The 144179-nt window shown below is 45.3% G+C and overlaps 2 protein-coding genes across 2 annotated transcripts in view; one reads left to right on the forward strand and one right to left on the reverse strand.

The window, feature by feature from the left end:
* Positions 1 to 14324: 14324 nt before the first annotated feature.
* HCN4 (hyperpolarization activated cyclic nucleotide gated potassium channel 4) lies at positions 14325 to 120971 on the forward strand. Its single transcript, XM_082005403.1, has 8 exons — positions 14325 to 16879; positions 46584 to 47007; positions 79867 to 80028; positions 88539 to 88757; positions 102052 to 102198; positions 103840 to 104080; positions 106031 to 106195; positions 119278 to 120971. The coding sequence occupies exons 1-8, from the start codon at positions 16176 to 16178 to the stop codon at positions 120840 to 120842; spliced, it is 3627 nt and encodes a 1208-aa protein (XP_081861529.1). The 5' UTR covers positions 14325 to 16175; the 3' UTR covers positions 120843 to 120971.
* Positions 120972 to 136395: 15424 nt separating this feature from the next.
* NEO1 (neogenin 1) overlaps positions 136396 to 144179 on the reverse strand; it is a gene marked incomplete at its 5' end in the record, with an annotated part of 204531 nt that continues 196747 nt past the window's right edge. The window contains 4 exons of the mRNA XM_082005375.1: positions 136396 to 137031; positions 139469 to 139605; positions 139931 to 140185; positions 141537 to 141695. Coding sequence (XP_081861501.1) covers positions 136948 to 137031; positions 139469 to 139605; positions 139931 to 140185; positions 141537 to 141695 — 635 coding nt within the window. The 3' untranslated portion in view covers positions 136396 to 136947. The remainder of the gene's footprint in view (positions 137032 to 139468; positions 139606 to 139930; positions 140186 to 141536; positions 141696 to 144179) is intronic.

The following is a 144179-nucleotide window of genomic DNA, read 5'->3' on the forward strand; positions in this document are numbered from 1 at the left end:
GGCAAGCGTCAGTCTCAAACACGGTTATACAACAAGTTTCTCAGTGATTCACAGCAGCTATCCCTGCCCAAGCTGTGAGAGTCGGCTGGGAGAACCATTCTCCTGCTCTCTAGTGGTAGAAGCACAAAAAAGCCAAAAATGTTCTGCTTCCTTAGAACAAACTCATATGTGCATGCCTTGTTCTTGCTGCACAGACCTGAAAATGGCTGCCAAATTCCAAGCTGGTAACTTGGAAAACAGTAGTATCTCAACTACCCAAAAAAACAAGAAAGAGTTTAATCCAGTACGTATGTATATGCACAGTGTTACTTGACAGTGTCAGAGCAATCATCATGCTGAATTCTGGAAGCTTTTAAAGGGAGAACTTTTTGCTTTTCTAGGAGCCCTTGCAGGAATGATTTTGCAAAATGAAAACTTCTCACTGCCATTAGCAGTAGATGGGCCAGGACACACAGTCGCTCAGTTTGGTTACAGCCAATTGATAGCAGCAGTAAGCAGATTCACTCACCAGTTTGCTGCCACTTCGTGCCAGGAGAGGAAGAGCAGCACTTGGTGAAGCAACAGCAGTCCATTTCATGCCAGAGTTGAACAGCCCGGTGACGTGGTTCATTAGGGAATAAAAGTGTTGTGTGAGGCCATCCTGCATGCTGAAAGCAACTGGCAGGTTACTGCAGAAGTTGGTTAGCAGCATTGTCTGCCAGGGGCATCTCGTAGGCCACTCCTGGCAATTCACGGAAAGTCAGGGAGCTCTGGCTTCCTCCTTGGGAGAGCAGGGGTCCTGTACCCAGTCATAGCTAACTGATCAAGAGTCCTTTAAGCAGGTGCGTAGTGTCTTTTCAGAGACTGGGAAACTGAGTGATCAGCCATTAAAACTGGAGGCAAAATTAGAAATAAAGTCCTTACCTGCCTTCCTGCCTCTTACCTCAGCGGTGGCCGGCTCATTGTTTTATTGTGGCTCACGAGTGTTCTCTGAGGACATCAGCAGTATTACACATCGTCTGTGATTCCTTATGCAGACATAGCCACTGTGATCTGCGTGGTGATCTGTGTAACTACTACCTCCCCTGAGACTGGGGTCGTGTAGTAAAAGTAGAAATAGCAGTGAGGCTCCAGGCTCATGACTTGCCTGTCAGCTAAGGACACAATCTTTAAACACATACCTGCAAACACATACCTAAAATATAGTTGAGTTCATACTAAATGAAAGGTGAATCTTGATTTTAAATATGCAGACGTTTCAGAACAGTGACATGTACTGGAGCCTCTCTACAGTCCTGTATAATAAAATAAACGAAAAGTTCCCTCAAAGGCTTGCTTTAACTGAGTCAGTGCTAGAAAATGGCCGATTATTCTTCTCTTCTTCCCATCCAGTGGAAAATAAGGAATATAAGCTTTTTCCTACAGTCACCTGCTGACCTGTGAGTAGTACATGGTTTGATACCTAGATAGGCAAACCTCAGCTTAGCTGCCTCAGTTGTTAAAGTATCTATTTTAATCAGTGTCGCACAGCACCCTCTTCTGCTGAGAGGTGATGAGAAGTGGAAATCCCTGGTCTGTCTCTCTCTTCCTGTCTCTGATAGGCATTTATATACTGAAGAACAAGGTAAGTATAAAAACTCAATTACAGCAAATAGGGGGGAATCAATAAAGGAATGAGAAGCTGGCAGCCACATGGATGGGGGTTTATCTCTGCAGCAGAATCCTGATACACGACATTACAAGAGCATGGAGTGCTCAGATGAGTTATGAAGATTGATATTTATGATGATGACTTGCAATTGTGCTATTTAAAAAACCCACCTATTTGGTAATGAAAACCTGCTGGCAAGATCTGATCAAAGAGGTGAAATTGCAGGAAGAGCAAAATAAGATCAGTAAATCAAATGCTCTAAATCATCAGCGAGACACACTACAATTAGGGTTGAATTCAAGAAGGCAGAATTATTAGAATTGCAAGCATAAATCTGTGTCACGCATGTGCTGCCATTTCTTCTGGGAAACACATACTTACCTCTAGCATTTCCAGACTGACCTCTGTCAAGGGCAAAAAGATAACAACTGTCTCCTAACATAATGATTCCCATTGACTGCGGCATGTTTCAGTTCAACAGAGGCTACACAGGCTTTGAGGATCCCCATCTTATTACCTTAGGAAGGCTCTCAGATTCTGTGTCTTCACATCAGCTTTCACATCAATTTACACAGAATATAGTCTGCGACATTTATCTGCAGAAGTGGCCCAAGGTGCATACAGCTGGATAGGAGCAGAGACACCCAGGTGGCTGTTGGTGGAGGCTCAGAGACCTTAGCTGACTTTGCCTGGGAGATTGTTCATTGTTACTGATCTGAAATGCAAAACAACCTTGAAACAGCAGTGCCTTCTACCTTTTCTGACTACCAGCCTTGTCTCTTTACTTTTTTTGATTCCACTTGCTCAGTTTGTCTTGTGAAAACTTCCAGTTCCTAATCATATACTTGCCAGTGTATATCTGCAGCACGGGTATCGAAGGTGAATAAGGCCCTCAGAATAATGTGGTACAATCTCTGGTATACTGCATTATTATCTCTTTTCTCACACTTTGAAAGAAAAAAATGTGAGACTATCTAGTCATAAAGTCATAAAGCCTGGGATTTCTTTTTTGGCCAGAGACGTCTACTTAGAACATTCATATCAGATGGAGATTGAAGCAGGTCATTCCAGTTTCAGTGGTCTGGCAGCTGGTAGATCAGGTTTAGTGAAAACAAACATGTTTTGGAATGCATTTAGGGAAATGCTTAACAAAAGCTGCTTTGAATTCAGTGACAACAGCTGGATTTTGGTTTTAAGAGGCAGTGTTGAACAAGCACAAGTGGAGAAAATAGCTTCTTCCAGTGGACTGATTATGGCATGAGGAATTAGGAAATCCTGTATTTCAGTTCCTGGCCTGCCACTGCTTTGCTGAGACGCCTTGGTGCAATTTTTTAGATTCTCTGTAGCGAGCATCTTATTTCATCTCATGTAGCATTAAAACTTACTTCAGTGAACACTCACAAAAGCCAGCAGCTTGATAGGGTACAAGTGTGCCTGCCTTAGAAAATTAAGCAGTGCATATGGGTTCCCTCTTTTAACTTTTAGGTGAGAGGAAAATACTGGCAATCTGCATTGTCCCAGCCGTGCGCATGGGGGTGATAATATGTGTGAATTTCCTGTTCTCACTGGGGGAAAACTCAGATCTAAGAGCGCTTCTGTCTAGTTTTCCCCTATTTCAGGAAATCCTCTCTCTTTGGTCCCTTTATAAAGAGGAATTAGAACGAAAGAGTAGATTTCTAATGAAAGAAACCCTCAAACTAATTTGGATTTTTTTAGATCTTTAGCTTTTTAACTTTCTTCCTTTGCAATATGCTGCAGAATGGTGACTAACGATTAGGAATTGACAGCAAGACTGTTACAGGTTTTTAATTCTGGGTCCAGCATTGACTTTGTTGTGGTAACGTGAACAAGGGAACAATTTTTCTTCCTTTTCCCTACACAGAAACCAGACAGAAGGTGCTGAAGTGAATTTGTGCACCTACAATAAGTAGCATATTTGGTGCAAAGCAGAGCAAACTTATTTCAGTAGCTCCACGATTTTCATTCTGTGTATACTGAAAAACTGCTAGAGGGAACTCAGTAAATGAATGGTTAGTTACTATTCAGTCTTCAGAATGCCTCCATCCAGTTCTTTAAAATGCCAGTTTATTAGTCATTTTACTTTGCTACAAGGCATTAATAAAACATGAAAGGCTAAAGCTGACTTCGTTGCATTTGGAAATCCATGCAGTATAGTTATACAGACTGAGAAGTCTCATTATGTTGCCTTAATTTTCTACAGGAAAATTAATATTATGCACCAGCAAAGTTTACTATTTTTGGGTTTTAATTTGGTTTCACCACTAGGCCACTCTGCCACACTCCCAGCAAGATATCTGCAAGAGGCAAAGAGACAACCCCTGAGAATCCATTGTGAGTCTTTTTTTGAAGCAGGTCCATATTGAAACTGGAATTGTGACTGTCCAGGCTGGTAGAAGCTCTCCATACTCAGCCCATTAAAAAAAAAAAAGTCTGTTATGTACTCCCATTTCATGTGGGAACAAGCATCTGAAAAGCGTGTGTGAACCCTCAGGGGATAATGACCCAAAGGCAACATGACACTGTCATTTTCCATGTAGGTGTATTAGGAGTTCCATCAAGAGTATGAAAAAAGCCAAAGAATAGGAAGGAAAGGTATTATCTCAGCTTCAGACACATGTGACTAACAATTCCCCTCCAGGCTGATTTTAATCAGGATGCCAGAGCTGGCACTGAAAAGTATCAGGAACATAAGCAAAACACAGAGCTGAATAAGGAGGATGGTAAGATTTCAACAAGAAGAGTGCGGCAAGATCTTGGCTGAGTTGCAAAGCTATGTAGTGGAGTGAGACTCGATATTAAGCAATCATTCTGCTATATGCTGGACCAAATAAGCAATACACAATTCAGTATTTTCATCCTTTGAGTACAGTAATGACATAGTATACACCTTCTGTGTAAACTAGGATTTACACAGCTGAGTGTTCAGACCCCTATTCTTACTGCAGTTCTGCTCTGGAGAGAGATTTTCCACAACGAGCAGCGGAGCAGTATGTGTGTGAGGGCTGGCTGATGTTTAGAGAAGATGTTGGCAGGGATGGAACAGCGATATTGCAAGTCAGGTGTATTGTCAGGTGGGTTTGTGGCAATAGTATTGGCAGCTTTTAGAAAGGAAGAAAGATCAATTAATTTCTGTTCTATAATACTGATTTTATAACAGGCACATGCAGTACTTGCCTGCGATCCTATTAAAAATGCAGCACAACAAAATCTGTGAATGGCTAGCTATTTTTCCCAGCTTAGAAGAAAATCTTTAATAGTCAAATAGATCACTATAACCAAAACCAGAATCCTGAACTTCTGAGGACCAGAAGCCTCCTATAGGACACGAACTTGGATAAATATGATCTAGTTCAGTCTACTTGGGAAGTGTCAAAGTGGCTTCTGTAAAGGGGAGTCCGTTACAAACCTCTTGGACATCTTTGAAGAGTCATCAATAAATGGAGTAAGGGTAATCTGACTGATACTGTCCATTTGAATTTTCAAAAGGCTTTGGCAAGTAAATTTTTGAGGAAACTAAGCAGCTGAAGAGGATAAGGGAAGGTCCTACCATGGGTAAGATGTTGGGCCGACAACAGAAACAGGTGGTAAAAGTAAATGATCAAGCCTCACGGTAGAAGGAGAGTGCCAACAGAGTTCTTTAGGGATTTGTGCTGGGATGTAAGCAGTTCAGCATGTTCATAAACGACCCAGAAAAGGCTGTGAGCATTCTAGCCACTATTACTGGTCATTTGCTTTTCCGTTTTTCCAGAGTTTAATGTACAAAGGAACATTATTAACATTTACTCTAGCCTCCTGTGTGACATGACCTAGGACTAACCCAAATTAATTGCAGATTCAAGTCTAGATTCAAGTCTGGGATAGAGCTAAAGCAGATCTGTTATAAAAAATATCTAATCTTGTTTTTAAAATTTCCTGTGACAGAGAGCCTACAAAAAACTTCATGATGTTAATCTAGCGGTTAGTTGCCCTCAACAATAAAATGTATTAACTTAATTCTGGCCTGAATGTGTGTAGCTTCCCAGCAGCATCGCTTTTGCAACTGTGTCTGCTGGTGTGAGGATTCCTCTGTGTTCAGGTCTCCACCTCTCTATGTGGGTATTTACAGATTATTATGAAATAATTACTTATACTTCCTTTTGCTTAACTAAAAAAGATTGAGCTCCCAGGGTCTTTTCTGTTAAAGTATGTCTTCCAGTTCTTTTCCACTGAGCAGGATCTTCAGCTCAGATTTGGTGCTAACATCTACCACAAGCAGCAAAGGCAGTCCTGAGTACAGTTCAGCCTCCTTTTCAGAGTCTTCTGCACTGGAGAGGCCTTCCAAGAGATTGGGTAGGGCAGAATCACCAAAGCAGCTCTGATACCACCCTCCTGTAGAGCAGGGAGTAAGGGCATGGTTGAGGGCTACATGTTCTAGCTAGCTTAGACTAATAGATCTGCCTCTTGTGAAAATTCAAAGTAAGCTAGCAAAGTCTTCAGACTACTTACAGTCACAGGAAGATGTTTTAACAAATTCCGTGTCAGCCCTAGGCTTGATGGGAAGGAAGATCAAGTCATTTTGAATTTCACATTCTTGAGGTCTCACAGCAAGACTCGTTCTCCTCTATTTATTCCATTCCAGACTTCTCCCTGATAGAAAAAGTTAAGCATTCTCTACTACTGAAAAGTGTGGGTGGCAAACATCTGATCTGAACCTTTCCCCCTGCTGGGAAGTTTGAAGTTAAAAAAGCAACAACAAAATTGTGAGCTCTTCCCCCCCGTTACTCATGAACCGGGTATTTTTATCACCACACATTTCTAAATAAATCCCGTCACCTAATCCTGTTAAGTGAAACCTGCAAATCCAAGGAAGTAGAGGTCTGTTGCTGCACTGAAACAGGGATTTGTGAAGGGTTTTGCAGAATGGCTAGAAACAAAGATAGAATTAACATGCACAGAAGGGCTGATAATATACACAATTTTTCTTCAAGCAGCCTGTCGAGCATCCGGTATGACATGAAGTTGCTCAGAAGAGGGAAAGTGGTATTTGTTGTTGTTCTTTAACCTTAAGTGCTTCCTCTGGGGTAGAGTATGCACTGAGATGTTGCCAGCTTCAGAGTGCTGTTTAGTCTGACATCCCTCTGTGAGAGTAGGAGGACAGAGTGGTTGCAGTGTCTAGGTCTGCTTTACTAAGCTGCTTTATATATGTATGTGTATGTGTACAGGTTTTTTACAGCAGTAGTGAACAAAAGCAGCAAGCAGAAATAAATGTATTTTGCTAGTGACTTTCTGCTAGACACTGTAGGAACATGTATAACCTGGGAAGCTAAATGAACAGAAGTCCTGCGTCGCCTCAGGCAAGTTTTTTGTGCCAGACCCAGTGAAAGATATAGATGCTCAGAGGTGTTGTGTATTGCAGTATGTAACTCCTGGGGCCTGACCAAGCCCAGAGCAGGACACCGAACTTTTCTGTCCTGTGCCCTAGGGGGGGTGGTCAACCTCGCCACAAGAGAAATGCTGACAAAACCAAGTAGCCACAAATTGCTTCTCCCTGTCACCTCACCACAGTTCAGCCATGTGTAGGGCTGCATTTACCTTAACATCATCTAGAACCCTGACATAAAGATTTAAGCTTTTTTTAAAAAAAAAAAACAAAACAGAACAATTCTCACTGTCTTCTCGTAAATTGCAGCTGGTGAAGCAAATGCCACTTTCCTGTTCCCCTAGCGTCCCACAGGAAGCATCTTTGTGAAGTTGCTCCATTGAACAGAAGATTTAAGATTCCGTCAGTTGTCAGGAGAGCACAGGAGGGAATAAGATTCTATCGGCTAACGGTTTAGGGGAAAACCATGAAGGCCAGACGCCTGGTCCAGCTCCCAGGAAGGTTTCTACAAATCACATGGGAAAGGGCATTGTCTAAAAAGAAGACAGAGTCCAGGAAGGAGCATCTAGAACTGCTGTGTATTGTCCTGCCCTTGTATTAAGCAGCACGGAGCAGTAACATTAGATGCAGTGTGAAGTTTTCTCATTGATTTCACAGAAAAAAGCTTCAGCATTCACAGAAGAGCCAGGTAAGCAGGATCCCTCCCCCTTGCAAAAACACACACGCACAAACACAAGACTACCATCCACTGAGACAAATTTATACAATGATGAACTGATACTATCAAGGCAATGGCTTCAAGTGTCTGTAGAGCTTTGTTTAAACTCTTACACAAAGGTCAGTGGAGTGTTGAAAACAAATGAAAGCACAGGCGGTGAAAATTAATCAATGAGGAGTCCCTGAGTGGACTTCAGAACTGCCTCAGCCTGGGGCAGGGCTGGGTACTCCCTGCCTCTGCAGAGCTGAACACAGCCTTGCAGCTCAGCTCCAGGAGCATCTGAGCATCTGACATTGCTTAATCAGGGCCAGCTTGTGTGGCACTGTGGAAGATAAAAACTTAGTTAGTCCTTAGTCTGTATGCCTGAGAACTAGGGAGATGCTTGCGTGACAGGTACTAATTCGTACAAGGGCGTACCGTCTGAATAGATGTGGCTGGCAAGGAGCATCCAGGGAAGGAGAGGCACAGATAAGAGAACACTGAATGAACCTTCTGCCTCCATCCTTCTGGGTTTACCGGGTATTTAATCTTAGTCAAGTGTACAGCACTTGGATATCCTTTTATTCGCCACTTGAGTAATACATTGGTTCCTAAAATGCTGTTTAAAAAAGAGAACAGGAAAAATGCATTTTCTCTTTTTTTCTCTTCTTGTTCCTTCTTGGGAACCTTCTTGTTCCCAAAACCAGCAGGTTTTGCTTTAACTTTCAAAAAAAGGAAATTCAGTTTTTGGTAGAGGTAAGGTTTTCAGAATGTCAGATTAGCTGGTTGAGAACGAAAATGACCATAAAGAAGCTTATAATGGAAGTTGATACCCTCCTTAATGGTAGCATTGCAGCACAACTTTATCATACAGAAAGGCGAATGCAATGGAGACAGTTCTCTCCCTGCCCGCTTTCCAACTTCTTAGTTTCTTCTCTTCTGCTTTGGATCCACTCTTTTTTGCCTTTTTTGCCCTGCTCTAGCTCCTTTCAACAAAGCCTCCTCTAAAACTGAACAAGCAAAAAGGAAACTTTCATCATGGAACTGGCATTTGAAGACTATGAGATTTTTTACTCTGCTGCTAGATCCTGTTTTTCTGTTCTTTAGACCGGGACTGGACTACCTTTCTCTGCTGGGGCTTTGGTATCAACAGAATTTTCTAGATGCTTCAGCTATACTTATAATTAAACAAAAGTAACAAATGACAGACAGAGGCCCAAATTGGACCTAGAGTGCTTTTTTGATCCAGAATTGAGGTAAAAGCTTGATTAGCAGAAATACAAACGTGCATGTGTAGACATAGGCATGTGCAAACTTGGGAAATAACCTCCATATTTAGGATGACCATAAGATCTTTCTGGTGTTGAGTGAGGTTACATGCAGTATCACTGAAGGGCTGGTTTCTAAAAGCAAAGCCCAGAGAGAGGAGGCCTTTATTTTAATCTCATAGAATTATTTGTAGCCTTATCAACTGAAGCCTCTTCCTTTTCCTCTGCTTACCTACTGGCTCACTGAGGCACTCAGCATTGCCGATAGTTGCAGACACTGCTGCTGAGCAACAGCTATGGCGGTGGCACAAACCACTCTTTTTCTCTTGCAAGATAATTGGGAATGTCTTGGGGACTCAGACTGGCCTAACCTGGTTGCTTATTTGTGGAGGATGTACTTACACCAGTGAGGAATGAAGTGCAGACAGAAATACTGTATGTCCTTTGCCTTTGGCCTTGTTTTTACTGGCAGTGAAATTCTATGGCACTGAAGTTGCTGAATGGGATGGGTAACTGCCTGAAACATCCCTCTGTGGGTAGCAGCATGACCAGGGGTATCTGTAAGGGGTAATGATAAACTAGGATCCTCTGCTTGAAGCTCTTCTACTGCCATATTGTTTAGACATGCTGGCTAAGCTTACCTTTGCAATTTTGCTGTCTTCAGGAGTTCAGGAAGCATGAATAAGCTGTCTGAGTTTGTTCTCCAAAATCATTAAATGACTTTCAGCTGCTTACCTGAGGAAATGAAGCTTATACAGTCATGCTTTGTATCCATCAGTCTGTCAGTTCCCTCCTACTAATATTTCAACCTGTTTGATGGTTTAAAACAAATTTGACAGAGGGATTTTGTCGCAAAGATAGTATCTTCCTACAAGTTTGTGAAAGTAAGTAGCTGGAATAAAGAGTGAATTCCTGTTGAGTCATAAAATTAAAGGGTAATTTAGGTTGGAAGGGACCTGTGAGGGTCTTCTGCTCAAAGCTGCAGAAGCCTACGGCACTGGCATCAATAAATTACTATGCATCAGGGAATCCATGTATGACAGTACAATTATGAATTATAGAGGAAAAATTTGTACTGAATCCTGCACATTAGACATGGGAGACTCCAGTCACAAGGCATAAATCTATGGGACGTTTCTTTCATAGCCATTTTGCTCACAGAACATCTTGTTTCTAATTAGTCTCTTATTTCAAATTTTTAAATCTGCTGCCTGTCTTCAGCAATTTGCTGCAGGGAGGCATTGTTAAGATACATCCATTAGGATTATAAGTTCTTAAATCAGAGCTGTATAAGTGTCTGACTAGTGGTATGGCTGTGAAACTTTGGTTTGCAGTTGCATCAACAACATGATGTTGGGCTCATTTGATTCACTTACTGAGGAAGAGAAAAGGTTAAAGTCAAGCGGGAAAGAATTCAGATCACTGAGAGCAGGGTCTGGACTTCCCAAAGTTGGGGGCTGCCATTACTGTTGTTGGAGGCAATAGCACATTTCTCATCAAATCCAGCACTGCATAATAATCAAAAATAGTACAGTTCATGTAGACAGAAGATACATCGGTGGGGACAGACTCGTGAAAAGGGATCCATTATTCTTTGTGAAGCTACAGCTCATTAAATGCTGGTGAAAGGCGCTATTTTGAGAAAGAGTCGTTTGATAGTCACTGAACTGATCCAGTTCGAGCAAACCTCCCCATGCTGTCTCAACCCTCTCCTGAATAATTCCAGGTGAGGGTAGAAAAATAAGCTAGTTCTTGGTCTTGAAATAGAAATTTGATGGAATATACACTTAGAAGGCAAATTTTACTGAAGTCCAAGATACAAGCTTAATGTGAGCATTTCAATGTGAATATTGGAAAATTCATTGGTAGAGTTTAGACCATAATGTAAAAATGTAGACACTCTGTAAACTAAAAGTAATTACAATCAATATTAGTTGCTCTAATCTCAGCAGCTTCTCAGGTTTGATGTAATTTCTCTTCCTCATAGCTTCATATCTGTCTCTATTTTTCTATTTCTATTACGTTTTCTATTCTCCAAGGGAGATCAGGTGGCAAGATGCTCTTGCTAATCAGTCTGTTTCTAGCTATGATTTTTAGCTACTTGCTCCAGTGAGGATTACCAGCTTTTGCAAAACGTCTATAATCATCCTGAAAATCTGAGAGGTTTATTTTCTGCATAGTCTGTAACTTCTTTCCATAGATACCAACATGGCTGATTCTTTGGATAACATTTCCTTTTTTGCAGTCCAGTGGCAAAGGTGTTTGTTAGTTATAAGCACATACCCAGCAACCCCCCTATATCCTAGACAAGGGCTCCTATTTTGATCTTGGTTATAAGGGTGAAGAGACAGGGATTGCTCCAGATTTGTTTACCACTGGAAGCTGGAATGAATATAGCTTTCCAAGTACTTCCTGATTCAAGCTTTTCTGTCCCATTGTGTATCTCTCCTGCTGCTGCTGCCTCTCTTGCCAGACTCCACAGCGTGTTGTTGTTAGGGTTCTCTTTAGTATCTCTCTGCTCCCACTGATGAACTTTGAACCATTCTTTCTCCCAACTCAACCCAATTCTTGCACAGGACTTCTTTCCATCCTGACGTCCAGCTCTGTAGAACGCTTCTCTCTACACTCTGCCCTCTGGGCTGACTCCCTAGAGCCCAGCATCCTGGCATGGATGTCATTTCCCATTACTCAGCTGTTGCCTTTATCCTGGCCAGATGCTCAGGTCCCTTCTTTTCTGTGCCTTAAATAGGTTGCAACATATGTTTCAGGCAGTTCAGTCCCCCACTTTACAGTTTCTGTAAGGAACATGGTAGAGCAATAAGAAAGAACTGGCTGAATTTCAACGAGTACAAGTGTGACAGCACACTTGGGTAATTAATAGGGGCGAGGGGGAGATAAGATTTGTGTATTTATGGTGTTTATTTCTTTATTATCTTCTAGGTATGGTACAAGCTGCAGAGGCAGCGAGTGCAGACTCTACCACTAAAACTCTGAGGTAGAATTTCCCTGTTTTGTAGTGTTGAATATTTAATGGATTTCAGATGCCAATTATGAGTTACTTTCTGCCTGCTAGGAACAACAGGCAGCTTTGAAAGGACTTGCTCCCATTCTTCCAATCTGTACCACATGTTTATTGACTCCTTTTTTAGCTGAGAATTCACAGGAGATGACTGAAACTCTCACCCAAGCAAAGGTGGTCCTAACAGGCCAGTGTGCAGAAAGCTTGCATTGCTGCTTTCTGTACCCTGAGCTAGAGGATATCAGTTTTTATGGCTCTCAGTCTGTTCTTCTATAGTCCTGAGCTCATTAGGAATGTGATTTTCACATTTGCATTGCAGCACTGGATTTTTATTAAAATACCACCACATATATATGTACATGCATATATGTGTATCTATGAGCTGGCAAAATCCTCTACGAAGCAAATGAATCTTCGGCTGCTTCACCTGCGTTCTCCCTCCTAAATCCATTCCCTTTGTATCGATGACAATTCTTGGAGCAGTATCTGGCAAACATTGTTAAAAAGGAGATCATTTCCCTCAAAAACAGTTCTCCCTTCTTGTAGCAGGTGGGTTCTCTATCTATTCTCTCTGAATGTACAGTGCAGCCAATGATAGGCAAGACTTAGTCCTACAACAGTCCTAGCTTTTCTGAAACGTTCTAAAAATGTGCCAGTAAAGGTCCATTTGCTGACATGGAAAGCACTGCCATAATGCCAAGAATAAATAATGTCTGTGATAGTAGTTTCATACCATTAGACAAGGATAATTCCAGCCTCCTGCACTTAGTTCTTGGAAGGCTCTCAAGTAAAATATCATTACTTTGAAGTTCTCTCTCATTTTAAGGACTTTAAAACTTCCTCTGAGTTTGGTACCTATAATTCCTGGAGCCAAGTTTTTAGAAGCGTTTAGGAACCCACGCTTGGAGACAGAGCTACACAAGAATGCACCTTCTGGTTTTTAACACTTTGGGCTACCTGCTTTGGGCTATCTGCTAAACAAGGGCTAGATTCAATACAGCGCTTAGGTTCTTATTTCAGCTTAAGCATTTTTTTTTCAAAGTGGGACTATAGTATTTGCTAAAATGATGTGCTTGAAAAATTGCTTCAAAACAGGTGTGATACTGAAGTGAAGCTTAATTCTTTATCAATAGATGTAAAGGGAACAAACGTGATCCCCCCAAAAACCCTTAAAAACTTCTCTGTATCTGAGGAATCATATGCATCGTATATAGACTGGACACTGGCGGCTGGTAAGTGCTAGCCAGAATTCTGGGCATGCTTCTGTAATTGTGCAGCAGTGTGCCAGTCAGCCTGACTCAGTCTTTGCACCTGGTAATTTCTTTCCTAGCTGCAGAAGTGATAAAGGAGCATTCTGCTGCTTGCGTGCTCTGTTGTGTTCTTTCCCCACTTCAGGGCTGTACGAGAATCTTATTTGTGTCATCAAATGAGGCAACACTCAGAGAATAATCCCAGAAAGGCCAGGAAAGAAAGAGTGTGGGTATTTTCCGAGAGCTGGCTAGAATACCTGTCGCTGAAAGAGGACGAACAGCTCGATTCCTTGAGCACGTCCTTTATTGCTCTGTCATTCTCTGGGAACATTAGGGACTGTGTTTAAGCAGCTGCATCGGTTTCAGATGTTATGCACCTCATTAATCAAAACACATCCTTTTGGAAGGCAGTTGATTGCAGCTTAGGCACAGAAGTGCTTACACCTCAGCATCCCTAGTGTCTGGAGGAGGCGAGAAGAGGAAAAAGACCTTTAATGCTATCACTGGCTTAGTTCACATCTAATCTACAGAAACATTTGAACATTGGGATTTATTGCCCCAGAAAAGCTTATTATACCAGAAATTGTGAGGAAAACAATAATATTCAATAATATTTGCACTGGGTAGCTTCACTGTAGAGTATTTCAAATGAGTCATAACCAGTCTAGCTTGTGCCAGGAGGTGGGAGGAGAAGAGGAGCAGGTGAATGCTTCGGAGGAAGGATTTAAGAGAGCAAGAGAGCAGGCAAACAAAGATGAGGAAGCATGTGCTGTCTGTGTGTATGATGAAGTCACTGCTGATGGCTGCATTTCCTTGAAGTAAGAGCTTAAGTAACATCCTGCAGCTTTAAATGACAGAGTTACCTTAGGAGAGTGGCAGGTGTCTCCTGGAAGGGAAAAGGTGGATATTTGCTTATGAAAGCAGAAGCACAGAGATCGGGTGAGGATTTCCTCACTGCTTGCAGTTTCCTTGCCCGTGTTTAGCCTCCCTGCCTGTCTGTGCAGTTTATGTTGTTTCCTTCTCCTAGGAGGTATGTTTTTAAATGTTAAAAACAGTAAACATTCTAGAAAGCCTCAGATATTGGAATCTATGCAAAAATATGTGCAGTCTCTCATATGGCTAAACAGATTCCTAATTTAACTCCACTGGTTTCAAAGGCACTAGTAACTAGTTTATCAATCTAATTGCTTCTTAAACGTAACAGAATAAACAGCCATTCCCAAAGAAGCACAGGGCTGGACTGATTGCCACCTCTTTTCCTCCTTTTCTCAAAAAAAAAACCTCTCAAAGAAAAAAAGGTAGGGCAATTTTAGCCTTTTTTCCCCACTGCTTTGGCCTCTGTTACAGTAGGTGTATTGTAGCCAGCAGTGAAAGGAAGAAAGATTCCCATCCGGAGCTGTTTTTTCCCTGGACCAACCTCCCGGGAGACACGCTAGTCGAAGGTGAGCCGCAGAAAGTGCTGACTCAGGTGCCCACTGGGAAGTGGGTTTCCCTGCATCGTAGGGAGAGCCCACGCATCCCACACACTCCCTCTTTGCCACCCAAGCCCAGCCTCCCTCATTCCAGTAGGGGAGCTCTTTGAGAGGCAGCTTGCCTTTTTTTGGTTTTGTTTTTGTTTTTTTTTTTTAATGACTTCTACAAATCCAGCGCCGCAGGGGAGAAATAGTAACGTTTTGCATGTCAGCAAAGGAAAAAGAAACCTTGCAAACCTTCGGTGGTTTGCAGACAGGTACAAAGCACAACCTGTTTCCCAGCAGGCAAACTTCTGCTAGAAAAGACAGGCAGTCCGCAAGCCCCTGCTTTGCATGCAAGTGAGATTTTCAAGGTGAATTGCTTTAGATTTGGATTTGCCCCTTAGCACAAACCCCGCTGTGTCTTCACAAGGAAACCTGCAACAAAGCAGCCACAACTCCAGAAGGAGAAAGGATCGTCAGCATCTAAGAGAAAAAGGAATCTTCTTGCTCCCCCCCCCTTTTTTTTTTTCAAATCTTTATGAGGCTGCTAATTTTAAATTCACGGCCGCCTGGTAGTTTTTGCCGTTAAACTAAGGCTGGCATTAAGCCTGGCACTGTGGGCTAAAGCTGAGCCGCGGGTGACTTTCGCTCGGCGGCAGGAGTTCTGCAGCGCCAGGACAACGCGGTCCTTGCAACCCAGCAGCGGCAGCAGCAGCGTTGCGGCGCCCGTTCAGCCACACACACCCTTGGCAGCCGGGCGTTGCCCTTTTAAGAAGCCCGGGTGCTGGCTCAGGTAGGCAGAGCCTGTGTGCAGTAGTCGCTCCTATGGCAACCCAATAGAATGGGATGGCTTCATGAATATTCCCAGGAGCAGGGGCTGCATGAGGAATAAGTGATGACAGTGATGTAAGCAAGCAGTGGCTGCTGCAGGTTGCAGTTCATTGTGTTACTGGCCGGCAGGTTGAGGAGTTTGAGGCACCCGGGCTTGAGCTTCGCTTTCCGGATGATGTCTGCCCGCCGGGAGACACAGCACATTTGCATCTCGAAGCCAACATGGCAAGGCGGCTGCTGCCGCCGCTGCCGCCCTCCCTCGCCTTCCAGCCAGAAGTGTGTGGCTCTCCTCTAGACTTCTTGCCCAGTGCTCTGGACCTGAGCAGACAGGGATTGCAGTAACACTCACCAAGGGGAGACAAGCAGCAAGTAGCCAAATCAGGACAACGGAGGAGGAAGCGGGCTTTTTTGCCTTCCCTCTTTTTTTTTTTTTTTTTCTCCTTCTCTTCTGGATGCAGAGTCTGTGTTTTGATGCGGAGCCTGTGGATGCCACAGTCTGGTAAGGAGATGACACGCCAGTCTCTGGTCCTTCCTGCCCCTTGAGCTGGGGGCAGGGGCCTGGGGGCAGCGACAGTTCCCTGCCTTGGGCAGAGCAGAGGGGATCTCCTCCTCTAACTGAGCAGCAGCAGCAGCAGCAGCAGCGGCCATGGACAAGCTGCCCCCCTCCATGCGCAAGAGGCTCTACAGCCTGCCCCAGCAGATAGGACCCAAGGCGTCGATCATGGATGAGGAGGAAGACAGCGACAAGGACACCCGGAGGAAAAGCATCAGGCTGAAGCCACTGCCTTCTCCCTCTGCTGGGAGCACACGCGCCCTCGGGGGAGACCCCGGCAGAGGGGGAGACCCCGGCCTCCTGGAGACGGAGGCGGGCAGCAAGGGCGCCAAGACCAGCACCAACGGGGACTGCCGCCGCTTCAAAGGGAGCCTGTCCTCCCTGACCAGCAGGCACCTCCACGACGCAGCCGAGGAGAAGAGACTGATCGGTGGAGAAGGGGAGCCGGCCTCCCCCAGTGAGGACAAGAGCCCCCCTGGCAGTGGGGAGCTGGACCGGGGACTGCCAGCACCCCCACCACCAGCATCCCCCCCGGAGCCCCAGCAGCAGCCGCCCCGGGCTTGCTCCTCTACCTCCATCAAAGTGGAAGGAGGTGGAGGGTGCGACCAGATCACCCCAGATGAGGAGCAGAGGCTGGGCCAGGCTGGTTTCATGCAGAGGCAGTTCGGGGCCATGCTCCAGCCAGGGGTCAACAAATTCTCCTTGAGGATGTTTGGCAGCCAGAAGGCCGTGGAGAGGGAGCAGGAAAGGGTTAAGTCTGCCGGGTTCTGGATCATCCATCCCTACAGCGACTTCAGGTACAATCCCCCCCTCCTGGCTTACTCAAAACTAGCCGGCCTAACCCTTCCCCTACCTTGTCCAGCTCAGACCTTTCCACACAGAGCACACACCCAGACATAACTTTCCTTGCTAATTTCCCAGTCAGAGGAGCTGGAGGATGCATTCAGATCTGCTCCAGTCAAACAATCTGCAGGTTTCAGTTATATTTAAGCTTAATTTTAGTGTCCCCACACTATTATTAATTATAAAGCGTGTTTTTAGGCCAACAAACATCTTTCTCTTTGGCTTTTTATAAGGGCTTTCCATAAGTTCAGTGTAAATGGGGAAAGACGTTCCCACCTGATGCACAACTCTAGACTAAAAGCGTGGTGGCTGCTGCTTCACTAGTCTTACATCTCCAGTTCAGAATGTATGGTCTGCCTGATTAACGTTTCAGATCCCGTTTTCATACCTCAAAGTCCTCTCTCCCTTCTCCTTCCCCAAGAGTTAGGGAAGGGTGTTGCTACTGTTGCTGTTCTGTAGGGCTTCTTACTGCAGCATCACTTGTCGGGAATTGGTATGTGCAGGGTATAGCAGCATTCATTAAGGAGGAACTGAACACCTTCAGAGTCTTACAGAAAAAGATTTTCTCTTTTGCATCTCTAAATCCTTATTTCCAAAATGAATTTGGATAGGGCATAGTTAACATTGTCTTTATGAAAGTACAGGCTTGCTTTCCCTCAGACAGCAATGTTTCCATGAAGGTTAATAAGGAAATTAACTTGTAAACCCTAGAGCCGATTTTTGTATATAGCTCTGTGTAGCAGAGGAGTTGCGTTTGGGTATTTCCGAGTAAAGTATTATCTATGCACAGGTGAATTGTCCTCTGCAATATGTATGTAAAGTACTGCAATCAATAATTAATCAGTTAGTGCAATCAATGGCTAAGCTTTATTGCTTCAACTTTAATTACAACTGGCTTACATCTCACATTTAAAAGCACACAGTAGAAGAACATTATTCAAACACAGATCTATCAAACCACATGATTTTATTGTATTATTGGACTCTTCAAGAAACCTTGCATTATTCCCTAAAATACATTTAGCAGGATAATTGCAGGAAGAAGTTCCAGGGTGGATTTGGGTGCCCAAAGACAGAAACGGCAGAAACCTCTGGACACTACCTTTTAGGGATTTAGCAAGCAGCCCACATGCTGAGCAGATTCAGCACTGGCACTGAACAGATTCCTTGATATTTGCTTGGATTAATAAATGTTATTAGAAGGCTATGTGAATTGGAAGACTGCACTGTCATTTAAATTCAGGGCATTCAGGTGTCCCAAGCACACAGCTGACTGAGCATATGAGGGTTTCCATCATGTTACATACTCCTTGCAAGTAGAATCTTATTCAAACCCAGATTGGAAAGAGTATAAAATTGCCTGCCAGTTGTGAGTGATCAAGTAACACCTCAAAAACACAGTGTAATGTGAGAGTGATTAGCTTTAAAAAGAAAAAAAACCAATTTCATACTCTTGACTATAAATCTTTGTATTATTTGCCACAAGTCTGGAGTTAAAAACTAACTACCGTGCTTTCTTGGGTTATTCTAGCAAGGTGTTCTTTGTGTATCGCATCCCCAAGGTGTTTTGGATTTAGTCTCTGGATTGTATTTGGATTTGTGCAACAGAAGCATTCAGTTTGCGTATCTTTTATGTATCTGTATAGTGGATTTATTCCCTTCCATCTTTGGTTCTATGCTGAAAATGTAGTCAGACTGGCAAACTTTGGTAAAAGGATTGTAGCACTAGCTGAGGTAACCACCTTGCCCAAGGTGAGACGGTCCTGAGTTTATTTTTTTAAGGTTCCTAGTGAACCAGTGCTTATTCCTTAAAACTGCACAGTAAATTATGAGGTAAGTTTTTATTTCTGAGGCACTTTGCTTTAGGGCCACTCCTAGCCTTACACAAAGGAGTGAAATACGCAGGCAAGTTAGACTCCCCCAAGCCAGACGATCGTACCGAGTCTGCTAACACTCAGATGCTCGTATGTATGCAGATATACATATGAATGCACTTATGACTCGTTAGTATTAATAATAAAATACTCCCCTGGCATAGCTTTGCATTTGTGCAAAGAAAGCACAGTGCGTTGGGTATCTGTACCCTGGTGTGAGACACTCTCTGCTTGGGGTCAGATTCCAGGTAGGCTGAGATCTTACCGCTTTGTCTTTCTTCTAAATTGATACCAGAATTCTAGCACACAAGTAAGTGCTTTCCCCCTACTATTGTATATCAGCATCAGATGGGGCAGCGGTATTGATTGTACAGGGAGGCATCTGAAGAGGCCAGAGGAGTTGGAGGCACTACTGTATGGTCAGTATGTATATTTTCTGGGGAACTTTGTTCACTTCTGTTTCTAGGGCACTTGCAGCGTATCTGTTTGAATATGACTGCCACTTAGAGAAAATGCGTGGGCTTCCATGAAAAATGACCTATGAACAATGGCTGCCTTCAAGGAGAAGAATGGGAGCTTTCCTGGATTCTCTTTGGGTTTTGTATTCCCTCCTCTGAATGCTCCTAAAGCAACTCTCTTGGAAACACCTCACATGAATGTGCATAACAGTTTTTCACCTCTGAAATACAGCAGACTGCACCAAAGAGCAGATATTATCAAAATATTTGCAAGAGCTATATCCTTGCCCCAAAGGACTCTATTTTCTGCTTTGCAAATTACGCAGTGCAATGCGTGATTGCTCCTTCTTATAGATGGGTGCAGATTCTGGAGCGTTAGGATCTTGTAAGAGGCATGAGCCTCTGTTATCATGCACTTTGCTGTTACCAAAGCTGTGCGGTAGCATTTGGTGTACAAGTTTCAAGTTAATATTTAAATATTTAGACCCAGATCTTTTTTTCTGGTTTTTATTGGAGAAACCAGTTTCACCTCTGAGAGTGAGGTGCATCTCCAGGCATTTTGGTAGAGCTCCGAACCTCATGACTCCTATCACAGCACAGCTCGAGATGTGAACTTTTGAATGGAACACTCCAGCCCCATTTACTGGAGATTAATTCTGCTGTGAAATGACATTGGTGTAATTCCTCTGACTTCATAGAGTTTCTTCTCCTTTGCACAATGTGAGAGGAATTCCTGTTTTCGAATAGAACAGAGGCTTTCATCATAGTCTCATTAAATTATCGTTTTAGCATCTAATACGGCTAATTCCAGCGACAAATCTATGACCTTCCAAGAGTAAAGCAAATTAATATAGATTAAGGCTCTGTTGATTTCTGCTTTTAGTCCATTGTGAGGGGAAGAGACACCAAATGACCTTTTTAAAAACCAAACTCGATGCCCCTGAGTACTCATGACTAATGCAGTGGACTAGTTCTAGAAGCACTTAAAGGGTGTCTTAGCAGTTTCTAATGAAAATAAGAATACTAGCTCCTATTCTGATGTGCAGATGTATGTGCTAGTGGCTTGAGTTTTTTTGCATCTGTGGTTGACCGTACATCGGTGCAGAGCTAAACTGATTTCTGAGATCAAGATTTATCTGCGACTTTGAGAGCTTTTTCACTAGGTAGATAGAATTGTATTTTATTGCTTAGAGGAAGCACTGATCCAGTACGATTGGTTTAATAAAAAAATTCCAGACAAACAATGATCTATCTAGTTTGTAGCTAACTGAAGCATATCGGTTGTAGCTGCTATCCAGAATTGCTTGCAAAAAAGTGTAGCATGCTGCTTTTAGAAAGGCCTGAGAACAGATACACTATCTGAAGGACCAAAATAGTCCAAGCAGTGGATGTAAATAGAACTGCACATTATTCACTGCCCAGTAATCTATTAACTTCTTCACAGAAAAGAGAAACTGCTGCCTTCCTGAAAACAGTGGAAAATATTCCACTCAGTCCCAACTTCAGATTTTGGAATTTTGCTTTCCACTATTCTCCCTTACTTGTAATATGTGTCTGCAAACAGATCCTTCCCCCCCCCATTTGCTTCCTCTGCCAGAGCCTGCTCTCTGCTTGGGAAGCTGGGGAGATTTCTGTGGCACCAAAAGAAATAGATGCTCAGGTGCGATGTATAAGGTAGGGAAATTCCTGAAGAACAAAACCCTTCGTGCTGCTCCAGACCTCTAAGCAGTGTCGTTCAGACAGCCTTGTCGTGAGGAGCCAGTAGGGATTACTAATCATAGTACTAAATACTGAACCCAATAGCACTGTGTCTGGGGAGACTGTTTCCATTCGTAAGCTTTTCCCTATTTTTCAGAAGGATGAACAATTTGTGAAGCATACAGCACTGCTCACTGATTTTAGCAGTTCACTTAGGTGGGTGTTGCTCTCCCTGCTCTCAGACAATAATGCCCTTTTCTTTACCTGCTGCCCAGAATGCTGCTTCTTGTGCTGGCCTCGCTTCATGCCTATCCACATTCAGAAGCTGCCTACAATGGCAAACTCTGATCTTGTGACTTGCCCACTGCTCATAGCAAAGTAAAATGAAAGCTACCCATTGTGTGAGCCTTCTGTACAGCAAATTGAAATTCTAGTTCAGGGAAACCTCTGCTTAGAGGGAAAGGTCGGGGAAACAGTTGCGTTGTTAGTAGCAGAACCTGTGCCTGTCATTAAGAAGCAAACACAAAGTGCAAATCAGGCCCAGGTTTATTGGTAGGCAGCTCATAGACTTGGCTAGCTTCTTTTCTTGTTCGTGCAGATGGCACTTGCCTCAAAATAGTGTGGGGACACTGCTAGCTGAGGAAGGGGAGATGCTTTCCTCAAGTCAGCTCTTGCTGTCTTTACTGCAGACAACTTTCCTGCCAATTCCCAGGGCTGGAGCAGAATGAGGGGATCCAAACAGGAATAATATGAGAGATAATTCAAATCCTGCTAAACAGCATGGATTGGGCTTCTGTTGCCTTTGGTGGACTGTGAATCAGGCTGCAGGAGAAGAAATATGATTTTGTGCCCATGAACCGAGGGGACCAAACTAGTGCAGCCATACTTCCCATGTCCATAGGTAAGTCATCACATGCTTCATGCCCTGGTTCACATGTCATGAGGTGGAGGATAAAAAATCCCAGGCTAGATAATCAATGTGGCAGTATAGTTTTTTGTGTGAGACATGTTCGGATGCTACAAAAGGCAGCGTTTGAAAACAGGAAGGCCTCAGTAAATGAAACACCTCAATGTATCACCATAATCTGTTTTAAGACTATACTCATAATATTATGGTATTTTCATGTGTGTTCATGTGCAGAAAATGAGATGAAAGAGTGTAAATAAATACTAACGCAAGCATTGAGATTTAAGGAAGTGCCATGATTAAGATTTCCTGCACAAACTTGGCCCTTCGTACAAATCTCTGCCAATGGGTGAACACATTATCTCTTCCACAGAAGCCCATGCCTCGTTCAGTGTGCACAGGAGTGGCTGCTTTGTGAAAAGCTTTAACATTTTCTCCATCTCTCCTTGTAAGATAGCATACCATATTTATTTCATCTTATTCAGATCCTATTCTGAAAAAAACAGGTTAATTTTCTCATGGCTTTTCTTTTTTTCTTTGGCACTCACAAAATACTCAACTATAATAGCAATAAATGTTTTTTTCTCTTCCTGACACCTTGGCTACAAAACTGGTACTGTCATCCCCAGTTTATAGTGAGGTGGCAGAGAGTCATAGAGATTAAGATCAAAAACTTTCATTAACTTGGTGTAGTCAATTTGAGGACCTATTTTGCAGAGTACGTAGCATTACACCGCATACCTTACATTCAGAGCTCTGCCTCTGTGGATGCTTAGTAAGGAATCAGACATTGCCATGACCCAGAAGACAAGGGCATGGAGGTAATGACTACCTGTTTTAAGAGTAATGGGTGCTTAAAGAGGATTGGGGCATTCTGATTTGGACCATTTCTTAGGCTAGTTTGGTGAGCAGCCAGACTGAGAAGTAGGCATGCTGATCCCACCCACCCTCTTCCCAAGCCTCTGATGTTTGTTAGTTTATCTGTTGTTATAGCAAAAAAAAAAAAAAAAAAAAGAGATGTAAACAATGTCAATGGTGTTCTCTTTAATCATCACCTAAGAATACGATTCTAATTACAGTTTTGGATTGAGCGATTTGCCTAACAGCTCTGCATGAACTTTTTGGCAGAGACGGAATCTTCAGGGCACCACTCATCTGCCCTAGCCATCACATCTCATTCTGCAGTTCCTTATCTCTTTTATTGCAAATTTTCCAGAGCTCCTATAGAAAAATCTTTCTCCTGCACACGTCTGCCTCAAGCCCTTCCTCTCATCTTGAGGGAAGCATGAGTTCTATGGGATGAACTGTTTTGACTCATGTAATGACTGTAACATAGTACATACAGCTAATCTCTGTTCTCCTATTTCATAACCTGAGCTTTTGACTTTGCAGTCTAATTTTTAATACAGCGTTTTTGTACAGTTGTTAAGGTTTTTAAAAAAAAAATCAATCCCCATCCTCATCATAATATCTCTGGGTTCATTAGCAGGTATGGATCTTTTTGAGGATATGCTGCACTGCTCTCTGCTCTGAATTAAGCAATGGCCATACTTAAAGCAAAAGAATGATGATGCACCAGATTCTTTGGGTTACTTTCTGGGCTTTGAAGGGATACACTCTCCTTATTACAAACTCTCTGCTTGTTCTCTCCCCGGTACCTAAGCATGAGGCCTTCTGCTCCACTCTCTCCAACCTGCTGTTTTCCCCATCCCTCACTTCAAGCTTGTGTTTCTTATCCCACCAGTCCCACCTCCATTTTCTAGGCTTCCCATGGCAGGTTTTTGTCCAGCCAGTCCTAGGTCCCAATACCCAGCTTTTCGTCTGATCGCTGTTTTCCACCTTAGTTTTTAGTAATGCCTTTCCTCTCCCCTGTGCCCCATGTTCCAGTTGCCTTGTCTTGTGCTTGGCACCTTTCTCAGTCCAGTTCTCTCCCTTGCCCGTCTCCATCCTTATCTTTCAGGTTTTTTTTCTGGGTGGGTCTCCCCAGATTAGTTTTCTCTCCTGTATATTCTTAGTTGCTATCGTCCCTCTGACTCTTCAAACAATCTCAGTTTTCGCAGTCCCTGCTTTCCTTCCTGATTTAAGAATGGATCATTTTGCTTAGTAATTTAAAACCCTTACACATTATCCCTCTTTCCATCCTTGGACACTACCAGCCCAGCAATGTTCAAACAAACTCTACTCATTTTTTATTTTTTAACCTTGAAATATCTCAATCATTGGAACTAAGCTTTTAAAATGAAGAAATTGTATAGAAGCACAGTCTCCACTGCATTTGAGTGAAACCAGTTTTATTTGACGGAAAAATGTGTTTTCTAAAGGTGTTTATTGGTAAGCACACACAGAAGCAGCACAGGACTTTTCAGTACTCTTAGAAGCAGGTAAACGTAAGTTTTCCGTACAGTGTTACTTTGGTTAGGTAACTGTGCTAGTGCTTTCTGTTGCACTCAGGTTTTTCTGCTGTGGAGTCATTGCTGCTGCACTGAAATCCATTTATAATACAGATAAAAGAGTGATCTTTGTTTGGAGATAACATAATGTCATTGTAGCTTGAAACCATTGAAATTTGTCTTTGTGTCTGATGTGCTGTGAGCATCTCATTGGCAAGCCCACGAATCCCTCCGTTTGCTCTTGAAACCAACTATCTGAGCTCTCATCTCTGCCAGAGCATAGATTTCTTCCTTTCTCTTATTTTTGAAAGCTGTGTTGGTGCCAAGGCAGTTATAGGTCAATTGAGTTATTGTTGGTTCTAATTGGCACTCTAACAAGCTATTAAATCAATTTACCTACAGGTGAATGTCACTCAAAAAGAAAGGTGCCAACTCTTTTCTGTCTTTGAGAACTTAAAAAATACCCATTTCCACTGATGGGTGTAAAGGGGAGGCCAGTCCGTCGGGAAGTAGCTAGTGAGAGCCTAAAATTTCACCCTTAATGTTGATGCCATGAGGTCTATGGCTGAACAAGGTCCAGGCTGTTCCAGCATGCGGAGGGGTGAGGCTATTTCCAGAGCTGAAGGCCACGAGGAAGAATTTAAGAAAATCACCACCTCTTCTATCCCTTCCTTGGTTTGTAATAGAGCTTGGGTTTATGTCCATGTGGAGAGACCTATGTCCTCTTCTTCTCCTTAATGGGGTCTTAGTGTCCCACATACGTTCCTGTGACTGCTGATGCAGGTGTAGTATCCACAGCCATCTTTCAAATCAGGCAGCACCTGGCTGGTGACATCATTACCTTTTTGGTGTCCAGTCATCTATAACTTAATGAGATTTACTTGCTCTATGCTACAGAAGAGTCAGAGTTATTATGGTGAATAGGGTTGATTTGAGTTCTGTTCCAAAACATTTAGATAACCTCTTCCTCTAGCAGCAATACAGTGCTCATTCCCACATTATCTGAGCATTTCTTAGTAAGATGGTTGTAAAACAGTCACTTTTCAGCCTACAAGTCAGGACAAGGTTTCTTGACCAAGCGGCACTGCAAGTTCATCCTGGGGTCTCCAAATCAAAGCTGCTTTATATATGACAAACAGTAAGAACTGCTCAGGTATCCTTGCTTAAGTGGGCAGGTTTTTTTGGTGAAGCACAAGGCAGATGAGAACGCGGCTTGGCTCTGTGCAGCTCTACAGCTCTGCAGTGCTGACAGCACTAAAAACCAGGGGTTTGTCAGCAGACAAAGAAGTTAGGACTCCAGAAACACAGAAGACAGAGCAGATGCATGCTGGGCTAACAAGGTGCTATTATAGAGACCTTTCTCTGCCCCTTTTCCGTGTTGAATGGTTTACTACCTGGGAAGTCCCTTTACAAATTTAGATTATTCATTCCATGCAGTATATTCACAGTGGCTGATCTCAAATATGGTCATCTCGTGCCTAGTATTAGCACCAGACTGTAGTAAAACCAGCCTGTTAACTCTTGAAGAGATGCTGCATGCAGCAGGGGACGACAGTGCCGGTGAGAGCAAAGCAGATGAGCATCCAAAGGGGAATTCCAAGGTCGGCTTGAGGGCCCACCACTTGGACTATATTATAGGGGCACAACTGCTGCCCCAGCAATGCGCAAAAGCTAATCTCATTTGTGGTGACTGGTCCAAATGTGCTAATTAAGGATTTAAATCTCTGCCTCTTTGGATGGAGAGGTTGTCTGTGTTTATGCATCTATTGTTAAAGAGCTTAGAGGCTGGAGAGGTGCTGCAGGTTGCCACCTGACTCTAGCGTAGGATCTATAACTCCTGCTTTTTTTCTTTTCACAGCTGTGCTCAGGGTTCTTGTGACTGCCAGGAAATGAGTAGTTGTACACTGAGTAACTAACTCCTCATCCCTGTACACAGCTCCAATGAGACTGTATGCAGAGGAACTCTGATGGGATTAATTTTTTTCTGGTCAGAGCTGCTGAGTGCTGTTACAGTCTGATGCTCAGTTCCACCCTCTGCATGTTTTGGGCATGGAAAACCTAGTGAAGTGCATTTGGATTTGCCTGGGTGTGGGAAAGAAACGTCTTGCAAAGTTATCAGTGCTCCGGTGCTTCTGAGGGAGATAACAGCTGCATTCCAAAGACTCGGGGACTCCACATTAATAAGTCCCTTCCTCCCAGCCGTTGCTTCACACACGATTTCAGGGCAAGGTGCTAACTCATCACAGCGCTAACATCATTGTTACCCAGTGCAATATCTCATCTGCAAAGGAGTTGTGTGCACGCGTGCGTATGTGCTCTCTCCGGGGGACGGGAGGAAGCAGAGGCCCCTAATTATCCAGCCTTGCTCTGCGTGTGTGTCTCACCTCTGTCCACCTCTGTGACTAGGCTGGAGGGATGGTGCAGAGCACAGGGGTGTGGGCTGAGCGAGCGCAGTGGCATCTTGGCTCTCTGCAGAGAAGCAGAAGTTGCATTGCTTCACTATGCCTAATGCAAAGGTGACAATTCCTGGCAGCGTCAGGGTTTGGACTTGCTTTCCCAACAGTCAAAATGATAACAGAAATGATAATGATGACTGACTCCATGCAGCTTTTTTAACAATAGCAAACCTGCTTTCATTAAGCACAAATTCTTGATGCTTGATCTTTTCCCCTTTGCTTTAAAGCACTAATGCGTGCACAAGTTACACTTCTATTAATAACAAAAGGAATATTTTTTTCCGTCCCTGGTTTTCTGTGAATTGTGGGGAGGGCAGGGGAAAGGACCAGTCTAGACTACAGATCGTGGTCTGTTCTCCTTGATGCCTGTACCAACCATTTGTATCATTCTCCCATGGTCATTTAACTGTAGGTACACTTTGAATCATAAGCAATGGATAATGGGCAGAAGACAAACTGGAAGGCAGGTCAGGTGTCTGGTTTTGACCCTACGAGCCATCCTGAACAGAATACTCTGGCCCTTGATTTCTCTAATTTTGAAAAAGGGGTGATGGTACTGCCAGGGGCCATGGAAGATGCTTTAGAACTCTAAAATATTTTAACCTAACAGAAGATGCCAGAGTAGATGTCAGCAAGGGTGTGATTAATATCTACAAGGTAGTTTCATGAGACTTTCTTTATGATTATCCTTTCCTGTGTACTGCTGTAGATTTGGTTACATTTCTTGACCATCTTTTGTTAGGACCACAAAAATGAGTAGACTCATGTACTGTTAGATCATTTCTGAATAACTGGTTCCTTTGTCTTAATAAGGAAACTGGTTACCAACACCTATACAGTTCCATGGATGGTGCTATATTGTGTGGTACATTTAGAACTAGGCTGGAAAAAGATAGGAAAAAAGCCTGCACAGGGAGGGAGACAAGATGAATTTTACCTTTTGTGTCTGTAAATGAGAATTGTGCAGCCCCTGGATGGGGTTTGGAGATGCTCTAAAAAGAAAATGTTCCATCTTTTCCTCACTGGTCATGTGTACTGCAAAGTGTGCTACGCTTTTCTTCAGGGATATGCGACTTCTTGACTGCAGTAAACATTCGTGAATAAAAGGTCTGGCACAGGAGCTGGCAAGATGTCTGTCCTTTTCTGTGGTGTGGTAGCTTCAGAAAACATCCTCTAAGCTCTCCGGCTGTTGAGGCTTTTGGATAATCTGTTGTGGACCCATGGCTTTTAGTGCAAACAGATCATGCCAGCCGTGGTTAAGGTGGTACTGTGTGTGTGCTATGGTTAGAGAGCAGCTAGGCTTGTTCCACAGTTGGGAACATACTTTACACAGTTTAAGACATACTTAAATCAAACCCCAGATTTGGCAATGACTGTTGGGTCAACCCTGACTGCATTTGGAAAGTTTCTGGTCCTCAGTTTTGCAAAGCACCATGTAAAGTTACATTGCTCAGAGCTTCTCTCAGTGTATTCCCATTATGACTGGGCTCGTCTGCTGTCTCATTGCACCACAGGCACTTCTCTCTCATCTGCTCCTGTTCCATCACCCAAATGGGGTGAATCCCTCTGGCTTCTTGTTGTCTTACATACATTGATCAAAAGTTGGGCCAAAGCACAGACTTCCAAACAAGGGCAGCTCTGCTGCTTGTGTGCTCCTTTTGCAGCACAAACAAGAATTTAGGCTAACTGCGGCAGATGTGGGTATGGCCTAGGGCTCCTGTTTTTGAACAGGGGTTCTGGAAGCCTCATCTGTAGGTAAATTCACACAGCAAAATCTGCACTGCAGACAAAAAAAGATTTGCCTTGACATCATCTGCCCTGCTCTGAGATCCGCAGTCGGGAGAGCAATGCACAGCTCCCAGCCTCTCTAGCTCAGTAGAATTAAGGCTAAGCTTCATCATGAGCTAATGCAAGCTGTTCCCACCCCAAATAATTGGCTGCTGGATGGCTTTGTGTCTGTCTAAGCATTGCTGCATGTGGGTGGATGTGTTATGTGTATGTGAATGAGTCTGCTTTGGAAATTAATGCATAACATCGGGGGTGCATCTAATAATACAATACCTCGTGTGCAATGTGGATGTGAGAAGCGTAAAACAGAGCTGAGCGTGTCAAACATCTTGCAAAGATCACTCTCCCTGGTACCACAGGATGGTGATTCCCACGTCCAGACCACCACCACCTCTTTTTCGCTCTTCCCCCCACCCTAAAACACCTCAGATATCTTTCCAGTCCTCTGTTTCCCATAGCCAAAATTTAAAAGCAGTGAGATTTCTCAAAAGCTCAGTCCCCCAGTCAGCACAACCTTCTTTGCAGGGCAGAGCACCTCATGGTGAATAGGAAATGACAGAGGTGTTGGCTTGTCCGTAGAGATGAAAGACAATGCCTGTCCATGAGCATAGCTGTTGGAAACACTGATCTACAGAAGTCATGCATGACTTGGGGAGTCGGGAGATGTAACCCCTCTGGGATGTGGCAGCTGTTACAGGGTATTATTTTGACAAGGCTGAGCTGTTCTTAAACACTTCTTGTAGTGTAATCATCACACACACACATCTTCTCAGTAATGGCAGACTATCAGCATTTCTTTCTAGTCTTAGATAAGATGCACAGAGACAAGCTGTGAAAGAGCTGAACAGGATGCCTTGACATTAGTCATTCACATTTCCTCAGCTTGGCCCACGAACAGGCTTTGGGCCTTGCTTTCTGTACACATCCTAGTGACAGTTTTTTCAGGGAAAGAGCATCTCTTTCAAATAAGGACTGGTACGTGGAAACTTCTGCCTGCCCCAGACTTGGATACTAAGATCTGCAGTCCAGTTAGGGAAAAAGATGTGGTTGGCTCTACCTCCAGTTGTGATGCTTCAAGGTGGAGCATAGCTTTCCTACATCTGGTCGCAAGAGGAGGGGAGAGATTTCTTCACAAGCTCTTTGACAGCTGTTTTTCAAAGGAAAAATATACATGGTCCTGGTTATCTCAGAAAGTAGAAGGGAAGATATTCCAAATAAATTAGTTTTGTAGTAATATAAACTGCCCTGATGATTCAAAATCCATGGCTGTTGACAGAGCATACTACTAGCCTTTATAGGCAGCAAGATAACACTGAGAGTAATTTCAGTACAGTTTAAATGGTGTGCTTCAGCTGTATTCATACCCTGCCCTGAAGCAGTAGTTGCATGGTGTTCTGCTGTGTACTGCTTAACTGCTGCATTTCACCCCAGAGTTAGCCTTGCTACAGTGCTGCATAAAATTATTTCTCCACACATTGGGGTTCTTGTGGGTGCAGAAGGATGCATTTCTTTGGAATTTGTTTTTCTCAGTAGATATATGGAGCCAAATTCCTTGGTGAGAATCCATTGCAGCTGGACACTGGGAATCAGTTTTACTCCTTGCAGCTACTTCTGGCCTGTATCTCTTCTATACGTACCTCTAAGGCACATATGGACACTTTGTCTAGCCCTGTCTGAGATCTGCTAATACTGCACTCCAGTGAGAGATACCAGATTACATTCACATTTTGATGTTTGTGGAATGGCTCTTCAAAGCAGGATTTAGTGAGGCTAGCGCTCTGTTGCTACAGTGGAGTATTTTAGAGCACTGAATTTTCTGCTCTTTGCCCACAAAATAGCTATTTCTGATTCAATGATGTCTTTCATAAAGGAGATCCCTAATTTATGATCTGAATATCTAATGAACTAAAATGTTTTTGGATACACTTGAGAGCAGAGCTAATCTACTACCTGCTTTTCCTGGACTCCAGTGAAAGCCCTTCTGCTGTTCCCTGCTGAAACCAGGGAGTGCTGAGGATGTTGGCTCAAGTGACTTGCAGAGCTTTCTTCCAGGTACCCTCATCAGTGAACCATCTTCATACTTCTCCTTCTCATCCTTTCTGTGATCTACTCAGTGCCAGCCAGTTGGGCTGAGTCATACCACATATATTTCTGGTGGGATGAATTTGAAAGAACACAGAGGAAACCCCTAGCTTTGGCCTAACTACTCAGCTTACTTAAACAGAAGGACTAGATTAATGAAAAAGAAGAAATTGTGTAATCAACTGTTACTGAAGTGCACAAGTTCCCTGCTAATTTACATAACACGCTAGCACACCCCTGCTCCTGCTGAAATTGAAGGTTAAGTCCGTGTCTGCTACAGTGGCCTTGAAATTGGGTCCTGTATATGTAGAAGTAAAAAACTACAAGTACGTTCCATGTTTTAGAGAAGGCGGCCTTTGAGAGTGCGTTCTCACGTTGCTTCTTGAAAAAGCTGGAATTCAGTGAGACATTGCTGCCTTACTAGGTACTCAAAACAGGGCAGACTTGCCTCTAGGCACCACAAGCACAAGATGTCCTTTATTTTAAGACACAAAATTTCAAAGTCTGGAGTAGTCTTTTGTGGCTGTAACTTTCAGTACTCAGAGCATGTTTAGTTTTTTTTAGGGTTTCTTCTTCCAGATTTGGGTCCTGAAGTACATCTTTCTAGATTGGGGAGGGGGACTGTGGCATCCGCAAAGTGCCATTGCTCGTCTTGCAGTTGCATGTACTTCTCTGGGCTTCAGGCATGAATTCTCCTGTGAAAATTGAATCCTCACCAAAAGAGGAAAAGAAAATAGAAAAAGCTCTGTGATGAGTTCTTGCCTTGAAGTAAGGGGATTTATAATTTAAACCAGGATCCACGTAGATTTAAAATATACACTTAAACTTCATTTGTCAGTGGAATCTGCACCTTAGATAGGCAGGAAAGTGCTTGAATATCACTGCCTTGGAATAGATACCTGTCCTGCCATCTTTTTGGTAATTGTTTCGTGTGTCAACAAAACTACTTGCATGTTTAAAGTATACCTGAATTCTGTGGGAATTACATTGGTCATATGTCCAAAAATCTTTAAAGAGATTGTTATTTAACATTCACTATGTAGCACATCTGAACCCTGATGTTAAGTGCAAATACAAGGGGTTTTTTTCATTATTTATTGGTTTTTCATGACTATCATATCTGCACTGTCCCAGCTGTTTGTAGAAATAGCTTTGTGATATTTCTGTGAAATAGCAAGGATATTTACTCCAATTTTATGTCTGGAAAACTAATATACAAAGAAACTACATTATTTTCTAGATAGTTGCTCACAGAATCTCAACTTCAGTTGTGTAGGCAGCAGCAGTAGTTCCTCAGCAACAGGACTGTCCTACCTTTTTCTGCAGTGTTCCTCTAGCTTAGGGTGGAAATTGGCAGGCTGGAGCCTCCTTCTTATGTATTGATGGAAAATGGGCTGCATCAATCTGAATATATTTCTGAAACAACTTGTTTCTGGCAGGTTGTTCATTCTAAAAATATATTTATTTCTAATTGCTGAGCAGAATGCTTAATGAATTCTTCCTTCTCAAGAACAATTAATCAAAGAAATGATTTAGGGCTGGCATTTGCTCCCCCAGGGCTCAATGGCTGTGTTCCACTGACTTAAATAGAGCAGATCAAGACCAGCCCATACTGGAAAAGATTTATCTAAGCATTCTTTAGTGGTACCCATCACTATTTGTCTGGATGTCTCTGGCAGAAAAGTACTATATATATTGGAGGAGCAGCGCTGGACATTATAGTAGAGTTACAGCAGGCTGCTGTGTTTTGCAACCAGTGTTTTCCTGTTTTGTATATTTTTTAGAGTGGTATTACACAAACTCCCATTGATTGTAGTGGGGATTCTGAATGGTGAGGAAAAGAAGGGGCTGCAGTTACAACTTGCTCCAGAAGGTTTCTGGACTGGAACAAACAGCTGGAGAGGACCGTGTGGGTCACTGAGACCCTGCAACATAGATTAGAGCTTTGATACAGGAGAATTCCCTGAGAATCCCCACCAAAGTTGTGCCCTTTCTACAAAAGATCAAATGTCAGAAATTTGCAGCGTGTCCTGGAAAGAGCGGGAGAGATCCATCAACATCCTGTGTCTTGGCAAAAGCCAGATACGTGTTAAGTGAAAATGCCCAGATCCCCTGCTTCCTTGGCAGGAGTGTTAAGTAGCATGCTCCATGCCACACATGAAGATGAAACGCCAAAATGGCTCCTACCAATCTGGCGTGAGGGGAGAGGCCTTACATGTCCCAAATCCATTGAATTTTTGATATTCTGTATAATCCATTGAATTCAATGGCCATTGAATTTTTGATATTCTGTATAACTGGTGATTCAAAGCATCCTGTTTGGGTGAGGAGTGTGTCTGACTATCATTTCTAAGGCAGTATGTATTTTAAATATCCAGTTCCTGAGTTTTCCATTCTCCTATCTCGGAGCATTCACCAAGTCCTCCTCATTTTTCCCCAAGTCTCCTGCTGCCCTTAAGCTTCTGCTGGGTTTCCTCATTTCAGTCAGTTCAATGCAGAAATGTTTGCAGGGACAGCAAATAATAGTTTCTCAGAAACTGAAGAGGGCTTTGGAGCACAGTGGCTCCTTGCATAAGGAACTGCCTTTCTGTGGAGCTGAAGTGCTAAGTTGTGAGCTGAGTTGAGTACCCTTAAGACACTCGAGTGGATGTCAGGATTCCTGGTCTCTCTTCTCCTCTCTGCTGTGGACCTCCATATGAGTGAGGCACTCGAGCAATAACTGCCTCTGTGTGCCTCAGTTTCTCCAGCTGGCAGATGTTGATGCTGAGACTCGGCCACCTGCCATATAAAATGCTTTGAGGTCAAAAGGAAAAAGTCTCGTGAGCTACATACTGTTTTAGTATATACAGTAATTAATTCAGCATCCGATGTTTGGAGAGGGTAGTGGATTCACGTGGATGCCTTGGATAAGCATAGTCTTAGCACAGTATGTTTCTTCTGAGACCTAAACTAATCAGAGGCAATTGGACTTTTTTTTTTCCTTAACTGCTGCATTCTTAGAAGGTGATTCATCTCTTGTCTGGGGTCTCGGATACCTGAATAGCCCCAAGATCCCAGCAGCATTAGTCTTTTTGAGGATTCATTGTGCTCCAATCCAGCCTGAATAACTTATTGCAAACAGGAGTCTGATGTTAGCAGCAGGAGAGTTGGGAAGGAAAAATATTTTCTGCTTTTGAACCTGAAACACACATAGTCACTACCTCATGTGTCTTTTAGATGTCTTACTTCCTCCCACCCCCATCTTCTCTTCCCCACAGAAAGAGGCTTATGGCTGGCACTTCATGCTGAAGCTTGTTTGAAACAGTGACACCAGCATTAACATTCCCACCAGGGCTGAAAGTAATGATGTAAATCAGTGTTCTTCTGCTGATTCTCATAAAGTAATACTGATCAATAGGTGCTAAAGTTTGGAAACAGTACAAAATATATACTCCATCCATCCCAATCCATGGTCCTTACACGTTGCTCCTTTGGCACTTTCTCAGCCTTTAACACTTGAAGCCATACTTCTGTTCACAGAGTAGGCAGAAAAGTTGCAGTAGAGTTGCCATCCCTGTTGGCCAAAGTGTTTTTAACCGAGAAAAAATACCTTTTAAAGGCATTTGACTTGGGAGTGAACTCTGAGGACTTGTTACCCCTGTGCTGTGTAACCACTAGGTCTGTGGTGAAGTGTCCTTGTCAGGGATGAAAGCTACATGCAGGCAATGTGTTCTTTTACTCTGGCTTTCTCTCTCCTCAGTGACCATGTGGTTTAGGAAGTTCTGAGCCTTTAGACTAACACAGCTTTGAATATGATCATTCCAGCAGACCACTGGAAAACACCGAACTAATTTGTCACCTCTTTGTAGCAGCTTTTTGGATTCCCATCCTGCCATTAAGCAGGAAAGAGGTTAAGCTTTTTCTCCCTGCCCCATCTGGCATATCCAGGGCTCATGTAGAGTGGTAGGATAAGTGTGCATGGGTGCGGAAGTCTGGCAGATGCAGTTACTTGTCTCAGACACGAATCCTAGTAACTTTAAAAGTTGAAGAGAGAATATGAGAGAGCACGGGTGCCTCATTCTGCAAGCAGAGATGTATTTCTTGAGTAAATTGCTTTGTGCAGCTGAACAACAGCTGCATTCAGGTTCAGGTTTGATCCATCCTCAGGCACAGGAAGCTCTTCCTCTGTTTTTTGGTCTTTCATCATAAGGTAACTGGATGTAAATGGCAGCTACTCAGCTAAACAACATACATACTTGTTTCTAAGGCTGCTTAAGCCCACTGGTGACCTGCTGCAGAGATGGTTGTCCTGGTGGTGCATGGTTCAAAGGTTACAGTGGGTAACCCAAACCTGGGTCTCTAGGAGCCTCTATGAGAGCCTAGGTGGTGTAATAAGAGACCTTCTGTTTCACCCCATTTTCTATTTGGGCAGACTGGAGTTGTGATTCCTAATCAACACCAAGCTGTGGCATAGCAATGCCTAGGAGGAACATTTTTAGCATCTTGGATGTCTAGAAGTCATCTTCTTAGCCTGGCAGATGACTTGGCTATCTTCTGCATGCATTTGTCACCTCTTTGTGGCCTACTGCAGAGCATGAGGGCATAAATTTGTCAGCAAAACAACAGCTAGCAGAAGCAGAACTGCCCAGCACTGTCCCCCACTTTCTAAACTATCTTATCTTGTTATGTGACTCATGCCATCTCTCTCCCCTATTTTAGTGTTTAATTTTAGTAAATTTGGCTTCCTAGTGGTACAGACATCCTCATCTCATGTAAACTCATATTATTCCAAGAGAGCCATGTCAATACAAAATAATTAAAAATCCAGCCTGTTATCCTTGTAAGTTAGCGAGAAGATAAGTTGGTGGAAGATACCTGCTCCATCAGTTGGTGTCATATGTCCTCTGCCACTCTTGCAGTAGCATTTACTCTGAACTAATATACATCTATACATATATCTATATCATCTATATAGTTGTAAAGTCTGTACCTGCAGCACTGAATCCTCTAAGTGTGAGTTGCTGTTAATACTCTGGCAAGTAAGGGTGAAAGATCAGATTCAGAGAAGTGGGCTTTGTAATCTCTACCTGTATGTCTCCAAGAAATTGGAGTCTGGGCACTCCAAAATGAGACACAGTCCCATTCCTCCATATACTCAGGTACAAATCAAACCTTTGGCCCAATATTGCTGCTTTTTGAGACAATTCAGAACTCTCTAGTGCAGATCCACCCTCTAACAGACTGCCCGAACATTTGAATTTGAGTCAGCCTAGATTTTGGATATGGGTCAGGGCCTGAACTTCATAACGTCACAACTTATACATGTCTTTAGGCTTTAGTGCTTCACATTCCACAACGTACTCATGATGACTTGGAAGGTGCAGCCCTTATTGATCTATCCGTTCTCTACAGCAACGTATGGCATGTTTCCATGGCAATAGGTCCCCCTAAAGGGGCTTCCTTCCTCTCCTCAGTTTATTGGTCTTTTTCATTATTAAATCATCAGAGATAAATGCACACAGAGAAGGGTCAACGTCTGGATCAATGGACAGCAAACAAAGAGGAACTTTTCCATATTCATACAAATGAGAGATTTCAGAAGATCAAACAATGCAGAATTGCCAGGCGCTTAGCGTGTCAGTCTCATACATAATGTATTTTGGGAGTTCTATGAAATCAATACACATCTAACACCTTGAAAACATTTGGGATTCAGCATGGGAGGATGCAGAGGAGGGGAGGAATCAACACGTATTAATGAGTGCAGCAGGGTGGGATATGAAGAGAGGGTTAAGCTCTCTGGCCTGGGCTTTCTGTCATGAGCACAGTTTTGCTTAAAAGCTACAAATAGAAAATTATACTTAATTCTTTAACTCTGGGAGGATGTGGTATTGCACGTTCCTTCTGATGAAGTTTGATGAGACAACCACGGAGTGGAACAGATTTTATGCAGTGATGTGGCTGTGTAGGAGGTAATCCCAGACCTCCAGCAGCTAGTGTGCAGTCTGTCCATACCTTCCCTCAACAGGGAGCCTGAAATGGTTTAATGTACCACCAGTAGGGAGAGGAGTCTGTCCAGACAGGTTGGAGCTTGGTTTGCCAGTGGTTTCACTGACTTGGTTTCTAGAGGAAACTTGTGCTTATAAATCTCCCACTGACTCTGTACCCTATTATCTTCCCAATGGTTTCTCCAGCCACTGCTGCAATGAATTTCCACTGCAGAACAATTTATATCTTTGATCACCTCTGCGGTGCTATGCGGACAGCAATAAATTATCTAGGCCCAGTGTGTAAATGTTCTTCTTTGGGCCTTCAAAAAGAGAAGGAATAAGCTTTCCTACAGGTAGTAACCACAAAAATTTCACTGCTTTTGCAGCTTGTTACAGGGGAATTCTCCATGAGCTAGTCATAGCTGTGTCCAGGCTAGTGAGAAAATATTACTAATGCTGTTTTTAGTTGGAAATGGGATGTGTGCTCTATTGTCCTCCATGTTCCAAATTTAGAGCCGAAACAAACGGAAGTGTCTTGTGGCTATCTCTTCTGTGTGTGTGTTCCCCAAAGTGGGAAATGAAATCTTGTTTTTACCTTTCTGGGAAGATTGGGTTCTAAGTATAGATTTAAGATATGGTTTAATTTGTTAGGATGATATCTGCAAGCAGGAAGACAGCGGGAGTTGAGGAGAGTGGTCAATTGACTACTTCATGCAGAATCCACCATGACTTTTCTTATTCTTGTGACATGTTTATGTTTCAGCATTATTGGAAATTAAGTGCAGGAGCGTATTGTTTCATAGAATCATAGAATAGTTTGGGTTGGAAGGGACCTTTTAAAGGTCACCTAGTCCAACCCCCCTGCAATGAGCAGGGACATCTTGAACCAGAGCAGATTGCTCAGAGCCCCGTCCAACCTGACCTGGATTGTTTCCAGAGATGGGGCATCGACCACCTCTCTGGGCAACCTAGGCCAGTGTTTCACCACCCTCATTGTGAAAAATTTCTTCCTTATATCTAGTCTCAATCTCCACTCTTTTAGTTTAAAACCATTACCCCTTGTCCTATCACAACAAGGTCTGTTAAAAAGTTTGTCCCCATTTTTCTTAACAGACCCCCTTTAAAGTCCTGGAAGGCTGCAAGAAGGTCTCCCCAGAGCCTTCTCTTCTCCAGGCTGAACAACCCCAACTCCCTCAGCCTTTCTTCATAGGAGAGGTGTTCCATCCCTCTGAGCATTGTTATGGCCTCCTCTGGACCTTCTCCAACAGGTCCATGTCTTTCCTGTGCTGGGGTCTCACCAGAGCGGAAAAGAGAGGCAGAATCCCCTCCTTCACCCTGCTGGCCACGCTGCTTTGGATGCAACCCAGGGTAGAGTTGGCCTTCTGGGCTGTGAGCACACATTGCCAGCTCAGGTCCAGTTTTTCATCCACCAGCACCCCCAAGTCCTTCTTGGCAGGGCTGCTCTCCATCCCTTCATCCCCCAGCCTGTGCTGATACCGGGGATTGCCCTGACTCAGATGCAGGACCCTGCACTTGGCCTTGTTGAACCTCATGAGGTTCACACGGGCCCATTCCTCGAGCTTGTCCAGGTCCCTCTGGATGGCATCACATCCCTCAGGCATGTCAGCTGCACCACTCAGCTTGGTTTCTTCTGCCAACTTGCTGAGGGTGCCCTCGATCCCACTATGTCATTGACAAAGATACTAAAGAGTACTGGTCCCTGTATGGACCCCTGAGGGACACTGCTCGTCAACGATCTCCATCTGGACATTGAGCCATTGACCCACTGGATGCAACCATCCAACCAGTTCCTCATCCAGCTAATAGTCCACCCATCAAATCCATCTCTCTCCAGTTTAGAGAGAAGGATGTTGTGGGGGACCATTTCTGTGTGATATGGTATGTCTGTGGACCAAGGACTAGGTGTAACTGTTCCAATACATATGCATTTATTGAATGGCAGATTGCACTTAAAACTTGAAAATGCTTATAATAGTTTCTATTAAGCACACTGCAAGGTTAGGTGGTAGACGTTGACTTTACAGATTAGATGTCCAGAAGTCTCATTATCCCAGGACACATGCAAGGCAGGCAGCAGCGCTGTAGTCTCCATGAACTCTTCTGTCCTGCCCTGCCTCAGACTGTAATGAAACGACACCCCGCAAGGGCTGCTCAGTCTCCATGAAACTGAGCTTAGTGGTACCACTTGTTGTGTGGTTCACATACACCATATGGCATTTGGAGGAACTTGAGTGAAAGATAGTACTATCTAGTGGTTAGAGTGCTGTTGTCCTAGCCAAGTCACTTAAATTCTATCATCAGCTTCCCTATCTGAGTGAAAGTTAAATACACTTATGAGAAGGGATGTCAGCAGCTCTTTGGGACAAGGTTCCATATTTATTTTACATGCTTGAACAATACTTTTCTTAATGTGGTTTTGGTTCATGACTGGTGCACTTCAGCGCAGAGATAATTAATAGAAAGTACTTGGGGTTTCTGAGACAGAAAAACAGGAAACAGAACGAAGGTGTTCTAACAAAGTCACAGAACATCAGGACTGTCTGCCTTGGCTGATTTACAAAGCCTGTCTTAAACTGACTAGATGGAGGGCATAGAAATGTCTCCATTTTGATAAATCTGTTTTTTGTGAAGGACAGTCGGTTTCTCGGTGGCTCCTCGAGCAGCTCCCATAGGCAATGCTGAGCGTCCCAGCTATCTAAGAAGAGCTCTGGAGGGGACATACCCCTGGAGGTGCCTGCATGTGCCATATTCTTGCTCCCTGCAGAGACCAGAGCCTACACGACCTGAAGGCTTTGCCAATTTTCCTTAGCTAATACTTGATGGAAAAGGTAATTCCTCTAGTAACGAGCTCACATTGCATTTTGCAGTTTTTGACCACAGCCGTTGCGAAGCACAATGTCCAACGCTTTTATAGTCACGGCAATAAAAGCCGGGGCTCATCCAAGAGGGCTGCCTGCCGCAGTGCTCTCTGTGGTCCGCTCTGGCAGCAGGAGCTGTGCCAACAGCTACCAAACTCCGTGTTTATTCAGAACATTGAGCTGTTTGGTTTTTGTTCAGACAAACACGTTCCCAGGTAGATTACTTTGGACATAAGGTCTGCTTTACTAGTTCTCAGTTCTTCTGAATTCTCCTGTAAAAATCTCTTGTCACGCAAATCTTCATCTCTTTAAGAAGCCTGACAGTAGAGTGGGTGTATTGTAGGTACTATGAAAGAACTAATAATTTAAGCTAACTCATATTGATATAATGCATTGTGTTTTGTAAGTTAAAGGGGCATAAGTCATAATGTACTGTGTTATAATTGGGTAAATGCATCAGTGCCTCAAACGTGTTGTTTGAAAATTGTCAAGTATTATAGCTGGAACAAAAATATCACTAAGTAATGTGTATGTTTATATTTTCACAATGGAAAAGAAAGGAAATTCCCCCTTTGCTGCTAGTGATCAAATTACAGTATAGAACATGACTGGAAACCTCTTCTGAAACTAGGCAACCATTATTTTCTGGATAGTAGTTCTGCCTCTGAATAAGTTACTTAAATCTTTAGTATCTCTTAGTCTATCTATTTGTAATGTAGGGTGATAATACCTTCTTAATTTTATCTGTTGGGATTTAATTGATGTAGGGACATTACTTTGAGAAATGCAGGGTGTTGATTATTGTTTAATAATGCAGCATTAGACTTAAAAATTGATGATAGAGAAGCAACTAAGAAGCTAACATGCTACCTTACTTGGACTGCAAATGTTGTTTTAAACTATTATGTAAGTAATAGCTTGCTTAATTTTCCACTTACCAAAATCCATGTAATTATATTTTAAGATAACAATATGAGCATATGTGTTAAACTCTAAACAGGGTATGGGATGCTGCACTGTTCAGAGGGAATTAGGTGAGCAGTTATGTAGATTCGAGATAATCTAAGTGAAAGGCTAAAATACAGACCTTGGAAAATATCTTGCCTCAAGTAAAACAGACAGTCGAATTCAAAGAAAATTTTGTCCACGACAACATAGGAGTTTTAAGAAACCTAGAGGCAAAGTGCTCCAAGGCATACACTTCACTTGTTGCGGATGCTGTATGTGAGATAGCCCTAATCATACACCTGCTTATGTAAGGACCTGAAATTCATCACTAGCTAATAGTCCTTTTGCTCCTGACAGGACAGTTAATCACATGCAGAATTTTATCCCATCTGAGTAACCCACTGATACCACTTACTCTCTGATACCCAGCTGAGGCATCTTGATGACTACAGCATCTAAGTTCAAAAGAAAGATGAATAGTTCAGACTAGCAACTGTACCAGGCTCCCGGTCCTGCCTCCTTACTGTCAGCATGAGGAGATGGTTGGAATGTCTTCCTTAGGCCCTGAGGTGCAGTGTAGCCCTTAACAGCCCTTAACCCCAGCCCTTAATACCTGTGTGTATCTCCACAGTTTTATATATTTTCTATTTATTTGCACAGCAACAACTGGCAGTGAAGCTCAATTTGGTGCAGCCCATGTTCTGTAACAGACAGGGACAACCATGGCTGAATGAGAAGCAGTCAGCGCTGCCGAAGGAACAGGCCAGGGAATGCTAGAGGAGGCTGGGACACAGCAGAGCACTTTTCCTCATGCTGTCGTAGTACATGGCTAATTATCAGTGCTCTCAGGGGGATTTATTCAGGACGGCAGAGGATACATATTATTTGCATAGATTGGTCAGAAGGAATTAAAACTGTTGTCTTATTCTTTAGCTAGGTCCCCCTAATCATATCCCATTATACAGCATGCAGAATATTTTTGAAAGTCATTTAAATCTTTTTCTGGTGGGTATTCATTTCAAAGAGGTTTTTGAGTGCACAAGTATTTGAAAAACTCACTAGAAATAAATTAATTCTTCTAGCAAGTGAATTCTTGGACTCAGTAGCTGGTTAAGTGTCCTTTAGTGTGTTTAGGAGCCATGAATCACCGTGTTCCTCCTATCATCTCTGTGAATAATGCAAAGTTTGTAACTCTCCAGTAGAAATATGCCTACTCAAATCTGGGAGAAGTAATGCTTCTGAAGACAGGGCAGGATCTCTCCCTGCTTCTTTCTCTCTCCTCTGTGTTCAGTTACCTGCGTGAATGGCTGTTCTTTCCTCCCACCGTTGCTGCTCCAGCCACACTGACATCCGCTAATGATCTTTACAAAAGATGATTTCTATTTCTAGCCCGACTAGCGGTCCTGGGAGTTAAAGTGTGACCTCCTTCCTGTCAGGACAGTTGCTGGTGAGCGCAGCAGTGTCTAATTCAACGTGCAATCCAGAGAGGGGGGAAGGGAGCTGCCACTCTGGAGAAAAGGGCAGGTTTTCATCACCTCTTTAAAGGAATAATGTAGCGATTCCTCCCCATGCAGAGCAGAGGATGGAGATGTCATTTGTGACTCAGTAGGTGGCACTCTGTTTCTTGAGTCAGCACCCAGCCAGTGCTCCTGCCTGGGCTTGGTAGAGCAATTGGATTTGTCTTTGGGTTTGGTTTTAGCAAATTACGTTCATTAAAGATCTGTTCTTGTAAGGTTAGGAAGGTTGGCCACGTTGTCTGAGCTACATTCCATTGCTGGTGAGAATATCCTGGCTCCCTGGCTCTTTCTGTTTGATGCATTTTTATTTTTGCATCCTTTCTGTGCACTTTCAGAGTGCACTGAACTGGCAGCGCCTCAGTTCAACCCAGAGTTGGCTGCCTTTCAGCACAAGCTGAAAACAACCAAAAAGCTTTGTTAATTTAGAGAGATGAAGTTGCTCAAGTCTATTTTCTCTTGACAGTGCAAACATCATGGAGCAAGAAGAGAACTTAAGGCCCCACATGTGCCTCACTCAGGGGCTGGTTTTGAATGCCGTACTGGCACAGTGATGCTGACTGGGTTAACCTCTGCAATTCACTATTTTCTCTCCAATTGGTCACAGTCCTTCCTGAGCTCACGCACTGTAATTGGTTACACTGCATCATGGAATAGTTTTGAAAAAAATAAAGGTTTATTTAGTTAGAAAGATGACGTCCAAAAGCAGTATTCATAGCCTGCTGTTACGTTATGCATTAGACAGAACAGGATCTAACAGATCACACAGAACAGATCTAACTTTCTGGTCAAAAACCGCAAGCCACCTACAAAGTGTACACACTATCAAATCAACCGAGTGACACCAACTATACTTAAAGAGCGTGTATTCTTGGAGTGTATTTGCCACACTAATTCTCAGACACATTCTGTTACAACTAAATAATATATTAGGAATTAAAAGATCGGAGGTAGCGGTGCATGTTACAATGTAATTTTCAGATCTAAGAAGTATGCATAGATTAAGATGTAGTATAAAAAACAAGTATGTTTGAACAAGACATGTAGTTTATATAATACTGGCTGTTCCCTGTGCTGTGAGTGGTTCGGTCACACCGAGTCAACTGTAATAAAACAATACATTCATATTTATTAATTTTTTATGTAGGCTTTTGAAAACAGGAAGAGAAGTGAGAAGAAAACAGGATATCAGAGGAAGGTGTCCATGAGTTGCATCTCTGTTAAACTCTTTTTCAAGCCATACGAATAGCTTCAGATTTGGTTAGACTCAAGAATCAAATTCAGGTCCTAACCCTTATTTAGCCTCAGACTTCTGTGGACAAATCCCATTCTCTTAATTTTGCCATGCGGCTTCTCTATCTGCAAGACAGGGATAATAACTCTATATGCCTCTCACGGGTGCAGCAGAGCCAATTTCATCACTGTCAGCTCTGTGGAATCCCTGGGTGAAAGGAACAACAGAAATACAGAAAACTTGGGTTATTAATAGCTGGTGCTTGCCCTTACATACATCACATGCACCGTTAGTCATTCTGGCCAATAATTTACAGGGAGTGAAAAGATGTTCCTCAGTGTAAATACAAAATGACACACGGATGATATTATCCCTCTGAGGTGTTGCAGTCCCTGAGAGTCTATTCAGTCTAAATCCAGTGATGCCAGCCTGAGCAGATCATGCTTCATATGTGGGTAAAACGTGCAGGAGCTGTGGAAATCTTAATAGTTCAATGTTAACTTGTAGGCAGTTTACATTGTAAAGGCAGGTGAACTTCCTGTGCTAGAGTTGTTGTGCAGACCAAATTCTTGGTGGTTTTCCGCTTTTTCTGCCTCCTTTGTAGAGTCCGAAGGTTATCTCCTCCCTGACACCTTGGATACCCTTTTATTAGCAGGGGTGCGCTGGATACAAAAGTTTACCTTCTCTGTTTTGTAAGTGTTGGCTTTAAAGGTCAGAACTGAGAGCAGCCTGTGACAATAATCTTGAGTCACTAGTACACCCTTGAGGAGAACTGTAGTTTAAGAAACCCATGGCAATGAATTTTAGCACTTCATCTTTGCTTGCCCACGTTGCAAACCGTGATCCTCTGTGGACAGTTCAGCAGTAATAGCAGACTGGGACTGAACAGCGTGTGTGAGGTGAGTTTGAAGATCTTAGAACTGGAATAGCAAGAAGTGCTGTAAATCAGGATGCAGGACAGCTGACTGTAGTATGACCATGCTTGACTGTAAGAGACTGCGGTGCTACAGTCAGGCAGAAAGCATTTTACTGGGGTTTTGTGTGTGGAAAACATCTTAAACTGTGAGCCGCTGTTCTCATTGTCCCCAGTTGCCACTAAGTATTGAAATCACCAGCCAGCATAAAAATAAGAGTAACAAAAATCCAAAGATCTCTCAAGAAAGCCACTTACCTTTACATTTCTGCATGTCTGGCCATGTCTGTCTCATGCCATTAATTTGAAACTTGGGAAAAATAATCTTCTTTTGCATATGTCTTTCTGTATCCCCTAAGGCAAATTAAAGATGGCTGGGAGGTTATTTATTTTCAGTAATAATATACACACCGCTTCCAGGCTTCTTGCTATTGTGCAATTATCTAGATTAATTGACTAGGAAAGCTGCAGCATCATCTCAGGCCCTTAATAAGGAAGACCGCAACATGGATTTATACAGTATTAATGCATATTACTGCGTGACATGGCCTTGCTCTTAGAAGCATATGGACAAATCTCATTGCTGAGTGTTTACCGGCACTAACTGTAACCTGTATCTTTATACTAAGTGAAGGATTTGCCTGCATGGCACCTTGAGAGCAAGAAAGAGATAGTTGATGACATTTTTGGAAACCTCGTTAGTGAGTAACTTTGCTCATACTGAAGTCAGTTCCCATCAGCTTCTGGTGAATGTTTCTGGGAATTGCTGGTGTGCTGCTGGTTTGTGACCCTGTCTGTACATGTGTAATAGCTGGAATCTTAAATACGCTTTTAGGTGCTTTAAAGTGTTTCGTTCTTAACAGGGAGAGAGAATCTATATAGAGGAGGCTTTTAAGGCATATTCTGACCTTTTTGTTTTCCTGCTGAGAGATTAACAAATCGGTGTAGTTGCCTCACTGTAGTGATACTGTTCTGCAGCAGCTCAGTCTGGTCCAAGGCCAAGGCTTAAGCTGAACAACTCTTACCAAAGCTAGATTTTGAGGACCTTTAAGGCAAATCTATTTCTCTTAAAACATTTCAGTGATTTTGACTGTAATCTATCAGACAGATAGAGAAGCAGCATGTGCATGTCCTTCTTCAGCACACCCAACAGTTTCCTTCGTTACATCATGGTAAATCCAGAGTCACCCTGTTGGCTTCACTGCTATTGAGATGATTGGTTTAAAGGAAGGCTCTGTTCTCTCCTTGTGTTAACTTGCTGTCACCTTTTCTATGGTCTAGGAAGTTAGGCTTATTTGGTACTCAAGAGATTAATAATAGTAAAACACCATGCTAAGCTGTGTGACTGACTGGAAGAGCCACTGCAGCCTTCTGAACGTTGCATCTTCAGGTTTAAGCAACAAACCTGGGAAGTGGTTTGCTCTGTGTACTTTGCTCATTTGCTGTGACAAGTGCACCTTAATACAAAGTGTTTATGATACCTCACTATATTATAGCAGCCGCGCTGTAGTATACAATGTAGAGCTGATGAAAACTTGGCGATGTGAAACCACAACACATTGGCATCACTACATGTGAAACATTTGGAGGGGACTGGAGCACCACTGTGTTGGGCAGTGAGGCTCCTTTGTGAGACTCCTCAACAAAGTATGAAACCCAGAAGTTTTTAATCCTCACTCTGAGTTGTGGCAACATTGTGTGATTGTGTATCTTTACACTAATACCTGGGGAAAATCTTTAAAAAATCCCAAACAAATGAATTAGGAACTATATTCAGACTGTGAGTGCCTTCAAAATCAAAAATGAATGTTGTTGTAAGGATAACATTGGTGTGGCACTAAAATGAAGATAAGCTTCTTGGAGACTGTGATTCATGGAACAGTAGTTAAATGTTGTCGTTGCTTACTTTAGAGATGAAATAGGTATTTCCAAGCACGTGACTCTAAGCTTTATTGATTATTTCTGTACAACACCGAAGCCTATGGAGTGTGCACTAACCTCCTAAAGTCCAGGCTCAGCGTAAGCTTGGCTCAGCAAGAGATCTAAACTGAACACTGTAGATCACAGCATAGTCTCCAGTTCCATCCTGATCCCAATGCTATCAGTGCTAACTACTTCTAAAGAAGGATCAGACAGTAGGAGCACGCCTGATGATTTTAACCCTAAACGGCTTTATTGGCATACGAACTCTGAAGCCTTCCAAATACTTGTGTTCTCCCTCTCTCTCTTTACCTAACAGTTGCTGTAGTAACTGCAAGTGTGTCATTCTCTTCTTGGGTGGCTCTGAAGTCCGAGTCGCAGTTTTTGAGTGGGCATGTCCAGCCATGTACTCAATTCCTTTCTGAACCCTCTAAGCCAGAAGATGAGTGTTCCTGTGATATTAAGTACTCAGTTAGTAGCTTGCGCACCCTGAGTACATCAGGCAGCCTAGCAGAGCATTGGCAATGAATAACAGTAAAGGTGCATAAAGTACATCAGTTCTGTTGACCTGGGCTCCCTGATCTCCCACTCTATAGCTGATCTCGCATGTCTCTGTCTTGCTGTCCAGGTTTTATTGGGATTTGACCATGCTGCTCCTGATGGTAGGGAACCTGATCATCATCCCTGTGGGCATCACTTTCTTCAAGGATGAAAACACTACCCCATGGATTGTCTTCAATGTGGTTTCGGACACGTTCTTCCTCATCGACCTTGTCCTCAACTTCCGAACAGGCATTGTGGTGGAGGACAACACAGAGATCATCCTAGACCCACAGAGGATCAAGATGAAGTACCTGAAGAGCTGGTTTGTGGTGGATTTTATCTCTTCCATCCCTGTGGACTATATCTTCCTGATTGTTGAAACCCGCATTGATTCTGAGGTGTACAAGACAGCCCGGGCACTGCGCATCGTGCGCTTCACTAAGATCCTCAGCCTCCTCCGGCTTCTGCGGCTCTCCCGGCTCATCCGCTATATCCATCAGTGGGAGGAGGTGAGCAGAGGCTGTGATGCACTTGCATCCAAAATCTTTTTTCCACTTATGCTGGTATTACACAAAAGTGCTTTCTTTGAATGCCCATTCTCCTACTTTATGCCAGTGTGAATGCTAAAGCATTGTGTCTTGAGTCTAATGCTTTGCTTTTAGCAGGTTCCCGAGAGGGCCTTCAGCATAGCATTACTTAGTCACTTGAGACTGTACTATCTGCTTCACAATCACAATATATATAATCTGTGGAGATGATGTGTGGGCTGGGAGGAGAGTTAAGTGCAGGTGAACCCCCTTGCAGGAAGTGTGAGCTGCCTGTGAGTGGAGCAGTTAGCCAGACAGCATGGTCTTGCCCTCGCAGAGCCCCAAAAGGTCCAGATACAGTTCAGAGGAAAGGTCTAGAGACAGCTGATTTGCAGTACCTGTGGCATTTGTTTAGCCAAACATCATCTTCTTTTACATGCTTATCTCTTGAATAATGACTTGGTGATGTATTTATAACCTCCTTGCTTTCTAAATTCTCTGACACTATCTTAAGGGGAAGAGGAAAGAAGAGCAACGTGCAGACAAATAGGGTCTATTTAAAGACATAAAGGTGTGGTGAAAAGCAAGAGCCCCACTACCCCTGGACCCTGTGCTGTTCCCACAGGAGTTCCAACACACATAGTGAGTTGTCAGGCGTAATGTCAGTGAAGCCACAACCTTACAAATAGCTTGAAAATTAGTTGTTTTTTCCTGTCTCTGTGCTCTCCAAAGCAGAGAGAAAGCTCCCTGCAGCTTTCTCCACATGTCAGGAGCATATTTTCAAGACAAGGAAAGGTGGTCAAGGCAATTTCATCTTCCTCCCCGTACTTGCTCTTCTGCTTTGGAGCAGAGCCTGATGCAGAGCATGATCTAATGCAGAGTGTGCTCCTGGGAATGTGAAGGGAAAGCAGCCATGCAAGTCATGGCTAGATGGCACCGAGCTGTCAGAACATTAATTCACAATAGAGCTGAACCGTTTCCTCTTCCCAGCGTCACAAGACTCGCAAGGGAGAGCACTGGTGCATACTTTAGAGATTTCAGGCTTCATCTTTGTGGTGGTATAATTTGTGAAAGCTTCACTTAGAGCAGAGCATAATGCCTTGCTGGAGTTTGGGATGACATTGTGCAAGGGGTTGTACAGATGTGTAGGGAGAGATGGCTGAAGAATTCACTACTAGGTTAATTTGCTTCATAGCGCAGGCAGGCAGGACGTGCATTGAGAGATGGAGGTAAATAAAGCAGAAGTGTCTTCCCAGTGTGAATAAGTAAGTCAGAGACTGAACAGAGCAATGAAATATCTCCAGATCTGTCATCTTGTCCCTTGGTTGCGTTGCTTTCCTGTCCTCTAATCCGAGAACACTCAGGAAAGGCAAGTTGGTGGTTTAGGCTGCTGTTAAAGCAGCTCCTTCATACAGATTTACATGTAGCCACAAGCAGTGCTTGTCTCTGTTCTTTGACTTCCTTTCCATAAGGTGGTTGAAGACAGTTTAAGTTTATTGGCTGTTGATTGTACTGAATTTGTTTTCAAAAATAATGAAATTAAAACAAATCAGTGCCCTTTCCCTGTCTTGCTTCTCACACAGTTTCACTGAGCAGCCATTTCTAGTTTCAGCTTCCTAATACAAATAGGTGGGGCATTTTGCCCTTTTGCTGGCTGTCATGGGTACCAGGGGACAGGACAGCCAGGCGCTCCCTGGATCCCCCCTGAAGAACAGACTCCCTGGAGTGATGCAGTGCTGCAAGTGGAAGGGACAGATGGTGTTGGATTGCAGTTTCCGACTGCAATGCAGACACTGTTATGCATTGCAGAGCCCAGCAGAGCAAACATGATAGTCTTTTTTTCAAACAGGGCTCGACCCAAGCAGCAGTTTCCCGGAGAAAGCATGACGCTAAGGAGGTTTTCCACCTTCTCAAATGGGGGAGGGAAGCAGAAAGAGGGGGTGATCCCTTGTCATTGATGCAGTGCATGCTGCAAAGCAGCAAGGAGTCGGGGAAGAGAAGTTCTTCGTCTTGGTGTGGGAGTAAACGGTTGTGCTCCCTGGAACCACACTGATGGTTCTTTCTTCCTCTTACTCTGAAGTGCCTACAGATGATCCATCTCTGAAAGTTCACGTTGATCTTTCCTCACTGCACGGATCAGTAGTGTTAATTCCTGTAGGATGGAGCTGTGTTGGATGAGACTTACTCTGGGTGTATGCAAGGGGATGGTTGCTGTGCAGAGTTGAAGAAGGAGATCTGTTGGGAGAGGGTGTTGCCAAAGACTTTTGTCCTCCTTTGCTCACCCACACTATGCCTCTCTGTGTCTCATCTGCTAGGTAGTTTCCTTCTCTCATAGGCTCTTTGCATATGAGCCGATAAGCTAAAAAAGTCTTGTGAGTAGGGCATGCTGGTCCACTGGAGAAGAGTATGAGTGTGGACTGTAGGAATCTGTGTGGGGCAGTCTGAGCCAGCGTTAATAGAGGTGGATGGACTAGTCAGAGAGGGTGTGTGCCGCCTTGTGTCTGGATTAGAGCATCCCCACTCACCTGTACGGAGCTCATGCAGTGACTTTTGATGGAGCAACTGCTGCCACTGCTGCCATGGGAAACTTAGCTCCTTGCTTATAACTAGTGTTGAGTTTGGGTCCTGTATGAGGAGGAGAGGGGGATCCAGTATACACAGAGATGTTAATCTATTATATACTCTACCTCCTAGGTGAATGTTACATCTGTGCATTAGTGTAACTCGGAGTGAGTACAGGGATAAGTGGTCACTGCCTGAGTTCACAGCGAGTCTCTCCCTTTCTTCCCCTGCAATTGTCCATGCTCTGCATGAATTTATCACACCCTGCAGTGAGGAGAGAGGAGCCTTCTCTAAGGCTGCAATGCTGTAAAACAGCCAGCCACTCATCAGTTCCAGATCAATGCTAGTCATGAGTCTGTGGGCTCAAGAGCCAGTGGTTTGAAGTGCCTGCACCATTCTGGCTCAGCAGTGGGCTACTCTGACATTCTCCCCCAGATCTGAAACAAGTGCTTTGGGGACTACCACTGGGCGAACACCCTAAAAAAAAAAAAAGAAAAGAAAAAAAGTAGGAAAACAATCTAATGCACTCATGGTCATTGGAGTACAAACATAAGCATAATTCCAAATGTAGCAGTTTCATTTGCATGATCCATTTTGCATGAGTGGTCCAATGAATGAATTTACCAGTAGGGCATAATATAAATAGAGTCTTTTTGAAGTGTCTGCCGTATCTACCCTGTAGTAGGAAGCTTGATTGCAATGTAGGAAGGCATACTCGCACTGGCTCGAGCCTAGCTTGCCTGAATATCATATTATAAACTTCAGTGTCTGGTGGTTACCAAGTCCATGAGCAGAGATCCAGGAGGGCTGGCATGGTGTGTGTCTGGAGCCGTACTGTCAGAGTTAGAACAAACATGGGGTTCTCCAGTCATGCCTTGGTCACGCCCAGGGAAGCTCTTGTCATTTCGGCCTTTGAACCACTCCAACAGCTCGTCAGGGTGCCTGGGTTGGTCGGCTGTGTGAAAATGAAGGCATGCTGTTGCTCACAGAGTCAGGAGTTGGACCTTCACACTGCTGTCTCCGAGAAACTGTTCAGAAAAAGCAGACTCTGAACATGAATATCCCACAAACCTTATCCCAAGGTCACCCAGCAGAAAGAAGAAAAGCAGAATGATGCCATGTAACACACATACCCAATGAAAACGAACCAATGCAGTTCAGATTGTAAGTGCTAAACAAAAAAAACCTCTTTAGGTTTTCATAGGCAAAAATGATTGAATATTTTTTTTTCTAAAAGCAATTTGCTGAGCTGTCCCTATTTTATGCATAGCATCTACCCCTGTGTTTGGTGCCAGGATGCAGTAACCTGTATTTAAGATCAAACTATTTTGACTTATGAACAAGGAACATTTACTGGGACAACAGTAAAATCCTACTCCTGTAAATTGTTTTCCAAATAGCACATAGGCTTAGGTAACTAAAATAGTTTTATTTCAGAGTCTATGTAAGGGATTATGGTGGGAAGGAAAGCAACTAGCTGGTTTTGATATATAGCACAATGATAAGATCATCGTGAGAGGATTTTTTCAGATTTTTTGTTGGAAAAAAATTGCATTTTTCAATTTTGGCAGCTGAAAGCTGAAGAAAAGGACAATTTGGTGATTTTCAAACTATTACATCAATGAAAACTTGAAAACTTTCCTGAATGCTGTCCTTTTCTTCCCTTGAGTTTCGTAGAAGTTCTAGGATGGAGGGAATGCATCTTTTCAGGTCTGTTACTGGCCACAGATTACATCATCTGAAAGATGACATCGCTTTAAGAAGATTTAGAGATATTCAGCAAACTGATTCAAAAGCTAGAGGGCTTATGTGTAAGGACTAGGGGAGAGCTTCCAAAGACTATGAGAATATGGCTCCCAATGGATTTTTGTTTTAATTTCAACAGCTAATTCCCTTAGTTTCTTCTGACCTATTTGTAGCCTTACTTAAATTAAATTAAAATAACGTGGCTAGTGGCCCGGGGGATGTAATGCTAGGCCAAATCCATAACTGGATCCTGAGAGGGGAGGAGCTGGGCAAAATGATTGTTCTCAAGGAGCACAGCAGGGTCCCATTCCATGATCAGTTCAAAATAGCTTTGCAGAATTTTTATCGATATGATTTGCAATTCTGTCATGTTAAATAGCAAGGCAGACCCATGAGAGTAACTCATTAAAACCTCTGGCCACCCTTGAGTAAAATCAGACTCAACAAATACTGGTAATGTGGCAGGCAAGGGGGAGAATGGGCTGGGTTTCTTTCTAAATTTGCATTACCTCATTCCTGAAGGCAACATTATCAAGCATTTGTCTTTAATGTCATTACAGGAGCTTATTAGAACCACAGTGCAAGTTACATTTGCATTCTCACTGCACAAATTGACCCAAAAGTCTAGCATCTTTTCCTTCTAGAGAAAATACCATCTTGCACTGAAATCGATGGCAAAAAACTCTTGTTGACATATTAGAAGAAGGTCGTTCAAGATTTTACCACAGCCTTTCACAGTGAACTGTTTTCACTTGTGCAGACAACCGAAGGAAACAAATGTTCTCCATTCCTGTACAGACATTGCATTTTCCGTCCCTTGCCTGTGGGCAGCTAGTGATCCATCCCCTGCCCTGTGCCATGTTACCTTTCAGGAGAAAGAAATCTAAAAATGTTTTTTTGGTGGAGTTTGTCTTTAGCAGGGAGTTCTACTGCTATAATGCAAATTAAGATTCCCACCTGGGCAATGAGGATACAATCTCAAAGAGAGTATCATAAAAAATGGGTTATAATGAATTATAAGGAGCCAGGCAAATATTTGAATAGCTGTGTAGCTACAGAGGTTGCCATAAAAAGGAAAAAGCCTTTTTTTTTTTTTTTTTTTTTTTACAGTCACCTTCTGGCAGTGCTTAATGTGTCTTCTGTCAACAGGATGGTATGAGAGGGGGAATAGATGGCTTGAGGGGTTGGGATTAGGGCACGGAGCCATTTGTCTCTAGGTCAGTAGTTCAGATCCAGCTTGTAGCAAGTGAAAGTCATTTGCCGTTTCATGGATGTTTTTTCTCAGATCTGTTCTTAGTAGACAGGTGCCTGTGTGACAAAATCATCTAGGGAAGTGGCTCTGGTAAGCCTCAGGTGCCCCGTAGCAGCAGCAATGGAGTTAAATTCCACACCCCACACCCCCCCATCTGAAGTCCCCACTGACCAGGGTGTAAGACGTGTTAATAAGTGGGTCTTGCCTGCACCCAGGCTCTGGTTGTGTCACAAGGGCCATCAGTCTGGGCTTTTATGCTGAGATGGAACTACAAAGTTTTTCAAAAGAGATAGACTGATCTCCTAATGATCTCTAATCACTGTGATAGCTGGTTGCTGCTCCAGCCTTTCATTTTCCTCTTCCCTCAGATTCATCCTAGCCTACTCCTTACGTGTCCCTTCACTGGACACTGTGGTAAGTTTGCCTTTCTCTTGGGGAGCTCACGTCTCTGTATTTCTCTGCCAGCACCAGCTGCCTGCAGCTCGACGCCCATGTCTTGCCAGCTGCCTGTCATTTTTCTTCTGGCCATTGTTTCTGCAGGGGGGGTTCTGGCAGGCTTTATTATTGCTGTTGTGTTACAATAACAGAAGGTCCTCAAAGGAGGAGCACTGGAGTCTGGCATGAGGAGATTCCTCCTGCAAGCAGTGTCATTTTCTAAGATTTAATCCCATGGAGGCTTTGCACTTTATCGATGAGGCATGCTGCAGCTGCAGCGATGCAGGGACCTTGGGCCCTCAGCACACTGACACAACCTGCCATGTTGCTGTCATACAGCATCACGGCATGCTTATGGAGGGTGTTGCAAACTACATCAGGTACATTTGTAAGGGAGAGGAGAACCCTTACTCTGACTGCAAAGCTTAAGGAAAATTTCTGGGAGCCTTCTAAATCACAGCAAAATCCTGTGAGCTCAGGAACCAGCCAGGGCAGTGCCCAGTTACCTTAGATGTGTAGGAACAGAGATTCACACCTCAGCAAGGCTGTGCCCTGTAGAAAAAGCACTGTCAAGGCCAGCCTGAAAGGCCTGTACCCTCTGTGGAGCTGGACTTGAGCACCTCAGGTTGTGTATGTGCCCTACCCAGCCTGCACAGTGCTCTGCACAGCCAGGGCTGAGCCTTGTGTCAATATATTGTATATGTGATGTACATATATATAGTGCTGATGTTAAGAACAGCCGATAACAGCTTTTGAAACCATTCAGAGGGAGATTCCTGTTACCATTTGGCTTGCTGATCCAATGCCTGATCTGGTTTTGTCTTTTAGCAGTATGGGAATCACGTTCTGCCAAACTGACCCAATACTTTAAGGCCAGTGTGTCTAAGGTACATTAGCCTTGGCAAGTGGTAGCAAATTAATCGTTCCTCTCATTGAAGCTTTTTCCAGGAAGGCACTATTGATTGCATTCATATCAAGTGAAAAACTTTAATGAGGTAGCTGAAGAGAACAGCATTTCCTCGCCTCACTTTTTGTATTTAGCAAGGCAGGGTTGGAAAGGAACATGCCGAATCTGTAAGTTGTGTGAATGAAGCAGGAGCTTGGCCCAAATAGGACCATGGGAAAAAAAAAATCAAGTTGGTTAGCGGGGGAGGAAGAAGGGGATTTGGGAGTGTAAGAAGGAGCATGGCAGTATGGAGTTGCTTTTTGCCAAGAGAGATTAAAGGCAGTTACTTTGTCTCCCCACAGACCATCCTCATGTGCTCTGAGCCAGTCACTGGGCATGGGGAAGTGCCAGATGGGGACCTGAGCAGCTGCCTCTGCTGGAGTTGGAGTGAAAGGGAGAGCAAAGCTCTGCTAGCAGGAAGAGAAAAATACCCCACTCACAGGGATAATTAAGGGTTTAGATTCTGGAAAAGAATCTGTATCTGAACAGCTCTTTAGATATGTGTGTGGTTTCTTCTGTCTGGTTTGCTTTCCTTGTCTCCCCCCTTGCAGCTGGTAGGCACTCTGGGGCACAGCTGGACAAGAGAGGAATCCACAGTAGTGGGTACCTACCCAGTCCATTTTATTCTAGGAAGTGGGTAGGACTGGTGGGAGAAAACAACCGATTATTAATACACCTCCTGTCTGTAGACACACACCCTATGGCAAGTGTAAAAAACTTTAGCTGTATAAAAAACTGGCTGGATGGCCGAGCCCAGAGAATTGTGGTGAACGGAGTTAAAACCAGTTGGCAGCCAGTCACAGGCGGTGTTCCCCAGGGCTCAGTTTTGGGGCTGGTCTTGTGTCTTGTTTAATATTTTCATCAATGATCTGGATGAGGGGAGTGAGTGCTCCATCAGTAAGTTTGCAAACAACACCAAGTTGGGCAGGAGTGTTGATCTGCTGGATGGTAGGAAGGCTCTGCAGAGGGATCTGGACAGGCTGGATCAATGGGCCAAGGTCAATTGTACAAGGTTTAATGAGGCCAAGTGTCGGGTCCTGCACTTTGGTCACAACAACCCCATGCAATGGTACAGGCTTGGGGAAGAGTGGCTGGAAATGGCTGTATCGGCACTAGTGTGGCCAGCAGGAGTAGGGCAGTGATCGTGCCCCTGTACTTGGCACTGGTGAGGCCGCAGCTGGAATACTGTGTTCAGTTTTGGGCCCCTCACTACAAGAAAGACATTGAGTTGCTGGAGCATGTCCAGAGAAGGGACAAAGCTGGTGAGGGGTCTGGAGAACAAGTCTTATGAGGTGTTGGGATCACCCTGCAAGGGCTTGACCTTAAGGAGAAGGAGCTGTGGCATTGAGAAGCTGGTAAACAGCTGGACATCTGCACGGCTCAGCCTTGAGAAGGAGCTGTGGTAAACAACTAAGAGGAAGCAAAGGAGCACGTGGACACCTGCAGGCAGCGAATCCTGACTGTGGGGAAGCGCGTGGATTGTGTGTGGTAACCAACCAGGACGTATTTTGTGGCGCGTGAAGGAGCTGTAACTGCATAAAAAGCAGACACTTGTAGCAATAAAGGTCTTTGGCCTGAATCCCCGCCAGAGTCCGTGCCCTGTTACTCTACAATGAGGAGCGGCTGAGGCAACTGGGGTTGTTTAGTCTGGAGAAGAGGAGGCTGAGGGGAGACCGTATCACTTTCTACAACTACCTGAAGGGAGGTTGTGGTGAGGTTGTTGGTCCCTTCTCCCAGGTAACTAGTGATAGAATGAGAGGAAGTGGCCTCAAGTTGCACCACGGGAGGTTTAGATTGGATATTAAGAAAAAATTCTTTACTGAGAGAGTGGTCAAACATTGGCACAGGCTGCCCAGGGAGGTGGTGAAGTCACCATCACTGGAGGTGTTCAAAGAATGTGTAGACATGGCACTTTGGGACATGGTTTAGTGGGCATGGTGGTGTTGGGTTGACGGTTGGACTTGATGATCTTAAAGGTCCTTTCCAACCTTAATGATTCTGTGAAGTGCCGTTGTGTTGTGGAGCTCAAGGCAGAGCAGAAGCCTGAATCCCTCTCCCAGACAAAGCTTGCTAGGATGGAGTGCAGTATTCAGACCTCAGGCCCTAGCGCCACTGCTAGATAATGCTGTGAGTTGAAGAATTCATATGTGTTGCCATGCAAATAAGGTAGCTGGAGGCAAGCTCTTGCCTTTCAAAGATGCTGTGTGCTGAGGAAGGGGGATAGGGCAATGTCAACCATGCAGAAAGGTCAGGACCCACCCTGCCAGGGGGGCTGCATGAGGGCTCAGCTGTCTGGAAGGGCCTGACCCTGGCAGACTGGCTGGGGAAAGAAGAAACGCTCTTCCAGAGCACAGCAAAACCCGAGGCCAAGCTTTGCCTTTGAGCAATTCTCACTTCCCCTCTAGAGAAAAAGCTGCCAGCTCCGGTGCAAGACTCCCTGCAACACGCCATGTGTGGGGCACTGGAGCTGGAAAGCCCCAGCCCTGAGAACATGTTTGTTTTTCACCCTCTTTTCTTCTTGCCAGAAATATGCTAATGCAATGGAAAACAGCCTTACCTTCCCCGCTAGTTTGAGGTGAAAGGAAGACAAAGTCTTTCTCGGGAAGGACAAGCTTCACTCCTGAGCAAGGCACAGAGAGATGCAAAGGTTTAATGGGCAAGAGCCTTATTGATGAAGTTCTTTTCTGAGCACCGCTGTGAAAAGAGCTGTTTCGAAGACAGTTTCAGGACATGCAATTATCCAGTTTGCCAGCTTAATGCATTCAACTTAACCTCATTTTTATGAAGCAGAAATCAATGTGGTAACTTTTTCAGAGCTAAGAGATGACATTTTATTCTTGCTTCTGTCATAAGGATGCATATTTTAAGCTTCCTCTTCTAATTTAACTCCTCCCTCTCCCAGTTGTGATTAAGCAGGAATAACCCAAGGGCTAGAGGAAAGGGTGAGGCAATTTCCACATTCTCAGAGACACAACGGAATGGAAAATGTTTCTGAAATACCTTTGCAGTACATTGCAAAGCTTTCCTTATTGCCTTCTTGGAAAAGGATTTGGAAGTACATCTATGACTTCAAGAACCTTTTTATTCATCTCGTTCCAGCACCACTTCACCAGGGAAGAATTCTAATGTGTTATTGATAGTGCTGATCTTTACCCCAGTTTTTTGTTCCAAGGAACGCGTGTCCCTTGTTCTCTGCTCTTCCAGCATCTGTCACCTTCTCTACTCTCACATGGTCAGGGATATTTTGGTAACTATTCCTGCCTTGTGTCTTCTCCCCTTCCTAAGCAAGAAGTCCTGCAGAACAGCAACTGCCAGAGCTGTGAGCTGGGTAATATCTGTCCAGAAGTTCCTGAACAAGACTGTGCCATATAATTGAAGAGAGCAGGGTAGTTGCCCTGCTTTTGATTAATATGCCACCTCTCCTACCCCTGGTACCTCCTGAAGCGGGTTGCACCACATGTACAGTGTTTTAGTCTAGTGACACGTGCAAAATCCTTGCAGACTAAGGATAAAACTTTACAATAAAAATCTTCAGCCCAGGCTTACCCGTGCTGCCATCTGACCTATTGTGATTCTTTTATGTTCAAGAAAGTAAAAGTGCTTTAATTTTTGATTCTTTCAGGTAAACATGAGTTGTACTTCTCCCCCTCCACCTGATCAGTGTCCTGTGAATTTTTTTTTTAATCACAGAAGTGGAGAAGAACCCTTCATTGGGGCCACTTCTTCCAAGCTTTTTGTAGTGGGTTGATGGCGCAACGGTCCCAAGAGCAGAACAGCCCAAGCTCAAGCCCAAGGCTCCCTGAGCAACTTGGCGCGTGACTCAGCAGTGCTACCATTGGATGCACTGCAGCATCGGAGGGACGGATGTTGGCAGCCGGCCACATGCTGTGCAGTGCTGAGCTGGGTCAGCTGCAGAGGAACCTGGACCATGCAGCACTCTCAGTTCTCACCTCAGTGGTTCTCTACATGATTTGGTTGGTCAAGGGCAGAATGCAAGGGTATAAAATGGTGAAGGCGGCCCCATCTACCTTGGCAGAGCCATGCTGCAAGAAGTTCCCTGTTGCGCTGCTGGTGATTGTATCTTTGCCATTTGTTCATCAAGTATTTATGAGTGAGAAGCCAGAAATCAGGGAGGGTCTGATCATGGGAAACATTCTGCCTTTCGTGACAGCTGGAAAAAGAGAGAGATGTGACCTGAAAACAGAAACACCAGAATTATTCTTCTAGCTTCCTTCTGGGCTTAGGATAAGCCACATGTCTGTAGTCCCGCAATGTTCCTTTCCATAAAATCACAGAATCACTAAGGTTGGAAAGGACCGTCAAGATTATCAAGTCCAACCATTAATCCAGCACCACCATGTTCCCTAAACCATGTCCTGAAGCGCCACATAATGAAGATAATAATCTAGTCACCTCACAGATCTTAAACAGCTGCAGCTTATTCAAGCTTCTGAGGCACCATTAGGCATGGGATCTGCTCTGACATAGACCCTGAGCAGTCCTGTTGAGATAGGACATAAACATACACCTCTCTGCTAAGTATCCTTTGGTGGGCCCTGCCCCCAGGGCTTGGGGGACACTGTTCCTACTTTTCTCTAGAAACAGCCCTAACCCAATATGCTATATATATATATCTTTATCTTAGCACACCCTACTGTCTCATGTGGGTTTTCATTATTCTGTGATGTATCTAATATCCTCTCCCTTGACCTGTTGACTTGGGATCATCAAGATAGATGAGCACAGAAGAGAACGGTATCATGGTTACTCTGTATATTTGATTCCTGAGGGTTAGGAAAGAAGGAGAAGGTTGTGGAATGTGTTTCTCAAGTTTGGATCCAGCCAGGATAGATCATCAAGAAAGGATGAAGGTCTATGGAGTGTGCAAGTGGATTTGGAGTAGAAGGAGATGGGTCTGAGGGGAAATCTTGAGGTGAGGAGAGAGTCAGGTGTTGGCCAGGAGCTGAAGATGGCTGAGGACAAATTGGAAAAGAAGTGACTTGGTGGAGACGGAGCGGAGGAGAGAGCAGGAACACTGGGCGGTGAGCTCAGGGAGGGGAGGTGACTCTGCAGAATGCTGCCCAGTGCTGGGCTGTGCCCAGAGCCGTACCCCAGGGAGCAGCTGGGAGTCTGCCCTCGCATAGGATCCCGTTAGGTCTGGCTCCACTCTCGAGCCTGTGAAGGCTGAACTTTGAGAGAACCTCTCTCTGCGCTGGCAGTGACAAGCAATCAAACAAGCAGCAGCAGTGCTTCCTTGTAAATACTGGGAAGAAACTGTGAAGATAATGTCCCTTAAAGCAGCTGACAGGCCTGCTCTTCCTCAAATCCCTGGAGAGGGTGGAGAGCAGTTAAGACGTAGCAGCTGTGTTTGGGGTTTTTTTTTCCTTTTTTTTTTTTTTTTCCCACCCAGCAAACTACCGGGTGTTAATTCCTCTTGATTTGCCATGTCTCGGTGCAGCCCAGTTTGGAGAGGCTGTCCCTCGAATAGGGTTGATTAGACTCCTCTCCAGTATGCATCACCCAAACATCCACTAATTCCACTTTATCCCTACAGTGTGCCTGGCTTTTTTGGTGCTACAAAGAATTAAGCTGAAATTGTGTAATCAATTAAACAAACTTGGTGCAGCCAAAGTCCAGAGACCTCTGTCAGGGCCCAGCAGCGATCACGAATGAAAGGTCCTGAGCAGAGCAATAATTTCTAGTTGTCCTCTCATCACCACCATCCACAACTGGTCCCATCTAGTGGGCCCAGCTCTGATTTCTGCAAGTAGCAGGGTGTACCGAGGGGAGATGAGACATGTTAATGTGACCATGACACTAAGAAAGCTCCTCTCTTTCAGTGCTAAAAGGGCTGCAGCCCCCCCCCACCCCCCGCGCCTAAATTTACCATACTTACAAATCCTCCCTGCAAAATACAAGTGGTAGGTCAGGAGAATTGTATCTCTGCTACACTGGAAAGTTGTTATAGCACATCACAGAGGTCACAAAAGCTTGGTAGCAGCCCTGGCAAACGGCTTGGCTTGCAGGGTGTTACCATGGCCCTTACCTGCCCTTACGTGCCACAGGGGTATCTGAAGAGACCATTAGAGAAAGCCTAGCCAACTGCACACCTCCCAGGGGCCCTGCAGGCTGGCAATATCCCCCGCAGCTGGAGGGGGATGTTCATCTGGTGGGTTTGTGTAAATGTGTTGTAATGCACTGATGAACTTTAGGTGTCACATGCGCCCAGCGCTTCGTCACTCTCCCTATATCTCCATCCCTGCCTTGTGGTAGTGCATCCATGGGAGACGCAAAGTGGAGCCACTCATGAGTCATGGGGAGCTTGGGCCGTGATTGCCTTCCTCTCTATTTCCATATTACTCTTTCATGCATGGAAAGGATAAAAAGGGTTGTCATTTGTATACAGGAAGAGAGGGGGGGAGGGGGGGGGGAAAGTGTGATTCAGGTTGGTTGTGCCTTCTCCAGCAGGCTCTTCCCCCTCCCCACAGGCCTGGCAGCTTTGCTCCTCTGCACTCTGAGCACTCCCACAAAGGTCTGTTCCCTGCCAGGATGTGCAGGCATCTTACCAACTGCCTTTTCAGTCAATAAATCACCTCAAGCTTGTAGGTATGAGGAAGGGCAGATAGGAACTTTTCCCTTTAGCTGTCTGCACTCCAGACCTGAAATACATGTTTGTGTTTTGTCCTGAGCAAACTCAGTCCAACTCTGAAATGTGAAAGAAATACAGAGGAAGGCTGGCAGGGTGGGAGGAAAGCAGAATGAAAAAGGCTTCTGAGAAATGAGGCAGTAGAAACGCAGGATGGGGATGGCCTGCTGCACTATCTAGTCTGTCCTGGCACAGAATTGTCTGTTTGATCTTCAAGGGCTGTTGTCAGGTAAGTTTTCAATTTGTCAAGTAGTGATACCTTGACACTTTTTCTGAGGTGTTCACCTCGCAGCATTGTCTTGTATACTGTGAATGGGATTACTTACTTTCCCATGCAGTAGATCGCTGTGTTTAGCCAGGGTCTGACTGTGCTTTGGCCCACAGAGAACAAGTGGGCCAGAGTGGATAGAGATTGGCTTCTCCAGAAAGAAAAAGGAGAGGTCTCTCTCATATCCACTGTGAGGGAGAGGGGTCAGCATGGTAGTGGGGAGCAGAGCAGATTGCAGCTCTGTCCTGCTTTGCTGCCTTAGTGCATCCCATGAGTGCACGTGGGTGGCGTGTAGCTATGCTTCAGGGCAACTTGAGGAATCCTTCCTGGGGCCTCTCTCATGACCCACGGCAATAATGTTGCTGGAAATGAGATGCAAGCAACATGATGCTGCTGCTCCTCATATACAGACTTTTGCCCCTCTCCTTGCCCTCCTCAAGGTCATTTTAGCATGGCAGAGATGGAAGAACACAGCCCATTTTAGGAAGAGGGGAAAAAACCCTTTGGTTTCCATCCTGGTTCACTCATGTGCTGGGAATGCAGATGATGAGGTCTGGAGCCAGGCTGGAACATGTTCCTTTGGCCTTCACCCTCTCCTTCCTTCCCCCCTTCCTGAGGCACAGCATGCCGCAAGCTCCTACAGGAGACAGTTCCTTTAAAAGGAATATTATCGCAAAGCACTCTCCCCTTATCTGCAGCTTTCAGATGTGGACGTGCTGCAGAGAGCGCTGACTGGGGACCTGCAGCTGCTGGCAGCAGCTTTCTATCTGCTGAAAAGATGGAAGCTCTCTGGACCTGCCTCGGAGCCTGTCTGCAGCAGTGCATTCTCTAAACCAGCCATGCACGCTCATGGGAGAGGCATCCCTCCTCCTTTTAAAGATTCACCAGCATTGCAGAAAAATGCATATGTGTATCTGCCAATTTTGCTCTAGTCTGGATATCAGTAGCACCACGGAGGGGGGACCTTACGTGTCAGAGCAGGATCATACCCCCACTGAATATGCATGGCCTTGGCGAGATTTGCATAGCCCCTGGGGAGACTTGTACTGCTTTGTCTTCCCTGCTCTTTGTATTCAAGCAAACCTCCTACCGTGGGCTACAAGTGCAGTGCGGCAAAGCGTTGGACTACTCTGCCATTTCTTTGCCAGATAAATGCTGCCCCAGCCTGAGCGATTGCCGACTGCAGGATGTGCTGCTCATTTCAGCCCTTCCTTCTTACCTCTGCAGCTGCTGGCCAGCAGCAGCAGACGGAAGGGAAGCAGCCTCAGAGCCCAGCATTTGACCCTGATCAACTAATGGGGGTGAGGGAAGGGAGAAGAGCCAGTGCTACAATCAGTCATTTGAGTGAACCAGTGCCTGTTTTGATTAGCTAACAATTTTTCTGGTCATTTGGAGGAGAAGTCGCCTGCATGTGTTCCCCTCTTCCTGGGGGAGACCTGAGCTGTAGGACACCACCCCTAAACTTCCTGTACTGTTTTTGAAGCAGAGAGAAACTATTCTGTGGAGGAATCTTTCAAACAGAAGAGGGGGGAGGGGCTATTTCTGCAGTGATTGAAGTGGAAAGACCAGGCTAAAAGGGATGGAGAATATTTTGTTCCAGACAAGGCATTTCCTCAGCATGAGGGCTGGACATCACCACCCCACACAGTGGCTTCTTGCTCCCATCACTTGTTTGCAGAGGGTGCAGGGTTTACCCTGTCTGACAGCTAACAACCAGCTCCTTGCGTCTGAGGTTGGCAGTTCAGTGCACTGCGGGTTGCTTTTTGGAGCCGGGAAGGTGGGAAGGTTGCACCGCTGTGCCAGCTTAATTGACAGCTGGCACAGAAAAGGGGATGTGCTGGTGGATGGGAGGCAGCTGCCAACTCCAGATGCCAGAACTGGCATCAGAAGAGTGGCAGGAGAAAGGGCCAGGAGCAAGCCGGAGTGGCAGAGGAGAAACGAGCCTGGGACATAACCATGTGAGGGGGCGTTAGTGCATAACTGTGTGTTCAAAGCCTGGGAAATGTGGCAGACCAGGTGGCTGGCTGGGAGGCTTGACCGCGAGGGCAGCGGAGTGCTCCGAGTCCTTGGTCTGGACCCTCCTGGGAGCAGGACAGCAAGCTGTGCACTTTTCTGCTTACGGCTGGAAAGACCCAAAGCCAGGTGCGAAGGGCTAAGCTCCCCGCAGTTGGGAATCAGAGGAGAGCACTGTCAGCCAGTTCACAGGCTGACCAGGGAGACATCTTCTTGATTCCTGGAGCTGTGGCAGCTGGAGGTCATCTGTGGTCATCAGTTGTAGTGGAGATGTCCTTTCATCTTGCGTACATGTGTATAGTTGTGTGTATGGGGCTGACAACTTAGCAAAGCCCAGCTGGCTTGCTGGAGGGTGACGGGACATAATGGCCAGACGCTTGTCTCTGTGGCTGGCCTGGGCTGTCCGTGGCTGTCACTGCTGGTCTTCCCTTTATGCCTTTTGTGATGACAAGGATTTGCCAGGTCACCTTGGGTGTACTGAATCATCACAAAGGTATGCTGGGTTGGGTAGATACAGGTGCAATTGCAGCTGCTCACAGAAGCCTTCTGTGCTCCATATCAGCCCTGGTTTCTGATGCCTTACATGATGTGGCTTCCTGCCTTTCCTTTAGCAAGCTAATGCTGCTAAAGGAGCCTTACAATCAGTATTTTCCCCTGATGTTCAAGTCAGGGTTTTCCCTAATTGCATCCCAATACATTTACTCCCTGCCCCTCACCCTATCCCTAATGATCTTCAGCATTTTCCTTCTCACCTCCCTCTTCGTATCCAGATATGAAGAAGCAACAATTGCCAAATTCCTTCTCATGAGTCTTGTCAAAAGTGTTTGCATCCTCCATGATATTTAGTCTACAGATGAGAGATGGAATCTGTAATGAAAACCTGATGTTCAGATTATTTCTTGTCTCTGTGGTAGGGAGAGTTACATAGCTCAGATTCAAATACCAATCATTTGTTAAAAATTTGGACACCAGTCTAATCCTTGCAGGGATTTTAGGGAGATCCAAACTAATAACTGGGATATCAGACATCTGTTCTTGACTCCCTCCCATTTTCAGTCTTCTCCCTGAGGGCTGTGAAATATTTGATCCCTCAGATTATTTTGTTTACTGCTCTTCAGAGTGCCCACACCCATCTGCGTGCTTCAGCACAAATTCTCTTGAGGAATCGCCAGTTGGTAGGTGGTCACGAAGAAAAACTTCACTGCAGTTGCCAAGTCTCACTAGCTGCCTATCATGTGTACAAAATTCTGAAACATGATGGTGCTGTGAACCCAAAAGATAATCTTGTAAGTTTAGCAAAAGGAGGCAAAATCTTTCATCTTGGGAGATTCCAGCTGTATTGGACATGGGACTGGGAAATCAGATCCCATGGTTTTCAATCTATGCTAAGCCCTAAACTTGTGGACCATGCTCATACATGGGTTCTCCCATTCAGGCTTTGACATCTGAAGAGGTCAAGTTTGGTGTCCTGCTTAACATTGACTTTTTGAGGCATCCCACCACCTTCTCTTAGGCTGCTGGGATGACAGCAGTCTGAGGAGGGGTCAAGTTGCCTGAAGCTGAGTTTCAAAACTACATTTCTTACCTCATGCTCCTCTAGCAGAACTCTTTGCCTGCAACTTAACTCCCTGTTCACTTCATGGAGTAGAAAGCACCATAAACACAAAGAAATAAATTAATAGTAGTATTTAAAACAGAGAATCATTTAGTCCTGGTGCTAAAGCTTTCAGAAACAAGTACTTCAGTGTTGTCTAGGAAGAATGTTGCTACTGCCATGCTGGTTCTCCTTGGCTGATGCCATATGTTGCAGCTGCTCCTGCTATCTACATCCTCTACTTGACAGGCTTGTGTCCTGAATCACATTTCTTGCTCTGCCAAAGCTTTATTGGGTCAGGGATCTGGCTTAATTTATAACCACTGCTGACACTTAATAATAATTCTGCCTTAGGTTAGAAGTGCTCACAGCAAAGACTCATTTTAAACCATTGAAGCACTGGTCCCTTCTTCATCCCTTCTTACAGCATGGCTTGCTCTCTAGGGCAGAAATCTAGTCCTGTGTTGCAGTTTTACCACTCTGTTAGAACTCTTTTAGCGGGGAGAAAAGGCAATGACAGCCTTTCTCAATTCCTGCTGTCACTTCAGCGTGAATCTGAAGTGCCTCTTGAGTCCCGGCTTGTCTAGTATCTGCACTGCATCTGCATCAGCACACATCCAGACACGGGCTACACCACAGCCTTACTTCTTCCAAGGCTTGAGTGTGCCCTTTTGTACAGCTCTCATTCATGAGGTCCAGAGACATCAAGCATGTCTGAGGCTGAACACCATCCAGGAGCAGAAAACCTGAGATACTCAGTCCTCCTAAATTCACTGTTGATATTTTGAACTGGTACTACAGCTACAGCCACTCCTAGGGATGGAAAAGTGTGCGCTGCACAGCTGGCTCCACATACCTATTGCTTGCTTAAGAGTCCATTCTTGCTTTCCAGTGTAAATATAGCCCTTGTGTACATAGTCTGTAGCCTTCATAGACATAGCCAGTGTAGACATAGCTCTTGTAAAGCCCAGTTACAGAGGTAAAGCAGATTCTACCCTGGACTTAATTTCTCTGAATGTAATTCAGAGTTATCGACAAGGGAGGCTCTGCTGCAGCAGCATGCAGTGAGCTGCTAGGGCATTGTAAAGAATGATCAGTGCTGTCATTTTTATGTACTTCATTTCCCCTGGTAATTTTTCAGGGCTGCTACCATCTTTTCTTCTGCCCATTTCTTCTTACACTGATTGGGGCAAATATTCCTACTGCTGGACCGGGGTCTTTCACAGCAATGAAGTGTCATTAAATCAGACAAAGCAGCAGAAGTTGAAGGATGATCCAGACTATAGAGGGCAAGGCAGGAGAGGTCGAATGAGCAGGTTATGAAGTGAATTCCCAAAGGCCTCAGTTTCTTTTAAAACTGAACAGGAACAAAGCAGAGTAAATATGAACACTTAAAGCAGCTCCATTTCTCTTTCATAGTATAGCTTCTTTATAGAAGCTTCTTCTGTATAGCTTCTTCCTGTCTGGTTCTCTGCTGGAGGGTATAAAAAAGCAGGACTGGGATTGGGGGAGCACAGGGTGGAGACAAGCATTAAAAAATAATATAAATGGCCATCAGAGGATAAGTGAGGATAAAAATAACCCAATTTTAGTTACTCAGGCTACTTCCACTCTGCAGGAGTAAAGTGAATTCAGAGAAAACTGATGAGAATGATTGAGAACAACCTGGAATAAATGAAAAGTTTGAAATTCTTTCCTTGAAGGGGAAGAGATTAAAAGAAAAAGCCTATAAAGTAATAAGTGAGCTAGAAAAAGATGAGTGCCATACATATTTTTCCTGCCGTATTCAACAAAGATATGGAGCAGTCAATGAAATTGAAAAGGCAGCAAATTCCAAATGCATTCAAGGGAATACTCTTTCAGACAGCATGTATTCAGACATCAGAGCCTCTTCCACAGACAACACAATTCAAGGGCAGTCTGAATGTTTATGTGAGCCATAAGTATATCCAGAGTTATAAGGTAGACAAGAGCTTTGGAAGGTTAAAAAACACTCCTGCTTCCAAGTTTAAATCAATCTCTTACTATTACACATTCAGGTGAGGTCTTCCAAGGAGGTGGGTTATCGTTCTTCTGCCTGATGTGAGGTTTCTTATGCCTTGTTCTGAATTAACTGACCCTGGTTGCTGCCAAAGAGAGCTTTCTGGAGCAATTGGGCTCCGCATCTGATGTGGTCTGCCCTTGTCCAGTTGCAGTTTCAACTGCAGGGGGTGAAATTTTTCTTCGTGTACGCTGGTGTCAAGGAAGTCAGGCTCACAGGCCAGGAGAGGAGTGAATCAGGAGTGAATCAGGAGAGAATCCATCAGGATTAAAAGGAAAAGTTGAATAGATGTAGCAGGAAAGCTGTTTCAGAAAGAAAATAGAAAAAACTGGGCTTTGTTTAAATAATTCTATCATGCAGTGTGCTTTTTGGAGAGAAATACCAACAGAATACTTTCTGATTACATGATGCCACAAGAAGAAAAGGTTTTGTTAGGACTTGGTTAACATTTGTGCGAGCGTCTTGCAATGCCATGGTGGTGTCTGGGTCCATTCCAGCACTGACAGACAGGGACCTAGTATCGAATGCCTCTTCCTTTTCAGGGGAAGAGGGTAAAAACCTCTCTGTGGAAGGGTGTGGCCTTTTATAAGCACTTACTAATATCTTTTGCTTTTTGGATGGTTGGTTGGTACAGGTTTGCTGCAAAGAAAGGGTATCAAAGTTTCAAGAAGAGAAAAGCCCTATACTGTGAATAAGAAGAGGGACTCCCCTTTACATTACCAGCTTGATGACATGCCTCCAGGCCTCCACCTCTGAGGCACAGCTGGATACAGAGGGGACAGCAGCACGTTTTTATAAAACGCCCTGGCATTTTGCTTGAATGTACAATGTCCCTGACAAACTATTATTATTACTATTACTATGATTATTATAATACTATTAGGTTGTACCCCTAAAAGAGCTGGGCAAATATCCTCCTTCTCCTGGGCTGCAGCTCTGGGGATTTTTGCCTTGATACCTACCATCAGGCACCATTGCCTGCTGGATTTCTAATTAAAATGGCAGCCTTTAGGGACTATGTTCCTATCCAGCATATATTAATGGAGGTTGAAGAATATTTTAGGCAGAGTTTAAATACTGCTTTTAAACATCTTTGTTCTGACTTAATTCATTTTTCTATAGTCAGCCAAAGTATCTATATACACCCAGAGCAGGAATTAACCTATCATACTTTCATGAACATAATCTACACTGCTCGTTGGTTAAAAAACAGTTTTCCCTGCCCCAGATTCTTAAAGCAAATAAAAAATGCACCCAGCCACTTCCCCGCTCTTCTCTCTCCTCCTGGGATCAGTGCAGCCTGCGTGCATGTGAGGGTAGTGGCTGTATTTGCTCCAGCAGCTCCTCTTCCTCTAATTTCTCTGTGTCTCCTCTGTGAAGGTTACGGGATGGTACAGGTTTTCTGAGGTACATTACTCAAGGAGTTATTTTCACTGCGCTGTTCTTTTAAGCGATGTCTTCTCTAAGGTGCACGTTGCAATACTGAAAAGGTTATATTGCTATTTATTTATCTGTTTATCACTCCACAGGAGTCGGAGGGCATTTGTCTCCCTGTTACTTGTCTTGGGCTGGATGCAACATGTGTGACACACTGTATGCAAATAAATTTTCATAAGTCTGTGCAATGAAATCTTTTGGCGCTCTGCTGGCAAACTGTTGAGGTCCCCGAAAAGATGATTCGGATCCTTGTTGGAAATAGTCAGACCAGTCTCTGTCAAAGCAATTTAGGAAAAAAAAGCACAACAGTAACAAAGCAATTTAAGTTTGTGCTACTAGGGACGAAAGAGCAGCCTACCCAGCAGCCTGGCACACATCTCCTCTGAATTTTTCCAGTCCTGCAGTCAAAAATTTTGATCACTGTGGTATGAAGTGTACTGGTCATTTCATCTGCCGTTTCTGAAATGTTGCTAGCAACAAAAAAGAGTGTCCAAAGGGGATCAATGGGGACTTTGCAGGTAAATGCTCAGCCCAATCTGAAAATCAGGCCGTAGTGCTGAGGATCCTCAGGCTGTGAACTTTGGTCTCCGTTAAAATACAGCGTCACCGAGTTTGCAGCCGGAGGAGCTACCATTATCTTTGCTCACACTCTCTGCCGCATGGCACATGAAACCACTGAAGTCTCCAGGCCTGCCAGGCTGGTGCCTGTCATGGATTTTATGATCAGTAACAGCATAAAAAAAGCCAAGGCTGGAAGTTGTGTTTGGTTGCTGTGATTGTAATTGAATTAAACTAGAGGATTGAGTTAGGTGGACTCATCTCATCTCCCTGCAGAATGTGAACCACCCTGGCAGGCTGCGCTGTGCTATAAGCAGCAATAGGTTATGCTTTTGTACATAAATATAGCCAAACTGAACACACTACCAGCCTCAGAGGGCAGATGCATCATCTACATTATCGCCTCTGTTTAAAAACAGGAGGAAAAAACCTGCCATCCCTTCAGTCAACAGAAAGCCTGATCCTTTAAACAAATGCTAGCTGCAGAGCCGAGATCAGTGTGAAAATATGTGTAGCTGCAGTTGTTTTAAAGAGCCTGTAGGACTCATTTTGGCTGCTGCCCTGACCTCTGTGCGCTGCTTCTATAGGGTCCCCCATGTGGAGGTTTAACTGTGGAACTGTAGGCCAGATTTCTGTAGGGAAAGACCCTATAAACTCTTCTGCTTCCTACCACTCAAGCCTATTCTAGGATGAGGTCGGAGCCTCAGCTTTGTGTGCAAATATTGCCCTGCTTGTGCAGTTTGAAGACAAACCGATGTATGCTCAATCCATTTCAGGGTGTGCATTTTTTGGACCAGCTTCTTTCAGTGTGCTCTTACAAACATCTGAATAGGGCTTAATAGTGGGTTAATATGCTTGTGCTTTACTCTCGTGATTGAAATGCAAGATGAGTTAAAGAAATACTAATTGATCGAGAGTAAACTGCATGAGTTCTGTAGTTCTTCATCAAGTTTGCACTTACTGGGCAGGACCGATGAGTTTCTATTACATCCCAGGTGGTAATTATATGAAGCTGTAAGTATGCTAAGTGACAATCTTGGATTTTAAAAAATCTATTCTGAATCTTAAACGGAAAAATTCAAGTGTGACTGAAAGAAATGCGAAGACAAAGGTCATCGCTAATTTATTTTGCAACAGTTTTTTCTAGAATGTGAACTATGGCTATTTTACAGGCAACCTGAATATTGAGAAGACGATTTTCTTATTTGAAGGATCTGTTCTCTTCATCTGATCTTCTTTCTCCCGTGTTCTGGTTGTGTGTTTATGGATACAAATACAGCTGGCAGTCCCTAGTTCTCTGGGTCAGGCTCTTTCATGTGTGTAAATGGAGATGGTGAGGCACTGTGGCAGACCAGCTGTTCATTTAGTCCACTCTCCTGCTCTTAATAGTGATCAAATGCTTCAGAGGGAGCATGTGATGAAATCCAATACAAAACAACAGCTATAAAATAATCTGCTAACAGGTAGATTTATTCCTTAGGAAGAATATAAACCATTTTTTAAAAGTTATTATTAGTCAGCCATTTATTTATTTAGGCACGTATTTAATATCCTGCCAAGTTCCTGGCCTGGAGCATTCCTGTGGCAATGCATTCCACAAGCTAAACTACACATTGTTTGGAAAAAAAGAGCATTTCCTCTCATCAGCTCATCCTTCACTTTGATAAAAAGTCCTCTTATCGTTGGGTAAGAGAGGATAGGTAAGAGCACTAATCCTAACCCGTGATACTGATGTCTTTCTGGGATACTTTTGTCTTATCTGCTTGTCACTGTTTCCTCCCTGGACCAAACTGCCCTAGAAAGTGTTCTATAATTACTGGTTTTCAACTCCTACCTGTTAATCAGGGGTCCCCAACATATGGTAAAACTGTTGCTCTGTGGAAGGCAAACATCTTCAAAACAATATGTGACATGGCCCAGCTTTGGGACCTGATTGTTGCTGCTGGGAGGAAAGAAGATTGGGACCCCCTTCCTCAGGACACATATTTATAATTTTTTTTAATTTTAGGGCTGAAAATAGATCTGTGCTCCAAGGGAAAGGGTGGCACTGACCAAGGTAATAGCATAACCTGATCAATATTGCCATTAGGACTTTGTCTCATTACTTGTCCGTGCTAACCGTTTTAATTGACTTTGTGCCTGGTTGCTCATTCCACTCAGGGGGTATTTTCCCAGCTTAGCTCAGTGAATTTTTGATCAGACCATAAATAAGGTCCTTCTGACATAGTCTGCAGCCTGGTCTCACCTACATCATCTGAGTCACCCATCTATTACCTCATCTTGCTGCTCAGCTGCCTTTTCCAGAGATGAATACCATCACTGAGAGCCAGTCCGGTGCAGAGCCATGTGGACCAGCCTCTCAGATCACTTAGTGCACCTTCTTGATGCCATTTCCAGGCCTTGAGGCCCCAATTTCAAACCAGTTGTGTTTCTTGTCTCCTTCTCAGGTATTTATGCTTCCTTTCCCCTCAGCCTCCCAGGCATTTCTTTCCCTAGGCGTATCTATGTATAGCGGCTGAGCTAGACAGACCTTTTGCCTGATGGCTGTGGTCATACTTAAACTTCCAAAAAAGCCTGTGACCTATTTCCAGAAGTGATTCAGAAGAGGACCAGCCTCTCGGAAGAGCTGAAGTTCCCAAAGATGCAGATAAGAGCCATGAGAGATTAAAAAAAAAAAAGCCTAGACAGGTAAGATATCTAATTTCCACTGAGAATGAGACACCTAACCTACTTACAGCTCTGGGGGCTTGCTTTTTTTTTTCCCTTTTTCCAAAGGCATTTAATTATATCGAGAGATACTGTTGAAAACCTGAGCTGTAGGCGTATGAGAACATAAGCTCAATTGAAAAGCAGAGGGGCACTTCCTCCAAAGTCAGAGAGGTTCCTGAAAAAGCTCTGGCCCCAGTCTTTGCATTGCTGCTCTGGGACATGTTCCCTGGGAGGTGAAAATGCCATTGTCCCTCCACCCTGGATGCACAGGCCACCTCCTGTCCCTGCCTAGCTAGCACCCATGGGAGGCTTACAGCTCCATTCAGTGGAAGCAGAATCCAACCCTAAATGTTTTTTTCCTGGAGGTTTAAAGAAAACCATGCAGGACAGACAGTCGTTTGAGTTGTGCTAGAAAATATTTTTAAAAGTCTGTGTCATGTTGCCGTGGTGACAAAAGTTCTTAAAATGATGAAGATTAAAGTCTGGGCTGGGAATGGTGGCATGGGGAGGGGAAGGGGGGCTGTTGTCATGACAGCCTCAACTCTGAGAGTGCAAGAGGCAAAACATGGTGGTGGCAGGACCTTTGGGGTTTATATGTATCTATAAACATTTGCCATTTATGCCAGCTTTCTCGGTGCTAATTAGTCCTGTTATTTCACCTTTCTCTGCTGTAAATATTTTGCAGTAGAACACAAGTCTCTGAGGGAGAAGGCAAGAAAATGTTTGGGTTTTTTTCCTTTCATTTTTGTGTGGGCTTTCTGCTGTTCTCTGTCTATGGCCCCTCAGCTCCTACCTGGAGAAGAACTTCCATTAGCCAGAAGCAAGCTGCCTGGGAAGAGTAAAATCATCTCGGGAGGCGGTAGAGCTGTGCAGGCTTGCATTATGTTCTTACAGAGCTTTAAAAGCACCAGGCTCTTGCAGGATCACTTCTCCCGGCCCTGGAGAAACATACACACTCTGGCTTTCTTGGCTCTTGAAGTGGCTATTTCTGAACCTGAAGGGTACCTCCCTGGGCTCCAGTTAGTAGCCACAATACATGGGCAGTGGTTAGAGCAGGAGAGCAAAGCCGGGAGCCCTAGATTCGGCTCAAAACTTCGCTCTTGGCTTCCTGTGCAACCTCTGGCAAGTGCCTTTTCCCTTTTATGTGCCTCATTTTGCCCATCAAGAACAATGGGGATCGCACATTCACTGGAGATATTGAAGCATACCAGATTAACGTCAGCTGAGCCCCTTGAGACCTTCAGATGAAAACTGCCACAGCACAAAGGATTATTATATTTTAAGTGTAAAATCTACTTGGATATCTCTCTTAACACCTGGCACTCAGTGCACATCCCTCAAACTCGCTGTTCCAAGCAGCCCTGAGACAAGCACACTCCACAATGTCTTCCCCCGTGAGCGTTAAACCTAATGAATCACGGACTGATTCTCCTCTCACACTGACTCAAGGCAGCATCAGCAACTCCGCTGACATTGATTATGTCATTTGGTGCAAAGCAAGCATAAAAAGAGAATCAACCCCAAACTCTTGCCTTCATCTAAAACTTGATCTTCTGGCTATAGTTTTCCTTGCTGGCACAGCATAAAGCAGGCAAAACCAAATCCCACACCATGTCAAACTGTCGAGCGCATCCCTGAACCTGCATGCTGCTTGCAGATGTAGCTGTGCACCACAAATGATTCCCTGTCTCCAGTCTATCTGCTGTGTGCTGGCTGGTGCTTTCAACATTATCCCAATACAATCCGGATCCCAAAGCTTCCTCCCTTCCCATGCCGCTGCGCCGTTCTGCCAAACACGTGATTTAGCACAGCCCAAAGCTGTCTGACCCAAAGCTGATCCTTCGTAAGGGACTCGTGCTTCCCAGTACACTGTGAAGTTGTAAATAACTCCAACTGCATTCCTTTACAGAATTTTTCTTCCTTAACTAAGCCCTTTTTCAGCAGGCCAGCCTGAGCAACAGTTGCCTCAGAAATTCAGAGTTTGAATCTTTGTATATTTTAGTGGCAAGAACAGCATTTTTTCCATTCTTCCAAAAGAACCAAATGTGTGGCCTGGTGAGTTACTTGAAAAAACAAGCCTTTTGGAGTAAAATTAGTTTATGTTTTGGCACAGCTTAAATGTGACATCACTGGAGGAATAAATAGAAAGTTGGGAAGGGTGAGGAAGGAGCAAGTAAAGGTGTTGATGATGTATTTCCCATAGCAGTATCAGGAGAGGCAAACAGCAGCTGAGGTCTTTTGTGTTGCTTTGCTGAATCATTGTGTTTCCCAATGGTGTGGGTTTACTCAACAGGCCGAATTTCTTAGGGAGCTGCCCCTTCTCTCTCAACTCTGATTCCTTGTGCATCCTTACGGTGTCTGAGTTTCTCAGGGGTTTTGGCTCTGTGTGTGCCTTGTGTATGCTCATGGCTTCCATTCTTCGGTGCTCTAATGTGCATAATGCTGTGTGTGCCTGGAGAGGACTTTTCCTCCTGGGGGAAGCCCATCCTCTGAGTTCTGCGTGTGGTTTGTCTGTCCCCTCGCTTCAGCCTCCCAGGATGGATCTGCACATGAAGGCTCCCAAGCCCTTCCCCTCTCACATGGGTTGTGTCAGTCAAGACCTTTGCTGAGCATGGAGAAGGCAACGTTTTGCCCCTCTGCACAAGAACTGAACTACCACTGATTTGGGGTAGTGATCCCTAAATGAGCAAAACCACTGTTTTTTTAATGAGCTGCCTTTAGTTTGCATGTTGGCCAGAAAGAGTAAAAGTTTAAACTGTTGTCCAGTCAGTTTTTGTAACTAAACAGGATGAGGTCCCCATAGTGATTAGATAGGTGATGTGCAGCTGATGATGCAGGGTCTTAGTACAACCACCCTACAGTAATCTGTATAACAGTATTTTAGGCTCAGAAAAGCTCTTCACAGCAACCACCTATCCCCAGTATATCAAGAGATTAACACTTAGGTTTGAAAAGACAGCTAATGCCTCTATGAGGAAAATGTATCTTTACCTCTGTTATCTATAAAAGCCAAGTAAAGAAAGGAAGAGTGAAAGGCGTGTGAACTTTCTTCCCCATAGTCCACAGATACTCTTCTTAAATGTAAGTAAACACATATTTCCTCACAGCAGAACAACCTTAACTCTGACCCTAGAGCACTCAGAATGACATATGATACTGTTTTCATTCTCTTTTGAGACATGTATTTCCTATTAAGGTCTTTGTTTTTTTAAAGTCATAAATTAAGAGTAAATCTTTGCTTTCTATTAAGCTGGAGCAGTGTCACAGCTACTTGATTATCCACACGGGATTTATCACAGTTGTGTATTAACCGTAGTGTGGATACAGACACCAGCACTGGCTCAGGACCAGCAGGCTTTTTTAGTTTGGATGCCGTGCTACAGAAATACTGCTCTATTGCTAGTAGAGGTAGTGAAGGGCAACAAGCAGTTTCACTGCTTTCCTGTGGTGCAGAATCTGTTCATAAACCCTGTGGACAGAAGTCAGTTCTGTGTAGAGCCAGGGTTCAGCTAAGCGAGTGTGGATGCTGTTAGCTCTCTCTGACAGGGTGTTTAGCTCTGTCTCAGCTGTGCTGGCTCCAATCAGAATCATTAATATGCCCCTGCGTCGCTGTCCTCAGACCCTCAGTAAAACCCATTTGCTCCAAGCATAGCACCTCTGGTGGATGCAGAGCCAGCAGGGATGTGCAGTCGCACCCCGGCCTGCAGAACTGGGCAGCTGAGTGCAGAGACAGAGGCTTTGCCGGAGCTGGGCTGGGCTTGGCAGGACTGGCGCAGAGTGTGCCTGGACCGAGCTGCCTCCCTGCACAGTGCTCCCCACGGTGTCCTCTCGGTGGGCTCTCAGTCTCTCGGAGCAGTCCAGCCTCCACGGCCCTAGACGGACAGATGCACTAATGCAACATCGCTCTCAAGGATCTGAGAAATTCTGGTGATCCTGGTTTGGATAGCCACACCACACTGTCTGCCAACATAAAACAACACACCTAATTAAACATGCAACTTTGATTTCAGTCAAAGCCCTTGTTTCACTGCCAGAGCCTGGCCCCCACTTCTCCAAGGCGTCCTTGATTTCTTCCAACTCAAGTGATCAGGATAGAGGAATCCTGCTGCAGTACAGAGCCAATCGAGGAGTATGGTACAGAGTTACTTGGGGCTGACAAGATTTCAAATTCGTACTGATAGGATCCTGATAGCTTGTTCTGTATAAGCAGGATTTCCAAGATGGAGCTCTTCTATAACTAGAGGTGACTTTGTTGAGGAAAGTTTTAGTGCTCCCACTTTCCCAATCTGTCCTTTCAGGAAGCGTTGCAAGGTGTCCTCCAAAGGACACCTAGAAGGACAGCGCCGACTTTGTAACAGGGATTTCTGAAGCCACAGCTTGTTTTGGACAATCAAGAAACAGGGATACTAGCTCTATCCGAGACTGCCCTTGGAAAGAGGTGCTTTTAAGTAGGAATCTGTGCTTTGTCCTTCTCCTCCTCCTCACTCCCCTTTTCCAAATCACAGGCAGCAGAAAGCTGGAAAGCACAAGCAATTCCAGGGGCAGAAGGAGGTGTGATGCTCTGGGACCCAGCCTGGGTTGTCTTACAACAGGACAAGAAAGCCTGAGTGTTAATGATGAAAACCAGAGAAGTTCCAATTACCACTCATGTTCCTCTGCTCACAGACCAGCTATTCTAGAACGTTTCTTCCTCACCTCTCCCTGGCAAGCCATGGACTGCTTTAGGGTACTGCACCACTGGTTTAGACGCTCTCCAGCCCACTACTGGAGATAGTATTGCCTGCAACACAGTAGGAGCTGCTTCTCAGTGAAAGGTATTCGTTCACACACCTTCACAGTTATTCCTGTGTGCTGCACAGTGAGTGTTTCTTGTTTTTCTCTTGCATGTGAATGCAAATGTATTCCGAGGAATGGGCATGAGCTGGTAACTCCCAAGACTGACATTTGAAATTGGATTTGTCTCACCTGCACTGTAGATATTTACAGCTGGAGTTCATTATCTAGGCTTACTTTATGGGCAGGAGAGAGAAAGAGGAATTCCTGAGATGCAGTGTGTCTCCTTCTCAGGTAAACAAGTACCACAAAGCAGATGTGTCACACTCTGGGTGTGTGTTTCCACCCAGTGACTCTAATGATATAGTCTAGATCTCAAGGTCCAAAGTAGGTGAGCTGAATCCACCCTTGCATAAAGCAGATATTGTCACTACCTGTGTGGGAAGTTTGTGTCAGCCCAGTTGTGATCCTTCCCTCTAGTCAGTGCTGGGCAATCCAGAGGGCAGTCCCGAATGGAGACAGAGGCAGGACTCTCCTCCCCTTTGTGGGTGCTGCACTTATGGGCGGGTTACATGATGGGTTACATGATGGGTGGTGACCCAGTGGTGAAGGAGGACCTGTGAGCCAAGACGTACACAGACTCTGCACAGAGCAGCCATTTCTCAGGCGACAGCGAATATGTGAGTTGTTAGTGCATGAGAGGAGGCAGTGGGGCCTAACAGCAGAAGCAAACACATTCAGTTAGTCATGTTTTTCGGCGGTACACCAAAGAATAAAGGCTTTCTGCCCTAGCCTGACTAGAATAGAATAATCATATAAAAACCTCCATATCCATTCACCTTTCCCCTAAACCATCCATTCCCTCAGGCTCTTTGCTCTCTGCTTTTAATATGTTAAAGGAAGAAAGGCACTTCCTAAATCTGACAGGGTTTCTCCCTGTCCCAGCTGGAGTTCCCTGGGTTACAGGAGTGCTGGAGCTCTTTGAAAAACACACCTAGGTGGGAGAGGAAAAGTCATTAGCACAGTAAAATCCTGGTGATACAAAAGATCTATTCAGAGATTCTTCTGCAAACTGCTGCTCTGGCTTCATTAAAAGCATCGCCCGTGGCTGTCACGCAAATAGGCTGGATTCGTTTTGGGTTATCTAAATGAGAATGATCATTTCTGCAAGGGGGGGGGGGGGAAGATGAAACCAGTAGGAATTATTCTTTATGAATTATGTGCTCAGCTTTCATACTGACCTATTGAGTCAGCACTGAGAGTTGGATTTTCCAGCCTTTCATGCTGGATTTTGGATATTTTCTTCTTTTCAGCCCAAAAATATCACTAGAATGGTCCTTCTCACACTAAGTGACGCTGTGGACTCTAGCTGCATCTTGGATGCAGCGGAAATAATGGAGTTTACAAGCAGTTACTCAAATCATTCATCCTTCTGGTTTCCAGCATTCTTCTGGGGCTCCCTCCCAGTCTGGGTTGAGCGTGTCAGCATCTCTCAATGCATATGACCTCGTTGTGTCCTGATTACATGAGGAAGTGTTAATATCTGGTGTGGAAACAGGCATTCAAATTGAACAGCTAGCTCTGACAACAGAGTGATGAGCCAATTCAGGCAGCTAAACTGACAAACCATGATTCTTTTGTAACAGAAGTTTTCTGCCTTTTTTAGCTGTTTGAACTGACTCACTATGGGATCAGAGGAGGCTGATCCCTGGTATAGGCAAAGATGGTGGGTACATACTGCTATGGGTGGTGAGGAGGAGCAGGACCGTCTCTGTCAGCAGCAAGGAGTTATATGGATGACATATAGCATGGGAGGTGATTCCTAGGTGGCTGTCTCGCCTGCTGCGTGCCCATCTTCCTGCACTGAGGCTCAGTGGAGCCCAGGCAGTGCTCTGGAGGCGTTCAGCACTCGGGAGGCTTTCGGTGTGCTTCTCCCTGCCGTTTCAGTCACCACACTATCAATTTTTATTAATAACGCAGCAAACTGAAAATTACTTTGCTATCTTATATAAGCCTGTGTCAGGGTCTCCATGCCTTTTGGCCCACTGCCTGGTGCCCCGTAAGAAAGTTGTGTTTACAGGTTTATTTTCCATCTGAAGAACTGACAGTTAATCCTGCTACATCCCGAAGAAAATCGTGAGCTTGGATAGGTCTCACTGTGTGCTCTGCATGGCTCGCTTGGAGGGCAGTTTTACAGCAGCACTGGGAGTCACACTGTAATGAGAGGTGTAGTGGCAGGTCAGAAAAGAGAAAGTGTGATGACGCAGGGCTGGAGCAGCAGGGCAGGGCCGAGGGACAAGAGCGGAGCTGTGGAGGGGGACTCTGCAGGTGACACAGCAGCAAGGCTGTGAGCTGGAGTGGAAGGGCTGTGGCAGGTCTGTTGGGGAGTCCAGGGCTGAGAGAGCAGGAAAGGACTGCAGGGTGGGTAAAAAAGCTCTGTGGGAAGCTTCAAACTGATGTAGCTGGATTAGGACAGAGCTGGTTGAAATATGCCCTGGAAGGGAGTACCATCCCACAGGTGAGGGTGGAAATGCAGGAATGGAGCTGGGACATGCAGCCTCATCTGATTCACAGTAGTCTTCTTTGCTCCTCACATTCCTCTGCTTTTTGTTCCCTTCCATTAAATCCAACGAGGACATTGTGTCACCAGATTGCGGGCTGGGCAGCAAAATAGCCAGGCTGTATGTGCCTTCAAACCATGGGGAGGCCTCCTGAGAAGGCCCAGCTATGGCAGCTGACAGCAGTGAGTCTCTCCACTTCATTCATACACAGCTGTCCAAATATTTCACTCCTCTACCAGAAACAGCGAGACCGTGTGTGTGTGGAGCAGTGATTAACGTTTCTCCAGACGAGGCTCTAGGGCAGGACATGTTGGCAGGGCTGGGGCATGGCTGTCAGGCCTCCATCCATCCTGGCTCTGTCACAAAATTGCCGTGGTGACACAGCTGCATGTGGGAGAGGATGCCAGATGTGTTCGGGATCTCTGTTTTCAGGGTGATGCGGTAGGGTTCTTTAGCTTCCAGCCAAGTACCCCCCAATGTCTCCACAACACACAGCCTGTGGGAGAAAAATAGTGTCCATCAAATAGTTCTTGACTGCACATGCAGCTTTGATAATAGGGCACCTGGATTTCTCAGTGTGTCCTGCCTGTGACTAGTACTACGGCCATAGAGTCCCCTTGCATTAGGTAATGCAGAGGTGCATTACCTGACTGCAGAGGTGTGGTTGCTGTTGCCTGTTTACAGGTTTCTGGGCTTCCTTGCTAAGAACTGCTGTACAGCTCTGCCATGTTTCTCTTTTCCTTGCCCACCTTCCCGTATGACTAGAACCGATATAGTGGCAGAATACAATAAATACAAGAAAATAGTTGAATCAGATCCTCTTCTAGAAGTCTCTGCTGAGTTTGAGGCCATTTGTTCTTGCATTTGATACTTGCAGAGACTGTATCTGACATGCAGTACAAAGACAGCTTCCATCAGTGTGTAGCATATATTCAGCAAGAGTATAAATCAAAGAAGGGCATTGCAGTTAAAAAGATGTAATGATAGAGCTTATTTCTGAGGAGTGGCTGATGTTCCAGAAATATTTGCAACCAACTTCTTTTATAAAATGAGTTATGGTGCTTTTAATGGAAATTAGAAGGCAAAATCAAAGAGCAAGAGGGGTGAATGATTATGATTTTGAATTTTGGTTTTTAATCTGTTTTTCAGCTGGTTCTACTTGCATGCTGTGACTGACCTGAGCTGATGCAGCCTTTTCTGTTACCTTAGCAAGGTTCTTGACCCTGATACTGCATCTAATTTTGTTGGGTTGGTTGTCTGGGGAGCTGCCATCTAATCTGTTCCCTGTTGGCCCCTGCAGATCTTCCACATGACCTACGATCTGGCCAGTGCTGTGGTGCGGATTGTGAACCTGATTGGGATGATGCTGCTGCTGTGTCATTGGGATGGCTGCCTCCAGTTCCTTGTGCCTATGCTGCAGGACTTCCCCGACGATTGTTGGGTGTCCCTCAACCGCATGGTGGTAAGTGCTGCTCTGCTTGCTCCCTCACGCCCTAAACCCAGGCCCACGGTCACCGCATCACCATTTCAGCATCGACCTCCCAGCACTAACATGGCATCCCTCAGATTCCCATTTCTCCCCACCTGCTTTTAGGGCCTTCCTCCACTATCCAGCAGTCACTTGTAAAGCCATGGCACTGTGGACATGGAGGGAGGCTCCTTGGAAGAGGCAGTCTCAGGGCTGCAGACGAGGACCCCAGACCCAGCAGAGCCTGCTGCCGGCTGCCTGCAGCAGAAGGCAGAAGCCAGGCTCCCCCTCCTGGCAGGAAACAGCAAAGAGCAAAATGGAAACGGTTTTCTGCTGGGATCTGGGCATACGGAGCCAAAGGCAGGAGGCAGAGGGGGTCCTAGAGCCACTGCTGGGTCTGATCCATAATTCCCATTACCGGTCCCAAGGAAACTGTTCCATATCCACTTGAAGGGTCGGTGTGATCACCCACTCTTCTCCCTGGGGAGCTACACAATATCCCGTTAGAGTGGGCTGAAACACTCTGCCAAGCCACAGTTTGGCCTCCCGTCATGGGATCAGCAGCCAGACTTCCCAACAATGTCCCAAGCTGTGCTGCTCACTCTGGTGTTTGCTGTGAGGGAGATTTATACCATATGGTAAATGCATGGGGAGTTCATGGTACCTTTCAACCATCTTGCTGAGAATTCAGGATCTTTTATTCGAAGGGACAATGTCCAGTTGATTAAGCAGCAAAAACTGACAAAGCTTAAAGAATTGCCTCTTGTTGCAGCTCTTAACCTCCAGATTCCCCCAGCCAATTTTTTCTTAAAAAAAATAAAATCAGGCGCTCGGGCAGAACAGAACAAATGTAAAATGTATAGAAGAACTGCCAACTTACTATGCCTCCCACATGCGGAGCTGTGGGCACATGCTGCCCATGCCTGAGAGGAGTGAGCCTCCATGAAAAAGTGGTCTGTTTGGTGTTTATTTATTCATTTCTTCCCTCTGCAATAATCATTCACTTCCTGCTGTTGAAAGGTGCCAGACTGACAGTTCTGGAGACTAGAACCCTTTATTTATCTACAGCAGAGGAACAACCCAGGGAGCAGCTGCCTTATCTTCCCCCATGCTGCCTTTTTATTATTTATATGGCAGGAGCAATTGAAGATCAGGGCCTCATTGTGCTTGTGCTATTCAGGTTCAAAAGGACATAAAGCTCCTCATCCTGGAGAGCTCAGAGGTGCAGACAGAAATCATCCCCTTCCAATGAAGTGATTTGGCTGTGGTGCCCTGGCGGGACAGCTTCAGAGCAGCAGATTTGAACCATCCTAATATTTGGGTGGAGGCTGCTCTCTGATGGCAGCAACTTCTGTTTGCTTTTCCCATGGGGCAAGGGGTAAAAGCTAGGCTTGCAGAGTTACAAGTGTGAGTAGCACACTTGGCTCAAAGGCCAGCAGATGCGAGCTGCAACACAAGCTGCAAAGTGACCTGAGGAGTCAAAACAATCAGGTCTGCTGGTAACTGGTGCTTGGAAAACCTTCACAGAAGGCAATAACTAGCAGTGGCAGACACACATGGTGAGTGGAAAAATAATCCAGTGTCTGGAGCGCTGACCGAAAGTGGAATACCTGGGTTCAGTTCCCAACTCTGTTCTGTGTAATCCTAGGCAAGTCAAATGGGAGGCTCTGAGAGTTCTCCCTCCCCAGATGCTCCTCAGGATAAGTAAATACTGTAATGGTGGCTGTCTAGAAGAGTCTGAGAGACCTGGGGTTGTACTGAGTAGGTTGTACAAATGCATGGCACAAGCTAATGCAGATTGGTCAACACTTTTCACTGAGAGGCTGTAAAGCCAAAAAACCACTTGTGTAACCCAGTGGAATGAAGAGCTGCAAACATATTGGGATCGGAGCCCGATGAAGAGGGAAACAAAGCTAAATTTATGTAATCTAGAAAAAGAGTTACCTGGGCCAGACTATGATCAGAGCCTATAAATGCCCATCAAGGTAGTGAAGGGATAGGGTCTTGAAAGGTGGCAGGAGGCAGAAGAGAGGAAGAAAAGATTTCTCCCAGGCACTCCACAAGACTGTGAAGGCGGAAGGATGCATCCCACAGGCAGGAGGAGCAGGGTAGAAAGTTCCTATCGATAGCAGAGCTTTACCCAAGCAAGGACTCATGCTGCAGTACTTGTATTCCCAGCCTTGAGAGCCTGTGAAGCTAGGAATTACACTTGCCGTGTGATTTTTTCCGCTTCTCCTCTGCAGCTAAATCACCTTCATTTTTTCCACTTAATAAAAGCGAAAAATAATTATTATCTCAGTGACTGTCTCAGAAGTGGAGCCTCAGGAAACTGGGATGAAGAACTAGAGAGATGGTTATATGCCCCACCTATAGTTCAGGTGGCTTCCACTACAGAAGCTGTACTGGAATATGCCAGTGCCAAAATAGCTTGGTTTTAGAACATTTAACAAAGAGAATAATTCATTCTTCTGGAATCAGATAGTTTCTGCTCACAATAAGGTCCTGTCCTCTAGTTCCTGAGAGGATTTCCAGATATGTCATTGGGACCAGTGATGGATGTGGATAGTGTGATTAGTGCAACAATTTACGTACAGTCTATAGTGAAGTAATAGGAGAGGCCACTGAGTCAGGAAACAAGAAACCAGTGGTCTGGGCTGTTCTCGAGACTTTGGTGCCAAGATCTTGATGGTCGTTTCCAAGAATGGCTCTGCTTGAAAGCTGTGATGGACAGGGTTGAGAGGTGGGAGGCCAGGATGGCATCTGTCTGTGACAGAGAGTTGGCAGGTTGGATTTTGGGACATTCTGTACTGACCTGGTCACGGCTTTGAGGAGATAAATATACTTGGTGCATGACTGCCCTGATTACACGCAGGAGCCAAAAAGCTGGGATAGAACCACCATAGGAAAAAAGGAATCTTCTGAAGCTGCTACAGCCAAGGGGAGCTGAAAGTGAGATGCCAAATGCTTTAGAGGCTTTCTCCTTGGGTATGGTGGTGCTGCTCTTCCACTGCTCTGGAGTTCACCACCTAGCCACTTGACAGTCCATAAAAGCAGCTCTGATTCCGACACAGCAGGGAAGGAAGATTCATCACCTCCCATCTGCTTCCTAAAGGTTTGATCTTCTTCCAGGGGATCTGTGAAGGGTCTGGTGTTGCCAAAATCGTATCAGGGGCTTGATAAATCCCTGGGTCCAATTCATCTTGTTGTTTTCTACATGCACCATGTTTCATCTTTAGCAATTGTAGAAGGAGTGACTCTCTGTATGACTTCTTTCTGAACTGGCTCTGAAGTGGCAGGGAAGGATGTTTTCAGTATTAATTGCTCAGCTGCAATCTCAGGGGCTTCAGCATTAGCTCCCCTGCAGGGCACTTTATTAAAAAGAGAAATGCTGGTGAGTCAGCTGCAGAGCGGCATGTGTGTGGGCAGCAGCATCTCCCCAAGACCCTTGCCTGGCAGCTCCTCATCAGGGAAATCTGAGCTCTGCTGAGACCTGAAAGCTGCTGGAAACACGTGGCTCGCTCCCTTGGGTATTGTGCTGAACCGATAAACCCTGCAGGGAAGGCAAATATTCCCATGTCAAATGCAGTGACCTTGCATAGGAAATACTAATCGCCTTCCCTTCTACCCAAAGGAGGAGAGTAGCTTTCCTTTTGAGATTAAACCCCGCCCCCCACGCCCCAACACATTCTTGTAGTGTTGCTGATAGAAAGGAGGAAGAGAAATGAATGCAGCATGTGTTGTGGAAGACAGAGTAATCCTGCATAATCTCCTGTGTGATTCCTAACTCCACCCAAGCCTCTGGTCCAGCAGATCCTCCAGCCCTCTCTCAGCAGGCATATGAAGCTGTGTAGTAGGTTATCATGTTTTATAAAATCTGTCAGGGAGCAGCAAGAGTAGGGCTGCTCCACAATGGGATGTGAGGCAGGAGCCAAGGGTGACCCCTGCACAGGCAGTGCCCTTGCCAGCTAGGGCACAGTGCTACCAGTCCGAAACAGGGTGGGCCGATCAGAACTGGTGATAACAGGGTCCACTGACCATTCCAGTGAAGGCAGGGTGACGGTCATGTCCAGGGTCTACCGAGGGAGTCCAGTTAGGAGCAGCAAGAGATGGGGTCAGAGGCAAGGCTGGAAGCAAGGCTAAAGCATATGGCACAGGTACAGCTAGCTCAGGCGAAGTCTGGGTGCCTAGGCCTGGGCTGAAATGGAGCTCCAGGAACGATGGGTGCGTGTGTGAGGGTCCCAGCCAAGGCTAACTGGGGCAATTAAGAGCGGTGCACTCAGAGTCCTGAGAAAATCTGTTCTGTTAGGTGAAGGCCATGTGAGGCTGTCCTTGGAAATAAGCCCAGAACAGGCAGGTTCTGTCCAATGTGAAGTCTGACCTACCATCTCCATTTCTCATCCCACTATTCCCTTACGTTAAACTAGATCTGAAGGTTTGTTTTCCCGGCCTAGCAGTTACAGAGTTGTCCAGGGGAGGGCAGTGATGCTCAGAGGCCTTATTTGCAGCGCAAACCTCGAGTAACAACTCTGTGGCCAGGTAAGATCACTGCTGGATAAATGTGGGAGTTCACAAGACTGGAATATGCCCTTTCACTACAGACAGCTCCTCAATACTGTGAAATGTTAGTGATGTAAGTCAGGCATAACATTGTGCCTGTGGACTATGCCCTTACCCAAAGAAGTTGCCAGTACTCTCTGTGTCTTTACTTTTCTCTCTTCTAGTCTTCTCCAGTGAAGGTTCAACTCACATGTACATCAGACCCCGAACATCCTATAAGACACCATAATGTTTCTTTAGGTGCCTCTGTAAGGTACTGCAGAACCCAATGCCGCCTTTGAAGGGTTCCAGGAACATGTCTCCAAGTATTCAAGAGTGGATCTGAGCAGAGGCATTGCAGTCCAGACACTAATCCCAGAGAAACCCTTATAGTACTGCCAGTGTGGATGTTAAAAACAAGCTAGTCTGAGAAACTGCTTCAAAGTAATTTTAACTCCCTTTTGCAAATGCTCTTAGTGCCTGGCATGTGTCTGAGAGAACATCCCTCTTGACTGTGTTCAAGCACAGATCTGTAGCTCCATTTTAGCTTGTTTTGAGATTTGGTTAACGAGGAGTCATTTGCTTTCTGCAGTTTAAGGCCTCATTTACCTACCCTAATGGGCAATTTTAGCCACTCCCGTATATTTGAAGTAGTACAACCCTCCCACCCTGGGGACTGGCATAGTGGTGTATTGAGTATAGAGGTATGGCTCTTACATAAACAAGCTGTATCAGTATAAGGCACCATGATGCTAGTAAACTTGTGTCCACAGTACATTTGGAACCACTACTAGTAGTCTGGCTTAAAGTACTGCATTCTCAACCTGCCTGCTTAGTCTGTGGGAAACAAGAGAGTGTAGAGCAGGCCTTAAAAACTAAGGGTATACTGAGACTATATGCAGAGTCATCACACAGACTGTGCCATGAGGATCCAGTGCTCAAAGAGCTCAGAGGTTGTGTCCTAAATGTAATTACTCTGAAAGGTTTCCCCCTTCATGGGAGTGCCTCTCTTTCAGCAGTCCTTGATCTCTTCTCCCAGCAGACCACATTGCTTAGGATTTTTTTTTAAACACTCCATGTTTTCCTCCAGCTCTCGCCCCTCAGTCTGTCATTACTCAGCCATCTCCTCAGTCTGGCACGAAGCAGGCTGTCCTCACAGGGAGCTGTGCTGCTGATGGGAATTGGGGTTGTGACTTTTAAGTGTAGTGTTCCCAGGGAGCCAGAAGTGTTTCTGCAGGCTACGGGGGCTCAGTGATGTTGGATGTTGTAGTTTTGGATGACTGATTCCTACAAAACACTGGCAAGCTTCCCCGTAAACAGCACTCCTGAGCAGCAAGTTGCTGGAAGAATGGCTTTTAAAACTTGAACCTGCCTGATACGCAGATGTTCCTCTTAGGCTCTGATCATTTGTGGCCATTAAAGACCCTGGCAGACAGTTCCCTGATATATCAAATTCCGGCTCAGCTATTCTTAGTCTGTCTCCCCAAATTCCCTTTGGAATTTCAGCTCGGCATTTCTTTTCTGCCTGCTCTCACTTCTGTTGCGGAGATGTTAAACTACTGCCACACCAAACTCAGAAGGCACCAGCATTTCTGCAATGTCCAGTGAGAAATGCCTGCATGGGAAAGGAATTCATTTAACAAGGAAGGGATGGAACAGGACACCTGCACTACTGCCTCTGCCCCAGTAAAGCTGTGAATGTGCTGCCCACCTTTACAGGTGGTGCACCATTTTAAGCAAAGCTTGGTCAAGTGTGACTGCTCCTGCCTGTTGGCTCAGGATGACGACTTCCCTGCTGAAGCATGGACAATAGATGGGCTAAAGCCGTAGAGTTTACAGCATTTGGCATTCTGTAAATGCAGGGGCCACAGCTTTATGACTGCTAGTATTACAGGGCTGAGGGAAAGGGACTGTGGCTCCTGGAAATGTTACAATGAAGATGCAGGGATGCCTGTGTGAGGTGTGTGAAATGCTTGATGCCTTCACAGGACAGAAGTGGGTCTGCAAAATGACACAAAACCTGGGTAGTAGAAAAATGCCTTCCCCCTCCGCCCCCTTCTTTGGCCAGGACTGTGGGGGCCACAGCATAGACATGGGTGAGGTAAAGGGGCAAGCAGATTTACTCCTTTGATGCTTACACCTCAGTCGGCCCCCATGGTCAGATCCTTCCTGCTGCCCTGTACAGGCAGCAGAGTCCAAATGCTCTTTGCCTTCATCTGTAGCTTGCTCCCTTTTGGGCTGCGTCTCCTCACACGCTGCCAAGCCAACTGCATAGCCAGGAATAGAGGCACCAATGGCCACATTGTCTCTTGTCTCTTTCTGTTGACTCAAGGGTAGTTTTTTCCAGCGCAGGAGGTGAACAGGTTGCTGCTTTGTTAGGGAGGTGAGCCCAGACAGGCTGGCGCCATCAGGGAGCAGTCTTCTGGGGCTGTGAATATGCTGCTGCTTCTGCATCTGCTTCGCTGTCACTTCTGCTGCTTTGCCCTTCTTGTTGCAGTGTGAATCAGGCCTGTCTTGCATAATGTAACTGAATATGGCCAGGGTAACGCTATCGCCTGTCTTTGTCCATGTGCTTATCTCCTAACCAAGCATTAACACCCTCCAGAGGTTCCAGCACTTTGCCACAGCTCACAAACAGCAACGCTACGCTTTGCTTCTCTTTACTACTTGTAAACTTACTGAAAAATTTCCGTCAACATTAGTGACACTCCAAGAGCTGTTTGCAGAGAGGTCATCAGCCATCCACCTGATTGTGATTAGATGCCTCCAAGGAGGTTTCCAGTAAACTCCAGGGCTCCCAGCATTACTGGTCACCGCTGCTGGGGCTGCTGCATCTCTCTGAATGGTGTTCACAAATGTATTGCTTGTCTGTTTGAAAAGCCACCAACCAGGCCTTCTCTATAATGACCTTCTAAGTTGCCACGGTATATGTATCTGCACAGCTATATCCATAACGTTAACACCTTGCTAGGAACAGAAAGAAGACTGGTGAATGTACAGATTATGTGCTGCCATGAATGTCGCTGTCGCAGAGGTATTTTTTCACATACCTTGTAAGCGCAATGTGTGATGACAGTGCATTTACTTTACAAGGTTTTGCGACAAGGACTTGCTAGCATATGATACCCACAGGATAGTAGATGTACCTTGAGCTGTTCCATGAACTCAAGCTAATCAGAATAATCATGAAACACATGCTGGTTTTCTCCCTATCCCGTGATGTAATTGCTGAGGTGCTTCTTGTGTTAGTCGCAGTGGGAGAGCACAGGGTGTCCGAAAGAAACCGTTGACTTACAGCTGGCTTCTCACAGTGGTTTATTGCATCTCTCAAATGAGACCATTTGTAGTTTTCTCAGCTCCCTGAAAAAAGCCCTGTTTTACACTGAGAAGAACTTGCTGTCTGGACATTATCATCTTAATTTTCTGCCCTTCCCATCTCTTCAGGTAATGACCAGAGATCCTGACCATTTCCTAAATTGCTGGGGAGTGATTTTCCCCACTCTAAGATCTTGCTGCTGGCAACCTTGCTCAGGCTCTCTTTTACCAGTTCTCTGTTAAAATCCATTTCCCCGTAGAGTAATCATTTGCTTCAGTTCCTTCTCCCACACATGGGTCATTTTGAAAATATCCTCATGCATCACCTCAGTTTATCCCAGGTTACCAGCCTGTCAGACTGTCTGACTTCCTTGCTGGAAAGTTTTGCTGGAAAGAGTACGTGAAATCTGTAAAATCGCTGGCCAGAGTCAGTTATGTCAGATGACCAAATCTGAGCGCTTTTTTTTTTTTTTTGAAAAATCAAGTATGCCCAGCACTTCCAAGCCATCAAAGAATTAAATTGCTTGTTTAACATACAGAGGTGCTTTAAACATGGATGTTTGGGTCTAATGTTAAGTATCTTTTTCTGAAATATGTTCATCTCGGAGAATGTCTTGTCCCACTGCTAAAGCTTTGTCTGTCTGTCTCTTTAGAATGACTCCTGGGGGAAGCAGTATTCCTATGCGCTGTTCAAGGCAATGAGTCACATGCTCTGCATCGGGTATGGGCAGCAGGCGCCCGTTGGCATGTCAGATGTGTGGCTCACTATGCTGAGCATGATTGTCGGGGCCACCTGCTATGCCATGTTCATCGGCCATGCCACAGCCCTAATCCAGTCTCTGGACTCCTCACGGCGTCAGTACCAGGAGAAGGTAAGGTCTGGGCTTTGCAACCCTTATGTGACCCAGGGGTGGTTTACGCGCTGTCTGGAGGAAGCCAGGGCTGTCAGTGACCCATGTGAGAGTCCAAAAGTGCGGTGTCTTTGTCACCACGGCAGTTTATTGGTAATTCATACCCATCCGTTCACTCAAACAGACCCTCAGGAGGAAAGAGATGCAAGATCAGATTAATAATAGTAAGGCAACTGGGTGATTCTTGTTGTCTCTGATTGGTTTTTTAGATCAACATTATCAGTGTCACTAGTATCTAAAATTGCAAGTCACTTTTTCCTTTCCGAGATCTTGTTTCAAATCCCAAGTGAATGTTCCAGGATGTGCAGCTTTTGTTTAGGGAGTACTTTCTTTAAAAGTATCAAGATTATTCACTTCAGTGCTCATGAGTGAAACCACATAACAAACCCCAAAAGACAGATACAAAGCTCAGGAGCTCCGAACAGGTTCCCCAGGTAGCTATTGAATTAATTGCACTGTTGTTGAATTGCATAATACAGGGCAGAGACAGAAATGTCACAACTGATCAGGTTACCACTGCAGCGGCAGTAACTGGTGCTGGTGGGTTTAAGGTGATGCTGTGAATTTGTAAGACGGTAAGGGGCAAACAGGGTCAGTCACCGTGATTCAACTGATGAAGCTCATGGAACTGCCTCAATTCCTTCCCTCTTTCCATGCCTTCAGTATATTGCTATATGTACAATGATATTTTGTTATGTAAAGCAAAGGGGCTCCTGCTGCACTGATGCTTTTCCCTCTAGGACACAGACAGGCAAAACTTCTGCTTTCAGCTTCTGGTTGAACCCGTAGGCCTGCACCTCCACAAAACAGGAGAGCTAATTGAAGAGTGTCTGTGTGCAACAAGAGCAAGGGCCTGGGTGGCTCAGAGGTGAGGAAGGGACTTCACCACAAAGACAGTAGGTTACTTTCAGGTGTCAACAAAAGCAACTGCCCTCAATTAATGGGGCTGAGGATGCCATGGGCAAGGAGGTGTTATGGTCAGGGTCTTATGGATACATCTGATCTGAAGATTAAGAGGAGGAAGAATTAGTTGCTAGCCCTATTCTGACCCTGCTAGATGCAGCTAGGTTAGGTGAAAGGGTAGCTGTTATTCAAGTGGGTAAACTATGGCTGGCATGCACAGGCTAGGTGAATTTTAAGTTCAGGGGGGAGGTGGAAGAAAGGATTTGTTAGGTGGCCTAGGAACAGGTTTGAGACACAGGGATTACAATGCTGGGCCACAGAGTGTAGGGCAGAGAGTCACAGCAAAGAAGACCAGAGGGTGAATCATGCTTTGAGGATAGGGAAGATCTCAAACCACAACTAGAGCTAAAAAAGGGAAAAAGCCCAGGGAGGAAGTGTGCAGGACAGGGATGCAGCTGGAAGACTGGGCTTTGTATAGCACTGTGTTACAGATTGGCTGGACTAATTCTAATTGAGAGTAAGACATGCCAAAGAGAAGGACACTGCAGGACTAGGAATGCAAGCTGATCAAATCTGTGTATGCAGAGTATTTATTCAAATGTGTTTGAAGTGGTGTTGAAGTCAAGGACTGATTTGCAAATCCAGCCACCTGGTCAACCTAGCCGCAGCCAAGTTTACACCTGCAGGACTGGGCACTATGCTTTTTTTCCTCAAGCCAGGTCTGAAGACAAGGGCAGAACTTGACCCTGGAAGTTGGATTCCAGTCAGTGCTCAAGGAAATCAGTCACCAGTAAGCCAGCAGGAACTGCGGCAGGACTGGAAGAAGTGTGAAATGTTAAAGCCTTATTAGAATGTGGAGATGTGAATGAGAAAGTTAATAGAACCAGGAGGAAAGCTTTGTGACAAAAGCAGTGGGTAGAGGATTTAACAAAGGGTGTATTTCATGTGTAGTGGTTATAGCAGGTTCATTTCCCAAAGTATTCTCCGAGGATTAAAGCCTTAGGGATTGAGTACGTTCGTTTTCCTCTTGCAAATGGGACAAACGGTGGCCTAAAAACAAATATGTATTTACTTTCTGCATTCCTTAGCACTTGAATAGCCATGATTAAAATGAGGCTGCTTCGTGATTTGCAGCCCTGCAACTCAATTTAGTTCAGTCCTCATGGGACAATGTGTCTGTTGAAGCATATTATAAGAAAAGAATCTCAACAAGCTTAGAGGTCGACTGGTAGAAGCAGGCAACAGTTTAGAGACCTCTGCAGAGTACGCCTTTGTGCTGCAAACAGGGCTCTGCCTCTCACCTCAGCAGAGACTCACACTGCAGAGACTTCAGCAGCCATTCTGGGAGTAGCTGAAGAAAGGAGAGATAGTGGTGAGGGAGAGAAATAACAGAAATAACATAGTAACAGGACAGAAGGTTATAGCTAGTAATGGGAGTTTGTGGTGAAGTTTCAGGTTGTCTAGATCTCTGCCAAACCAACTTGTTCTTCCCTTGTACAAACACAGCTTTTGAGAAGAGGAATACAAGCCAAGATGTACTGTCTGTTGGCTTCAGTAGCAGGCTTGTCTCACTCTGGGTTGGATTCATTGAACGTTTGGACATTCAATCCCTGTCCTGTCTAAATCTCTTCCTGTAGCATCTGACTTCATGCTGTGCTGGTTTCTGCAAGGCACAGAAGCTGTGTAAGATCGATGGGGTGGTAGAAAGCATGGAGAATTTGGAGAGGGAAGTTGCACCCGCCAAGACAGTGTAATGCCGAGGTTTTTGAGTACAAGTGGAGAGTCCCATGTGGCACAGAGCACTCACACCAGCTCAGGCACTGGAAGTGGCACAGACATCATGTAGGTCTGGCTCTGTGCCTCCCTTAAAAAAGCTCTGAATCAGAATAGCTCTTTAGATCTGGCACTCTGAAGTGACAGAGCTTTATTTCCCGTCCCAGAGGCAAAGTTAGAAGGGACCTGTCTGCCCCATCTTGCATTGCAGAGTGTGTTATGCTCTAAATTATTTGCCCATGGTCACAGAGAGGGTCAGGGACAGGATCAGGAGCTGACTGTTGTCTCTTAACCTCAGTCTGGTGTCTAACTGCAAAATATCTTTGCACCCAAGATGGGTTTCTATTTCCTACATGTGAGAGAATATTACTACAAGTCCATCCTGAAGGATTCTGATAGAAAAATTTCCCAAAGTCATGTTGTGCAGTTACATCAATAATAACTGAATTGATCTGACAGTTTTGACCAAAGAGGGGAAGCGTCACATACCCTTTCTCAAGCAGCGCTCTCTGCCACTATTCTCAACTGCACGGTTTCACTCTTGTGCACCACCTTTCGTACTTCTCAGACCTTTACTGAGATGATTTCTTTCTTCCAGGTTAGTTTTCTGCCAGTTCAGTGGGTTGAGTTAGCTTACTGTAGAGTCCAGTGAGTGCCAGAGCTGATGCAGGGTGCTGGTGGTGGTCCATAAGCAAAAGCGGAGGCGCAAGGCCCTTTTCAGCTATTTGTGGATCAGCTCAAGCCTTAACATGTGAGTTCATCACGTACTGTGAAATTACCCCACAACCTGCAGTAACGGTGGCTCACAAGAGAGGAAGAGTGTTTCTTGCGCAGGATATGAATTAACTAGACCAATATACAAGTTATTTTCATGCTTTTTGCAGGTTCTCCTATTAATTTCTTTCTCTAATCCTAAAGCTCAGCTGGATTAATATTTATGTCAAGTCACCACACACACACACTCATCCTCCCCAGCACATTCTGTAACCTTCAGACTTTTGGGAGCGGTGATTATGCTGCTTACTGCAGCCACGTTCTTTGGAACAAAGCAGAGAGAGACTCTGGGCTTCTGTCTCCCATCCCAGCAGGATGCAAGCAGTGATGGGCATCGTGCAGAGAGGCTCAACTCTCCTGTGTTATCTTCTCAGGTGCATACGGAGGCATGACTGATGAGAGGTAGGAATTGCTGCTGTCAGCATTGCGGAGCCCAGCAAAGCTGTAATCTCTCCTTCCAGGGCCTCATCTCTCCTCAAGATCTGTCTGCTACACTGGCATTCCATCAAGCTCTCTGCTTTCCACATTCAATCCCCTGCTCCTCCTCCCACTGAACCATCACTATGTCAATTATTCAATGAACCCTAACTGTCCAATGCCTCTTGTTCTTAAAATATTTATTGAAACTGGGTAGATACTTAGATACTTGCATATTCACTTGTCATTACTCTGAAGAAGCACATGCTGCAGCGCAGTTGCAACAGGGCAAGCAGGTAACACTAAAGAGAGAATCACTTCGTAAATCCTGCAGAAGCGGTAACGACATCACCTCTCAGTTCCTGAAACAGCCCTGCTTACCCATCAGCATAGTCCTTCCTGTCACAGTTCTGTCCTATGGTCTGGCTATCCAAGCAAAAAAGCACTTTACTGTCCAACTATCGACTTTTCTGTCATCAGCCTGAATTCAACAAAGAGTAATTGGGGAAAACTTAGTAATTGTAAAGGCTGAAGCCTGATAACTGGAGCATTCAATCTCTGTTGGAGACAAAGCAGATGTTAGACTAATATTCGTTAGAGGGCAAGTGAGACACTGCCATTGTGCCTGGCTACTACAGTGAGAGCTGAGAATCTGTCTTCTGGGCTTAGTCACTCCTTGCCCTTTCTTGGAGACCAGCAGTACTGACTCTTATTAGGCAACAAGTTTAAGGAGTGACTTTTTTCATGATATGTAATTAAACTGTGGAAATTACTACTACGGGGTGCTATGGAGACCCAAAGTTTGATTAGGCTCAGAATATTTAGACAAATTCACAGAAGAAAAATCTTTCAAGTGTTACTGAATGCTAAGATGCAGGTACAACCCCTGGCAGTGGGTATCCCTAATCTGCTTTTGTCAGCAAAGCTAGGAGGGTATGGCCAGGAGCTGGAGTGCTGTGTGCTTCTTTTATTCTTTCTCCTCTTTCTTCCTCTTGAGGAAGAGGAGAAGCTGAAACCGTCAGAGACACACCACCAGGTGAGAGGAGCCCTCAGCCTGACCCTTCGTGGCTACTCCTGTGATTTTAGGCCATTTTACTATTCAGTTCAGTGTTCTGAACTGCCTCCAAATGAACGTGTGCAGGGAATTTGGTGCAGAGATCCTAGCTGGGGTCCTGGTTACAGTATAATCACATTAGCCTGGCAACATGCCCTTGCTGATTAGCCCCCCTCCAACCCCTCCTTTAAGCAGAGCTAATTAAGCCAAGGGCAGCGCCGCACGGAAGCTGTATTAATTCTTGTGGCTCCAGGATTGGCTTAGCCAGTGCTACCGTGGGGACGAGACACCGCAGATGCATTAAGATAACTAGTGTCGGCTGCGTTCTGGGAATGTCAGGTGGCATTCCCAGATTCTTAGAGTCCAAAGGGGTTATGTAGAAGTCCCCTCCTGGGCTAGCATCTCAGTTCCGGATGTCAGGAAAGCTGCAAAGCTCCCTTACTCTTCTGGTAACGTGTGTGAAGGAGAGGGTAGGGGGTGTGCAGCACTCCAGAAATTAAAGGTGTCTGGAAAATTTAATTAAATGTGAAATTTAATCAAATTTCCTAATTGGAAAATGTTTGGAGAGCCTTGCTTTATCCTGTTACGACTGCACTAGTTGTGTATTACCTCAGTCTGTTAGGAGATGGGCTGAGAACTATTCTGTCCCAGGTTGCTGTCTATCAAAGCATTTGGGGTTGATAACAAGGCTTATAAATGATGTGCTGTATTGATTGTGTCTAGAAGCAAGGGCCTCTGATGTGCACTGGGCTCGGTGTCTCAGCACTGCCTCTGGGTATTTTTTTCTGTAATCAGGGCTGGGGTTTGTGGCTGGTTTGCAGTCAAGAGTCAGCAAGTGAAAGGAGCGAGGTTAGATGCAGCTTAGGTTAACTGTCGGGGTCCAGCTTTCCCCCCCGACATATGAAAGAATGGCTGGAATGGCAAAGGGTCCCCCATCCCCACCTTTTCCACATACCACCCACATGTGATAGTAGGTCCAAGGAGGTTGCCAGAAAATTGCAGAGTTGGCCCTCCTTTGACTGGGGATTTGGACCAGATGACCCCCAGAGATCCCTTCTGATTTACACCATTCTTTGACTCCGTGATTCAAAGCCCCCAGCTGCTTTCGGGCAATGAGCAGGCAAGTTTTGGTGACAATGGCTGGCTCAGGATTGTGCATCCAGTGCTGCAAGGCAGCTGTCCTTTACAGATACCACAGCCATCTTGATTTTAGAAGAATGTTTGTAAGAAATAGGTAATGGGGTGGTATAAATAACGATTCGTTCAGTTCAGCTCAACTGAAAAGTCAGAAATTTGTGTCAATTGTTTTAAGGTTATTTGATCCTTTTCATGAAAGAATCCTGGGTTGGTTATAAAATGGAAATGTTTTCTGAATGAAAACCTGATGGTTTCTTTTAAAAACATCTTGCAGGGCACATTACCTTCCCTTTACGGCCGTAACTAAACTGAGGTCGAGTAGTTTTTGTTCTTGCAAGAATATTTCACTGGTGAACTTAGTATTCACTATTTACCCATGTGTTACTAAGAGAAGCCCCATTTTGAAGCTGTAAAACATGTCTTCTAGATACCTATGTGGCAATGGTCAGTCAGCGCTTGAAGCAGAGTTCAGTGTCCAGGTGTGAGTGTGTCCATCTTGCTATATGGCGCATATGTCTGCGATGAGCTGCAGGGGTACATGCAGTACCCACTCCATGCTCACACGACCGAGGGAAGGAAGGAGTGAGCAATACTGCATGTCTTTACAGGAGGGAAAATTAAGCCGCTGTGTATATTGCCTTCTGTCAGCAGGGTTACGTTGGGGATTTGTCTTGGTTTGCTGCATCAGAGATGCTGTGGTTATAGCTAGGATTTTGACGTCTTATTTCTGAGAGCGGAAGCCAGACAAATAGTTCTGTTCTTTGAGCAGTGTCGATGACAGCCTGGTCTGAGCAGTATGTTTGTGCATGCACAAGCACTGCATGTGTTGTCACGGAAAGGAAAGTGCTCTTGCCTCAGCAGTTCTTTTATATCCCAGTGTGGGATTTCAAACTTCATTATCAGTTTTGAAATTCATTTTGGCACTTGAACTGTAAATAAATAAATAAATACATCATCATGCGAGGTGCTAAGCCTCCCTGCTGAGCCATATCTCCTGGCAAAAGGCTGCTCCCAGCAATACTGATTTCAAATTGCACAAAGTCACTGTTTCCTTTTCCCCATCTCTGGCCTTTGTCTGGTGGCAGATTTTACCTCATCTCTCTCGTTCTGCTCTTCTGATGAAAGTAATGTTGATCTCTTTTTCCACATCACACCTCCAAATATGTGGATCTAGTGACACGACCTGACATCTCCAAAATATCCTGTGATATGACTTTCACAGTGCTTAATAAATAAAAGATTCATTGACCAGGTCCAAAAGTTCCCTGTGCTGGACTACTGACTTATGCTAGGATGTGACCTCTCAAACCCAGCAAGGTATTCTCTTCAGGTGCCTTTCCCAGGCTGGAACTAGTTGTGGAAAACAAGCTGTTTCTGTAGCCATGATGTGCAGGTTTGTGCATAATTCATTCATCATTGCACCACCTTGCCATGAGGCACAGGGTTAGACCTTAAGGCTGAGCACCTGTAAGAGCAGACAAAAACAGCTCATTGCCCACAACATTTAATGCAAAGAGATTTGTCCCAGAGTTCTTGGATCCGCTCTCCTAGGACCCTTGCAGTCTCAGACATTTCCACGGCTTGCAGCACAGCCAGGCCATGTCCTCTGGGTGTGCAACTGCAAACTCGGTGCTACGTGCTGAACAGTACCACCCCCGTGGTGGGGTTGCCTGGCTTGCGCTGTGGCCACTGCAGCAATGCAGCTGATGGGAGGAACTAAACAAATGTTTCATCAGGCTCGTAATTGACCCTGCTCAGTCTGTTGGCATCTCACAGCCCTGAAATGGGATCGTCTGAAGCATAATCCTTGCCTGAATAGGTACTGACTAACAGCAAGGGGAAGCAACTACAGCAGCTGATCATTACAGCCATTCTCAAAGTAATGAACGTTGTATAGAAAGTGGGAAAAAAGCTCCAAGAATTTTCTGCTAATGTCTGTGGTCATTGTAACGCAGCAAGAGATAAAGAGCCTGATTCTAGGTAAGATTTCTGAAGGTATCACTGCAATAAGGGTAGAAGTGTTCCATGTTTTTCAGCATGTAACATGCAACACTTAAAAATCATCCTCCTGTTACAAATTGAGCTAGTGCTGTGGTACAACAATTAACCCAGTCTTTGGAAGAAGTCAGACCAGGACGTTACCTAAAGCTTTTTGCGGAATGGTGGTAGCTATCGAATAGCTTCCAAAGCTGAAGAGTAGATGGACGTGGGTTTAAATTTAGCTCATTAATCAGAAAGCCGAAGTAGCACTGATAATGTTTGCTGCTGTGCTAGATGTGGTCTGAGTTGTTTGGGTTGAATTGGTATTGAAATAACCATTGATTCGTAAACAATCTGCAACAATTTGTCTGTAGCACACTCTGATCCCCCCCACTACCACTCCTCTCATGCAGGCACCCCAGCTATCTTTGCACTTACTAGTTCTTCACTTAAGAGTTTTCTTTGGTTCCCTCTGTGAAGGAATCCAGCTCCTGCTTCAGCCTAATCTGTAAGCCCATCCTCTTGCTGCCTGGCGGCCAGAGTGTATGGGAAGGACGGTGTATGCCTGCCTACATCTCCTCTCAATCACTTTCCTATTGCTATAGAGAAGACAGCCCTGTGCACATTTAACTTTATGAATGTCTGTGTTCTTGTTGGAAAACAGCAGGACAGTGCTCATGAGCACGAGTATGTATGTAGAGCCAACTGTATTCGTAAGTCTTGGCAGACTCAGGATAAACTGTGATAGCCTGCACCAGTTACAGTTCTCAGCAAAATTTCAGGAAGAGAAAAGAGCAAAATGATGTAAGCTAGGACAGATGCTAAATATGAACAAGCATGGAGCTCTTCAAAGGGAAACCAACAAAGATTGCACCAGCAGTGTCGGCATGACTTTATCGTGTTACAAAAATTTCACTTTTCTTCCCTTAAACCACTCACTCCTGGAGTCATTTGACTCCATCAGAATGTGTTTTGATCATTTTCAGTAAGATGTATATGTGGTCATAGAACAAATCTTGAGGATGGGAATATGAATGGCTTAAAAGACAAAAAAAAAAAAGGAATTCAGCATTTATTTGGTTTCGATGATTACTAAATGCTCAGGAGCTGCAGTGTTTTACTCCTAATCATAGGTCAGAGAAAATAAAACAAAGATGGAACTGTGTCTCATCAAGACACCCCATCTGGTGAATCTCATGACTTGATCTTTACCCCTATGAAGTATTAATCCACTTGAGAGCGCCACGACATTGTACATCATGGCTGCTTATGTGTATCTTAATCCAGTCTCACAGGATATATACTACCAGCATTCAAAATACTGTCAGAGCATCATAATTTTTCATTTAATTGAAAATGTATTGCTCTGCTTGATTCTCGTTTTTCTTACACAAGTGCATCTCTCTTGACTTCCATGGAGTCCAAATGGGGAGAACGAGATTAAACTCTGTCCCACAGTGGTTTCAGCCTGTTTCTGGAAGGATGCAAGCAGCACAGCTCTGTATATTTGTCTTTGGATAGAGGGAGAACAAGCATCCCAAGTGCTTTCATTACTGTAGGTTATGTGTGCCTGCCCAGGTCGGCAGGCATGCTGTGAAAGTGTGTTAGTGTGTTTGAATTAACTGAGATGCAAAAAATCAACGTTGCTCTGAAGAGTGATGTGTATGGACTAAAGGAGGACTAAGAGAGATGTCAGTGCCAGGACTGGGATGGGAGCAGCTCTTCTCAGATGCAGGGTCTTTTTTATATTCAGAAGTAATGCAATACACTAGTCCAGCCTTTTCAGCCAGTGATTTATTACTGCCAGAGGGAGGAGGATTGATGATAGAGATTGAGGGCATAGAAGGAGTTAAAAATATTTAGTTCCCTTTGGACTGTGAATGATCTGAGCTTTGGTAGGAGGGGAGGGCAGTGGTGAGACAACTAGGGAAACTGGCTAGTTATAGAAGGAAAAATACTCAGCTAAATGGTTCCCTTTTGATATATTAATACTTCCTTCAAGGGCTTATTTGAGGAAAAACAGACTTAAGAAAATGAGTTAGGATTTAAATGGACTCGATTGTCTTCAAAGAGATTTAAATAATTCCTAAACGAGCCTTTTTTAGTTGAACTCAGAGAAGCCACTAATCTCTGCACATTCCTCTGAGCACGGGTCAGACTGAGGCCATGGACACAAGTAGGAAGACTGAACAGACAAGTACAAGGGAGAAAGGAGGCAAAAGGGGGCTGTCGGGTTAGGCCTGGCCACATCTGAAAGGCACTCAAAGGGGTGCCAACTCAAGGGGGCATGAAGTAGCTTTAGAGAGTGCCAGATCTGCACAGTATCAGAGCCTCGGTTAAAAAAAGGGAGACCTGTAAATTCAGGGTTATCAGGCAAAGTCTTTAATCGCCACGCACTCTGCTGTTGATGTTCACCACACGATTACCCTTGCCCCTTTGCTTTGTGCCATCACGGAGTGTTGCTGGTGACCTCAGGAGTGATCTCGTTTAGAGCTTAGAACTGAGAAGAGACATTTACATCCTGCTACACTTTGAAAGACCCTCCCTCATGCAGTTTTTTAGTGGCCTTTTGGTTAGTCGCTGTTGATGCTTGACACTGCAAGAGTGGTGGCCTTCAGCCTGGCTGAGCAGCTCCAAGGAAAGGGGGAAAACCGCACATAAATCTTCAATTTATCAACCAGAGGGAGAAGGGGCTGGTGCTTTCATTTCTGAGTACCTCTGCAGACTCCATCTCTGCGCAAGGGAGAGTTCAGAGCCCACACAACTCTCCAGCTGGCATGGGTCAGAGGAAGTAGCACTACCAAAGACAGGAGAGCCAAGATGTGTACCTCTTGTTAACTATGACAGAGAATTATGGCTTCTTATTTTACAATTTTCTTTTATAACCATGTTTTTAATTTGTGATCGGAAGCAGAACCTTTTTTTCTGGTGAAGTAAGTTTGTCCTGTTTTTACTCTGAGCCTTATCTAGGGAGAGTGATTGTAGGAGAATCTGACAAGCCCTAGGGACTTTGCAGAGCAATAATTTATTGCTCTTTGTTACAAAGCCATAAATCCATGTACAGCAGTAAATGAGCAAAGAGTCTGAGTTGCCCTGTCCAACCTGTGCTTGTGAATCTGAGAATCTGGGAGTATTTTTACGGAGAAGCAAAGGTCAGTTAAAGATTGATAGCAAGTGCTTATGGTGGAGAGAAGAGGGGTAGCGGGCAGGTAGCTGGCAGCAGGTAATGAGAGGCATCTTGTGACACTGGTCAATGGTCCAATTCAATGGCTAAAACTGAGAGTATAAGGTGATATTTTTGGCAAATAACAAAAATGCAGCATCAAAAAAAGCAGAACACTCTGTGGATTTAGGATACATTTAATAAACTCAACTCAGCAAAAGCTAATTCCCATAACGAGTGTCCTGCATGTCCTGTGTCCGACTTGCAAGATCCCGTGGGTGTCTCAAATGCTGCAGTGCATCACCAGTGGCAGTAGACATCTGTGTTTAGGCGTCTGAGCCAAGCCCTTAAGCTTTCTGCATTTAAGAGCGTAACCTGCAGAATTCTGGATGGGCTCAGACCAGTGAGTTGGCCACATCAGAGATGTTGATCTCTGCTCCCTTTATCTCCCTCATCCACGAGCTGCAGACTCTGTGCAGGACCCAGCATAGCGCTGCCTGACACAGCGTCCTGCCCGTCTCTACAGAACTTCAGCAATTCAAATAATAAAGCGCAGCGTTTGTTGCCAATTCTCTGCCCGGCTCCCTGTGGGGAGGTGGTGACTCGCTTGACTTTGATCATACTGTAGTGATCATGAATATTTACAGGCAGCTCCTCTGCTGCTAGCTACAGACAAAAGGCTCTGGAAACGCCAGGAAACCCCGAGTATCCCCTCTGCCACCTTGGCTTCTTAGAGTAATTCCTTCTCCTCTCTGGTGCAGATCAAGTTGTTAGCATGCAAGGCAGTGCCAGCACAGACTGTACTGAGAGCAGAGTGACACTGGTGTGTGCAGGGGAGGTCTGTAATGAGCAGAAGTTAGGTAATTAGGCTCTTCAGCACAAGCTGCAGTAAAGGGACATTCAGAGACAGTTTTATTGGGGAGAAGAGAGGAAAGAGGGATGGCAACGGGGGAGCATGGTCCTTTTGTCAGCATTATTTAGTACGGTACGCGCTCAGGATCTGTACTGCATGCCGGTGGGAGGGAGCATGACCACTGCAATGCACACACCTTGTCCCTGCAGCACCTTCAAGGCAAGTGGACCCATTTACAGTCCCGTGCCCTTGAGGAAGTGTCAGTTATTCATAGAAAGCACCATTCATCCCCAAATACTGCTCTGGCATCTGTCAGAGGGTACCCTTGTGTTCCCCTCTAAGTGACGTGATGGAAGTGCAAATCATTAGGTAAAGATACGGCCAGGTGAGAGAGCACAAGTGCATGGGGCAATAGAGACCCAGCAAAAGGTGAAGAAAATCGGGACCTGTGCAGCCCTAGGTGGGAAAGCAAATGTGCCGCCACAGCGAGGCAGACAAGAACACAGAGAAGAGGAAAAGCAGGCCATGGGTACCACAGCTTCAACCAAATAACTCAGATAATGTCTGTATGTGTCCTTCAGTTTGTCTGTGACTATGAACATCCAAGGCAGAACTGTGTTCTGCTGTTTTGTGTGGCCCCTGGTAGAGTGAGTTCCCGTGCTTGGCGAGGCCTCGAGGTGCTGCACATCACCTACTGGTCTAGGGCGAAGCTAGAGCCAGGTCATACACCCTGGCCACCATTCTACTGTGTGCTGTGGAAAAACCTATTGAGGGCACATTGTATTTTCCTTGTTCACATTCTGCAGAGGGTTTGGACAGTCTTTGCTCAGCAGTGTTTGCTGAGAGGAGATTCCCAGCTGAGCACTTCTTAGTCATCTCTGCTCCCAACTTTTGCTGGTTCTGTAGGAGAGAACAGGCACCTGGGCTGCTCGGCACCCAGGGAATGAGGAGTTGTCTCCATAGTGTAACTGGCTGAGGATAAGTTTAAAGGTTAAAGCATGGGGCAGCCATTTGAGGGATATAACAGAGATGTCTGCAAACTCTCCATGTGTTCAGACAGTTGCACCAGATTTATTCTGCCTGGGCCAGGCTTGACGTGAAGGAAGCAGGTATGGGTATGCCCTAGCATGTCACTGCTGCCTCAGCGTGCAGTTTGTTGCCTGTCTTGGTAACTCCTTCTCTTCCTCTCTCCCCTGCGCAGTACAAACAAGTGGAACAGTATATGTCCTTCCACAAGCTCCCTGCAGACATGCGGCAGCGCATCCACGATTACTATGAGCACCGCTACCAGGGGAAGATGTTTGATGAGGAGAGCATCTTGGGAGAGCTGAGTGAGCCCCTCCGAGAGGTAAGGAGGGGGCGGTGAATGGGCAATGCGTGTTCCTGTCATCTTTGGCAACTGTGGAGTTCCCGGTGTGCAGTGTCCTGTCCCAGTGCTTTGCAGTGGACACCATCAGGTGATGGGAGTGGTGGGAGGCCAGAGAGAGAAACCCAGGCCTTTGGAATTTGCAGAACTCCTGCCTGAGTCTGTTAATTGCTGCAGCACAAGTGATGTCTGACATAAAGGTGATGGGGGCTGCAATATGCAGGCCCTGCCACCCACTCAGCGTGTGAATAGGTACATCTTGCACCTTTTGAGGCTGTGGTAATGTCTGGCAATGTCATCCCCTTTCCCAAAGAGCCCCTGCAGGACAGCACACCTCTGCAAGCCCGCTTCCCTCCCCACACAAACAAGCACCCCTGCCTGGCACGGTGTCTCAGTAAGCTCTCACCTCATGCTCCCTAATATTAAGAAGTATCTATCTCATGTATTTATGTAAACCTCTATGTGATGCACTGGCCTCATCTGTAGCAGCATGTAGAGTCAAAGGAAGGAGGAGCCTTCTAGCAGGGCCCCACTTCAAAGGAGTCTTTACAGAAAACACCCTTCCCTAGCTAAAGCCTGGCCATGCAGGTTCTCCCTAGTATATGCCTCTGGTATGTTACCCACAAGCACTAGAAGCAGTCTTCCTTCCGTCTTCCTTCCCCCAGTATTGTACCTCCATAGCAGAGGGAAGCGCTGAGGATGTACCAGCCATAATTTAAAACTAGTTCTGCCAAAGCCTCAAAGGGCAACCCTGAAAAGAACCCCAGTGAGGAGGAGACAAATGCTTCCCCAGCCCTCTTTCTTCCTGTTGCTGTCATCCGGATGCTCCTTCCCTGCTTGAGGAGAGGGGTTAGATACTCAATATCACTTTCTGCCACTTTCTGAGTCTAAGCTGACATGGCACAGAGCAGCTCCTGTGCAGTGGAAAGTGCTGTCATACCCTCGGAGTGACACCAGGCTACAGGAGGGGGTGCAGTCCCTGTCTGCTATATGGCAGCTGAACAGCTGAATTGGGCTTTCTGTATCTGAGGTTGATGATGCAGCCCATGCCCCAGTGACTGGTGGGCACCTCTCCCTCCCCTTTCTTGACGCTGTCCCCATCTGCCCAGGACAATTCTTTCTCTGAGCACCTTGGCACATTGGTGCTGTTTAATATCTCATTGACAAGCAAGGGCAACGGCGAACGTAGGGCTGCCGAAGTGAGTTATAACATTTTCCCAGAGAGGAGCCCTGGGCTTTTTCATAAAGCATTTCACCAGGGCTATGCATCTCTCTCAAGTCCAGGGTTTCCTGCAGAAAGAAGTGTATTGCGTATTTGGGAGGTTGGGAGGTGTTGCCCCTGCTCAAAGAGAGCGTATGAATGAAAGCAGTGAAGCATGGTGTCAAGCTGTCAGCTTCAGCACGCACTGCTACGTGCTCTTCCAGCCTGCAGCCTGCATGGGGAGAGCCAGACTAAGGGAACAGCATTTTTTTTCCCCCACTTTCTACTGTACAAGTCAAGTGGGGGTTCTTCATAGGTTATTAGATGCTGACTAAACATATGTGTGTGTCTTTTCTGCTCCCTGTCCCATTTTATTCTCCCCCCCTTTTCTCTTTCTCTCTTTTACATCGCATTGTGGTCAGGAAATCATAAACTTCAACTGCCGGAAGCTGGTAGCCTCCATGCCCCTCTTTGCCAACGCAGATCCCAACTTTGTGACATCCATGTTGACCAAGTTGCGGTTTGAGGTGTTTCAGCCAGGGGATTACATCATCCGGGAGGGCACCATCGGCAAGAAGATGTACTTCATCCAGCACGGGGTGGTGAGCGTCCTCACTAAAGGCAACAAGGAGACCAAGCTGGCAGATGGCTCCTACTTTGGAGGTGCGTGTTGATCAGTCACCTTTACATAGCAATACCCACTGCTATTGCCGATATGCTCCTTAACTTGTCCTGGACACACAGGGATGGCAGCATGTGGAACTGATACCCCAGGCACCTCCTCCTCCTTCCTCTGTCTCTGTTCATCTCATCTGTCTTGCAGCTTCCCATGCAGTAAATTGTGCAGTGGGAGGTGACTGGGACTCATGGGCAGTGCAGGAGCCTAGATAATAAATAATAACAAAACGGAGAAGGGAAGCTTAGTTCTTGTAGGTTCATTTCTTTTTGCCCCAAGCAAACCGACAGATCTGTGAAGCCTGAGAACCTAACGGAAAAAAATGGAGTGTTCTCAATTCTCCAAGCACATTTATAGTGTTGCCTAGTCCTACAGTCTGGCATTTATCATACGAGGTGCTGTATAAACACGGAGGAAAAAGCATAGTCCATCATCTCCCCAGCCTGTGGCTCAGCAAAATGTCATGAAGGTCAGCAGGCAGGCTAATGTATCAGCAGCAGCAGTCTGAAACAGTGAAAGTAGCATGAGGTCAGAAAAGAGTGTAAGAGAAGATTTAGGATATTGCTCTTATGAGTAACACAGAGACACCCCCTCCTATCAGAGCCCCGTAGAGACCTCACTGACAGCCCAAGACAGATAGTTCTCTGGTGGATGCATGTACAAGCACTGAATGCACCACAATTAATGGCCTACTGAGAGGGGCCAGAATGAAACCTGCCTTTCCTTCCCATCCGTAAGGCCTGTTCTCTACTAAAACATCTCTATCATGCATTTCCTACACTCTTCTTACACTCTTCTTTCCTGTGAAACAACCTGTCTGCACCTACCTGGAGTACAAGGATTTTGCATGTCCCTAGTAAGTTGGGTCAGTTTGCTGGGATTTGGAGTTACAATGTTGGAGTCAGGATATCCTGACAGACTTGATTAAAATTGCCCATGACATTCAGTGTGTTTTAGATACCACACACACAACTCCTCACACACATTCAAAGCTGGCACGATCTCATAAGCATCACTTCCTTAGGAAAGCAGCCTAAATAATACACTTACAACCTTGCAGTGCTGCTATACCAGTGCTTTAGGGTAGACCCAGAGTGAATCTTGAGAGCGATGCTGGTGGATTGATACCCAACATACTGCACAGAGAAGAGTGCTGTCAGTCTTTAGGTCACACCATCTGTCTTGTAAGTGCCTGTCTTAGCTGCCCATACTCTGTGTGTAATCAGTGGAAAAGCAGGACTCAGGAGCTCTCTGTTGAGTATTCAAGGAGCATCTGTGCCCAAGTCAGGCATTTATGGTAGAGTCAAGGGCTGTCTGTTCTGTAACCAGCTGAGCATCCTCCTAGGAGTAGCTGACTGCAGTGTAAATACACCAAGAGTTAGTAGGTGTCACTAACTTGGCTTTCCCTGACAATCTGTAAGCTTGTGGCACATCTACAAAAAACTTGGAAAACTTTGAAAAGACACATGTTCTGGGTATGGAGATCAAAATTACTACCAGGCACCAAGGCCCCAGGTCAGCACAGAGCCTTTACTACAAATTTACAGAGGCAATTAGCTTCAATGAGAGCACAGCTTGACTTTCTGCTCCCAGTGCCCATGAGAAGCTGGAGAAAGACAGCTTCTCCACTCTGAACGCACAAGTGATACCTTTGACAATCCGCCATAACAAAACTTGACCGGCTAAGTAGATCAGCAGAATCCCTGAGGTGCAATTGTGTGTCGCAGCTGCCACAACTGAGCCCCCGGGTACTTCTAAATGTTACTGCATGCGCAGAATATTACCACTATTCACGTTTTCAGTGGGAAAGCAGGTTGGGTCCAGCTAGAGAGGAGACTGGGTAGAAGGCAGGACTGCCCGTGAGTGACAGAACCAGTTCTTGTATCGCAGGGGTGATGGTGTCTCCCCATGTTCTCAGGCTGGGTCTTTCATTCCAGAAATTTGTCTGCTGACCCGTGGCCGGCGCACAGCCAGCGTGCGAGCTGATACCTACTGCCGGCTCTACTCCCTCTCAGTGGACAACTTCAACGAGGTGCTGGAAGAGTATCCCATGATGCGGCGAGCTTTTGAAACGGTGGCTCTTGACAGGCTGGACAGAATTGGTAAGTAGAAGGTGTGAGTGTCTCCCTCCCATTACCTACTGCCCTGGCACCCCATCTCCAGGCTTGGTCCTTAGTTTCCTTTGCTGGAGTTGTGAACCGAAGGAGACCCCAGCATGTCTCTCCTTGCCTGACGTCAGCTCCTGCAAGGAGCCCCATCTACAGTAAGCTAGATCCACATCCTTCTCTCTCTTTCTCTCTCACACATACACATTTCTGCCAGATCCTGCTTCCATTCATTTCCAAGAGCTCGTTTTGAAAAATTGAGATCTGCAACCTGAGGCCATCAGGGCCGTGCTGGTAAATTCACTAGATTTTGCATTTTAGCTCAGTGTAAATATACAATTGATAAAAATCTAGCCTCCCACATTCCAAAGTAAACACAATTAACCAAGGAGTATTATTGGATTGTAATAGCTCATCGTGACCCATCCCAGGAAGCTCTCCTGTCCTGTGGGAGACATAACCTGTGTTGCAAGCATCCTTGTCTAACTAGAGAAGACCAGGATAACATTCCTTGGTCACAACCAGAGAGGTTTGACACAGAGAGATTAAATGATTTATGCAAGGTCATGAAAGAAGTCTTTGCAGAGCTGAGGACCGAGCATTTCAGAGTCCCAGTCTAACTTCTTTAGCTTCTTATTATACATCTCTTAAAACTGCAAGCATTTTCATTGCTTTTCAGAATCAAAAAGGTCAGTGCAGGTCTGAGTACAATGCAGAAGGCGAGGAGGATAATGGGGTGAGGGCGGTAGGGAATAAGCTGGCATCCCAGTGAGGGGCGCAGTACCTCTGACATTTTTCATGCCAGGAACATTGTATTCTGTGCATCTCATTACCTGCTACAGATCAGAAAGTGTGACCCCTGAGGAAAAGGTTATGAGCTAAATACGTACTACAGTTTGGCAAAGCCCATGCTAATGAGGCCCTAGTGTAAGTGGCAATAGTCCCATCACTTGGGTTATTTAAGTTGCACTGTACAAACCACTCAAAAAATGTAATGTCAGGTGCAACCAGGGATGGGCCAGCTTGACGTTATCTCAAATTCTTCGGCTTTAGGTGGTCAATGCTGCTCAGTTTCCTAGCCTGATGCTCTCTGTTACTCTGTGTACGGGTGAGCAGGGCGTCCTGTGTTTCTAGTCTTCTGCTCTGCGTGCCGCTGCACACATAACTAAAATTAATGGAAAATTCTGAACCAGCATAGAGAACCTCACATGATTCTTCCCCTAGGAGAAATTCCCTTCCACAGACAGCTGCAAAATGTCAACATAAGGTCAGAAGGTGACACAGAGCAACTGGAATAACAGGCCCTTTGGTGCAGAGCTCTGGCATTGTGCTGCCCTGCTTTTGCCATTCTGCTGACCTGAGACAACATCAGTCCCCAGGCGGTACGAAAGGCAGAGACCTTCAGAGTCACACATTGAAAACCCTAGTGCTACCCATGTTTCCCTGGCAATCAGTCTTGAGAGCTGCATGTTCTCTCAACTTTACATCCTCTACTGTTGCAAAATAGAATCTTTGTAGCACTTTCCAACCCTGTTGTGCCCAACACCCTCCGGCCGGAATTTCCTGAAAGAGCCTAAGGGAGTTACACACACCTGACGCGTAATGGGCAGATTCCATGGAAATCCGTGTCTTTATAAATAGGCATTTCTTCACCTTCTCCTGAAACGAGCACCACCCAGAAAGAGCAGTGCAATAGCTGTGTAACAGCGTGTGACTTTTTAGGGAAGTCAAGATTACTGCATTCTGCTGAGACTCTCTCTCAAAGCAGAGGGATTATTCTAGAGGACTGAAGTTAAGGAACAGTGGTTCATAAAAGCCACGTATGAACAGAAGCTGGACCATGGTTTTGGTTCTTGTTACGTTCAGCTCACGATCTCTACACGAGATGGAAGCAAAGGGGAGCCTCGTTCCAAGTCAGTGGTGCATTCAGTAACTCCCTTCCATGCAGATGACAACATGTCCTTGAGAAGCCCATGCCTCACTGAGTACACAAACTGATTCAGAGGGCTCTATCACCATTCTGGTACCTGGATAAGATCCAATCCAGTATTCCCCCTGTGCAGTGAGGAATCAAAAGAGCAGGGAGAAAAATCTCAGTCCATCCAGTCACAGTGACTGGAGAGATGTTTACAGGATGACCTGCTATATGAAGGATTTGGAAAGCATGGTCTAAGCTTGTCTAGGTAAGCAGGGAGACAGGATGAGAACGTAAGACCTCATCCTTTGAAGCAACAGGAGCAATACTGGTTGACCGGAGATGCAGTGAGGCATTCGCTTTGCAGAGCAAATGCAGTTTGAAAGCCTGTGGCTAGGCAGAGGGGAAGGAGAGGGGCAGATGCACCCTGATCTGCGTGGCCCCATCGCTTCTTGCTGGTAGATGGGCAGTGCAGCAGCATGAAGGGCACAGCCCCTCAGGGAGCAGTCAGCTACATTGATCGCTCGGCAAAGAGCATGTTGATGTATTGTTCTAACCTCTGTTCATAATGGGAATTGATATTGGCATCCTGCCTGTGCCATGCATGGCTGGGGAAGAAGTTTCCCAGGTGTTTTGCACTTGCAGAGCTCTTTAAAGACTGGAAGAGATTAGTCTCCGTGAATTGACTAAGGCTGGGATTCTACAAAGATTTGTGTCTCTGCTTACCTCTGCTCTCTGAGTAACTTCAGATTCCTTTTTAAAGAACTCCTCAACCTGCAGAATATCACACGCATAACTCTTCACAGGCTCAGGGCCTGAACATTGAGACTCAAGGAAATTAGGCTGATGACTGATTAATGATCATTTTATCACTGATTAAATCTTCCTCTTGTTCTTGACCAAGCTGTAAAATTCTTCGTAGTATTTGTGTGTTGAAATGACTTGTACATTTCTCCAGTGAGTAATTCTTTGTCTGACAAGCATTTGTGAATCGTCCCAGTTTGTGATGTGTCAGTTAGTTACGTAAGTCACATCATTCTGTTCCTGGCTGGCTTTGAAACTGGCTTTCAGTGACCACTGAAGCTTAAAAGTAGGTTTTCACAAGTATTTGCACTTGTAAAACACAACCGCTCAAATGTTCATTGAAAGTAAATAGAATAGGGGCCACTAATATTATCAAATCAAAATTCAAAAAATATTTGGGGGCAATTATTTTCCGTTGTTCACTGTGCTGTGATAAATACCACAAATGTCTGTCCTAAAGTTGCTTACCATCCGTATCAAGGTCACTGGTGAGAGCTGAAAGCATGCTTAAAGCCAGAGGAAGTTATTTTTTCATTTTCAGGGATTTTTCACTAGTTTGCAGTGCATACATTTTGAACGCCAGTTGCATATGTTTTGATACAGGGATCCAATTAACCCAGGATTAAAAATGCCTTGCATTTCCTCCAAGCATTGCAGATGCTAAAAAAAACAAAGAAAAACTAAGACAACACAGTACCAGTCTCTAAATATAATTGTATAATATTATTGCGGTACAAGAATGTCTGTTCAAGGTACAGAGTTAGAAGTTTTAAAAGCTTTTTCATATAAACAAGCCACAAAAATAGCTGTTCCGAAACTTTTTGACGGGGCACCCTATTTGTCAGCTTGTGATCACGCTTCTGCAATTGAAATCCTGTTGGGTTCGCAACCCTGCTTGTCTAGGTCATGACTAATACTCTGGGATCTGCTGCCTCGGAGGAAGGACTGGCCTGTGTTAGGCTGTTAACTGTGAATGAGAAGAACTGGGATCTGTGCCAAGCTCTGCCACAGATTCCCTGTTTGTCCTTGTCATGCCTTTGCTCTGTGCCTCAGTTCCTCGTCTCTTCTACAGGGGAAATAACACTAACAAAGGTGGAGCTCAGTCTTTGAATGCTTCTTAGCTGCCTACTCCCTTGTGGCAGGTGCTATGTAAGATTGTATGAATAAATGAAACAGGCTGAAATGTGTATAAAAAAACCAGTATGTACTCAGCATAAACTGTATCCACATTGTAGTCCCAAACTTGTTCACAGGTGAGTAACCCCCAAAGAGCTGCACATGTGAGATGAGCAAGCAGATTTGGTCCTAAGGTGCTATATATATTTATATATATGTGCTGCTTATTTGAGGCTGCTGATACAGGCACTGGTGATGTAAAGATACAAGTTCCTGTGGCCCAGGTATACAATGCTGGATTGTGTGTGTGCTTTGGCAGAGTGCTTCATTTCAAAATCACATTGAACTCTGCGCAGCTCTTTAAGGAGGTGGAATCTTATTATCCGGGTACTGAGAAAGTGAGAGTATCCGTGGCTGACAAGAGATACATAGGTTCTCCTGTGTTTTGTCTTCTCTGGTCACCTGAATAACCCACAAACATAACTGTTTATGAGGAATCGAAGTTCAAATACCACTGTGTGTATTGTTCTGACTTGAAATCCTCCCCCATCATTTCCAACAGTACAACGTGGAGATCTGCATCTGACTTTTCTAGTCAGCAGAAAGAAAAAGGCAGTTACCCAGAGTGTCTCGTCTTCTCCTAAGGTGGCTATCTAAAACGGCTTAGGTGAATCACACCCTGGAAATGCTACCTAGCACAGATAAGCAGGGTAGGTGCTTGGACTTCAGCAGGAGTTAAATACCTGAATTTCTTTTTATTTGGAAGTGAAGGCCCAGACTCAATATTTTCTGTTTAGCCTAAGGAAAGATACCAGCAACTCACCAGCCATGAGTGAATGCAAATGACTTCAGCTTAATTAAGGTGAACTGGCAACTCTGTTCACCTGAATGTGAAGTGCCACTTCTCATGCAACTCTAGAAGGAAAATAAAGCCTAAGACATCCCAATAGATGGGACAGAGGGGGGTGGTGATGAGATCCCAGGAGACCCGCCTTTGACTTTAGAATGAGAGGAAATGGCCTCAAGTTGCACCAGGGGAGGTTTAGACTGGATATTGGGAAAAATTTCTTTACTGAGAGAATGGTCAAACATTGGAACAGGCTGCCCAGGGAGGTGGTGGAGTCACCGTCCCTGGAGGTGTTCAAAAAACGTGTAGATGCAGCACTTCGGGACATGGTTTAGGGGGCATGGTGGTGTTGGGTTGATGGTTGGACTTGATGATCTTAAAGGTCTTTTCCAACCTTAATGATTCTGTGATTCTACAACTTTGTAAATGACCTTGGTCATTTACAAATAAACCATCAGTTTATCCCAACCCATTTCTGCCTTGCAGGATGCAAGTTCTCTGGGAAGTTTGATCTTCAAGGCAGGGATCCCTGGTACTACAAAGGGGTAGTTGGCTAGCTGGGAGACATTAAGCAGAAGTGTGCGAGCTGGGGGAGTCATAGGAGATGCAATATATTTGTGCCCCATCTCCATGTGTCCCCCAAGTTACCAGATTCCTTTTATAGAGAGCCACGTCCACAGCTCTTTTCTGTCTGCATCAAAGTAAAACACCTGTTCAGGTAACATTTTACCGTTCCAACACCTTTTAAAATTATTTTCAACCCCCTCTTTAATTACATGAAGTAGGACCTGCTTCCCAACCACACCTCTAGACTCGGCGGACTTTCCCTGCCTTGAAGGCAGTCCAGACCACACTGCAAAGCACACTACTGACAGAAAAACAGTGCCACAATGTCCAGAGTCTTCCAGAATCTGTCCCTGTCACAGCTGTCATCTCCAGTAGGGCACTGAGAAATGAGTGCAGGAGCTTTGGCTCCAGACACAAGCATTTCTGCCACTTGAGGAGGCGGCAGCTCTTTGGCTTCAGTCTCTAGTGATAAGTAGCAGCCAGGACACCATGCTTCAGGCAGCACAGGGCATCACGGGCACTCCAGAATTACGCAATTCTTACACCCTTTCATGGATATTCACAAACAGTTTGCTCTAGATAGCTCTATATATTCAGATGTTTTTTTCTGGAAAGCTCTGTATAATGGGCATAACTATGAAGAGTGGAAGGGAAGAGCTTAATTGATTTTAAGTTTTCTTCAACTGGCACGAGATTCATCAGATAACATTATTCACCATGGCATGTATCATTTGACCTACAGCAGTTTGGCCCAGTTAAAGATTGTGTTCTGTCTGTTAAAAGAGATGCCACAATTTGGAAGATATTTATTTGGTTTATGGAAGAGCAAAAGCAATCAGTGGTAGGCCTGAGCTGTACAGGGAGGGAAGACCTCTGCTTGGAAAGATAGGGAATTGTCTATTTTAAATTTTTGAACTCATTATTGTTTGTTAAGATGGTAATAAGACAGCAGATTCAGCTAACCTCCCCAGTACAATGGGCTCTACACTGGCAAAATTTATTTCCCTTACAATATGGCATTTGGGTTTCCCGCAACAAAACCCCTGTGTACAGGTGTAATTCTACATAGGCTTGCAGAGGACAGAGCAAGGGAAAAGGGGATATTATATATACTTCTAAATGTACCACCAGAGTTCAAATTATATGGCTTTAACAAGAGAGAAACTGCATTATGCAGGTGGGTGTTGCCTTGTACATATCACGGCATAAAGAGCACATATATGGCACCTACTGCAGAGCAGCTCATCGAGAACTGCACATCCAGTTTGTCATGTATTTACACAGCCAGGCTCTCAGGAAAGTTAATCTGAATTAGTTTCTAGAGCAGATTTGTTAAGTGAACTGAATTCCTCTGTGGATGCTCTTAGAGTTGATCCAGCTGGCTTTGCTCTGCTCCCAAGAGCTACTTCAGTTCTGAGCAGAAACCTTTACATGACTATGTAAAGTAACATGTAACCTTTACATGTCAATATAGTTCAGTGTAGGTTAACTTACAGTTGAGAGACAGTCAGGCTTGAACAGGAAAAGAGCACATATACTGGGAGTTAAGAATTATTTTGAAATCTCTGTTCCAGCTGATTTCCCTGTATACATGGGCTCTAAGACAGTGGCAAGAGCTGGTGCAGCGAGACATTCCAGCTAACATAGTCTCAGTGCAGAAGAGCTCCCCGGGGCATAGAAGCAGCTGTGGCAAGCTGCCAGTTATTGGGCATATCCTGGGCTTCTTTGCCTGCAGTTGCCAGTTGCTGTATTGCCCCTCTGGGGACGATGGCACAGGAGACCAGCTCAGGACACGGGTAACCCACAGGGCAAGGGAGGGCAAGAGACCTGCAGTGAGCTGTGAGCCCTGTGCTGCAACCAGTGATCCAAGCAGGGTGTTTAGTACCCTGTTGTATGAATAATAAGAAGCAAAGACCTGAAAGAAGTAACCATGTGGCAGGGGACAGCCACTTTGACAGCAGGCCAGGGCATAAGCCAGCCTAATAAAGGAAGATTATTTCAAATACATGCAAATTCAGAAGGCAAATTAGTGACCTGAATTCTTAAACTGCTGCCGGTGGTCTTAGACAGAACTGAAAAGAGAAATGAACAGAAAGTCACAGCTAATTTCCCCTGTGTCTGTGTGGAATTTTAACAACAGAAGGCTAATTTTGATTATTTAATAGAAGAATTATTATCAAGTGCTGGCTCCTTTTATGAAATCACATGAGCCTTTCTCCCTATTCTTCTGTGCACTAGCTACAGTTGAGGAAAATCTGACTTTGCCATTCTTTAAGGGAGCCACATCTATTTGCTTAGTTTCCATAATTTTACATACCCCACTCCACTTCAAAGCGCCAGTAGCTTTGCTATAAACATCTTCTAGGCTTTAAATATCTTCCTTTTTCCCCCTGTATTTAGCCTATTGTCACAGTGAGGAAAAGAGGTACTTTTTAGACCCCAGAGCACTCTATTGATGATACTTGTTTTTGTCTGACTATGGGAAAAATCATATTGTGTCAGGAGCTCTACAAAAAAGAAAAGAAAGTTAGTTGGGCCATGGAGACCTTTTAGTCTAGGCCCTCCTCCATTAGTTGAACTGTCCGTCAGTCCTGTCAGGGGCACATCCAACCCAAGTGGCTGCTTGGGAGCCACCCAGTCCTCCCTCTGTCAGGTTATCACACCCCACTTGCCCTGCAGGAACCCACAGCAGCTTCTCTCCCCTCTGTAGAAAGGTAAGGGGCCTTGAGCCACCTCAGAGCGAGCAAGGGCGGGGAGTTGGTGCAGGAGGCGGTTGCAGATGCCTTCTGTGCCAGCTCCATGGCATCTCGATAAGTTTGTATAGTGCTTTTAGGAGAAATGCTTGGGTGGATTGTTTATCCCTTAGACTCTGCTCAGCACTTTAATTTATGTGGGATAAACGACATAGGAAGAAACAGGAGAAACTCTGTAACATACAGCCTCAGTGCTTCAGTGATTAGATTGAAGGGGGAACAGGAGTCCCTTTTCCTTTCTCCTAATGAAGCTTCTCACTGGCTTAGCAAGAACACAGGCCTCTTGCGGTTCACCGAGTGTAGCTGTGAGCTGCAGAACATCATTTCACTTAGGGTTACACAGAGCCAAACTAATCAGCCTTTCAGTCCTTTGATTGCTGTCTCTTTTTGCTCTCCTTTTGAGGCAGGTGCAGTGACAATAAATCCAGAGCAGGAAAAACGAATTTGAAACTGTAGCAGTTTCATAAATAAGATAAAGGGAAGAAATAATCTTAGAACCACTGGCCCAAGCAAACTTACTCCTACTGCCTCATTCCACTTGTTGGCTTCTGTTTCATGCAAGACCTTAGTCAGACTGGCCAGGAAAATGTCTTTGTCCCAGCAGGGCTCTGCTGTGTGTCTGTTCTCATCTGGTGCTGATTGGAAGGAGGGTTTTCTCCAGAAAGAACTAAAAAGACTTATATTGGTGTGTGAAAACATCATGTAAATCATGCAATTAATTAGAATGATAGAACCAATTAATTTTTCAGTTTGCTAACCCATTACAATTTTGAAAAATGATTTAGAAAAATTCCTCTCCCCTTCAATCACTGAAAGAATATTTTCAGTAAATTTTTAAAATGTTCTGGAGCAGTAATTTGAGATTTTCTTGGCAAAACAGGAAAGAAAAATTTGATCTAATGAAGCAGTTGATAGATTCAAGCTGGGTGCAGCACAACAGTAAAGTGTAGTGTAATTTCACATGAAAACTGAAATGTTCTGTTTTAAAAATGAACAAAATAATCATTCCAAGGTTTTGCTGGAATGTTTTTATCAATTTGACACAAATTTAAAGGAGCTTTGATCAAATCGTTTCCAGTAAATAGTATGCATGTTTGGCAAATGTTAGCATATTCTCTGTGTAGTGCTCTGCCAAGGAAACCAGAGTCTGCTGTTCAGCTCTTTCTGTGTCATCAAGAGCTCCAGTTATGAAAACATCAGTCCCCTCAATTCATCCGTGCAGCTCTGATTAACAGCGCTATGGGTTCTCATTTGAATTGAGGGCAGCATTGGAAATTGCAGGCTATTCAAGCACAGACAAGTAAATCAGAAGCCAAAGACAGGTGACATGGAATTAAAAGAGTGAGATGAGGTGTAATGATGGAAACACAGGGCAGTTGCTGGTATTGAGCTTTTCAGAAAGCTGCACTAGCAACATCTGCTGTTTCTCCTTCTTCTACCCCGAGCCATTCCTCCTCAGCCCCGTTTTGCTACAGTCTGTTATCAAGAAAGCGAAAGGCGGCTTTTTTGCCTGTCTGCTTTGAACTCAGCGTGCCATCTCCCATCCACAGCCTGACCTTGCAGTTGTGCGAAATACCTGCAGATTCCTCATGCTGGGATTTGTACCTTCAACTCCAGAAAGAGCATGATTACAACCCTGCAGTCTGAATCCCTCCTTAACTCAAGTGTGGTGGCCAGATTCAATCTCACCTGTCAATTTTGTTTAGATAGCTTGTTCCTTCTCTCCAGACTTGGAGCAGTTAGTATTTCTGTTTCTTTTTAAGCATCTCTTTGTGATCTAATTTGTTTGTGAGTGCGTATGCGATTCTAGTAGATACCACGTGGAATCTACTCTGCGTGTGTGTGCAGCCTGACCCTCTGCGCCATTCACTCCCTTCCACTGCATGTTCCCTGCAAAAATGCTCTTTAAGTTTAAAGGTGACGTTCATACTCCCTCTGGTGTGCCTGGCTGCATGAACGGCAGGTAGAACCAGATCTGTCTGTGTAGGGGGTATCTGGTGCTGCCTATTCCAGTCCGGTATACAATGAAACGGGTGCTATACACATACCCTACACGAGCACTTCGAGTGCAGACAAGCTCTCCAGCCCTGTAAAGACATTAGCAGTTCAGAATACTGTTTATCTTCAGCACTGTGTCCTTCCAGGGCTGCTCTCTTTCTCCAAGGTGAGAAAAGAAAGGCCAGTCTGTATGCCTTACTGCTTTTTTTGGAGGGAAAGAGTGATTAGCAGTAGGTAAAACACAAAAGCATTAAGCATCCCATCGCACGACCCACCACAGACATGCCCCAAATGCACCAATTGTAGATCCAGAATCAAAACTCTGTCAGCTTTTTAGTAGTTTGGTTTTATGGTGCAGTTCAGTCTACTCCAGAAAGGCTGACCAGGGCCCCGCAGATTTCAAGCTTTATCCTCTCTGAAAAATTGCATAGCACTGCTGCATAGTACTCAGTTGTTAGGGCCACACTGTGTCCTTTATAAAAAGGTAAACGCTTGATTTTAGAAAGTACAGTGAAGGAAAAATGCGTAGTGTTCTTCCAGTGCTTAACTACAATTACAGTTAGATTGCTCCTTTTTTTTTTCCCCTGGGCTTGTCTAAAATCACAATAACTTGTCGGTCCTTCTGGAACTGAAGGGCATGGTTCTTAGCAGCTTCCCTATAAATCAGTATCAAACCACCTCTTCTGTGAGGGAAGCTGAATACGTTGTACTTACTCGCTGACCTTCTTCAAGCCTGATTCTTGTGGATATTTTCTGTACCCTTTTGTGCTTTGCAGCTAGACACTAGAATTAAAACATCATGCTGTATGCCTTCCTAGCATTTTATGTGTTAGTGACTGGTATCTCTCTTAGATTTTATAATTTCCTGCTTATCTGTGCAACATTTGCTTCACCTTTGTCTGGTGGTGCATTTGGAACTCAACTAGTTATATTCAGGACTCCACCTTTTCAGAGTTAATTTTTAGGATACCAGCTACCTTCTTCAGAGTGTCATTCAAGTTCTTTGCTGCCAGATGTTTGATCTTACATTTGGCTAGAGTAAGATGCATGTCTTTAAACTCTGACTCTTCTTTCTCTTATACATACAAAGGATACACCATGCAGTAAAAAAACCCCCAACAATCTGGATGTCATCTATGCACAGAGATGTACCCACATCTGTACACAAAGATCTGAAATCTGACTGGCATAGGATTGAAAGGAAATTCCTCTGGAATCTTACTGGGAACTACTACCCAACATGGCAGTCCACTCTTAACCATTCCTTCTTGGCAACTATCAGCTGCCCAGTTTAAACTAGAATTCTGTATGGGACAAATTAAATATCATACTGTGGTCTTAGTCAATAATATCAACAGTTGATTTATCTTGAAAGTTGTGATTTCATGAAAGCGTGGAGACAAGTTTAATGGACAAGCCCTTGTTTGCAGGAAACTTAATAGACATGAGCTGTGCTGCCAGCCTTTAATTCTTAAAGCATGACATGATTTGGGGGTTAAACTACAGAAAAAGAGGCCCTTCCGCATCCAGGCCTCTATTCCATACCTGTTGCTGTCTCACCGTCTGTAAATCCACAGCAATTGGCAAGATGCTCTCCGTTTGCCCTGGTCCTGTACAGGAGCTAGAAGTGATCAGACAGCAACCAGCAGAAACGTTTGAATCAGAGCAGAGCTTTGCTAATGCGTACGGGGTCTGAGGAGACATTTGGTTCAGGAGTGGGGTTAATACAGTTTTTGATCTGATCCAAGCTGGCTGGCGCCTCATTTAGAGGCGACCCTTTTCCACTCACCCCGTGAGCTTCGGCTACAAAATGAGCTGTGTACAGCCACGCAACCAGGGAGCCAGGTATGCACACGCACGCACACAGGACACACACACACAACTTACTAGACTGAACCTTTCAAATCCAAACAGCTTCAGTAAACAAAAGTGAAAATGAAGCCCAAAGACAGGTGCTGTCATCAACTCAAACTGGCATATGTTGTCAGGATAGAGGACCCTTGAAAAGGCAAGAACAGGGGATCTAATCCACACAAATTTTGTAAGAAGATCATTCAAATCAGCATATACCAGCTCCTTATAAATCAACGCTGGCACAGTTAACCAATTTGCATGCTGTTATGGGAACAGAGAAATAAAAGCCATTTATGCAAAGAGCCTGTCCACGTCAGAAGTCCTCTCCTTTGAGAAGGCATTTATGTTCTGGTGAAAGTGCATCGCTGGCAGCATCTCATCCCCCTGCTTTGAATGATTCTGTCCTTCAGTCCAGGAGAGTGCATCCCTTCAGTGCCAGGTGCATTCTCAGACCAGACAAACTCATTACGCCACATTTTCCAGCCCATTGAAAAGGCAAAGCGCTGAGCTAATATTTTGCTGCAGGCTAGGAAGTCCAGCTGGAACATGACGTTTGCTAGCCTGTAGTTTCTTTAAAGTTGGGGCTAGAAGGGCACGGCCAAGTAAGATGGTAGCTGCAGCATGTCTGAGGTCTCTTACTTAGACCAGCTGAGCTTTTCCAGCATGTAAAGTCCTTCTGTACCTTATTCAGAGAAATTTCCTTTCAATTAGAAACACATATTTGACTTCAGAGAGAACAAGTTGCATGAGAAAGATGAGGAAAAGGTGTGTCTGGAGGGTAGCTGAAGACTCAGGAGACTTCACTGGACTCATATTTTTTATGTTTTCCTTGGCAAACACAAAAAAAGTACAGCCTTTGGATTTATTCTCTTTTTCTAATGGAAGTTCAGATTATGAGGTGCAAAATGAGAATCTTCCAGATTCATAAGCTGTGCTACCGCTCTGCCACACTTACCAAAAGTAACTTTACTGTCTAACTAAGAACATGTGTCCTGTTGGGCACATTTTTATGGGATCTTGAGGTTTGTTGATCATACCACAAAAGCAGAAGATGTGATATTTGTCATCTTGTTGCTGGAGCACAGTGACTGTACACAGATCCCATAATGACAGTGCAGGGGAGACAGTGCCAACAGTTCGAGGAAAGTCTGGCAGGAAACTTTGAGGAAGCCTCCATTGCTTTGACATACGAGAATGACGCTTTCTCTCTTCACTTTCTCTACAGGCAAGAAAAATTCCATTCTGCTGCATAAAGTCCAGCATGACCTCAATTCGGGTGTTTTCAACTACCAAGAGAATGAGATCATCCAGCAGATTGTGCAGCACGACAGAGAGATGGCACACTGTGCTCACAATGTCCAGGCTGCCGCTGCTGCTGCTGCCGCTGCCGCATCCACACCCACCCCTGTCATCTGGACTCCACTGATCCAGGCACCCCTGCAAGCTGCAGCAGCCACCACTTCTGTCGCTATAGCTCTGACCCACCACCCACGCCTCCCAACAGCCATCTTCCGTCCTCCAGTGTCCGTCTTGGGTTCCCTGGGACAGCAATCCAACCAGACTCCAAGACAGCTGAAAAGGCTTCAGTCTCTAATCCCATCGACTGGACCTTCTGCCGTTGGCTCTCCCTCCAGTACTCCATCCCAGCTGCATACACCAGGAGCAGAAACTCCTTCGTCCTCTTCCTTCCACATCCAGCAGCTCGCAGGATTCTCAGCTGCCGCCGGCTTAGGCCAGTTCCAGGTGGGATCCCCTCCAGGTGGCTCAAGCCAGCCGGGTACAAGCGGCATGTCCTCAGTGGGACTGAACCAGTTCCAGCAAGCACCTTCTGGATCACCCTTAGGTACAGCTCAGCCTGTGCAGCAGCAGCAGCAGCAGCCGGCCCTTTCCAGCAGTGGATTTGGGCACTTCCAGCAAGCCACAGCTAGCTCCCCATCAACATCACTCACCCAGCTCTCATCAAACTCACCCCCCAGTCTTCTCAACCAGTTCCAGCCCACCACAAGACCACTGCAGGGGGGACAGTTGCAGCAGCTCTCGGGCAGTGGGACTTTGGGGGGAATGCATCACTTCCAACCCCCTCCTTCTTCCAACTCTCCATCCTCCAGCCTAAGCCAGCTGGCACAGGCCTCTGGTGGGCCATCCTCAGGCCTGTGCCAAACACATCCAAGTGCATTGGGGTCTTTAACTGGAACGATAGCCCAGCTCCACCAAGAACGGCCACCTTTTGCCTCCATGTCTCCACTACAACAGTCTGGTGTCGCCTCTCCCTGTTATACTCCTTCTGGCCTTAGTCCTCCTAGTCAGAGCCCAGTGGCAACAAGAACTTTTCAGTGTGTCCCTTCTGGGGCCTCAGGCTCTCACGGATCTCTGCTCCTGCCTCAGACCGCCAGCCCACCTCCACAGATCCTGCAGTCCAAGAGCACGCCGCCTGTGCCACCGGGACGTCTGAACCAGGACATCAAGTTGATTTCTGCTTCTCAGCCATCTTTGCCCCAAGAGCTGGCTCAGACACTGAGCCAAAGTTCTCCTCATTCCTCTAGAGAATCTGTTTCTAGCTTCTCTCCTTTTCCTGGTGGAGGGACTGGACTTCTTGGGAAGCCTTGTAGCTCAATTCCTGGGCGTGTGACTTTACCACGTCAGATGTCCTCAGGTTCTTTACCATATCCGCTGGTGTTTGGGGCCAGCGCTGCAGGCGCTGCTTCTCTGACTGCTGGTGGGCGGAAAGAATCCATAGTACTCACAGGGGATCTGGAACCTGTCAGATCCAAACTGCCCTCCAATTTGTGAGGACTCCTTCCGAGAGCTGGTTATGTCAGCCGTGCAATTCAGTTCCTGATTAGACTTTCATGAATCATTTTTTTCCTTTTCTTTCCCCCCTTCCCTCTTTTTTCTCCATTTCTTTTGTTTAGGTTTAACTGTGATTAGAAACAAACAAAAAACATGAAAAATAACAAAAAAAGAAGATAACCAGGTATTCTTAGAGCTATAGATTTTTGGTCACTTGATTTTATAGAATATTTTAATACATGGAACAAAAGGATATGAGCAAATTTAATCCAACGAGGTAACGCACAGACAAGGCATGTGCCTGAGCTGGAACATATGAATGATCAGCCATAGAAGCCACCAAAAAAGGTTTTCCTGTTGAGACAAAGATCTGAGGTTGACGTGGGCCGTAAAAGGGAACATCAGGTCAGGCCTGTAGCTGGTGTTTTCAGAACAGCTCTGGTTGGCCTCAGCTTTGCATCGCTTTGCACCAGCTGTGAACCTGGCCCGCAGCACCTGTATGTGGGGGGACTTGGACGGCTCGCTGCACGCATCAGAAAGTTTCATGTCCTCCCAGGTTTTCTCCTGTGATCGGCAGGTTGCAGAGGAAGCAAGAAGAGGGGTGAGTTTCATTAATGCAGTCCCCTCCAGGGATTTCAGAAGGGCTGAGTTTTTGTTTGGACTCCATCTGAAGAAGATAAAAGTGACCAGGAGATGGATGGGCCTGACTCCAGATGTTTGTCTCTTCTTATTCCACTGATGCTCTGGTGGGAACAAGAAACAATCCCTTGTAAGTCACAGGGTGGGCAGTGAATATCCCCTCTGTATTTTAGGAGGCGTTGTGGATGTGGGTTGTGGGAGAAGCCCCATCTCTCTGCCAGCAAGCCAGGCAGCTGGCCTCAGCCAGCAGAAGAGCCCAAGCTTCAACCTCTTCACGGTTTGGAAAGTGTGCGTGCTGCCTTCCAGGTTGGGGCGTGCAAAGCAAGGGGAGGGATGAAGAAAGAGGCAGCACTTTAACCTTCCCTCCCTCATTTTAATGTCTCAGTGTCCATGGGCTGACTGCTTTGAAGAGAACTGGGGAGAATAAGATGGAAAAGTGGGGTGCAGTCACCCCAGCCCTCTTCCTCCTTAGCCCAGGGGAATTTGAGCTTTTAGACATCGAGGGTCATACTGGTGGCCCGCCAAGAATCCTCCAGATTTGCAACTTATGTTTATACCATTAAACCAGATTAGACCAGAAATTTGGCCAGCCATGCTCCATGCTTCTCCTCTGATGGGGGAATTGAAATAATTTGCTTGATTTCACCAGCAATAACAGCCTGTACCTGATCGGCTTTGGTCTCGCCCTGCAACTGCAGCATCACTGGACACATCTGGGGCCTGGCAGGCGCGTTGAGCTGGAATTTTTGGGCTCCCCTGATAGAAGGCAGTCAAAGTGGGATGAAGACAGTAAGGGCCATTGGGTGCACACAGCACTGAGAAGCTACAGCCTTTACCTCTAGAGCAAATGTCTCCTTTTCTTTTACTTTGATCCTCTTGTGTTTTTCCTTAGGCCAAGAGGTGTCTCCAGCCACCTCGCTGTAAAGGGTCAGGTGCTCAATTTTTCTAACAAACACATGTTAGAAACACATGTCCAGCCTCCCTCTGTTTCCAGCTATCATGGGGTCCCTCCAGCCCTCAGAGGGAAAGCAGGACTTCATGCAGCAGTGCCAAAAATCTTACTGGTATCACAGTAATGATACAGGTCCATGTAACTCCTTCTCTTGCCTCCTCCCACCCCCAACTCTCTCCCAAGACACTGGCTGACAGTTGTTTTTTATACCGAATTGTTTGCAAAACTCTTGACATGTGCCTGTATCTTGAATGTTGCTGCAAGCATTACTGGGCACTCCTGCTTCAATGTGCTTTGGTGGCTCAGAATTCAGATGTAACCAGCTTTGGTCTTCCTTAAAGGGTCAGGGGAACTCTAGGTATGTTTTTTCTACTAGCTACATACAACTATATATGTGTGAGTGTGTGTGGTGGGAGGGGTGCATGTGTGTGTGTGTGTGTATAGATTTTATATCTCTCTCTCTATATATATACACACATGTTTTTATATATAGTATACAGTTATACACATATGTAGTCTATTTATGCACATGTGTAAGCACGCACACACACACATATATTTTTTATATATATATCTCTCCTAGTTTTAAAATACATGTCAATTTTGACCCTACTGTAGGACTGATTGGCAGGTGATAATTATGATATATAGATCCTGCTTTTCCAAATATGTACAGGTTCATCTTGAAACAGAATCAGTTGTCGGAATTGAAGCAGACTCACAGACCCTCTCATATTTTCAAAGGTATGAGGCAGTTCTTAGAAGGAAGACTCACGATATCCTTTTAAATTTTATATTTGTTTTAGCAATCTTTTTTCCCCGTATGCTAGACGGCCCCTAGAATGAGCATCTCAAGAGGTTGGGAGCTGAGCTGTTTGGATCTGGGGTACCTAATGTAAGCAAGTGGGAAAGGTCTTCAGCCCAGCAATGCCAAGCCCTTACGGATGACTGTCCTGTGACTGCTGCATTGGTACTTGAATCTCAACAACCCCTGTGGACACTCAGACAAATGGAGGAGCACAGAAACACCCTGAGGGCTGTCTCTCGTAGACGTGCGTTCCATCCACCAGTCTGGTGAACATCCTTCTTCAGTTGGGTTCCTTTGTTTTTCATGGGGATATTGTTTGATTTTCCAGTTCTTAGCAGTGCAGTAGCCAATATTGAGTTATTCCGACTGGACCCCAGTTAACACTAGGCTTGTCTCAGTAGGTGGAACTATATTAATTATTATTGTTATTTTTTGTTTTATTTTGGGGGGAAGGGAGGGCAGAGTTCTACGGGTGGGGTTTGCAATATAAAACACACAATAAAAACCTTAGTAAATAAAAACGTGAAAACCCATCCCTCTGCTTTGCTGTCTGCTTTAAGTGTTGAACTTCAGGCAACATGAGACGAGGTTTAAAGAAAAAAAAACTTGGGTGGCGTTTCAGTCCTCTCTGTCCTGTTGAGCAGAGAAGATGCAGGGTTTTGTCTCGCTTCCTGTCTGTATTTTCCTGATGTCTTTAAAGCTTTAGTAGCGTGTTTACCAGCTGCCACACCTCCACCTCACACATTCTTGTAGGAAGTGTGCATTAAGCCATTGACAGTAAAAGTTTAAAACTTTTGCCTACACTTGAATTTTTAACAGTACAAAGGAGAAATCTGGTAGTAGTTTTGCAAATGTGTGTATGAAAATCCTTCACATTAATGGCAGATATGGAAACTCTGGCTGACTTTGTGATCCTCGGAGAAGAGCCTAAGAAGCGCTACCCCAGGTTACAGACCTTAACAACTTGGAATAGGGACTATCACAGAAAGCGGACAAAAAATGGGAGAAAGGAGGTAGCTGTTTCGAAGTCTCAGACTAAGCTGGATGATGATGCCAAGGTCAGGACCTGATGTATTTTAGGAAGGTAAAACTAGCCTCAACTCTTAGCTTTCATTTCACTCCTGTGATGCCCTCTTTGAGTCTTTGTCCAAACCCACTCTAGGAAGTATGCACAAAACTGATGATTTGGGTCAGTAGCTCACATGAGAGTTGTATGGCCTCGTGCCCTTTCTTCGTAGCCAAGAAAACGTAGGGCAAAGCAGCCCAGCTGCTGGAGTGTGTCCTGCAGCCTGTGGTAGCAAGGTGTAGCCAGGCACCATCCTCCCTGCTCCCTTTCCTCCAACCAGTCGATGTCAAGAGCCTCACCTCCATGCAGTGCCTCACCTCTGCCTTGCCGATAGTCTCACATTCATTTTTCCTTCTCTGAAATCTCATTTTCTTCATACCTTTTCATCCAACAGTGGCATTTAGCCCTCTGACGTGTGGCCAGCCTCTGAAAGACTTGGATTTGCTAACACGTCAACAGTGTGTCTTTCCTGCTGAGATGAGAACAAGGTCCAAGACCTTCTTTACCAGTACTCCCAATGCCAGAGATGGCAAAAAAACAAAAAAAGGAGCGCAAGGGGCCATGAATGAAATCAGTATTTTGCAGAGAAGGATGCACAGATGCACACACAATCCCACTGACACAGCACAGCACAGTCTCAGTCCAAGCAGGATACTCCTTTTCTCCTCCCTACTGCTTCAGGGATCTTGTAGCACTGGGCACAGGACTGGTGAGCTCCAAGGGGGCTATAGGTACCCTACAAGGTACTCAAATGCCCATAAGGAAAAGGGATTTGCACCTTTCTCCTCCTTGCTAGGGGAGACATTAGTAAATTAGGAACCACCACTTTAAAGAAATGAAGGAGCCAGACTCTTCCAATGCCTTGCTGATATCCTGCTGCCAGAGCTGGAGCAGGTCACCCACGTGAGCTGCTCTGCAGCCACCTCCAGCCAGACTGCCATGCATCACTGCAGAGAACATGTCCACTTCTGCCCCTTGGGTCTGCATCCGCCCCCCAAAAAGGAGAAGCTTGCAGAAATGAGTGACTGAAGGGGCCCCAAAACCTTCCCGTGGGAGTGGAGACATGGTGAGGCGGGGAGGAAGGTGATGGCACAGACAATATATTCATAGCCTCAGAAATCTTTCCAGCCCAGCCTACCTCTACCAGCAGCCCATGCACCTCACTGGGACAAGGGTACAGGACAGGAATACAGACCCTGAGGGAGGCACGGGGGAGGAGGGGAGCAAAGTCCTGTAGCTGAGGGTACTGGAGACCAGGGAGGGAAAGGAGAGGGGCCAGGGTTGGCTTCTTGACAGTCCTGGTAGTGAGGTGCTGGGGATCATGCTTGGACTGAAAGGTTGACCAGGAGTTTCTGCTTCCCGTAGGCAAGGGCAGTATTACAGCTTCACCGCTAGTGAACTGGAGATAGCAGCTGCTGGCACCAGCGTGGGCCCAGCACGTCATGAGGCAGGATCTTTCCCCTTGAAGGTGGCAGCCACCTCTCCAAGCACCTGAGAGGTTCAGCTGGGGCATCAGTACTGTGTGAATCCCAGGAGAAGGGAGGAAAGAGGCCAACCCATGCCAAGACCCTGGGAACCCAGTGCCAATGCTCTGCTTCAGCTCTGACCTCCTCTGCGGTGCTGCAGAAATGCTGGACCAGAGTGATGGCTGCAGGGCGTGAAAGCCCAGGAACCGGGATGTACCAGCATAAACAATCAGCCCATTTTTGCTGGTGGCACTTCAACGCCATGAATTCCCTCCCCATCCAACATTGCCTCCTTGCAGACAGTATCCCACCCCTCCATCCCTAGCTGAGGTGACTGACTGGTGGCCTGTGAGTCGGGATGTGGGTGGTCCTTTCCCACTGCTGAACAAAAGCTGGGCTCAATAGTTGCCCTCAGCAGTGGGGAAGAGAAGCAGGGCGGGGAAAGACGCAGTCGGGGTTTGCCCTCAGGAGTCAGAGGTGGTTTTGTAGCTGCTTTTCATCAGCCACGCAGTTCCTTGATCACATTTCCCCCTTCCCGCCCCCCCCAAAGAAACATTCGGTTTGTGATGCCAGTTTTTGTGTGTGCATATGGTTCCTCAGCCAGGGTGCGACCAGCAGCTGACTTGGTTTCTAAGCTCAAGCCCACACTCAGAGACCTGCAGAAATGAAATCAAGCCGTTCAGGCACATTGTGAACAATACTACCCCTCCTTGGTGAGGCGTACGTTTGGCTAAACGCTGCTTTTCCTGGCACCAAGTCACAGCTGAGCACCACCTCTTTTTCAGCACCAACCATCAGTGTTGAAGTCTGAGGTCCCAAGTTTTTTCCCTGTTTCAGGTGCTGGGCTGGGAGGCCTCACCGGATGTGCACAATAAACCTGTATGTGAGCTGTCTGTTATCAGGGCCACCCTCCCTGATGACCCTGTTAGCAGCACCTCAGTGGAGCTGAGGGTCTGGCCTGCCCAGGGCTGTGCTGTGGCCTTTCCAATGTCCCTGGCCCTGCCAGGCACTGTCCCTGGCTCTGCCTGTCTCTGCTCCCAGCAATCCCAGGGGACTGCTGTCTGGATTGGCAAGGCGTCTTCAAACAAATCTCCTCACTGCCTGCCTTCTCCCTGCTGGTAAAAAGGGAGTGAATTGTCACACATGAGTATATGCACATTGGTTTTGTCATTTATGTCATTTGCTGAGGCCTCAGCCATTTTGTCTCACTAATTCCAGCACACTGAACCTGTGCCTAAGCCCCACTTTGACTTTAGGCTCTGATTTTAATGGAGCTGAATACGGTGCCATCTACTATTGGCAAATTAAGGGAAGACAATCCTAACTTGGTTCTACCACTTACAGTTGCAGGAAAAGTAGATTGATTTTCTTTTAAGAAGGCATTGCAAACCAGCTGCCTTTCAGCCTCCAGCTACCAGTTGACCCTAATCACCAGCAGTGACTGTTCTGCTCAAGTCCACCTTTTAGCAGGCACCTGATTAGAAAAGACATTGAAGTCTCTCAGAAGAGGCAGATGCTCTTTGGTTTAATGGAGGAGAAACAACAGCTTGATAGGTTAAAATGGGAACGTTAGCCCAGCAAATGCCAGGCCCTTTGTAGGACTTCCACTGAGTGACCTCTTGTTGGCATGGGCACGGCAGAACCCAGCTCTCCTGCCCTGTGTGCAGGGCCGGCCACGTCCTCCAGCAACCCCCCTGCCAAGGCAGCCATCCCCTGCGTGTCGGGAAGGGAATGGGAACTGCTACCTAGGCAGGAAGGTGTTAACAGCATCTCCCAGTGCCACATGTCTAAACACCTTCCCCTCTCTGGGAAGCTGCTCTCCCTGACTGTGCTGCAAATTAGACAGCTCTTCAGGGTCGTTTATCCTCTCTTCCCTTTTATTTTATGTTTTATACAGCCGCTTTCTTCAGATGCGATGGGAATGGCTGGGGCTCGCCCACACACGGCTCACAGCAGCCTCTCTGGAGGAGCACGCGTGCTCTCCCCTTCCAGCTCTGTCGGAGACAGCGTGCAGGTCCGCTGGGGGTGGCTCACGGGAGGGCATGGCCAGCTGCCCTCCCCAGACACGGTGCTGGCTCTCAGGTGTCCTGTCCACCTGCACTGGCCTCCTGCTGTGGCCAAAGGATGCTGTCAGCTCCGGCCTTGTGCATGCCCATCACTGTCAGCTCCTCTCTGCAGAGGCTCAGCGCTGACACGCTGCTCTGCCGCATTGTGTGGGCCAGCACAGCCCCTGGGGTGGCTCGCTGGAGAGTGGGGGAGCTGGAGACGGGAGCAGCTCTTTGCTATTTCTGATGCTCCAGTTGGCCCAGCTGCCTCACCATCCTGGAAACAGCCGCCTGGGAGAAGGGAGCTCACCCCTACCATCCAGCATGGGGGGGGGGGCGGGTACAGCATGTCCTTGCACTGCTGGAGCAAACCCACCGGAGTCAGAAGGGCCTAGCAGACTCAGGAGCAACTTCTTGCTCTTAGCAGGGGAGGAAAGATGGGGGACAGGGCTTCAGTGCTGCTCCCTTGTAAGTGTTTCTGCTTCCCTCCCTGGGAGCAGCCTGAATCTATTGCCAGGAACACGGGACCCCTGGCCAGCCTGGGGAGGGAGGGGGCACCATGTTGGCGGAAGGACATTGCTGGCCTGAACCACACCTGTAGCTCGTGGCTGCACTGCCTGGCAGGAACAGTGTTCCTGATGGATTATGAACCTTCTCCCTGGTGCCTCGGGCCCCTCTGGCAGCTCACGGTTTGTGGCAAAGATTTAGTGCCAAGACAGCTTGGTATTTCATGTCGCTGTAAGCTCTGTGCTCCTGGAAAGGCTCTGGCAACTGAGGAGGACGTACATACTTAGCTCTAGAAAGATGCTTAGCGTGTAGCTTTTAATCAGCTTTACCGTGAAGTCTTGAGTGTCACACCATACAGCCGTGGTGATGGTACCTATAGGAGCTACAGACACCCAGGAATGAACAGGGAGACCTGGAGGCACTTGTGTATGGGCACAACACACACGTTTTTTTCCTCCCTGCCTCCAGCAAAATGCTCTCCAAAATCATAGGGTTTGGTTCAAGTACTATGAATTTGTTCCAGGTACTATGAGAACAGGCAGACGCCAATCTTGGGGACTCAGGAATATCCTCTGAGAGCCCATGAGTCACAAGCGCTGGGGGCTCGGAAACCATCTCTAGTTTGTCGTGATGCTGTCGTCTGCTTGCTGGGTTTTACTAGATCTCAATGGCTTGTAGCATGTCTCACATAGCGCCTAAAGCAACCCTGGTTGGAAAGGGCTGTCCCCACTCCAACCCTCATCCCATTAAAACGCCCTTATCCTCCACTGCTGCCCAGCGCCCCGTTTCCAGCTGGCCTGTAAGACAAAGCCCAGCCAGGTGACCAGAACCAGCCCACGGCCATGAGCAGCACTGAGTTGGGCACTCAGGCTAATGCCCTGCAGCTGGGAAGGGGCCCAGCCCTGGGGATGGAGATGGGGGGCACCTGGGGAGGGGGCTGGGGCATAGGGGCAGGCTCCTGCCCTGCTCCTTACAGCCTCTGGCTCCTCGCAGCAAGCAGTAGCCTCTTCCATGCTTGGGTAGGTAAGAGGGGTGGTGGGGATTTTGGGGGGCCTTCCCTAGCCTGAAGTCCACTTTTTGAGGGGTGCTGGTGATCCTCTTAATTCCTGGCTGCTGGGAGCAACTGTGGGGGGAGAGGCTGCGCCCTGGCTCTGTGCCCCCAGCCCACACCGGGGACTCTGTCTCCCCTGGCTGTGGCTGCTCTCTGCTTGGAGATGGCCCTGGTGCTGTGGTTGGACTGAGAGGGTCTGGAAGGTGCCGTGTGCTGCGGTGTGTTGGTAGCTGGGCTGTGTGTCCTGTCCTTTGGGTCTCCTCAGTGCTAGCAGGTTTGGGGCTAGGACTGGGCAGCAGTGCCCAGCTGCAGATACCATTTCCCTCCCGTGCCCCAGCCCTGGGTCTGTCCTTTCGGCTTCACCACCTTCCTGGCACACCCGGCCCCGCTCCGGCAGCACCGGCTGCAGCAACGTGGTTTGTTTTTCCCTTCTATTGCTGATAGCCATCCCCCATCGGGCTGAGGTGGCTGCAGCTCAGTAACCCCATGTGCTGCTGAGCCCGTTGCGACATTCGGCTGCTGGAGCTCGCTGAAACGACGGCACTAGGGACTAGATGAAGTGCTGCAGGCCAGGTATTAACTGCTGAGGGAACCCCGGCAGGCTGGGCTGGGAAGAACCACCTGGTCACCTCTGCTGGTGCCCAGAGCTGGGGAAAGGAGGCCAGCAGATGGGGTCAGGGAGGGAATACAGCCAAGGCAGCCGCTGCCAAGCACCTCCTTGTGCGGCTGTGCCACTAGCATGGTCTCCGGAGCATGGGGATGGGGTGAGGGCCACAGGCCCCTTCAAAAGAGGCTGGAGAAATACAGTAACCTTTGGTTTGCTCCAGGGGAGCAAGAGCAGCCAGGTAGAGACCAAAGAAGATGAAAGGGGCCAGGCTGGGCAGGGCAGGACATGGCCCAGTGTGCTGGAGTGATCCCGCTCTGGGGGCTTGGCAGGGCCCAAGTGCTCTGGGGGCGGCTCTTTCTGGGGCACAGCACTGGCACCCCCCCAGGAGAACACCGGGACAACCCTTGGGATTGAGGGGTGCTGGCAGAGGCATATTGATGGGACCAGGGAGTAGTGCAGAGACCCCAGGAACGTTTCCCTGGCAGGTGCTCACTGCCAATACCTCAGTGCTCTTCTCCAGTGATGGGGTGACTTGTTTTTTTTTTTTTGTCATGAGGCTCCAAATCCTCACCGCAGGCAGTGAGGAGATCGATAGGAGCAGTGCGGGACCGGGGCTGTGCCTCATAAAACAGCACAGCAGCTGTGAGGAAACCCCCGTGCGGGAGGGAAGCCGCCCTGGCCTCGCCATCTTCAGCGCAGAGCTCGGCCAGATTAAGTGGATGCTGTTACCATGGTGACAGTGCCCACGGAGGAGAAACGGGGTCTGGTGTTTTCCTCATGTACAAGGATGCCAGGATCGGGGAGGATGCTGGGCGGGACGGGGCTGTCAGGCACGCAGCCATCTCTGGCTCCGCTGGGGAAATCTCTCCCCAGGTTCTCCCTGGCCGCGGCACAGGGCATCTGCCGAGCCCCAGGTCAAACCTCCGTGTCCTGCAACCCGCTCCCCCCAGACAGTGCTGCTGCGGCCCCAGAGCTGGGTGCCCCCACCCTGGTCCCCTGTCCTGCTGCAAGATGGGACCTGGATGTCTGCATTAGCAGTGCCCTTGGGAGGCTGAGCACTGGCAACAGTGAAATGGTCCTGAGAGGGGGTTACAAATTCAGGTCGGGGCTTTCCGACACACATATCTGCTCTGTCTGCAGAGGCCCTGCCAGCCAGGGACAGTGACTGAGGTTACAAATGGGGTTGCTCTTTCTTTCCCCTGCAGGTTTGCGGCCCAGGACAGAGGACCTCACCTCATCTTTCCAGAATGATGAAGTTACAGGAGGTGGAGGCTCTGACAGCCAGCCTAAAATGAAAGAAGGGAAATAGGGACACAGCAAAACCTCCAGGTAGAGGACCCTGTGGCAGTCCAGTGCGTGCTCTTCCCTTGCCTGGAGCTCGCTAAGGGTGAGTACTACTGGTTTGGATTAAGTTAATGTGTGATGATTTTATTACTACATCTCTAGCATGTCCCATTTAATTCTCCTAGCCTTTGCAGTGATGGGTTTGCTGCAGGATGTTGTAACCAGGGCTGTCCTGTGTCTGGCTCAGGTGGTGAGGGTTTGCAGATACTAGAGCTACATCACGTTTCCAAGGCTGGCAGTGGTGTTCCTGGTGCATTTGTGTGTTGAACAAAAGGATTTGTGGTTAAACTGCCTGTTGGCAGAGCATCCTGTGGCCGCTTGGTGACTGACTGAGGTCGGGATGTCGTTGGGTTGGGGAACAGGACTTTCTCCTAAGAAATTACCAAGGAAAATTAGCGCTTGCTCTAAATGGCAGCCCTAAGGGAGCCAGCTGTCGTGGCCACTGTGCCTACAGAGGACAAGGTCTGGAGGAAAGGCAGTGTGTGCTTGGGAAGAAGGGTGAGAAACAGGAGCTGAAATTGGGAAGTAACTGGAAAAAGTTGATTCTCATTTCCTGAAGGACAGGGAATAGGTTATTGTCCTAGTGCAATAGGACCTGCACTATTGCTACCAGCCCTGCCTGTGGAGGGGAAATGAGTCGGGCACCTGTGCAGGTAGGGAGTCCTGAGCACAGAGCCTCTCTCAGCTGCTGCAGAACACTCCTCTCCCCAGCAAGGTGGCCCAGCCAGCACTCGGAGTAGGCTGAATCCTTCTTTGCCCCCCTGCACTGGATTTTTAGTTCGTCTCCCTGGCTCTCTTTCACATTCAGGCTTTTCCTGCCTTTTCAAAAGGCAGGTGTACTGTCTGGATCTGTGGGTGTTTTCTTCTGCCATCCTTTTGCTCTTACTCTCATGCTCTTGTTGCCACTTTTCCACAGTGTGCCTGCCAAGGGTTGGCTTTCCTTTCCCAAACCCGCTGGTCCTGTCTGCCACCTCTGCCCTTATCATCAGCCCTGCATGTTTTCTTGCCTGCTCTAGGATGATTGTCCCCTTGACTGCCAGGGTGTCCATCCCATTGGAGAGCTGGCAGGCTTTTTGGAGGCAGGAATTGTACTGTATCTGCTTATGGAAGGTTCTAGAGAGTCACACTGCTGCTCAGAATTAGGCTTTTCTCTTTAAGTGTCACACAGGCTGTATGTGTTCACACCCCAAGTGTAGTAAGGGGAGATATGCGAGAGATGAAGCCCATACTGGGTTCCCCCAGATAAGTAGTAACAGTTCAGCATTTTTGGCAAAGGCAGTTTAGTTAAATCATGTTGAGCCCCTCCAGGAATGCCGTTACTTGAGATGACCAGTGGATTGCTGAGTTAGTTTCAATCCAGTGCCAATTAACCTTAAGACAGGGGCCTGTTCTTAATGGGGGAAAAGCCTGCAAGTATGGCACCGATTTAGCTAAGGTGTTTGAGGCAACCCCCTGCTTGTGTGTTGGAAGCCAAAGCGCTATCGAGGAAAGCCACAGCTAGGGCTGAAAAAACTACAGTTTGCAGTATGAGTTCTTTACTGAACTGCTGCTAAACAAGAAAGCATCGCTACTGTTGGGCTCCTTAACCCAGGCTGAAGAGAAGCCAGCCGCGCTCCTGCAGGCGGGAGCAGGAACGGTGTAGGTGTGGGTTTGCGGTGCAGCTCTGTTTAGCAGCAAGTCATCGGTGCCCTCTAGTGTCCCCGGCCCGCACTGCCCAACGGCACCAGTCCCAGCAGCTTACTGGTTCTACCCGTCTTCAAGCAAGCAGCTTGATAAATCCCTGATAAAACTGTCACCTTTTCACTCTGGCGTGATCTGCAAAGGAAATCGCACAGCACTGACTAACCTAGCAAGAAATATCCTTTTGCTTTTAAAGCTAGAGCTTAATAATATGTAGAGGGCAGGGCTTTTTTTAAAATTTTTTTTTTCCATAGCTATCTTCTCTGCCTCTGTCTGCATCTCAGATGTGCCTTGTGACACAATTCTTCCCGATTTCTCCTTTCCTGTACATGTAAGTGCACACACCCCGCCAATTCTAGCATGGCTGAGGAGTCCCTGACGAGCTGCAGGGCGATGGCATCCCTTCAGGAGAATTTTGGGGTCCAGTTCCCACCTAAGACCTCACTCAGTGTGGTCACACAATTTAATGAGCGAACAGAAGGCTCTGGCTAGCAAAATAGGGAGGGTGGGGTGCAAAGCAATGCAGTAGCTTGTATTCCTGTTTGTTTGCAGAGGGATGGTCTAATGCTCCCAAGAACATGGGATACTTGGAGAGAAGAGGCTGATAATCCCTGTGAGCCTCTAGTATTGAAAGAAAGAGTCTGGAGTTAGCATGAGGGTAACCTCAAGGATAGCAGTTGCTGCACTTTACAATCTATAGCCAGAAAGTGCTATAGTTTTAGATTTATAGTATGATTTTTAGGTACATGATAGATCTATTTTAGATATATTTAGAATTACAGTGGTTTTTTTCTGTGATTTGCTGCTTTAATAAGGCTATTAAATGTATTTTCACTGAGTTGAAACCTTTCCTTCTGATGCTTGCTTGTTAGAAGGTGTTACTTTTGCTATTGAGCTTTGAAATGGAGGGGAGTTAGCCAGAAAGACACTACCTGTTCAGTGTCTGCATAAAGACAGGGGGAATAACAGTTCCTCTTCTTTCTCTGAATGACACAACCTACCAAACCACAAGAAAGGTGTGAGTAAAATTCCAAGCCTGGTCACCATACTAAGGGCGGGGGGGGGGGGAAAAGGTATAGGAATAATTAAAAAGAGAACAGAGAATTTGATTGGATTAAAAAAAGTGTATTGGATGTCCAATACAAAATAATAAACATGAAGTTATTAAAAAAAGCCATAGAGTATACAGCAAATACTACAGAAAAGCAAAAAAAAAAAATTGTACAGAAAGGTAGACGTCTACAGCAGTCCTCAAAATTATTCTACATAAGAATCATAAAACAATATACAGGTTTGGTTTTTTTCCCCAAATGTCTCTGAGGGAAGCTGTCACTTCAACAGCTTGACTCTGACACTACAAGAATACACAATGTTCCAAATTTAAAAATCACAGGATATGTAAGAAAACGTAGCATTAAAATGTCAAAAAGTGCAATACAGATTGTACACTGAATTGAATAAATGTTTTTTTTTAGTTTAACCTTAAAAAACCAACTTTGAACAGTTGTTTTATCATTAAAAATATTCCCCCTCCCCAACTTCAATGACAATATTAACATTCATGGTGTTATACATGAGTAATATTCACAAAGACCCAGCAGCTAAGAATACTGTGTATGTATGATGGTATTTCTTTGGGTATAGGTAAAAAATAGGCAAAGGAAAACATACACCTCCTCCTTTCAGGACGGGGTGTGTATTTTATTATTTAAATACATATTCTGTAGCTTATTTTGCCCTGAATTGTATTGATTAAAACTCCAAACATCAATTATCCAGGTGCCCCACGGTGCTCCAATTAATTTGACTGCCCCCTCCCCCTCAAATAATAAATAAACCCAGCAACTGTCCTAGAAATGACAACACAAGAGAGCCCAAAGGAAATAAAACTGCAACCCAACCCCCTGCTGCTCTCCAGGATGACTGGCTCCCCCTTCCCTTAGTGACAGGGACGATGAAAACGGACCCGGCGCGTTAGCTTTAAGTCCCGTGGATAAAAGAACATCGTAAGAAGCAAAGTTCTTGGTGGGTTGTTTTTTTTTCCCCAAATTTAAGTAGATTACAGTATTTCCTGTTAACGTTCCAACAGGTACAGCCATCTCGCAGAGGCGCTGCGACTACAGCAGCAGTGCCCCGCACCCGAAACGCCTGTTACCTGCGCTGCTGCCGAGCTTCTGCGATCACAAATCCAATCGCTCAGGAGGAACAGATTTCTCCATGTGAATCATCAGTAAGTAAGTTTTGAGTTTCCTTTCATCTTAAAAAGTGAAATTGCATGTGAGTTTGTTAGGCAGCTGGGTACTGGTTGTTGGTGGTTTTTTTTTCCCCTTTTTTTACTAAAATGCAGTCCCTCTCTTTATGCATTCCTCCTCATAAAGTATGGCAGAGCCAGGCAATCGTACAAGGAGAAAACTAAAACCTCTCCCTCCCCCTCATTCCTCAAAGTTAGAAAGGAATTCCTTTCTAACTTTCCTTCCTTTCTAGACAGGTATGTGAACAGCACCTGAGTTGCTAATACTGTTTTTATTTTCAAAGGGTTTCACAAGTGTAAAAAAATACATTTTTGCCTTGCTTATGTCTCTGAAGAATCCTTAAGAGCGGGATTCTTGTTTAAATGGCCTGGGATAGAGACGTTTCACTGGGGTTGGACTTGCTGCTGAAGGATCCCGTGGACATGTAGTGTTCTCAAAAGTCTGATGTGGCATGTTGCTGATGAGAAGAGGCCCACAGCTCTCTGCTTCTGGGAGGTCCAGGTAGCTCAAACCTAAGCACCGCCAGCAGAGAAGCGTTTGTGCGCTGCGTGCTGCTGCCTGGGCTAAGTTCTCCGCTCTGAGTGCCCAACCTGCACTTTTTCTAAAGTTTCATGATGAGATCTTTAAACTAAGAACAACAGAACAGAGCACTGTTGCCAAAATAAGCCATAGTGTCATCTAAACAGAAGGAACCCTACTTTCCAGGAGGAATTTTTTTTTTAATGTTTCTAAATGAGACTTTCACTGCAATTCAGTAACCAGAGACACAGTATGCTGAAGTTACAAGGAAGGACGTTACAGAAGATGCTTTCACTTTCTTCAGTCTTTCAGGTCAATGTAGAAAGACAGGAAAACAACAATAATGAAATATCCCACTGGATCCCCGCCCCTTCCCCATCTACTTTTCCCCACTCAAAATATTGAAACTGCACAAAAAGCGACAAACAAGCCTTTCAAATTACATTTCAATTCAAACAGACTGGTAATCTCACAGTGATGAGAGGAGAAAGTCAGGCTTTTAATAATTATAATATAAAAATAATAAAAAAGCTTACAAATAGCAGTGCAGCATCCCAAAAGGCCATGGATTAACTGCCAGAAGGGGACGTAATTATACGCAGAATAAAAAACAAAACAGAACAACCCACGCTGGCAATGAATTTTCATACACAATAGAACAAGCAGTCAAACGTCAGTCTAGGCTGTGGAGAACAACAGTTTCTCCTTTTTTTTTTGATTACAGTATTTTTTCCTTTTTATAAAAAAAGATAAAATAAAAACACAAACAAAATTGTACATAAATGCGAATGTCCAACACTGAAAAGGCAGGGCAATCACACCACCGAGACAAAACCTGACCAGAAACAAAACCGTGAAGTCCACTTTTTTTTTTCCTTTTGTCTGGATGCTAGATTCCAGCCTGCGCGATCTCAGCAGGTAAATGGAATTCGACGTGGCAATGACTTCATTGCAAGACAATGACAAGAAAGGTCATCTCTTTTTGACCAGCTGTAGCACTGAACCGCAAATCGTTGGTTCGTTTGCTTTCTGTGTATGCTCTCATGTGCTGTCCCTCTTTCTGTTTTTTCCTTTTTTTTTTTTTCTCCCCCGCTGTACAATTCCTTGTGTTCCAAGGCTGAGTCCCAAGACTTGTGAAACTTTTTGGAGTCATGTCCTGGTCAAGGTGGTCATGCTGTAGTGATGGCATTAAGGTCCTTCATAAGTCCTTCCAGGTGGGCCATCTCTTTGGTCAGCTCATCTGGTTCATAATTCTGTGGGAGATGTAAAAAGTTATTGACAGGGTGACTTGCTTGCTTTAAAGAGTAAGAAAGAAATCAGAAGAAATAACAATTTCTTATTTTTAAGAAATAAGAAATGGTCAGTGATTCTGGTGTAGATTGTGACCCTGGCACATGAGAACAAGCAGATTTATTGACACTTACAGGAATTAATAACTTGAAACAACTCTCTAGAGTAAGTGCAGATCTTTTTGCAATAGTGATTCCAGTCTTCACTGATTTTTAATACTGCAATCATCCTGTTTTTCCTGCATCCATTCCTGCTTCAAGGTAACAGCTTTCTTTGAACCAAAGTAGATGTTTTAGAAAAGTCTTCCCAGCGCAGCTGGAAAAGAAGTCTGAAGGAATCACTTCAATAAAACTGTTTTGAGAATCATTATACTTGCTAAAAATCAGACTTCATTTTTAGCCTCAATTGTGTCACCTAAATTACGCTGATAACAGAATTATGATAGCCGTTTGTGTCTGTAGGTAGATACCGTGAACTAGTTCATCTCAAAACCTTTTCTATGCTGACCACGTCTTTCCACTACTAGTTTGGGTGTTGTTTTCAACCCCTTACGTTCTTAGAGCATCGCTCCAAGCCCTCTTCACTCTCTCAACATTGCTTATCACAGCGGCCGAGCCAGGCTGCACGTGGTACTCCGATACCACCTCTGCTAATGCCAGATTGGAAGCAACAGAACTCCCATGCAATAGTTTCTGCTCTGTGTATTTAAGGTCCATTATCAGACCTTCTGGTTAGAGTCTAATACTATAAAGCTACTGCTCAGCTGACTGCGTACCGTAAAACTGGAGTCCTTCCCTGAGTGGAGCCCTCAACCCTGACTGTGCTCTCACTTCCTTTGTTTCTAGATACAAGTGATTTCTGTCGTTTAAATAGAAATGGATGCAGCAGGCACTTTCCAGTTTTCTGGTACACTCTAGATTGCTTGGTAAAGTCCTCTCTGTCCTGTCTCTAACCCATTATTTGCCGACTATGACAATGATAAATAGCCACGAGCTGGAAGTACTCAGGCTCATTCCTACAGGCTTTCATAAAAAAGCAGAATCAGCTCAAATCACTACCTAATTCTAATTTTTAAACTCACAATTTAACTAGTACTTAGTATGCTGTGGTGACTTTACATTTAAATATTACAAATTTGTTGACAAATAAACTAATGAGTATATTTTTAGTACTAACCAAAAAAAAATAAAGTAGGAACGACGACAAGACAGAAGGACAAAAGTTCACCAAATCAAGCACGCATACAGAAATAAAATCAAGAGGCTGACAAAAACAACGTGACCAAAAGGAAAGGACAATAAGGAAACAAGAAAAAAAAACCCCAAATGATTCAAAACAAGCACTTCTTGTAGCAGTAACTTCTTGGCTTGCAATATGAAAGGAAAACAGCTCTTCCAGTGCCTGACACCCAAAACAGCCTCACTTCTTAAAAGCTATTTCCGAAGTTGTATTTTTCCCAGAAAGTCAGAACACTTTCATATGAGTATCTAAAACCATACTTGGGATGATGGCTTTAAACATTTTTGGCATTAATGTGAAGTTTTCCATCTGCAATGACCCTGTGGATGCTCTGCAGCAGCGTAGGAAGCTGCAGCTGCGTGACTTTAATAGGATCCAGGCACAGTATGCTTGCAAAACAGACAGAAATAAGTGACACCTCGAAGGGAGCATGAACATGACATCTTTAAGCTGTACAGAGGAGCAAAGGGCACTGTTGGAGGCCTTCAGCTCTGTGAACAAAGATGCTCTTTACATCGAGGTAAGCAGGCAAAAAGCAGATGTGCCAGGGCAGTCCTACAGCTCCAGTACGGAAGCCCAAGTCAGGAGGCTCCATTAGGTGCCACGTACCGTAAAGAATGAAAAGACTAGTGCTATAGATGGTGTCTGTCTTTACTCTCCTCTTCTTGTAACTGTGGTAGGCTAGCAGAAACCAGAAGCATTGAGCATGAGTCCAGAAAGGAAACCTCGGAGAACGTCAGTCTACGTTCAGCTGATAGCCTCAGTTCAGCCCCAAAGTTGCTGAAGGTTTCTCAGTTTTTGACTGAGTGGGCCTCGTGGACTGCAATAGTTGGAAGCACTGCATCTGTTTAGCACTGTGTAATTAGGAATGAAGGTACGCTTTTAAGTAATTCTCACCTTTAGAAAGCACTACTAGTACTTACAATTTAAGTGCCTACTCTCCGAGTTTACTGCCTTATGCAGAAGGTATTTGCACTAGATTTTTTTTTTAATATGGGTTAACCAGCAGTGGCACTTGCAAGTTAGAAGCCTCACTATCCTCTGCCTTTGAAAGTCTCAGTGCAGACATTACTAATGCTTACAAGTATCCAGTAAAGAGAGATTCACCACAGTTTGGTAAGCACTGCCAAAGAAAGCCACTGGCAGTGTCAGAGTACCTACGCTTTCCGAGTCCTCAAGCATCCTCGTGGTCTCCTGCACATCAGGGGCACTGGGAACTACCACTGGCATAGGAGGTCGAGTTCTTCCTAAAGTCCCAATTGACGCAGTCTTCACCGAGTGAACTGGATGGTTAGGAGCTTAAAATAAATTGTTACATAGTTATGCTCAGTTAATTAGTTCTCTTGCCTATTCAGCAAGCTCTTGAAGGTAGGAGAATAAAAAGGATTCTACTAGAGGAAAATGAACACTTCAAATTATGGAGTGCTGGATTTGAGGTTTTGTCTAGTTTATCTGTATACATAAAAGGGCCTTGAAAATTACACCAACAAAATTCACTCCAGCCTCTGACACATTTCCTCTGATGCCCAACTCTACCTCCCGCCCCATAAAGAGCTTCTCTCATTTTCTTCTTAAAACCTCCTCTTTTTGGCAAGAGCGTCTTGCCAGCTTCCCCCCCCTCACCTTGCTGAGTCAGTAATGGTGTGCCTGGCAACGCAGGGTCATACGTGGAACCAGCTGGTGGAACTGCTGGCACCGCAAAACTCTTCAGCGGGTGGGAGGGACGGACATGTGCCGTAGGGAGGTTCTGAGCTGAGTCGTCGTCTTGCGCATTAGCCAGATAAGACCCTGTGGTGCTTTCGGGATCCTGGTGGTCGGCACACGTCTGAGACAAGGACGCCGGCATGGTGTCCGTGCTAGGTGTGTTTCGAACAGATTCTACAAGACACACACACACAAAAAAGAAAAAAAAAAAGTTGTTCTTTATTTTCTTTAGCACAAATGTTCTCTGTGGTCAGATGGAAACAAAACAATAGCATTTGCAAGCACCTTGTCCAACATCACTGTTAGAAGCTAAGTGGTGAATTCACAGATTAACTATCTGTGTAGCAAGTAACACCAATTCTGTGTAACTGTCCTGTTTTAAGGTGAATGGCAATGGCTGTCTAGTAACAAAATACGCTTGAGAACTGAATGATTCCGCAGGCATAATACCAAGCCAACAGTTTTGCACTGAAACAGCTACATGTAATAAGACCTCAGATAAACAGCATGGAACACAAATCTTCATTCTCATTGTACCCTGGAGCATTTCACAGTATTGGCATTCTGAGATAGCTATACATTAAGCATATATCACTGCAGTGCACACAGAAGAGCCAAATTTTTTTCTGAGATAGACTTGAAATCCCTTTACTTGCCGAACGCTAGTAAATCACAGGCTTCATTTGTTTGTCTGCAGCAGGCTCCATCCTCATCTCGGAGAACAATGAGATGATGGCATCTTGAATTTAGGGCATCGTGATCCTACTCGGACCACGTGCCGGTAAAGATCTGGATTGTGAGAGCTGTCACTTCAGCAGTATAAACAGGACAAGGGGAACCTCTGCCTCTAACATATCGCCTGCCTGTTAAATTGTTTTCAACAGTGCTGTTGGCTGTGGCACCTTAATTAAAATGTAGCCCTTAAACTGGAGAAGCTCAGAATTCACTTCAAGATGTTACCTACGTGCGATTTAGCAATACTGTTGCTTCAGAGTTTTTCGGAGCATCGAGACATTACAAAAACAATCACAAATGACTGTGCTTCAAGCTGCATAGAAATCACCACAATTTTCTGTGTGCGTCAGGAAGATTAACTAATGTCAGCTCTCGGTAGCAAAGTCTGGGCTTTTGTCTTCTCTTGTGTTTAAACACAAGTAATTAGGAAAAAAGTTATCCTATTAAGTAGCTCAAATTAGATTTAATCTGATGTTTCAGACTCCAGGGCTGAAGGCTTTAGAAGTAGGAATCTTCCTATTTGAAGTTGTATGGAAAACATTAAGCCTCCTTTTCCAAGCACATCATCACGTATCTCAAGGATCAATCTCTGATCTACACAAGAAACTGCTTACAGAAAACTCAACCTCTTATCAAGGATTTTGTCTGTACTTAAACCCATCACTCTGCCTTTCACAGAACACCGCAATGCAGGCTGACCAAGTTAAGTTTCAGGCTTTGATTCCCACACATTTCACTCATCGTTCCATTACAAGCAAAAAAAAAATCTATCTGATCATTTATATCTCACCTGTGGAATTGGCCCTGTCTGAATGGGACATGGATGTGCCAATCGGCCACGGGTTGACCTGGTGATGGAGATAGCTGCGAGTTGGAGAAGTGAGGCTGCCGGAGTGGAAATGATGGTGAGGGTTATCGAGTGAATGGATGGGATGAGCACTAATCACAGCTGTGAATGAATATAAGACAGAAAAATGCTTAACATACAGACAAGCATGCATATGTACTGAAATGCACCACATCCCCCCTTCTCCCACAACGCCACTGAACAGCAGAGCCAGCCTCTCAGCAGATTTACGACACCACCGAGATGACACGTTTCAATACCAACTTTGCTCCAGCACTTCAGCTCCCTCCATGCCAAGACACAAAACCCCCAAAAGAGACAGAGCTCTTCATTTTCCTGCACAGAAAGCGCATCTCTCATGGCTATATCTTTCAAGCGCTTTCTGTTACATTTGAGAGAAATGAAGTTCAGCTCCCTTCAGAATTTCCATGTGTTTCACACTGTGCTATAAATGTCAGACTTAATACAGACGACATATGAGCTCAAATTCCAAAATAATTTTTGCTGTCATTGAATTTCTTAACATTGTAACCAAATGTAGCATCTTTGGTTAATTAACCAATGCAACACCAATGATCAGAGCAGTAAGGCTCCATTCATTCCCCCTGTGCAGACCTAGTAAAGCTCTGCCCCAGTGTACTCAAACCAAATGCCTCTTTTTCTCTTCCCCCCCCCTCTTTTTTTATCTCGCTGTTTTCTTGTTCCTGTTCGCAAGACTTAATGTAAATCATACTTTGCCCTCACTCTTTTGTGGTAACAGCAAAACAAACTTTCACTACTCCCCAACTGGGAGGAAAAGCATGCGCATAATTTAGTTCTTATGTCACACTAAAATACTGAATTGCTAAAAATCACCCAAAAGAAAGAGTCTCAACACAGAAAACAGGAGGGAAATGCTATTACTAGCACTTAGGGTGCTTACAGTAGCACTTATGAAAGAAAAAAAAAAGGTTGTGGTTGGTTACTCTCTTTTGAACCTTTTCTGGAAATTCTCCAGATGCGCCGCCTTTGAACGTTACTTTCTAGGGATGACATCATGCACAAATCCATCACTTGGATTTGTGAGTGAGTAATGGTGAGTTGAGTTAAGACTTCTTGCACTGATGCATGTGGTTTAAACTCAGAGGCTGACTAAACAAATCTGAACCCTCCGACTTCCTCATTTCCTAGAAAACAGCCTGGCAGCGGGACGGGATATGTGAACTGACCAGTGGAGGCAAGATACTTAAGAGATTTTCAGCTATTGGTAATAAACAGTTTCTCTCTCTCCCACTGAGTTACGTCAACAGAAAGCTAACGTCGCTATCAACCTCCTGTAAATGAAGAGTAACTAAACTCCAATACTGATCAGTCAATCAGTTCTAGATTTAAGTCCAGTAAGATAGCTGTCAAGGAGATGTGAAAAGTCAGATATTCTTCACTAAGAGCTTCAAGCAAGATTAAAATGCCACTTTGTCTTGCAGAGAACTGGCAAATGGAGGAATAACCCACAAAAGCTTTGCGATCAGAAATCCAGGCAGAGGCAACAGTCATCAGAGACACCAGGAGTTCTCTTACGTGTCAGCAAGGTAGGATGCATAAAGATTTTATGGCATAAAATTTTACAGGCATAAACATTTTAATTACTTCTATTTGTAGAAACCACTGGTCTCCACTTGCGTTTCAGCAAGCATTTCAATCATTATCAAATATAGCGCACGTTAGTACAAAAGACTGCCTGTATTTTTTTGCAGCCACAACAAAAATATCTTGCACATACACTACACCTTTCAAGACACTTCCTAGAAACTTGGGGGTAGGGAGAGAACACAAGATTGTAGTAACTAACTCTGGAACATTATCCAAAGCAGAATCCAGTGAGCAAATGGGGAAAACCTAAACCAGTGGAAGCCTTGTCCCTCAGAAATTTACCCCGCCACTGAGCCATCCAGCTTAAACTGCTGGAAACTTTGCTAGTAACGATTATGTGGGGTTATCGGACCCAAATCACGTATAGCTTTACGGGTGAAAAATGAGTACGTTGTACCACCAGCTCTTCATGAAGATCATGATGCACCGTTTAACTTCAAGGTAGAGAGAAGTTCAGATGAGGAACTGGATAAAGAGAAACGTGGTGTGGTTAAGAAAGAAATAGCTCTTTGTTTCCCAATATCCTTCCAGAGTTTTGGTTTTCCAGTTGTCAAAGAAGGAACTAACTAGGCATCCGCCATTCCTGTTGCATTACTGTAAATTGTACTAAAATTTGACATAGTAAATTAGGATAATTTAGTATTTAAAAGGTAAATAACTAGATTTGAATGCTACAGTGGGGGGGGGGAAAAAAAATGCAACAGGAAGGTATCTGCAGGCACAGACTGAAACACACTAAGTGGTCCTGCCTTCTGTGCTGCTTGCTGAGAAAGGGCCTCATATACCCGTGTCAGTTTTCTGTGTAGCTTCTGCAAAAAGGCATCTAAACGCATTACATTAATGTTTCCCCTTACTGGAAAACAGAAATGTACAGTTGGAAGCCCTCAGAGCTTTTGCAAACAGGATAAAAAGTCAAACAAAGTCATAAAAACAATTTCAAGCCCTGAGGCACCGGGA

Source organism: Phaethon aethereus (genome assembly GCF_964289735.1).
Source record: "Phaethon aethereus genome assembly, chromosome: 12".
In the NCBI taxonomy this organism is placed as follows: domain Eukaryota; kingdom Metazoa; phylum Chordata; class Aves; order Phaethontiformes; family Phaethontidae; genus Phaethon; species Phaethon aethereus.

Bases quoted from the DNA above. Each gene is read 5' to 3' on its own strand.
- HCN4 (XM_082005403.1), top strand. From the start codon at position 16,176: ATGGACAAGCTGCCCCCCTCCATGCGCAAGAGGCTCTACAGCCTGCCC. The intron at 102,199-103,839 runs GTAAGGAGGGGG...CATTGTGGTCAG, and splicing joins TGAGTGAGCCCCTCCGAGAG to GAAATCATAAACTTCAACTG. The intron at 104,081-106,030 runs GTGCGTGTTGAT...CTTTCATTCCAG, and splicing joins AGATGGCTCCTACTTTGGAG to AAATTTGTCTGCTGACCCGT.